The following is a 144179-nucleotide window of genomic DNA, read 5'->3' on the forward strand; positions in this document are numbered from 1 at the left end:
TAAAGAGAGGAGAGAAAATTTGGTAAGGGTTGTCTCCTAAGCCCGTCAAAAGGAGTGAAACTGTAAAAGGGTGGTTGGCATTTGCCTATTGAAGGAAGGCCTCTAGTTGACGTCGATGACCTCGTCGGTGGAGGAAGCCAAAAGTGGAGTAGGTCAAGATTGACCGAACCACTCTAAATCTCGGTTTGCATTTACTTTGAGCATCTTATCTTTACTGCAAACCTCCTCAATAGCTTACTGCCTTCTGTGCTTTTACGAACGTGTTTCAACATTCAGTGCTTTCCGAATCGGCGTTTAGACGCAAATCGCTTTTATCGTACGAACGTCGTATTTCAGTTTGCGCTTATATTCTGATTTCCATCATAAGTGCAAACTGCCTTCATAGATTTACTTTAATGTCATCTCACTTGATCTTAAGTTAAAGTAATCTTAGAATCGGCTTTCTTACCGAAATCACTTTTAACGAACGAACGCAGTTTTTATCGTAGAAGGTTTTCCGCTGCATTAATTCACCGCCCCCCCCCCCCCCCCCCCTCTTAGTGCTCTTGATCCTAACAATTGGTATCAGAGCCCGGTATTTCTCATTTCGGATTTACACCCGAGAGAAATGGCTCTTCATGGCTTTCAAGAGGGCTTATCGGTCTTTCGTCCACCGTTGTTTAACGGATTGGACTACACTTATTGGAAAACTCGAATGAGAGTTTTCTTGATTTCTATGAATTTGGATTTATGGAATATTATTGAAAATGGTTTTCAACTTCCCTCTAAACCGATGAACGAATGGTCGGATTTGGAGAAGTATTTTTCTTTAAATGTAAAGGCTATGAATGCCTTATTTTGCGCTTTGGACAAAAATGAGTTCAATCAGATTTCTATGTGTGAAACAGCTTTTGACATTTGGCAAACACTTGAAATCACGCACGAGGGAACTAGTAGAGTCAAATACTCGAAAGTTAACATTTTATTGCATGATTTTGAGCTTTTTCGAATGCAACCAAGCGAGACTATAGGCGACATGTACACCCGTTTCATGGATGTCGTCAATAGTTTAAGAGCTCTTGGAAAATATTTTTTGGATTTTGAACTCGTAAATAAGATTTTGCGTTCTCTCTCTAAGAAGTGGGATTCAAAAGTAACTGCAATACAAGAAGCTAAAAACCTAAACAACTTACCACTTGGAGAACTAATTGGTTCATTGATAACATATGAAATGGTGCACAATGCACATGATGAACAAAATCACCTTCCAAAGAACAAGAAGGATTTGGAACTCCGGACAAATGAATACCACTTGAGCGATGACTCAAGTGATGAGGACAATGATGAACTTGAACTTCGAACACTAAATCTTAATAAGTTTATTAAACAAAAATATAAAATAAACAATAAACTTGAACGAAGGAAGAGGCCAAATAAGAAGAACACAAAGTGGGATGAATCGAGCTCCTCCGAAGACGAGGAAAAAATCAAGAAAGGCGAGGTGGCAAACTATGCCTTAATCGCTTTCAATGATGAGGTAATCGAAATCCCCCTAATTTATTTTGAAATTACTTGATGCTTTCATGATGTATTTTCTTTTTTAGTTTAGAATTAATGTTTAAAAAAAAATATTATGATCATGCTAGTAATTTCGAAAATGATAATATTGCATAAACAAACAAAATGATTTTGATTGAAAATATGAAATCATGGTTAAGAAGTAATAATGTGTATCATGTTGATGTCCATTGTTATTTCTCGATTTTGAGTATATTAAATCATGTTTAATTTGAAGTCATGATTAATGAGTATATATTTTTGAAATTATGTATGATGATTCTTGATAATTATGGATTATCGATTTTCATGATAATAACAGTGGCTTTAAAAATTGATGCATGCAAACATGAAATCGATCACTTAAGATGAAACACTTAAAAAAGGGGAAAAAATATATTATCAATGAAATCGTTAATCTATTTATGTTATAAATTTTGTGAGCCATAAAAATGATTTTGATGATTTAAATTTGAAATGAGTTTTATCAAAATCATGATCATGATTTGTCAAATTGAATGAATTGAAAATGAATGATGATTTTTCTCTTGAATGATTGTGACCTGTATTCCTTGTATTCATGATATGATTTTTATGCAATTCTTTGTATTCATGAAAGGTTTATCTCATCACCCAATTATTTTCTTCTTGATATTCCTTATGTGATGATATGAATACATGAAATATTCATTAATTTATTTTGATGTATACAAATGAAAAGTTATGATCATGCATGGTAGGACATAATTTAACAAAATTTATACCATCATGATATAAAACATTTATGATTTGCAATGATGCACGCAATACTTGAGCTTTTTAATTATGATGTGATATATTGCATATGATGTGAATCATGATTTAAAATGCTATGAGTTGTTGCTAAAATGAAGTATTATAAATGTTGATTTAATGTCATGAATGCTCGATGAATGTTCGGTATCATGAACACTTTATTATCATACATGAAAATAGTGATAAATACTTTGAAAATAAATGTTTGTATCATGTTAGATGGTTTGACATATTGTGCATGATAAGCTATAAAGATGATTGAAACAATGATTGAAATAATAGGAATGATGATTTAGAATCATATAATAATAAGTTTATATGTTTTAAAAATATATATGATGATAATGATGCATGCAATGATGAAATATTCATGATAAAATAATTGTTTTGACATTCAAGACTTGAATTTTCATCAATGCTATTTATCTTTGTCATAATTTAGAAATTAACGTAAAGGGTCTTCCCTTCTTTTTGACAATTACAAAGGGGAAGCAAAACATGCTTGACAGCTAATTTGCTAGCTCATATAATTCAAAAAAAAAAGAGAAAAAAAATAATTACACTTCTCAAAAGAAAAGGAATTGCTATCTTGAACATCACCATGAAGTGCTATCTTACAAAATCTCAAGATGCACAAATGCAAACATGCAAAATTTGTAATTTTGCATATCATTAAAATTTATGATGCTTTGGTGATTATGCATGTTCTAAAATGTTATAAGATTCACTAGCTTGCATAATGTAGAACTTGCTATATTGAACATCACCGAGGAATGATATCTTGCAGAAGAAAAAAGTTAACTTGCACATGTAGCAAAACTTATATTTCAAGAAGCAAGAGTTGCTTTCTTGAACATCTCAAAATTACTAGCTTGCGTGTCTTAAAATTGTAAACTTGTCATCGTACTACCATGATGATGAGCATGCCTTATCTTCATGATTGTATTTGAAAAACTATGACAAAAATGCATCCTAATAATTGAACGTGTTAAAATTATTTTTTAAACTTTCTTGATTGAATGATCAAATCACTTGATTGGCATAATGATTTTACACAATTACATGTTGGAAATTATGTGCTTGAATACAAAACTTCCATGATAACAAGCATGCTTTACCTTCATGATTGTAATTGAATATCTATAGCAAAACCTTGTCCAAATGCAAGAAAGAGTCAAATTTCATTTTCGGATTCTCTTGATCCTAACATATCAAGTTTACTTTCTTCCGAACTTAACAAGCATATGTCATATCAAGTTTAGTTCATATCATTGATTTTTGACATATGTAATCAACTAGCAAATACATCTCTCATACACATATCATGTGAAAAATATGTTTTTGAGAAATGGATTTGATGAATATGGATGAAAGTGTTTTTACTTGCAAGGATTTGTTTCACATACATATCTTGGTCCTTGTAAAAATGAAGCATGATTTAATCTCTCATCGATTCTAACTTCACTCGAAGTAAACTCACAAATAGCATGTATCACAAATAAGTCTTCCTCCTTCATGCAAAAAGATAATAACAGATAAAAAGGAAGAAGTTTTCAAAGCTATCTCCATGTCATGTTTTCCTTGAGATGTTTGTATAATTGATATCCTATCACTCACTATTGGAAAATGACATGAACCTAGTTATGACAAGCACTTATGCTTAAAATTTGCTTATATCGTTCTCCGTTTTGTTGAAGACAAAGGGGGAGAAATATATGAATTGATGCTATGAACACTGATGCTAGGCTTGCATCATCAAAAGATATATGAATTGATATGATTGTCATATTTGCAATGCTTACATCATCAAGAGATATATGAATTGATGCTATGACTGCCAAACTTGCATTATGCCATGTTTGCATCATGCGTTAAGATATTAAGAACTTGTATCGTAATTTTACGCATTGATATCTTACCATGTGATGAAATGCAACAATTGATAAACACTTGAAATATTTGTGTTATGATATCAAAAGCTTACATCGCAATTTTACATGTTGATATTTGATAATAGCAAACTTGCATGATGATAAAACTTGATATTATGTTTTTCATACAATGAGATGAACCAATATCACAAACACTTGATTATGGTACCTCTCCTTTTGTTGATGACAAAGGGGGAAAAGTATGTTGATGACATGACATGTTTTGTATAAGTTTATGCATAAGTTCATGATGACGTGTTGCAAGTATTCACGATGAATATTACAATGACTTGAATTTAGTTTGAATTCAAGGTTCTATCAATATGGCATATTGATAGGGGGAGTTTGTTTAAACTCCGGGAGTTAAGGTTAACTCCGTCATCAAATAGTTGTCATCATAAAAAAGGGGGGATTGTTGAATCTCGTATTTTGATGATGAAACCACTTGATATATGTTTATGATTTAATCTACGTTTTGAGTGACGCAGGATGCTTCGATCAGGATGAGACAATTAAAGCAGGAAAATCATGTTGTGCTAGAGGAACATGTCAGAAGATTGGACGTCGGGCCGGTGGATCGGTCGATGTATCGACAGAAGGCTTCGGGCCGTGGACTCGGGCATCGGGCCAAGAAGAGCATGTATTGTGCCAAGGATATCGGAGTTGCAGAGTCAACTGGCCGATTGGGTAATAGGCTGCAGGAGAGGACGATGTGCTGAAGAATCAGACGAAGCGTCGAGGGACCAATGACATGCCGGACAACTTGGTTAATTGCTTAGGATTAATTGTCTCGATCGAAGTTTTGTTTCAAGTGTGCAGGATTAACTACGATGAAAATAAGATATGCAATAGGAGTTGCGCCGGAGTTAAGACAATGATCACGTTGGGAGTTCAAGAGTTCGACGGAAGTTCGGACAGTCGTCGAAGGTTGTACGGGAACAAATCCGAGAAGTCCATGAGCTTGCCAAAGAAGCTCATCGGAACTCTCCAAGTGGATCATCACAAGTCTAAGAGTTTGCCGGAAGTCCGCAGGAGCATCACCGAGGGTTCATCGGATGATCGACGGAAGAAGCGATTGACGCACCGGAGCAAGTTGCAGTAAATATCTTAAGAAAAGTCAGAGTTAGCACAATGATTAAGTTGGAAATGGGAGGTGATCCCATTAACTTAATCTTGGGGCAATTGGGCCCCTGAAAAACCCAAATTGGGCTGAATGGATCAACCCATTCGGACCCTGATTTCTGGCGGGAGGTGCAACCGCCCAAGCCAGGAGGTAGCACCACTTAGGCTAAGTCTCCGAGCGAGACTGGGCGGTGCAACCACCCCAGCCAGGAGGTGGCACCGCCTGGGCTCAGTCTCCGAGCGAGATTGGGCGGTGCAACCTCCCCTAACAGGAGGTGGCACCGCCTGGGCTCGGTCTCTGAGCACTGGCCGAGCGGTGCAATTGTCTCAATTAGGAGGTTGCACCGCCTGAGCTCAGTCTTCGAGCTCTGGCAGGAGGTGCAACCACCCCTGACAGGAGGTAGCACAGCCTAAAGGCTCAGTCTTCGAGCTCTGCCATGCGGTGCAATCGCTCCAGTCAGGAGGTGCAACCGCCTGATCCCGAAATTCCGGGAATTGACAGTTTGGAGCTCTAAATTTGAACTGGGTTAAGGCCTATAAATACCCCACCCATTCAGCACTGAAAGGGTATGAACTTACACCGAAATCTTGATCCTTTTCTGTGATTTTTAGAGCTCTAAATTGTTGTAAAGGCCAAAAGTTCTTCTCCCTCTGTTCTTCCAAGTTCTAAGTTGTAAAGAGAGGAGAGAAAATTCTGTAAGGGTTGTCTCCTAAGCCCGTCAAAAGGAGTGAAACTGTAAAAAGGTGGTTGGCCTTCGCCTATTGAAGGAAGGCCTCTAGTTGACGTCGGTGACCTCGTCGGTGGAGGAAGCCAAAAGTGGAGTAGGTCAAGATTGACCGAACCACTCTAAATCTCAGTTTGTATTTACTTTGAGCATCTTATCTTTACTGTAAACCTCCTCAATAGCTTACTGCCTTCTGTGCTTTTACGAACGTGTTTCAACGTTCAGTGCTTTCCGAATCGGCGTTTAGACGCAAATCGCTTTTATCATATGAACATCGTATTTCAGTTTGCGCTTATATTCTGATTTCCATCATAACTGCAAACTGCCTTCATAGATTTACTTTAACGTCATCTCGCTTGATCTTAAGTTAAAGTAATCTTAGAATCGACTTTCTTACCGAAATCACTTTTAACGAACGAACGCAGTTTTTATCGTAGAAGGTTTTCCGCTGCACTAATTTACCCACCCCCTCTTAGTGCTCTTGATCCTAACAATTATAGCATATATGTATACTTCCATAATATACCTCATAATATATATGTGCATCACCATTAGATCATAAATTATAATCGAGTGTAACTCAAATTACAATAAATATAATCGATCTAAATTTATCAAAAACTACTATGACATGATTTTAAATTGATTAGTACCAATTTTTTAATTTTTATATGATTTTAGTATAATTAATAGGATTTTGACATGGCCATGATCATAATGTTAGATCACAAGTCTATCGTATTTGTAACTCGAGTTAAAATTTACTCAAATCAGAACCAAATTCTTCAAAACTACCATGACATGATTCTAAGTTAATTAATCATTTTTTTTATTTTTTATAATTTTAATATAATTAATAAAATTTCACATACGTTGATCGAATGTTAGATCGTAATCGTGTCCTATCCATAACTCAAAGTATAGCTTAAGTTAAAATTCACCCAAATCAGATTCAAATTCTCTATAACTTCCATAACATGATTCTACGTTGATTAATAGTAATTTTTTTAATTTTTTCATAATTTTAGTATAATTAATGGAATTTGGCATGCGGTGATATGAACAAAACATATCTCAACAAAAAATATTCTAAATTAAAATCCACTCTGCAAATCATCAAAAACAAAAATATAACAAGGATTGTAACATCAATTAGAAAATGATAAATCAAGATTCAAAATTATCACAAGTTTATAATGTTTCATAATGTTGCAACTCACTTATCAAAAAATTATATATGTAGACTTGTATAGGTATACTATATAAAAAAAATCACCTCCTATGGCCAATGTAGAGAACAAAAATTAATCAAAACTAAGCTATATAAAAAATCAAAGATACCACATTGTTTTCCATTTGAGAATGTCAACTTTTACAACTAGTAAAAATTTGTATGATCATCAATTGCTACCTAATTATTGATACCTCGAACACCTTCTAGGCATCTTGTCGTTAGGTCTTATATCTATCTGTCTTCTTCTTTCTACATAGTTGTTTTATACTATTTGGAGGTAAGGTAATCTTATCGTTAGGTTTTTAAATCTAAAATTGCCTATTTGTTTCACACTATTCGCAAGCTAAATGAGGGTATGACGAAAAATTACTAATCATCAAGGCTTTACAAGGCTTCGTTGAAGGTGACGACGATGACTAATAGGAATGAGGACATTGGCAATCACTAAGTTATAGCTCTATTATTGTACTTGTCACCGAGGCTCAATATATGACTTCGCTGATGACGACAACGATAGACATTAGTGGAAAGGAGAACGTCGATGTTGGTGACCACTCATTGCTGAGGCTCAACTGATGGCCATAGCCATGATGACTAATGAGAAAGTTGACATATGGTTGGTGGGAAGGCAACAATAATGAACTATTGGTGATGACTATAATAAATTTCAATGCTAAATCAATAGCTCACAACAATGACAACTAGTGGGAAGGTTGACATATTACAAAGAAGAAGGTGACAACCATCGCCTGCCCCGTTGGCGACGATAACCTTTTAGATTGACGACAGGGTAAAAAGTCACGATGATGACACCACCACCGAATCTCAATGGGACCCCTTCATCTCCTCTTTTAATGATGGGGTAGGATGCCAATGGTGATAGTGCCTTCCTCTCCTTTTTATGACTATGACCTATTGTTGCTTTAGCAAGAGCTAAGGCTTGTACTTACACTAGATTAGGCTAGGACTAAGATTAGGCAACAACTACAATAATAGCTTAGGAGACATAAACCTATTATTGTATTGCATTAGGAGACATTGCTATTGCATTAGCTGATTGTGACCTAATGTAGAGTAATGTAGACATTGCTATTGCATTAGGAAAGAATCAAATACTTAAAGCTTTTATTGAACCAGTCTAGTCTGATTTAAGTCAAACAAACCCATTCAACCCAAAAAAACCCGAGTCAAATGGGGTCAACGGAAATTGGCTATCATTTTTCTGTAAAGGATATATTGGTTATAGTATGAAAAAATGGACACCCTTAGTAATAACCAAATAGAGGAGCACCATATGATAAAACACTCTCGTAGAAACTTCAAGTCGAGACACATTAACCACTAGGATATCTTAGCAAAGGCACATTAAAATATGTTTAGCTAATTAATATTTATATATATAGTTGCAAGTGTGTCAGGACTCGCTTCTTATTGCTTAGAAACTAAGTCTCTTAGCGACTGATATCAGATACCTGTTTAAACCCGTGCCAAGCATATTTGAAATTTTACCTGTGCATCAACTTTGCATTATCTTAACTTGATTAACCTCACTTTAATCAGGTTTAACTTCAGAACATGGGTTTATGTTCATGAGGTCAACTCTAATGCCAGGAAGAAGGTGCAAAAGTTCCAAGGCAAGAAGCTCAGGCTGCTTTCTCAAGAACTGAATAATTGCAGGACTGATGTTATAGCAGCCAAACCAGTTCTTAAAACTCAAAAAGAATAAAACGTGGAAACCCCAGGGGTCTTTTAGAAAGATCCACCAGGTAACCAGTTATGCTGAGTGACTTAGACTTCTAATACTAAATTCTCTGACAAGGTCTTATCCAAAGTTCGAGCATCAGTAAACTAAAAATCAAGAAGTTTAAATCCATGAACACTACACCTGAAATGAAAACCCACAGCCAAAAATCAAGAAGTTTGATCATGTATGCATTTATATGTGTGCAATTAACAACACAGACTTCACCTTAGATTTGCACGAGAAGAAACCACCCCAGATAAGAGGCCAATCAGCTGCATCAGCATCCCTGTTTGATCTAGTGGTCCAGTATTCTGCAATTTTTCTGATGTGACCAGGATAAGATTGTGGGACACAAGGTGAAACTGATTAGTGATGCTATGCCACCATTGAAGTTGTATCCCTGTCCACCTTTCTCTGAGGAAATATTTGGATTGAAAAATTGGAAATAGACATGTCCACGGATGCCCAGTCAATCATGACTGAATGAATAAATATTCACATTATCTAGAAAACATGAAAATTAGTGTTCATATAAGGCAATATATTAGAAAAATAGATTGTACATCACATATCAAAACTACGAAAGGTATTTGTAACCAAAGAATTATACACCTAAAACCAAATTACATAAACTTGTGATCAACTCTAATGAAACCATGTCTTCCTGTGCCTCTCGAAGCAACTTCACAAGTATTTGAGTCAAAATCTGTATGGTTTGGCTCTTACCTGTTTAGAAGGAGATTCAGCTTCTGCAATTGTGACAGCAACAAACCTGCCATCAAGAAACTACAAGAAAAAGGGTCAAATTAAGAATAGAAATATTGCAGACGCACAGAGCTCTTTAGAATTTGAAAGTTAAATGCTAAATAAAATATAACCACCTTTCCATTCATCTCCTTTACCGCCATTAGTGCATCTTGTTCACGGGCAAACCATATATATGCAAGTCCCAGAGACTGTTTCGAACTTTTGCTTGTAATTATCATTACTGCAGAATGGCAGAGGGACAACCAGTACTTAATGCTATCAAACAAGTAGTATAAGTTTTATTCCCTTTTTTGTCAAATAATTGACTTAAACATCTTATCTCTTTTACTTTTCTTGACTTCTCCAAAGGATGAAAAGGTCTTTGCCAAGAATCCCTCAGACGTTGAACGAGATAATCCTGTATTGTCATATCTAAAGCATAAGGATTTATATGATAGACCTAAAGAATCAGAGCAACAACACTTCTTATTGCATAATCTAATTTAGACAATGCACACAGTATATAGAACCTTAAGACTGATATGAGAGGACTGTAAAAATGAATCATATAAGAAATGACGTAATATTAACATTTATGTATCATTTTTAGGAAAAGGCCATATTTTCTGAAGGAGAAACCTGACATACTCGAACTATGTTATGATGGATCTATTAATGCCAATTTCTCTTTTATTATCTTCCTATAAGTGCTAGAATTTTACAAGTTGATCTTTTCCATCAAATGCATCGTTTGCCCCATTCTTACTCTGGAGATTCAGACTTCCTCATTAACCTTAGTATTTGTTTTGTTTGTTCCAAACGTAACAACACCACCACAACCTCCAATTGATTATTACAAATTATTAAGCTGATTTACATGGATATCAAGTACTTCTCCTCCTTGGAGCAAAAACCAAGCAGACTCTGTGTCCATGGGCCAAATGCAATCTGCATATCCCATGCACACACACTGTTTGATGTAAAGATAGCTTTGTTCCATGGGCCTCAAATGTGCCATGTCTTAGCCAAATATCACGCATTTGTGCCTATGTGAGATACATTAGTGTTCTTAAAACCATAAGTTCGATGTTGAGCAGGAATCATGTTTTGATACTTTTGTAAAAAAAGTAAAATATAAATAGGTAAGTTTCACATACAGGTCCATCCAAAAGAACTTTTACTTTTTCTTTCACCCCCTCCAAATTTAATTATATGTGTGTGTGTTTGTGTCCTTGCAAAACTACAAAATTACTTTATGCGGTAGACCATTAAGGTAAAACTATAATGATAATAAAAATATTAAGAGAATTTTATCCATTTTATTTTTTTTTAAGAGAAATTTTCAAACTAACTATAGCTTAAACACCTGAGTTTCCCAAATTTATGTTAACAGGAGAGGTATATTGCGAGGATCTTCATATTTCAAGCAACATGCATGCATGCTATATTATAATCAACTTTGCAAGGATATAGTGTAGGTCATGACGGGTATAAGTCATTACTTTTTCAGAACGGCAATCCGTCGAACACAATGACTGCAACCGGATAGTCGTTGATAATTTCTGGTTCTTATGGCAAGAAGCCAAGAACACGTTTCGAATCCATTCTATAACCGACGAGACATACAAAGTGAATACCTTTCACAAAGATCCTCGACGAGGGTGGAGGTCCGGGGGAAATCGCGGAATCTGAGGTCGCGCATCCACGGACGGGTCCAAGGATGCGCTTATCGCGGATGGCCCGAGCAGATAACGGAGTGCACGGCAGTCCGGAGAGCGGTGGGCCCGAGAACAGCGTTGCGGGGATAGCCGAAGAAGGTCTCAGCCGGGAGAGAGGAGGGAGAACGGTCAGTGAAATGGGCCGATGGTGGTGAAGCGTAGCCATTTCGTACAATGGTGGATCCCGTGATTTTGTTTTCTAAAAAAGAAAATTAAAACTGATATTAAGTAAGAAGTAAAAAATAATTTTTCTTTTAGATTTATGAATGCTTGGGTGGAAAGACAATGGCCAGAGGAAAGAGATAATTTTCACAAGTTCCATGTTTTGAAAATTATAAGTTTAATTATAAACTCCCATTTGTATCAGTGTAGTGTTTGCAAAAGAAATCGTTATTATATTTAACGATAGCATATATTTATATTCTTCAGCATCTCAAATTCTTTTTGTTTACTGACATTTGAGATCGATTATAAATATCATACATTTTCATTCTTGAAAGCTCGCATTGGTCGCTTGCCTCTTTATCTTTCATCCCTACGTATAGGTCGAGGTCGGGAAGAGGTTCTCCACTTCGACCCCTCTCAAGATCTTATTAGCACCGGGTGAAAAAAATGAGCTGAAGACCCTTGTTCCCAACCCCATATGTGGTTTTGATCTTTCCGCTAGGAGATCCAGTTGTACCAATCATATTTATGATTGTCGGTGCTATACTTGGTCGGTACTAACCCGATCTTTACTAGAAGGCACTGTCCTCAATTGATGCCGACTCGATCTTTGTGTGGTGATACTGTACTTGGTCGGTGTCGTCCCGACTCTTATGGATCGACACTCGATCGATGTCAACCCGATCGTCATGAGATGATGTCATACTCGATTAGCATCACCCAACTTTTACATAATGACGATGTCGTAATTTTTTATGATGTGACAAGGGATAATGACATGTTATCAAAATGTGCTCCATCATATATATCATGCGCAACTCAATATTCTTTGTGCACATTCAAATTACCAACTAGTGTGATAAAGTTTATATTTATATTTATCTTTTATAATAATATATATTTTTAATTTAAAATAATTGTGGTTGATGAATTTTTTTTAGTTTAAAAAATTATAAAATTTAATTAATAAAATTATTTCTTGGAAGAAATAGAGGTTTGGTGGGGCCGAACATGTGGCCCTTGCGCGTCCTTGTTCTAGGTACTTAAGCCACTCCGCCGTCCTAGGACTGCTCGCCACCCTCGGCACAAATCTCACAGGAAAGAGACGAGAGAAGAAGCCATGAACATGGCGAGCTCCCAGTGCTGCGCCAACCCGCCGACTCTAAGCCCTGCCTGTGGCGACGGCATCGTCGTCGACGACCTCGGCGGCGTCAGGGCGTACACCGCCGGCTCCCCTAACTCCAAGCTCGCCATTCTCCTCATCTCCGACATATTCGGTGATGTACTCTGCTCCTCTCTTAAGCTTCCGTCCGTCTCTTGCCCGTTCCCGCTTCTCCTTCCGTCCGTATGTATGCTTAGGGTTTCTAGGGCCTTTGTGCTTTCTTTCTTTCTTACGGTTGTGTCACTGACATGCTTCGTCCGATGGAATGTTTGCAGGATTCGAAGCGCCGAATTTGAGGTACCGATTTCATTTATTGGCGTTTGTGTTTAGGCCCTGACTTGTGTGACTTCCGATTTGATTGTCTTCCATGTGTTTTGTTGGCTTGCCCACGTTGACATTAGAAGGAAACTTCTGAGGGCATCTTCCAGGTAAACCGTGCTGGTGGTCTGTGATCTCCATGTCGGTTCTTTCTTAGTACAGCAAACAGAGGGGAAGACCTGAGGCACTTATTTGACCTTGAAAGTTCTCCGACTTTGGTCAGTATGGTGGATTAATAATCATATGATTAAGACCTAAACAGATGGTGGTACAAAATATTAATTGACGTGAGACTGTTAGTAATATGAGACATGAGCTTTTGATCGATCATGCACTAATATTTTCAGCTGAAAAAAGCTTATACAGCCAAGTATATGAACGTACAATACCTTGGAAATATATATATTCAATAACAAAATAGCAAGACAAATAATCAATGGAGTGGACGAATATGTGGCTAGGCAGTGCTAGGGGCTAATTTGGTGGAATCATAAGCTCATATCACATGATCAAGCCGAAGTAGTTCCCAATTCTCACTGATAGTTAAGAAAGCTGAAAGACATCCTATTTACTTTTTTTAGCTGGCTGTGTTTATGATTGGTCTAATCATAGGTAACTCTGCCTCTTTTCTGTATATGATGAACTGATTCTGTACAACTGTGGCCCTAAATTTATGTCTTTGTACTTGTTCACGTTATATCGAGTGTCTATTTTCCCCTATCATCTTCTTTATATCACTGAAAGGCTGTTTGATCGTTTGTAATTCTACATGAAACTTAATATTTCTTACCAAAATATTCTGTATTCTTGCTGATATTATCCAATAAATTCAGAACACGGATGCGATAATCTCTGCTATTACTCATTTCATAAACCAGTAGGGTGGACTGTCACAAAGCCTGTTCTACCATCATTGTTTGCAGGCAGCATGGACTGCTTTGTTGGTTTTTAGTGTTTTAACCCATTTCAATTGTTTGTATCGTAGCACCACCAGGCTACAAAATTATGATATTTCGTTGTGAACTCTTGGTCATTTCAAACAAAATTTATATTTTGGATTGGAGATAATCCTAGGATTCTGTATTATTTTTTCTGATGGTTGGTGATGTTTTGTTGGTTGTTTTCTGTTGTTTATCTGCATTTACATCTTCATTTTATTTCCTTATATTGCATTAAAGATTTTGTGAACTTTTAATGCTTACACTTGCAATGTCTGGTTGTAAAGGAAAATTGCAGATAAAATTGCCACCTCTGGTTTCTTTGTTGTGGTACCAAATCTCTTATATGATGATCCCTATTCAGCTGATAATCCTGAGAGGCCTATTTCGATTTGGATACAGTCTCATTCCCCGGTTGGTTTCTTATCTTGCATCCTGAATTTCTCCCTGTACAAGAGGAGTAAATCATTGTTTGGGTAATTTTCTCCAGTTGTTCTGGCACTATATTTTGACAAACACTATATGAATGGAAGAATTTCCCATTGATCTTAGTGAAAGAAATTGTGTTTGTTATTCTTCTGAAAAATTGTTAATAGCGGAAAAAAGAATCAATAGAATGGATAACCAAAGGAAAAACATAATCCTCCAATTTTTATTGTTAAGGTGTTTTTATCATGAGACTGCATGTTCTTTTTGCACAGAGTGATTTCATCTTGCACTTCTGGAACTCTTTTGAGATCAATTAGAACATGGTTTGTGGTGCATGCTCCAGTATTATCTTAAACACACCAGTGAGATAAGATGAATTTGTACTTACAAAGGACTATTGAGTTTCACCTTGGTGCACATTGAATTGGCTTATTTATTTTAGGGCAAAAGTGATTGAGTTGATACAAATAATTCAAATTTTGGATCGAACGAGTTGAAAATAATTACCAATGTGCTGTTGATTCAAGTAGCAGTAGATAGAAGAGAAAATAGACGTAGATAATGAGTAATGACAAGAAAAAGGGAGGAGAATATATATATATATATATATATATATATATATATATATGCGTGTCCGTGTGTGTAGAAGTTAGTGTTGTTATGAAGAATCCTGGTGCTTACCTAGATACTCAAGCGAAACAAGGCCTTGAATGACCCTAGATATGATCTAATCTCGAATTTTGATGATGAAATCAATTGATGAAGTTATGATCTAATCTGCGTTTTGAGTGACGCAAGACTAACTTCTATCAGAAAAGGCAAATCGATTAAAGCAAGAGGAATCGGACGTTGGACCGGAGTGAAACATGTCAGGAGATTGGATGTCGAGTTGCAAGATTAGTCGATGTTTCGGCAGAAGGCTTTGTGCCATGAGTTCGAGCATCGGGCCGAAGGATCGAACATCACACTAAGGAGATTGAAAGTTGCGAGATTTAACATGTCGTTTGAGCAATACGCCGAAGGAGAGGACGAAACGCCGAATGAACCAATGACATGTCGGACAATATAGGATTCATGCTTATAATCAATTGTGTCTAGATCGAGTTAGTTTCAGACTAATTGAGTCAGTTTTCGGATGAAACAATGCCAACTCAATAAGAGGCCAATTGAGCCTGAATTAGGGCTGATTTGAGCCTATTGTTTGGCCCATTCAGTGTCCTGTAGAAAGGGTCTGGCGGTGGTATCGTCCAGACACAGTCTCCTAGATTGTGTCAAGCGGTGGTATTGCCCAGTGTTAGTGTTAGACTAGCGGTGGTAGTGTTAGTGTTAGACTAGCGGTGGTACCGCCTAATGTCAGATCGACAGGCAGTGGTATCGCTAGTTGTCAGTCTAGCAGGCAGTGGTACCACCCAGTACTGGCGGTGGTACTGCCAGTACCTTGAAAACCTGAGGATTTGAATTTTGGCTCCAATTTTTAAAACCATTTGGGGTCTATAAATACCCCATAAATTTATGCTTGGAATACATACAAAAATAGAGAAAAAACTTTGTGATTCCAAGGTTGTAAATTTTTTAAGTATAGAGTCTCTCCTCCAAGAGCTTAGTGTTAGTCCTAAGAGATACGTGTGAGGGAACACTTGTAAAAGAGGGGTGTAAAGGTTCTCTCATGAACCTATGAAAAGGAGAAAGAGTGTAAGGGTAATTGATCTTCACCCATTAGAAAGAAGATCGGTAGTGGAAGTTGGTTGCCTCGAGTGAAAAGGAATGAGAGTGGACGTAGGTCACGATGACCGAACCAATATCAGTAATTGAAAGAGGCGCTTGGGCGCTCGCCTAGGCGCTCGAGCGAGGCGAGGCGAGGCCCGAGCGCCTCGCTAATGTCCCAGGCGGCGCGCTTCAAACAGGCGCTGCTTAGGCGCTCGCCCGAGCCCAGGCACTGGGCGCTTCGGGCGAGCGCCTGGGTAAACCAAGTGACCGAACCAGGATTTTAGATCTGGTTTAGTCCTGGTTCGGTTGTTAGTTGGTTCAATCGAACCAACTAAACCGATATAACCCTTACCCAACCCTAACCCGCTGTCGCTGCCGCTCCCGATCTCGCTGCTCGTCGCTCTTGCTCCCGCTGCCGCTGCTCATCGTTGTCGCTGCTCGTGCCTCCCGCGAGCCTTCCCGCTGCTCGCGACTCCCGCGAGCCCTCCCGCTGCTCGCGCCTCCCGTTGCTCGCGCCTTCCGCTCCCTTTCCCTTTCCCGCTGCCGCTGTCGTCGCTCACCGCTTCCTCGTTTCTCCGTCAGGCTCAGTATATAGTATACTCTTAATATTAAGTTTATTTGAATTTTTAAATAATTAATTTTCAATACTGTTAATAGATTAATAATATATTATTTTGATTTTAATATTGTTAATTTTTATTTTGATGTAAAATTTTATTGATTTGAATTTTGAAACTTTTTGTTAATGTGACATTGTGATTTTGTATCTTAGATTTTTTTAATTTAATAGAATATTTTTATTTAAAATTTTAAATAATTATATTTATTAATTATATTATATATTTTTATATTTTAGCGCCTTGCTTCGTTCGGGCGAGCGCCTAGTGCCTCGGGCGTTTTTGGACCTTGGCGCCTAGCGTTTTTTAAATCACTGACCAATATAAATCCGGTGTCCTTGGTTTGCATTTCTATTTTGGTTTTCATTCTCATATTGCAAACTGATTTACTTGCTTACTACTTTCACTACGCTTACGAACGCGCTTTCAAGTTAAACTCATCTTTCTAATACGAACTTTATCAAACGATATTTTCGAATTGACGTAATTTTCCGTAAGTACTAATTCACCCCCCCCGCCCCTCTTTTAGTGCCAACTTGATCATAACAATTGGTATCAGAGCCAAGTTTCTCTCTGTTTGGTTTAACACCCAAGAGAGATAGTTTTTTTTTCTTTTAAGAGGGTTACTCTATCATTCGTCCTCCTATGTTCAATGGGACGAGCTACACTTATTGAAAAACTCGAATGAGAGTTTTCTTGCTTTCTATGAATTTGAATTTATGGAATATTGTCGAAAGTCGCTTTCAAAAGTATTCTAATTCAATGAACAAATTAAATGATTTGAAGAAAACTTTTTCTTTGAACGCTAAAGCTATGAATGCTTTATTTTGCGCTTTAGATAAAAATGAGTTTAATCATATTTTAATTTGTGAAACTACACGTGACATTTGGCACATACTCTAAATTACACATTAAGGCACGAGTAGAGTTAAAGATTCTAAAATTAATCTTTTGATGCATGATTTTGAACTGTTTCGAATGAAACCAAGTGAAACCATTGTTTACATGTACACCTGTTTTACAGATGTCATCAATGGCTTAAAAGCTCTTAGCAAATGTTTTTCGAATCTTGAACTTGTTAATAAAGTTTTACGATCTCTTTCTAAAAATTGGGATTCGAAAGTAACTGCAATACAAGAGACAAAGGATCTAAATAACTTTCCGCTTGAAGAACTTATGGAGTCTTTGATAACCTATGAAATAACGTGTATAGCACATGATGAACATAGAACATAAATTAGGGAAAACACTATTATAATCTTGAGAGTTCCCCTCCTCTTCTCTAAGAGGGTAATTTCTGTTTAAGGGAGGGTTGAGTGGTTGTAAAGGTTATCTCCTAAACCTGTGAAAAGGAGAAAAGGATTGTAAGACGGTAGTTGGTCTTCGCCCATTGAAAGAAAACTGTTAGTGGACGTCAGTAGCCTCAATGGAGGAGGAATCGGGAGTGGACGTAGGTCACAATGACCGAACCACTATAAATCCGGTGTGATATCTTCTTTGCCATTTCTATTTTGTTTTCTCTTTATATTGCTTACTGATTTGGCTGCACAATCCACTTTACACCCTTTTTATGTTAAACACATTTCCTATACGGGTTTAATTTACCTCAACTGAGGCACTCGCCAAGGTAGTTCCAAGTTGAAGGTGTTATGACCGTGACGACACTAAGAAGGGGGGGTAAATTAATGCTATCGTAAAAACGATATCTCTTAGGCCTCACCTGAGCTTTCAGCTCATGTAGCTTTTCCATATTACCAATGCATGATATTACTTTCTGTCAGGCGTATATTCTATAATACTAATTAGATCTTAAATGATTATCCATGATGGGACTGATTCTATCTTTTCAATGATCCATCAAAAAGAGATTTTTCTAGATACTTGAGATATGGTATGAATTATAATTATATATATATATATATATATATATATATATATATATATATATATATATGGATTATCTCGAGGTACTTGAGATTTTCACGATGAATGTTGAATCTTCTATGGAATATGGATCTCATTCTCTAATGTTAGAGGGTCTTCTTGAGCATTTTTCCTTTGTCATCTCTCAAGCCTCTAATTTTTCTGCTGGCTGTAGATATTTTGCTTAAGCATTTCAGCATTTGTTTGCTTGTTATTTTCCTGTGTGGTCTAAGCTGATCAGATCTGATACCTTAGGATCAGCATTGGCTATAGTTTCCTATGTTTATTGGGTCTTTTGGGGTGTGGCCTTGAACTAGTCTTCTAAAATTAATCGCACCTAGTGACGAAGGATTCTACTTTTAATACTGGACCATGTATTACCTTATTATACTGGGTACTGACTCATATCACTTGAATAGAAAAAGAAAATAAAGGAATGAGAAAGAGCCAAGAAATATCATGGAGAGAAAAATGGCTGGAGGCAGACAGCTATACCCCATTTGTTCCTCTTCTTTATGTGCCTAATCCAATTCGGCAAGTGTCTATTATGACTTCATCTTAAACTGATCTGTGTAGGCTGCATGACGTTTACCAATCTATTATGACTACATAATGTTAGACTGGTCTGTGCAGGCTTTGTGATGTTTATCGAACCTAACCGGATATATACTGGGCCAGTTTGAGTGGCTTGGGTTGGTTTCGATGTTGAGTTGCTTTAAATTACAGAATAGTATATTATTGTTCGACATAGGACAGGGATACCCCTGGTACAAAGGCAGTCTGCATCCCATTCTCACTGGAATGGTTCATAGAGCAGTATGGCACAAAATGTGTTCTTGCTTGCCATTAATTTCTGAAACACACTATTGGAGAAGAAAAATTAGACATGCATATCATGATCTAGTTTATCCATACGATGTCTATAACACTAGATTTTGGCTCATACTATGTGCATTCAGCCCAGTACTGTCTCCTGTTCCTTTAGTGTCCTATTAGGTGATTGTAGCTTACTTTCACTCCTATGGTACTGGTACAATTGGGGTTTCAGCATACAAATTCAGAATGTGGACTATGGATAAAAAATTGTCTCATATAATGTTTGACTGAAAAGAATACAAAATGACATCTTCACTAGATCACTTTTGAATTGCTTTAACATAAATATTGATGCATGGAAACAACAAGGTTTTTTTGCCTTCATAGGACAAAGGCTGTCAAGATGCAAAACCAATTATTGCAGCTCTAAAGAACAAAGGCATATCTGCAGTTGGGGCCGCTGGCTTCTGCTGGGGAGGTGAGTCTCACGTGATGTTTTATGCATGCACTTTGAGCTCTGATTGTGAAGACCCAGATATGATTACAGTGGAAAATTACTGTATCTTTTGGATCTGAAAAATGTAGTCCTAGACCTTTATTTAGCCTTAAACACATGAATAACTTATGTTATTGACTGAAATTCAACTTCTTGTATCTCAGGCAAAGTTGTCGTGGAATTAGCAAAGTCCAGTGAGATTGAAGCTGCTGTCCTTTGCCATCCTTCTTTTGTAAATATTGATGATATGAAGGGTATTCCCTCCTTTAAGAATTGGACAAACTCATGCTTTCTTAACATGTATTTATTGTTGAGAGTTGAGACAATCTGTTTTCACCATTTACCAGGTGTTAAATGTCCTATTTCAATACTTGGGGCTGAGAATGACCATATTTCTCCGCCTGAACTGTTGAAGCAGTTTGAGCAGGCTTTATCTTTAACATCTGAGGTAAGTCACCTATGGCAGCATTTTCAGGTCATTTTAGTCATGTTGTTGGACTCTAAATTACAGAACATGCATCTTAAATGTAATATCAAACAATATTAGCTTATCTATTTTATTAATCTACTAAATGGACCCCTCAAAATATATGCTAACATTCTGTGATCCAATATGATTTTGGGCCACATGATTTGTTAGGAAAGGCACATTGTAAAGATATTTCCTGGGGTTGCTCATGGATGGACTGTCAAACACAAAGCTGATGATGCTGCAGCTGTTAAGCGTGCTCAAGAGGCACATCAGGACATGCTGAACTGGTTTACGCAACATGTCAAGAAAGAACATGTGAACTAAAATACTTCTTATTCACTCAATGGTCTCGTCGGACTGTCTATTAAGGTGTAATTCAGACCTTGTGTTGAAACTTATGGTTGTTGCTTTGGAAGATGGATGTTCTTCCTGACTGGTTGAAACTACTAGTAATTCTAAAGATATGGTTTTAATTACACTACATGCTTGAATTTATGATACCTTATAATGTTGAGAAAGCAAAATTAATCAACACAAATGGTGGAGTTGTAAGGGCTTTCTTGAAGTCTAAATCCACAACCTATGATGGGGATTAGCAAATATCTGTCCCCTGTAAAATGAAAGATTTTCAACTCGTTTATCTGGTCATAGCACAACTTATTTTATTTTTCTGATGTTCGTGGTCACCGAAAGCTAAGAGTTCCATATTGCTTCTTACATGTTTCTGCCTCAAATGTTTAATATCCATAGAGTGAGTCTTACAGAAGTTATAATTCCTTTTGAGGAATACCTCTGTTTCAAGCATGCTTAGTTTCCTTTGTACTTCGGCTCTTCCATCTGGAAAGTGTGAGGCTTTGGTTTCATATCAAGCTGGATTTCTCTTAATCAAGTTGTTCAAGTGGCTGAGTCACAGGGCCAACTTGGATTTGTGCTTCCGAAGCTTATTCATGTTGTTGAAGTTTATAAATATATCGAATCCTTTCTTCACGGCTTAATCTTTTGGTTTATTGCTAACCCATGATTTGCCAGCAAAGGTTTATTATGGATAGGTCGGATTCGATTTTAGTTTTTAGATTTGAAAAATCAGAATAATCAATTATAGAACTTGTGATTTCGGTTTCCATTTTGTTTCATCTCAATCATGCCTTTTTGAATTTTTAAATTCAAAACTATGATCCTATCTATCTTAAATCGATAATGTTATAATTCAGATCAACAATACATTCTAGAATCTAAACAGGACATTGAGAAAATATTTAAATCAATTATATCATAATTTCATAATTTATAAAATCTGTAAAATTTAAATTCATATATTAAATTGAATAATAAAATCTGAAACCAACTCACCGAAGAACCAACTTATAAATTCATAAGTGTGGTATTCTATACCATCACAAAAATAAATATTTACTATTTGTTCATATCATTACATAAATTAATTTAACACTTCAAAATCATAAGAGGTGTTTTAAACTTTTACAAAACTCATAACTACACTATTACTTTGATTTTAATTTTTTTAGAATTTATTTAAAATAAAATTATAATTTTTTATATTTAAAATTAATTTAAATTAAAAAATAAATAAAAAAAATGATGATTCTAATCGGAACCACTCGAATTGCAGCTGCATGTTCTCGATAGTCATTTACCATGTGTTATATGACCTGGAATGATTGGGTATGAACTTGGTTGGTAAGTGCCGGGCTTCGACCAAAGAGAAACAAAAAAAGGAGTATGACTTGCATATAATAAAGTCAACCCATCATCTCTTTCCGGTCACTGTTATGATCATAGCAGTGGCTGCCAATGGCAATCAAAGAAAAATAAAATAAATACAGGGTTATCAACAGCCCAAGTGATCTTTTTTAAGGTTTATTGCTGATCCAGTTGGTCTATTGCTGATCTGTATGGGTTTAACTTTTGGACCACGACGAGAAGCTTGCCATCATGGATAACGTGTCTGAATTGGACGCTTGACCACGTGGTTCACCTTTGACCCTTGCCACGCAATGGCCTCCGTGGGAGCTCAAGTTTGACCGCTGCGAGCCGTCTTCTCATAGATTACGATACGACGTTGCACTTCACGTAGAAAGAGGCCTTCGACGACTCCCAAGCAATTAATGAGTGGCTGCCATACAGAAATAAACTCATAGATTTCCAGGTCTGCGGATGCTTCCACCTGACTCAGACGTAGAACAATTCCCTTCCCAAGTCCAGGAGATCGAGAGATGAGTCTCAACAGCGAGCAAAACGAACAAGGAGATCGAAGCTTCATGTTGGACGTCGCCCGGCATCAGGTGCGAGGCGGCAGCGAGCACTCCGTCTTCGCACCGCATCCCGATCCCAGTGACCCGACTCCGACAGCGAGAATTGGCAGCTCGATCGAAGCACCGGAGAAGAAGCTGACGCTCTTCGCCTTCCGCCTCGGGATTCTAGAGAAGTCGGCAAGCGGTCTCGGCACGCTAGCCTTCGTCTGGGCCACCGTCGTCCTCCTCGGCGGCTTCTCCTCGGCCCTCGTGAGGAAGGACTTCGTGATCGTGACCGTGCTTCTCGTCACCGAGAGCACCAGAATCTTCGGCCGCAGCCACGAGCTGGAGTGGCAGCATCAAGCGGCCTGGACGACGCCGGAAGGTGCAGGAAGGTCCAGCTTCCGCGTTGTCGAGGACGTCGATGGCCGACGAACGTGGCGCTCTCGTGACGTTCCCCTGCTTCCTTTCGCTGGCTGGATCTTCGTGTCGAAGAACCTCAGCAGGGGCCTCTCATGGCTTCAGCTCTCGTCCGCCCTCGCCTGCGTGGTGCTCTCCTTGATGCGCCTCATTCAGCAGGACTACGGCGAGGTAGTCGGGCGAGATCGCAGGAACCTGAGCCCAGCTCTCAATCTATTCTACGGACTGGCGCTCGCGGAGGCGCTCATCTTCCTGATGGAGAAGGCATACTGGTCATGGAGGATCTCATTCTGCAAGTTGCTGGAGAAGGTCAGCCGAGAGTGTGATCTCGGAGAAGTCTCCATCAGGCGCTTCTTCTACGACACCTACTCCAAGTGCATCGAAGGCAGCGTCTTCGACGGCCTCAAGATGAACCTAGTGACCTTCGCCAAGGAACTCCTGGTCTCTGAGCTCCGCGACGAGCAGCTCATTGGCGTCCGAGTCCTGCACAAGCTCGCCACCATTGACCGCTTCTCCCTCGACACGCTCAGGAAGATCGGCAGTTCGACGCGGACGATCGAGAGGCTCGTGGAGATGCTGAACTGGAAGAACACGGGCGAAGAGGAAGAGATCAGGATGCGTGCGGCGGAGATAGTGTCGAAGCTTGCAGAGAAGAGGAGGAACGTGCTTCGAGTTGCTGCAATTCCAGGAGCCATGGAGGCGCTGTCATCGTTGCTCGTCGTCGATGACTCCTCGGACTTCAATCTGCTGGGACTGTCCATCCTCGAGAAGCTGGCATCAGACCACGAGGACTGTTGGAAAATTGGCAATACCAGAGATCTGCTGCCAAAGATCATCGACCTCACCAGTGCGAGGAAAACGCTACTTAGGAATGATCATGCAGCAGACTCCCAGATCAGAACGGTGATGAGTTCGCTGCAAGTGCTGAAGAAGCTGGTGAGCACGACCGGATACATCGGCCAAATTCTACGACAGGAAGTCTCTGAGATCGTGTTCACGGTGAGCAACATAAGGGAGATCCTGCAGCACGGAGAGAGCCACATGGTTCTGCAAAAGCTGGGAATCGAGATCCTAAAAAGCCTCGCCATGGACGAGAGCGCAAGGGAGAAGATTGGAAGCACGGGTGGAGTCATCAAGCTGCTTCTGTCGATCTTCTTCGAGCCAGGATTCACCGAGGCTGAGAACTCGCTCAGAGATGAAGCGGGAGAGGCGCTGGCGATGCTGACATTGGAAAGCAAGAAGAACTGCGATCGGATCGTGAAGGAGACGGAGGTGGATAGGCTCATGAAAGCACTGACCGATGCTGTTCTTCAGATAAATGCTTCGAGGATTCTGCGCAATTTGTGTGCCTACGGCGGAGCCGAATGCTCACATCGGCTATCGGGGATTACTGCTGCCATGCCCACTGTAAGCCTCTATCTCAAACTTCTATTATACTATCATCACCAACAACAACAAAACCATAACGTCTCGCGAATTGATCTGATGGGATAAATTAAATTAAGTAGCTTCGTGGATTAAATTAGATCTTTAGTCCTAATCAAACCTTTAAGATGAAAACCTTACGATTAGCCTAACAGGAATTGCAAGCTCCAAGTAACATTCTTGTTCTCGAAACAGGTTTTGAAAGTGATTATGGAGGCAAAAGCGAGATTACTAGAGGCATCGATTGGTCTATCCACAGAGATCTGCAAATTCCTGGATCCTGATGAATTTGCTGAATTCCTCAAGAAAGCTGCCATTGAAGAAACTGATCTTGTAGTGAAGCTTGTGCAAGTGCTGAAAGAATACAGATATCCGGAAATCAGGGTTCCAGGAATGAGGAGATTTGTGATTGAACAAGCTATTTGGATGATGAGATCCAACAGAAACAGTATCCAGCTCTTCGAGCAATTGGAGATGGAGAGGTTCTTGGAGGCTGTAGTAGAGACCACATCCGAGCTCGAGTGCTTCCACATTTTCTCCGGCGGAGTTGGACTGAGCAGGCACAGTAAAACCTTGTCATCTCTTGTAGAAACAGCATTGCACCTAATGACAGCAGAAGATTGAAACAAGTTAAGCAAGAGGATTTATTACCAGTCAAATTGTAATTCCATAGATATCATTTCTCTTGATCTACTTCATACATCAGAAGATTCTTCTTGCATTTAACATCAAATCTTTCTTTGCGTTTAGAATATTTTGTTTGATTAAGTAATACATATCTTCTCTTTTTTTTCGCATGATTAAGTTGTATAATTCTTCTTTTGATTGAAGTGGTATTATTATATACTTCATACAGCAGAAGACTTGCATTTAGCATCTTTGCTTGTTCTTGAGATGGAAAGCATGGGAAGAACTCCGACGAACCATTATGAAAAGAAACCCTGTGATGACGACACCACGTGAAGCATTTCGAGTGTATATAGCTGTGAATGAAAGGGAGGAAATTTGGTCAACATGCAAGTCAACATTCGATCAAGTAATAGCTGTGACTGAAAGGGAGGAAATTTGGTCAACATGCAAGTCAACATTCGATCAAGTAATAGCTGTGACTGAAAGGGAGGAAATTTGGTCAACATGCAAGTCAACATTCGATCAAGTAATAGCTGTGACTGAAAGGGAGGTAATTTGGTCAACATGCAAGTCAACATTCGATCAAGTAATAGCTGTGACTGAAAGGGAGGTAATTTGGTCAACATGCAAGTCAACATTCATCAAGTAATAGCTGTGACTGAAAGGGAGGTAATTTGGTCAACATGCAAGTCAACATTCGATCAAGTAATAGCTGTGACTGAAAGGGAGGTAATTTGGTCAACATGCAAGTCAACATTCGATCAAGTAATAGCTGTGAATGAAAGGGCGGTAATTTGGTCAACATGCAAGTCAACATTCGATAGGAAGAGGGTCAACTTGGTCATCGATGTGGGATTAGGATGCTAGAAGAGTTGATCATGAAGAGAGAGAGAGAGAGAGAGAGAGAGAGAGCGCCTTATCCTGTGCACCCTATGGTCTCTTGCTGCCCCCAAAGCGCCATCGACGAGTCTCCTCCACCCGACAAAACTAACCCTATCTGCTCCGCAAAAGCCAACATCCCTTCATATATGACATGACAACGCCACTGCCCTCGTCTCTGACGCGCTTCCTTCCTCCTCCTCCTCCTCCTCCTCCCTGCTTCGACTCTTACCTATTTGGTAAGCCTGTCTTCACTCGATGTTGTGAGATTGCCACTCTATGCCATTGTAGTGGGTGCTGCTACTTCTTTTGCTTTGCACATCTTGAGATTTTTGGGGTTTGGAATGTGCTTCTTTCCACAGACACATTGATCTGATTTTCCTCCTTCCTGTAGCAGATGTTGTAAGTCTTGTGTTTTGGATATCGGATCTTAGAATTTGTGTGAACGTTGTTGATGTTTTTGGTTTCTGTAAGGTCTTGTTGATGTTTGATACTACGATTTGTGTGGATTTTGTTGATAATTTTGGTTTCTGGTGTTTGTGTTCCATCAATAGAGGACTATTTACAAATTGGTTCTAACATTTTGGGCTAATTATTGATATGCTTTTTCAAGAGGATAACAATGATTTTTTTGCGGTGGAAATTGATGTTTAATAAGAGCATTGCAATGCTGATAAAACTATGCTCTTGTATTGTATATCGGAAGGAAAAATAACAGAGCGAGAAATGAAGAAGATTTAGGGTCTTATATCAATCAGCATTGTAATGCTGATAAAACTATGCTCATATTGTATATCAGAAAGAAAAATAACAGCGAGAAATGAAGAGGATTTAGGCCTAGAAAAGAAGAATAATTGAACCTAAAACATTTTAAGAGATAACATGTTTGGTAAAAAATATTCACTGGATTAGGCTTGAATCTTTCAAGTTAATTAATGGAGGTAAATATTAGGGTCGAAATGTAACATTAATGAGAAAAGCAGGGATCAATTGATACATACAATAAAACAACAGACAATTCCGTGAGAAAACAGTTTGCAGGCATTAGCGTGCTTCATCTAATTATTTGGCATCCATTTCTTCAACAAAAGGATTGGATCATTAGACCCTCAATTTATGAGTCACATCCAATGTGCATTTTGCTGGTTTGTGGCGACAGACATTGTAGGACAAAGAGAAAAGGGGAAAAAAAAAAACAAATCAGAGGGTTAAGAGACCAAACATAATATATATATCAGAATACAAAATACCACCAATTCACCTTGTGAATGGAGAGATTGGAGTCAGAAATTAATTAAAATGCATAGGCACATTGGACTTACTGTTTTTGCAGTCGAACACTTGTCTTTTGCAGTCTGCCTCCCATGGCTTATAGGTGTGATCATCATTGAATCTCTACCGTTGCCCGTTTGTAGCTCCAAGGAATATACTTGAGTTAAAAAAAAGATATATGTTTCTAGTCCAAGGTACTTTATTCAATAGAAAATTTCAAAGTACTGACTATTTTTGCTAATTTTTGAACAAGCATTGAAATTCCTAAATTCAGAACTTTGTGCTCTATTTTGTGTTTGCCTGACGAACAAAGGCATGATCTTTCAAAGGTTAGGAATGTTTGTTAACTAGCTATCACAAAACTGAACTTGCAAACATGCCTATTTATTCAAGGAAAATGGAATTCATTGTCATTACCATCCAAGTCACAAGCATGAAGGTTTTTCCATATTGTATTTGACCCTTATCTTGAATCTGAATTGAAGTTCTAAGAGAGGTAGCAGGCAAAGATGGCTCAGATGATGGTGTCACCTATGCAATGTCAAATCAGATTTCCAAGCAAATCACTTCAGGGAAAGCCCATGATAACATCAAAGATGTGGAATTCTCTACTGTTAAATGCTCAAAGGTTTAAGACCAAAAGGAGCGTTTCTGCATTCAAAGTGCTTGCTGTAAAGTCTGACAACGGCGTCGTGTCGAGATTGGAAGATCTACTTAAGCTGGACATGGCCCCATTCACTGATAAAATCATCGCAGAATACATCTGGTAATGTGACAACATTGAATTGAAATGTACGTATAGATAAATTTGGCAATGTATTTCTGAATCATGGGAGCTAGACTAAGAGACGAGATGTCATGGAGTGGAAACAAAAGAAGTTGAAATCAAAGCCTTAATTCTTCTGTTTCTCTTTAGTTTATATGCTCAAACAATTAATCCTTCAAACAAAAAGACGACATTACACGAATGATAGAGATAAATTTTTGGATATGGTCTGTCGAACTCGACTGATAAAAAAATGTTTTCATGCTTTATATAGGATTGGAGGAACTGGCATTGACATCAGAAGCAAATCACGGGTATGATTTTTTATTCATGTCCACTGTCAAATACTTTTCCTTTAAAGGAATAAATCATGTAAAAAAAATGTGTGGAAGATATTCTTCTCCTCCTTGCTGAGAGCTCTTTTATCATGATTAATAATCTAGACAATATCAAGGCCTGTGGAATACCCATCGGAGCTACCAAAATGGAATTATGATGGTTCAAGCACTGGGCAAGCTCCTGGAGAAGACAGTGAAGTCATTCTATAGTATGGTCTAAACTTCCATAAAGTTTGCAAGATGACAGTTTTCTTCGTTCTAAGCTATTACTTTTACCTGCAGTCCTCAAGCTGTTTTCAAGGACCCTTTTCGAGGAGGGAACAATATTTTGGTAAGTCTATCTTGAAGGGCTTTCAAGACTTTGTTAAACAAGCAGAAACTTCACCGTTCAGTTATTCAAATTTCCAAATAACTTAGAGAATAATGACATTCATTCTTTGAAGGTAATTTGTGATTCATATACCCCAAGCGGAGAGCCCATCCCTACAAACAAGAGATATCGGGCTGCTCAGATATTCAGTGAGCAAAAGGTCATCGATGAAGTTCCTTGGTGAGTTTACTTAAAGTAGAAGATTTAGAGTGAACATACCCATTTGAGGTTACCAATTCATTTGGTTGTGCAGCTATACTGTGTCATTATGTTAAACTAAGTAGAAATGGTGCTCTTTCGCTTCTTTTGAAAAAACATTTAGGTATGGAATAGAGCAGGAGTACACCTTACTACAGACGAATGTGAAGTGGCCGCTTGGATGGCCTGTGGGAGGATACCCAGGTCCTCAGGTAACATTTATCTTGTTTACCCTCACAGGCTTTCAAGTCATAGTGTTGAAGTGAGCGAGAAGAGAGGATCCTTAGTCCAAGTAATGGTAGTGGTTTGACTAATAAAAGACTTGGATAACTTTCAACACTTCATTAGAAGTGGGCAGACTGAGTAGGACATCAAATTTTTATCTGTTGCTCTCAGCCTTTTAGTGCGCTATTGCAATTTTTACTTAATGTTACACCTAAAATATTGGTCTAGTCTAGTGATTGTGAGATCTACTTACCATTCGAGATCTCAATTGGTAAATTTTTTTCCTTAAAATATTGATCTAGTGGTGTATCAGAATTATTTACCATAGTTATAGTAATTGTGTATCAGATTCACTGACCTGCCAAAGGATGAATGCCGAAACCTCATCTGGCAAATTCTTGAAGATGTCAGCTGAAGTAGCTGATTAAAGATGTAGTTTATGGATAGCAAAGTCCTGATATTGAATTCCAAAGACCACTTGGCCCAGTTCACTGAGTACTGTATATATCACAGAACTGGATCATGGTTGAAAACCTAGAGCATCTGTACATAACTCTTCATTGGTGTTTGCCCAAGTTGTAAAACCTCTGAGAGATATAAGGAAATGACCTCCGTGTTCATCATGCTCCTACAAGTATCTGGTAGCTTGATAGGAAATAGCATAAAACTGATCACAAACATTGGATGGTTTCAGGGGCCGTACTACTGTGCAGTAGGTGCAGACAAATCATTTGGTCGTGATATTTCAGATGCTCATTACAAGGCCTGTTTGTATGCTGGAATCAACATAAGCGGCACTAATGGAGAGGTTATGCCTGGACAGGTATTCTTTTTTTCTCTTCCTGTTTTTTGCATGTCAGAATGCTTTACCTTGTTTTTTGTTCATGTATTGTTCCTCTTTAATTTATTGACCAACATTGAGATCATGCAAGAGCTTTGTAAGGAATTCAGCATCCTTATTCTGTTTTCTTTCTTTCGATATTGTATGTTAGTTAGTACATGGTTCCTTTAATATGTTGTTTGATAACATGATATGTTTTTCTTTTTTATAATTTTCCAAGCTAGTTTGGAAGTTATGTGCCATCTTATGCTTGTTTATACATTCTTATACGCACTTGCATCAGGTACTTTTAGGGAGAATAAGAATCATAATTGTGGTCCTGACATGAGCTTTTAATTTCTTGAATTTCTAAATATTAGTTGCCGTCAACTTCATCATCCTGATGACTCCAACTGTTCTTGTGCAGTGGGAATATCAGGTTGGGCCAAGTGTAGGAATTGAAGCAGGAGATCATATATGGTGCTCGAGATACATTCTCGAGGTAATCTTCCATAATCTCTTTCTGGTTTCAAAACAGGAGGGAAGAAGAAAGAAAATTTTATCAATTTGTTATAAATTATCATTTATCTGACTTTCTGAGAATTTATTTGTCCAAGAATGATCTTTTCTGAGAAATATGCTAAGTGGATATGTGGCCGCAATTCAAGCCTCAAAAAAGTCATTATTCTTCTTTATCTGTAATTTTACATAGATTAAAAAAATGCCCAAGCCATTCCTTTTAGGAACATTTCAATTTTCCTTGAGCTCAACAATCTTAATGTTTTTGTTTTGTGTCTTTTGTAGAGAATCACGGAGCAAGCAGGTGTCATACTCTCTCTTGATCCAAAACCAATCGAGGTACTTGCGTCTTAATGCAGAAACAAGAGTTGCCTGCATATCTTGAACAATTCTGAGTCTTTTTATTATATGGATAGGGGGACTGGAATGGTGCAGGTTGTCACACAAATTTCAGGTAACATGCTCTTCTTTTTTATTCGTGCCGTAGTTGAACTTTAGTCAATCTCATCTATGACCATCAAAATAGTAGTTACTAGGAAAGCTGACATAGAGTTGAGGAGACAGTAGTTACGGAGTCATGATGCAATAGTGAAGTTAACTAAAATCATCGAAATAGTTCGATAGTAATCGTCTATTTTTTGCATGAAGGTTAAGAAAAGCTGCATTCAAATGGTTGGCTGAAAGAACTGACTTTAGGAAAACGTGAATAGCTTGTTGAGATTGCATTTATAGGAGAAATCTAGAAAGAGCAACGGTGTTTGTACATTGTAGAAGAAGAGATGGAATTTTACAGAGAAGAATATTAACCTTTCATGTTGTTGATTGACACTACTGTCACCAATGAAGATAGGAGGCGTCGTCATCGGTAATAGATTCCATCGAAGTCTTCAGTTCTTCCATCATTTCTTCTATTGAAGATCTACAGATGGTCAATAGATTCTGTTCTGCAAAAAAAAAAAAAACTGTTAATCATGTCGAGTCTGAATCATTGATCTAAGATAAATGAATTCATCTCTGTAAAATTTCACATAAATGAATTCATCATATAGATTTTACTTTTGAATCGGTCTCACCAGATGAGATTGGTTCGAGTATGTAGTTTGACATGATCATGCTGCAGCACCAAGAGCATGAGGGAAGAAGGTGGATACGAGGTGATCAAGAAGGCCATCCTCAACCTCTCGCTCCGCCACATGGATCACATCAGCGCGTACGGGGAAGGCAACGAGCGACGCTTGACCGGGAAGCATGAGACCGCCAACATCAACACCTTCTCTTGGGTACGCCGTCCCCTCCCCCTTCCTTTCGCTTCCTTCAAATCTTCCGCTACTTCACTCACCCTTTCTTCTTCTTCTTTCTTTCTTTCTATTTGCCCCCGAACAGGGAGTGGCGAATCGTGGCTGCTCCATCCGCGTGGGGCGCGACACCGAGAAACAAGGCAAAGGTAGCGTCTCTGGAACCCTAGCAGACGGAGCCGGAAGCGGGAATTGCTGACCGACGTTGTTTGGGTGTGGTTGTTGATGATTTAGGGTACCTGGAGGATCGTCGCCCGGCATCGAACATGGATCCGTACGTGGTGACGTCGCTTCTGGCCGAGACCACCATCCTTTGGCAGCCATCCCTGGAAGCAGAGGCGCGTGCCGCCAAGGAGTTGCAGTTGCAGGTGTGAAGATCACATGTTCGACAAAATGACACCCATCACCACCCGTCCTTGATTCCCTCGTCTGGCTTCCCCTTTCCCAAGGCGCTTCGTATCGTGTGTTCTGCCTCCCTCCTTTGGATGTCAATAACGAACGTTTCCCCGGTGTTCAGTAAATAGAGTTGTCTCGTGGAGTTGCAGTGAAAGAAGGTGCCGCCGGGAATGTTCCATACAAGCACGGAGAATTAGTTACCATATTATACACGTAAATTTAGGTTGGCAAAATCTAAAATGAGGATGGAGGAAAGGGAAAAAGATAGGTTGGACGGAATCATCTCAACCATCATGTAGCAGAATATAAACAAAATATTCAACCTCACATTTCTTTGGTTTGCCGGATTGCATCGAACGAACTCGGGCGTGTGTTGGTCGAGAAAGACCAAGGTGTAAGATAATCGTAACTTTAACACAAGAAACTGATAATTTTGTTTCTAAAATAAAATAAAAATAAAAATAAAATAAAAATAAAAATAAAAATAAAAAATAAACCGATCCTTGGACTTAATTCTTTTGTTTTGTACAAAACTGAAACACCGAGGTCCCCTTCGAGCCGGAACGTAAAGAGACTAAATAATCTATTTTTCAACCTTGAGCAATAAAAACAGGAAATAATATATTTTCAATCTTGAGCAATATAAACAGGCAATAATATATAGAGGGGGGGGGAAAAAAAAAGGTGGACGGCGAAGTGTAAGAGGTAGTTTTGAGAAGTTCTTCATATTCCTCCAAAGAAGATCCAAGTCCCCTTAAATATAGGGTTTTTAATGGACCAAATGGTCAACCAACCACTTAGATCTGCAGTTCCAATCAAAACTAAATTGGTCAAAAATTAAAACTAAACCAGGTCAATAGTTTGATGATTTCGAATAGTTCCATTTCGATTCTTAGAATCTAAAACACAATTCTAGTTTGATTCCAAATCGATCAGATAAAAAAAAGAAAAAAATCTACATATCAAATGTCCCTCCAAATGATAAATCTACCATTTCTAATAACTTAACAAACGATTAATCGGAAAGATATTTTAGAAAAAATTAAAAAATTAAAAATTCAAATAGGTAATTCAGGTTCAGAATCGAAACCCAAATAGTCCAACAGAACCGATGGTGGTTCCCACGATTCTAGAACCGAGACTAGGACTGCAACTACTAAACCCAAATAAAATACCAAAATGGTTACTTAATCAGTCAAAAAAAAAAGAAGCAAAAGAAACATGAATATAAATGAAGATGGTGGAAAATATGGAAAGAGTGGAATGAAAAGAATGAAAGAAAAGAAAAGAAAAAAGCATTTGAGTTATCTCTCTCTCTCTCTCTCTCTCTCTCTCAAATCCTAATACAAGGTGCATGACTATAATACATTCTAGCCTTGTCAAGGAATCCAAGAATTCATAACAGATGATGAAAAAAGAGTAAAACAAACTAGGATTGAGAGACAACCCATTATTATCCATGTTTAATAGCAGGATTCAATGTTGTGGGGGAGAAACCACCCAACGAAAAGTGCTGCTATAAGAGAAACTACAACAGAGCCAGTCAGATTAATGGCATTATCCCTCTGCATCTGCATGCGTGGGTATTGGCACACCAAGTTCTGCGGTCAGGGTCTTGTAGGCATTTTGTATTCTTCTCGTGATCAGACCAACTTCTCCATTGCCAATCACGCGGCCATCGATCATCACCACCTGTTTCAAGCAACTCCTGTCATTTTTTTTCTCACGTAAAATGAATTATTTATTCTGAGAACCATTATGAAAAGGTAACTTGATCTAGACCACATATGGGACACTCAAAGGTAAAACTATGACCAGTCAAGTCAATTAAGCCCTAGGAAAGGAATTTGGTCCCTAAATTCCATTCTTAAATTCACAGTGAACACTGAGCTGACAGAAAAAGAAAAAAAATCACTGGAGTTCCATTTGTGTGGTTATAAAACTTAAATTCCAATAAAATATTAACAAAAATGCGAAACTTGTAGGCCAACATTAACTAATCAGTCCATAAAAAGTATGTAGATTTGGCTAAACTCAAGTGCACCCTAGAACAGATGCTTTCAGTCTTATCTTTTATGTTGGGGATAAACGACAATGACCGACATATTATATATCTCATCATCCAATTGCAAGTCTCACACAAATATTCTTCTTTCTTGGGAAACAAGTTATCCCAAAACAATCTGTTTAAACTTAAAGCTACAAGATTCTGCCTTGTATTACAGGTTAGGAGAATGCAGAAACTAATATATTTTTTCTGTATATTATCCATGTTTGGATACTGATTAACTATCTAGAACCCCAATTTAAGTGTCATACATCGAACTTAAAGCAGTATATTATTGATCTTGTTCATATTTGCCCTTGTTATGATACACTGGCAAGGAGCTTCAGAACTGGTTGAGTTTAGGGTCATCACTTAAAATCGATTTATTCTAATTTTCATTGATGTCTGCCAGGCTTAAACTGAACAGTTTTTCCCCTGTCAACGCCTGAGTGTATCCAAGTCTTTCTACTAAACTGTTAAACTAGAAAAGCAAGCTAGAAAATTGTACAACCAACAGATGTATAACAAATTGTCAATAAAATTTTTGAAGAATAAAATTTAACAAAATAAATTAGATACAATATAAGCTTACTGGTGTAAGTTCACCCATTGTTCCAGTTGTCCAAACCTACAAATGATAAATACAAAGTCATCAAGCAGAGTTGACATTAGCAACAACTAAATCCAATCTTCTTAAAGTTTGAAAAAAAAAAGAATAATGGAGTGATATAATATGGTAAAAAGCTTGAAGATATATTTATCAAGTCATAAAGATTATTAGAGGACAACAGGAAATAACCACTCAAGAATGAAAGTTTGGCAATTAAAGTGATGAAAAAGGGTCATTACTAAGTCAACAAAATAATGTGCAAGAAAAATATCATCATACAACAGAGTATAAAATTGTGTTGTTGGTGTGATACAATATGGTAAAACATTACATTTCATAAGTAATAATTTGATAATTATTTGCAAAATACTAGGATTAGAGTCATTAAATTGGCATATGCCAGAAAACCCTTGATGAAATAAAAAAAACCCTAACACCAACAATTTCAGTCAAATATTGGCTTCCAAAAAGCACATGGTCCAGAGTCTCCCGACCACTGTTCTGAAAAGCATGCATAGTTCAGTTTTAGAGGGTCAGGCACCACAGTAAGCACTAAAGAGCTTTAAGTTGATAGCAGCTGCTGTGATAGTCTAGTGACTACTATAGTACCAATTGTGCTACTTGGTATAGTTACTGCTTCATGCCCAATTCCACAGTATCCTGTTTTTCAAACAGTTGAACCTTGACCGTTGTCTACTACCACTCCACGGCACCAGCCTACACTGATTAAACAAAAATAGGATGACTATATAAAATTTTGATGTTGATCATGTCACATATTTACTAATTTTATATATGACATCTACTTTCCATGCACCGGTTGATTTTTGGAGTTTGAATCTTTGTTGATAAGTTACTAGGTTTTCCTTGGTGATATAAATCACAATTTACATTAGTTGTGCACTTTGGGCATGTAGTGTCCCACTATAGCCATTTGATTTGAAGATCTTCTACCACCTATGTGCTACCATGGGTTATTTATAACACTGGTTGTATCACACTATGAACTTAGGTGTTGCTTTGCCAAATATGTTTCACCCAGGGAGGGTTTTATTAGCAAAGTTGTAAATTTTATTTTATTTCCTATTTCCTTTCAGCATGCAAGTGGTCTGGCCACAAATAATTATTTCAGGAGAGGAGTGGCAAGGTTGAGATTTCCTAGCTCTAGATTTTCTAGATCATGCCATGCTTCAAGAGCTTCAATTGATATGATTCATAGAACTCATCAAAAGTGCATATTTTATTGACTTATGTGGATTCAAATTGGACCAAATAATCGAATGTGAACTATTTAAAATGGGCTCACATCCTGACTGGAAAGACATGACCTGCTAACAGACAGAGGAGGCTTAAGGCTAATCAAACTTTATGTAGTCCTCATTTCTGAATTTGTGTGCTACTTTTTCAACATCAAATCACTTTTAAAGTTCTTATATCTTTCTGGTGGATACAATCCATTATAAAGTTATTCAATAACCATTATCTCATAATGCAGTTTCCAGTAACATTAAACAATAATATTTTTCCAATAATCCCAATTCATAATCCTTCTTCACATTGTACTCAATTCTAACAGTAACATGCTGTAACTGGACATTTGATATTGCATGACACAAGCCAAAGCCTAATAGATAACCACTATCTAGACATCCTCAAACAGCTCAATTTCTGATCATACTTAAGCAGGAGATCATGACAATAAAATCGCAAAACTGGTTGTTAGAAAAAATACATTTTTCTTTAACCAAATCACCAACCTAAAGGCTTACTATTTTCATATAAGAATTACTTGGAGCTTTAAGTAAGTAATAACACGCATGCTATGAGTACTGAAGGTCACAACCAGATGTGCACTGAAGCTCTCCAGTAGAGCTTTTGGTAGCAATTTTAAATTGATATTACAAAAAAAACTCAATTAGTATGCACATGGAAGGAAGCAACCTAATCACCTTATGTGAAGAAAATATAGATTATGCTATTCAAATCATACTGAACAAGCACCACATTCAATTCATGCCAGTTAGATTAACATGCAATATGATCATTTCATGGAACAATAGAGTCCACAGTGACTTTGTCTAATCACATTGCAGTTCACCTCAAAGAGCTTTTATTTTTTTCCTGATGATTGCATACATTTGAATACTTGATAACCATTCATTAGTTACATGACTGAGAACTACATCTGTTTTGCAATCTATCATCGATATCATTAACTCATTAATGTAAACCTTTTCCATCAATACGGAAACAACCAAATATCACATCACAGTCCATACAAGGAGAAAAATAAGATCAAGAGTTTTAAGATGGCTTTCAAATTGAGCTCATCTGTCCAAAGATGCATTTTTGTTTCTGGGCATGTACTTCACATGAACCACACAAGAGCAGTGGCAACATGAAAATCCACCCTATAAACACAAAAATCATGTAGTTGCTCCACCACATGGTTGAGAATTTGAGATTCTATTGAATAAAACCTGTAAACCTTCGCAATCAACTTTTCAAATTGTTTGATATTATTTCTTTATGACACATTTCCTCTCAATGTTCCAAGGTAGTTTTCAGAGGACAAACCTTGGGACAACCAAAGGTTGCACCTATGCAACCTGGGAGACCAGGGTTCGAGTCAATTAAATCACACCTACGCATGTTGACCCTCCCCAGACCCAACATTTATGAGAGTCTCATGCCCTTTTCGTGCTCAAGAATTTTTCTGTATAGACAAATGTTAAGTTCTAGTTTGATGTCACATGGCCCACAACCATAGCTTTTTTACTACCTGTGATATTTCTTTCAAGTTAAAATTTCCAAGGTTTACTAATTTATTCACCTTAATATCCTTAGCTTCTATATGTGCCTTGGGGATTTGACTTTTGCATTATTTGCATCTGGGACCAATCAATAGAGCATTTAAAACACTTGTCTTTCCTGCTATTCTTGCAGCACTCTTTAATGTAGGAGACCATAAAATCTTCATATGAGGCAGGTAAATGCAGATTCAGTTTGGTGATCGCCACACAGTTACATTAACATGTATATTTGCCTTAATGCTTTCAACTCAAGCAAACAAAGAAATAAAGGTATTAAAAACATAAATAACAGAAAAATAAAATTTACATATTAGAAGGATAATCATCTTGATAGCTGACAAGGTGTAAAACTAATAAAAGACGAACCACTTTGATATGGTTATTCAATCACTATGACTAAAGAAATATAAATTAAACACTTGATTGAATTTGACCAAGTTTCTGGATTTCATATTTGCATATCACATCTACAGCATGGAACTCAGGTGATTACAAAATGGAGAAACCATTTTGATATGGTTATTCAGTCATTTTGACTCAGGAAAAGGAAAGAAATATCAGACACTTGGACCAATATTTCATTTTCTGAAAATAAAAAATTGCATACCTCATCTGCAGCATGAAACTCAGATAGACTTATGCGTCGCTCATGTAGAATTAGATTCTCTTGTATAACGAGATCCATAACCTGCAATCAAGGAGGAAAATCATGATATACATCTAAAATAAATGCTAGTTCAAAATTGTTCTCTGACCCAAACTTCTTATGCATTACTAGTATCAGAATCAGTAGAACATCTGAATATTATCTTCCTCAAGACTGGACAAGAAAGATTTCAAGCAATCAAACTGCTCAATATTTTTATTATATGACTACATATTCTAAAATGAAGCGGTCTTAGCTTATCCAAGTAAAGTGGTTTTAATTATTATAACTATGGTATGCAATTTCGAATGGTACCGCCTGGTACGGACGGTACATATCGGTCCGACGGCATACTGGTATGCGGATCGCCCGCTACCGAACGGACTGTACTACAGTGCTACAGTGTTACACTGTAATAATGCTATATTGCTACAGTAAGAGGAAATTGCTCGATAAGCCCTGGTGTACCGTTCGGTATGCCCTGGTGTACCGCTCGATACGTCGGTACTGTACCGAGTCAACCTCGAAACACTGGTACGATACGATATTGCATACCTTGATTATAACCATTAATGTAAAGTTGCAGTTAAGGTTTGATGGTATATTTTAAAATGAGACTTCTCATCATATAATCTCGTGTTCAATTTTTAATTTATTTTTGATGGGACCATTATGAAAATAATTGGGGTATCTTATATTGGATCTTTTCATTTTCCAACATATCAAATAAATCATACCGCATAATGAGAGAGAATCTTAGGTGACTGATGCAGATGTCATTTAGTCATATCAAATAACCGAGTTAACTAGGGATGTCTGTAGGGCTACCTAGTTGGGTAAAGATTACTAGGTAATGCTTGGTACAGAACTTATATAAGTGCTATGCTGACTGTCAGGTCTGATAATATGAAAGATGATCCCATCTTCTTAAATTATGGAAGAATAAACATTATAATTCTCTAAAAGCACTTCTATCTTTCTACATGAAGTAGGTTTCCCTAATAATTTTTATAGTTGATATAAAAGATTTTCCACGAAACATTTATCCCATCTCTGTAGAAAGCTTTTCCCATGAAATAAATTTTTTGTCTTTCCACATGTTGAGGCTTCTTTCAATTTGAAAACTAACAATTGGCAGAGCTCAGAAATAAATATGATGGAACTCACAGTTGCCCGAGTTATGCCTGGAAGGCAGTAATCAGCATGAGGTGTGGATACGTGCCCCTTCTTTACCATAAACTGCAAAAAAGATTTGATGCATTTTAATATTTTTGTATATAAAAAAATTAAGATACATCTACTAATTAAAAACTGTCTCACAATGTTTGTGGCATTAGTTTCAGAGACAAAACCATCTTTGTCTAGCATGATGGCATCATCTGCATTGGCAAGGTTGCCTTCAATCTGTAGAATATGGGAGCTAGTTAAACCAAACCAAGAATTAACAACTAGAAAAGTGGTCTGAAAAAAAAAACAACTAGAGAAGTGCTGCTGAATTTCAAAGGAAAAGTGAACCTTGGCCAATATGTTGTTGATAAGATTGTTGTGATGAATCTTGGAGTCTATGCTCTGGAAGAAAGGTGCAAACAGATTATCTTAAGCACAAAACATAATAAGATGAAAGAATTTAGTTCAAATTATATAATGTTAATAAGAAAGAAGACAAAAAATTTACGATGAGTAAGGATAGAAAGGAAATACCAATTACTAACAGTGGTTTGCTTCTTCAGTCATTGTAATTATCATTATACACCCAAAGCAGAATACAATGACAAATCAATTTTCAAGTTTCATTTGTAACCTAGTAAAACTCCATCACTGGATAGATAATGAAAAGAAATCTCCCAGAACAATAAAACCATAAAATTCAAGAAAATTGCAATACTTCAAAAGGTTGCTGAACATTGTGTTCGTTGGCTAATTTGCTTATTTTACCCCTTTGAGATGAACTTTGCTTCCCTTAGACTAAGCCTGTCATTTGCTCATAGATTCTTATAGAGTCTCCAGGAATTCTGCAGAGCTGTTTCTTGGGTTCAAGCTCCAATTTGAATTTGTAAGATAGATCTTCAACCTACCAATTAGCCTTTTCCTAAACTTGCCTATGTAGATATTAGGCTTTAGTTTTCAAAGTCGATGTCAGTAGGTGTTGCTGTGTTTATGATGCAGAAGAAGGTGTCAAAGAAAGAAGGGACAAGAGATCAAAAGAAAAAGAGAGATGTAAAAGACATTCAGGCCATGACTCTACCCTGATTCATCATATGATACCAAAACTCTCATCATATGATACGTCCACAGCCCAAAGATATTATTCATATACTTTATCTCAAACCAATTGAACATTTTAGGTGCATCTGGATAGGATCTTAGCTGCCCAAAACAAACTCCTTAAATTTGGAGTCTATATCATTGATACATTTCCCTTGGTTTGATCATGCTTCTGAGATTTAGCTAAGATTCTGTTTAATAAAATGGAAAGTAAATAGGAACACAAATGGTTCTAAGATATGTTTGTTCAGGTTAGTCAATTAAATCTATGATCTGACGCTCAGATTCTGAACATTGTCAATGAAAATTAAATGTTTTCTTATTTAAAAATTAATTGCTCCTAAGCCTGACAAGTTAAATGTGTTATTTGGGGTTTGGGGGGTTAAACAATAAACATAACTGTAGATGATAAATATATTACAGTATTACCTATATCTTATTCTTGACCAACGATTTTAATTTCGAATAATACCGTCTGTACCGGGCGATACGTACCAGTACGCCAACAGACCTATTGAACTAAATTAAGAATATAATATCGGTACGGACAGTATTATTCGAAATTAAACCGGTACGTATTATTGATTATATTATATTATATCTTGACACTAAACCTAGTCACAAGGATATAATGTGGTCATAGAAGGATCGCCGAACTTGTAAAATGAAAAGTGGACAAGAAATGGAAATGGAAATCATTATTTCCCACTATTGATGTTTGGATTAAGGTCATCACATTCTCATTCATATTAAAGAAGCTAAATCAAATTACCCTTAGAACCCAAACTCTAATTTTTGACCTGGAATTTTTATGATTAGAGAAATATTATATTATGATATTGAGACCCTCCCTACAATATGATTAGACTAATATAAAATTAAATAACACAAGTACAGGTTAATATAAATTTAAAAATACATAAAATATAATATGCAATTAAATAATATAACACAATGTGCATATCAAATAATATAAAATAAACAACTATAGATTAAAAAATAAAGTGAAAATAAAAAAATAAGAATGTAGATATAATATAATATAATCAATAATACAAACAAATAAAAACAGAATATTATATATACAAAAAAGATAATTTTAAATAATTTAAACCTAAAAAATAATAAATAACAAACAAAATCGTAGAACCAAGGATTACAATTTCGGTCCGTACCGATGCACTGAGCCTTGCTCAGTATGGTACGTACCGAGGCATATCGACAGTATGCCTAAAATCATTAAAAAAATCCAAAAAATACCCAAAAAAAAAAAAAAAGTTAGATTAGGATTTTTAAGTTAGAAATAAATATAAATTTAGTATAATTCTAGCAAATAATATAAATTAGGAAAGAATAGTGCCACATCTTTTTCGGGTTTTGAGTAGTTTTTTGGTACATTTCGAATCGTCTTTTCATTAGTATTGAATTATCTACAAATAAATTATTTGAATTGTTAGATTATTTTTTATACTTAAACTTTAAGATTCAAATGAATTAAGTAATCAATCGATGGATATACTTGGTTCTATCACAAAATAAAATGATGGAATTCCACGAGTAGTGGATCGAGATCCTCAATCATATGTATCTGTATATCAATATGATATGTTTGTCGAACTCAATCCTGAAATTGATCTCACGGCATAGTGTACTAATATACCGTATGCCATTGGTACATCAATGTGGTGATAGTCGTAGTCTAATCATCATGAACCACATGTGATGAGAGAGTGAAATGAGTTGAAAGAGGACGGAGAAAAGGATTTAAAAACACTTTTCTAAGCTACAAATGATCAAATTGATCATTTGAAATAGGGCAATCTAAGCCCTTGATTGGTAATGGTCAAAATTCGATCGTTACTGTCACATCCTGAAATTTTTTTTTTTTTTTTTTTTTCATATATTTTCACACAGGCCAAATAAATAAACATCACTTTATTCATCATCTATAACCATTTATTACAATTCATTTATTCATCAAATTACAAATAGAAAAGTTAACTTCAAGAGTCATCCAAGTGGCTCTACCTAGCGGTAGAGGAATGTTCGCTCTCCACTGGAATCCGATTTAGTACTAGAGGGAGGCTGCTCTGAAAATCAAAAACAAAGAAAATTCAGCAACGCTGAGTAGGAACCCCAAAAGTCAAATCAAGATAAATACATGACCAAAATTCAATCAATCATCCCATTGGCGTATATCAAGTACCCGAAGGAGCACTCCCCCAACAGCGGATGGAGAGGCTTTATCCTACGGGATGAGTTTGTGTTCTCCCAACAGCGGATGGAGGCAAACTCATATCACACTCCCAACAGCGGATGGAGTGGTGTCCCACACCCGCCAAAGTGGGGACACGTTCCTCCCAACAGCGGATGGAGGAACCGTCCAGCCGCCACGTCTGACGGCCCGCTAATCCCCGAAGGGAATCGCCCTACCTGCTCTTGGCAGGAATATAATCTCACACTGGTCATATCCATTTCGGGATGAAATAACATATTTAAAACGTCTCTTTCAAAAATCATCAATATCAAATAATATAAATTAACCCTCAATTGGCTTGAACTCTAGTTTAATCGATTCAATTGAACTCGATTTACTAGAGCCTAACTGAACTGATCTCTAATCCTTATTTAACTGGTCTGGAACCACCCTAGACTAGTATAATTTAGACTAGATTAAGTTCAATTTAGGTTAAACTAACTTGAATAAGTCAATCAATTCGGAATCACCCTGAATTGATCTAGACTAATCAAGTATAGTTTAATTCAATCAATATTTGGGCTCAAGTTCAACAATAATATTGGGCTAGATTGAGCCAGTCCATCTATTGATCATGTGCATTATACATGATTGAGCATGCATTACATAAAACTGATCCAGCCTTAGCCCATGGACTAGTCATAGCATATACCCATTAACAACATATATGAAAACATAATAATGCATTAAAAGATAGATGAAGAGAAAAGTTTTAATACAAAGAAATAACATTCTCAATTTGACTAGAAATCATAAGACATTAAAAGAGGGACTAGGAGATAAGTTTTTAACACAAGGAAATAGCTTTCTAAATTCAAATAAAAATCATGTTTTCAACACATAAAATTTCAACATATTCTAGTCATATTTTAAATCATTCAGAATAATATATTTTAAAATTCAGATCAAAGAATATCAAAAAGGGATTTTAGATAACATATTCTAGTCTAACAAGATTTTAATCCAGATAAGATTAAAGATAAACTGTAATACAGAAAATATATCATATAAAACATATACCTTTTTAACATATTTAATTCTACAATAAAAACCTTAATCATGGGTCAGAGAATATTTTGAAAACTTTAACTGATTACTTTAATACAAAAAAATTTGACATTTAAAGAATTGATACACATTTTTCAAACTATAAAACTTTCAACATTTAAAGAATCAAAATAAAAGCTAAAACTTTTAAGAAAGGTAGGGAAAACCTACCTCTTGTCAATAGGGTGTAACTCCTCGTTCTCTTGTCAACAGGGTGTAACTCCTTGTTCCTCCCGCTGCCAGGCTCGACTAGGTGAGGAACGAAGGAGAGAGAGATCCCTCCCCTTTAAATAGGAGGTGAGCCTCTATTAAGGGAAATAAATTTTAATTTTCGTATTTATTTAATATAAATTATTTCCATTTAATATACTACCAAATATGATATCATCATATTTGGAATACTTACTAGTTATTTCCTTAATTCATATCAACAAACAAGGAAGTAGATTAGGATTTCCTTAAATTATAATAACAAGTAAGGAAAGAAAATCAATTCCTAACTTAAATATTTGATGTGATTACAGTTACTGATTGATATAGGTTGCTAACGATCGGATTTTTGACCGTTACCGCTAGGCACAGACCCCGAATTGCCCGATATGGAGTCAAGTGATCGATATCGCTTAGTAGAGGGCGGTCCGCATACCAATATCCTATCTGACCAATACATACTACCCGTACCGAGCAGTACGCATTGGTACAACAAATCCTAGGTAGAACGGAGTATAGGTAAAAGATAATATAAACTTGAATACAAGGTTTGCAATTTCGATCCATACCAATGTATTGAGCCTTGCTCGGTACAGTACGTACAGAGGCGTATTAACAGTATACTAGGGAATACCGACGATATGCCCAAAATGAGCTTAAAAACCTCCAAAAATACCTAAAAAATAGAAAAAAAATTTAGAATAGGGTTTTTAAATTAGAAATGAATATAAATATAGTATAATTTTAGCAAAAATAAGTTAGAATAGGGTTTTGAATATGATGAGCTTCGCTTTGTGTCTACGTTGTATAGGTTCTGTCGCATCTACTCAAAATCATCCACCGCCTTCCCCTTCCCCTTCCGTGTATAAATTTGACTAGTATTTCATCGAGTTCTATAATTTGAATTTTGGGTGGCATATACAAAATACTACTCCTTAGTCTATGCACCACCCTCAAATTATGTAGATGGGATCATCGACACCTCGGCATCGTAGCCATCATTAGTTGAGGCACTACTGTCCACGTCGTTGTCATGTCTTTGGATTGAGCGGGTTGTTGAATGCGATTGAGAAGATGTTTCATCACCCGACTCAATTCTTTCCAACGGTGCGATTGATGCTATTGCCTTTGCCTTTGCACGCTAGGCGGCCGATTGCGACGATTGTGTGTCTCTAGTTCCTTGAGAAGTCTAACTTGATGTTGCCTGACTCCTTCCGCCACGTTCAGACCTAGAGGGATCTTCCTTTTAATCTCCCAAGTTTGATCCAATCCACAAGCCGTAGCTTTATTAAGTTTACGAGAGTGAAAATGTGAGAACGAGAGAAAGATGTGAGTGAGAATGAATTTGAGAGTGAAACACTGAGAGAGTGATATAAGTTGAAAGAGGGGGGAGGAAAGGGTCTGAAAACCCTTTCCTATGGTTTAAATGATCAATTTAACCGTTTGAAATATGACAATCTCAGCCCTTGATCAGTAATGGCTGAAATATGAAAAGTACAGGTCAATAACGATCGGATTTCGATCATTACCGTCCAATACAGATCATGTATCGCTTGATACGGGGTCAGGTTATGGTATCGCCCGATAGAGGGCAGTCCGCATACCGGTCCCTTGTCGAACCGATACATACTGCCTATACGGAGCAGTACACATCGGTATTGCAAACCTTGCCTGAATATAAAGGCTATAATTATAGAAAAAACATAAATATTACAAAATATAATAACATGCAATAACAATGATATGAACTTATTACATAGAAAAGTAAAATACAATAAATTGATAATATATGTCAGATCTTGAAACTGATTATCATAAACCAAATATGTAAACTTGGCCATTTCATTTCAATCTCAAAGTACACAAACCAAACTTGCCATAGAATTGGTCATTTTGATTCTCATTTCAAAGATTTTTTAGTTCTGCTACCAATTTTGATTCCAACAATGAACCAAATTTCACCAACGTTTGCATGACAAGGTGGCTAACTAAAATTAAATTCCTTTCCTCCCTTTCCATTGTTTGATCATTGATGATGCTTCTGAGATCAAGCTGAACTGTTTTTTTGGTGTTGATGGTGTTCTTATTATACATCCATACACTGTGGTAGTTGCCAAGGAGGCTAATCTGATCCTGGTCACTTTTCTATGGGGAATTTAATTCCTTTCAATAGTTGGATCCTCAGAAATAAGATATGAAACTCCACCTCGCACACTATATTACTGTAGCACTGCTGTTGCGTGGATAGGATTCTTGTGATCCACAGACTATTTTCAGTCACACCAATTAAACTTAAAATTAGTCTAAAACTTAATGTAACAGATTTTCCAAATAAACTTCGAATTAAACTAGAACAAATTACTGATAACTGATAATGCAATAGTTTATAGACAATAATACCTGATCCTGATATAACAAATCAGATTTCACAAGCAATAATAAGTCCTAAAATACAATAAAATAAAAGAGATAGTCCTAAACCTAACAATCTGGACCAGTTCTAATTATTAATGAAGTAGGATTAAAACCTGGTTACATTAATATTGTCTGGTTTGGCATGATCATTCAGAATTTCTATACCAATAAAAATGGTTAGAGAATTTTTCGAACCAACCAAACTATTTTACAATTGAAACCAAACAAAAACAAGACAAACAAAAATATTATGGTGTGTCCAGTTTTTATGGCTTATTCATTTTACTTTTATTTGAACTTGATATAATCATCATCCATTCAACTTGTTTATCAACATAATATAATTTATAGTGTCTTTTTTAATAGAATTCTTAATGTTCTCATAAAATAATGGATAGGAGAATGGTGAAAATTTGATGAAAACAGAAAATATACTACTGTAACTTGAGCTTTGAGTACAAATAGAACCAAAAATGTAAAACATAAATATGCAGTTTGGTAGGTTTCAAGAAAATAAGAAATTGAACCAAAAATTTTGAGGTTGCACTACATTACAGAAACACATAAGAAAAGATTTAGGTGACAATGATGATCACATCCCTTTGAACATTACAGAAACACATAAGAAAATTTGCAGATGTGCAATAATTTTGTGAAAAATCATCACCCTTTTATAATGAAGCCCTGCCATTTCAATGCAATAAGAACTAATGATAGTAACACATTAATTGAACATATCTGTGCTTATACAGTATAAAGTACTGGCAAATTTATCATGCTCACCGTAGATCACTGGAACAACTTGGAGTTGTTTCAATCTGTTTTGTTAACTTGAAAGGTTAAATACTTCAAATTATTTAGTGCACTAAATGAAACCAAGATTCAGCAAAGGACACATCTAATAAAATCGAACAACACCACAACATTATATTTAACTTACATTTGGAGAATTACGACGAGTGGTTGCAGTAACCAATTTTATGCCGCCTGAATTATCATAGACTGGTGGTTTCCACTCAGCAAGCACTGCATTACCCAAAGAAACAATTTCTGATACATTAAGATTGTGAATTTTCATTACATGGGCATTAAAACCCAAATGTTCTGATCACATAAAAACCAGTTCATGTTTATTTTAGGCCTCAAAGAGTAGAAAACAAGAGAATAAATGGGAACAACTATAAAGATGATGCAAAATGAACACCAAGAAATAAAGATGCTAAAAGAGAAACTTTGAAGCCTACCAATTAAAGTGCATCCATAAAGATTAAAAGCCGGACTCATTCCAGATGTAACCTATGGGAGATCAATACAACATTATTTAAAGATAAATTCTGGCTATAAACTGTAATAAATTCTAGATGCATTTAATATCTAAAGTATAGTTGGATAATCGAAATCTCACTATGGCAATTACCTTATTGCCACGTGTTAGAGTGAGTCTAATATGAGCATTATCAAACATCCCATTTGAAATGAGTGTTTTGAAGACAGCTTCCTTTATCTGAAAGGGTGAATCAAAAAGATGTAAACATGTCAAGTAAACTCTATTTCGTTTCCAAAAAATGCCAAAGCTACCATTAATATTTTAATAAAAATAACACTTGTTATAAGGTTGAACAGCATAGCATTACAGCAACAAGTTTTAAATATCACCTCTTCTCGGTTTGGAACATTGCTAAAGGCTAAAGCTTTGGCTGAATCAAACAATCTGGTATACAGAGTGAAAATGAGAAACGAGAACATATTATCTAAGCACCCATTGTCACCTTGTTTAAGAAAGGATCTTAGAACTTAGAAGTAAACTGGATAATAAACATACCGATCCAAATGTTCATCAAGCTTAAAAACCTTCCCCTTGTATACACGAAGTCCCTCCCATGCTGCATCGCCACCTTGTACAACTGAATCAAGCACTGACACCTTTAAGAACAACATGATTAGACAGATAAAGCAATGAAATAAGCAGTTTGAATAAATGTAACAGGAAATGACAATCAGGATTTTTCCAACACCTTGGCATTCTCACGAGGTAAGAGCTGATCACCAACCCAAACAAGCAACTTTTCATTGGCTGGGACAGGAAGATGAGGAAGAGGTAATGAAGGATGCAGAGAAGATACCAATCTCCTACAATGTTGCCTGAGCATGTTGTAGAAAGGCAGACTTTGTTCTAGCAGGTCATATAACTCAGTTGGAAAAGTCTGCATTGTTTTTTTACATGAGAAACATCCAAAATTTTCCACTTAAATGTCAGAAAAAAAGGACAAATGGTCTTAAGCATTACAGCAAATGATACCAATATTTCAACCAAGGTTTGAAATATCGTACTATACTGGTATTTCGACCTGGGCTCGGTACCGGTACGGTACGGTGTACCAAGCAGTACAACCAGATGCATCGAGCACTGTAGTACTGCTACAGTATATTTCTACAGTATACTGATGCAGTACTATCACTATAACAGTACAATAGTGCACTGTACTGCTACAGTGCTACAGTATATTGCTATAATACCAAGCGGTACGATTCGATATGGCAGACCTTGATTTCAACCATACTAGAATGAATCAGCAAATTGTTCGACGGTAGTACATATTATGTACAGCAATACACAAGACAGTATAATTTGAAATGGTTTTGGGACTATGGCCACTTATTAAAAAAGCATGAACAGTTAACAGAATTTGATGCAAACTACGATTTAGGTGTTTCTATTTACTGTAGCTGGCAACAAAAGTTGACATAAATCCTGAATCAATCCAGAAGCAAAGTGACCATGGAACCTATGCATAGATAACACAGAAGAGTTTTTATTTTTTAATCACCATACAAATTACACTATAATTCAGTAGTAGGCCAGAAGTGGGGATTGACTCAGCAATAAATTGTATTTCAGAGTGTTTTAATCAAATAAGTTTAATTGCAGTTTGCTCAGAATTATGCCTAAGTAGTTTTACAATTGTGTAAAGAAAAAAAAATGAAATTCGCCCTTAAACATTCATGAAAACACACATTATATAGACTTATAGAGCAACCCAGCCTACATGACCAAGTAGCCTACTGCAAAGTTCTCAATTTAATAGTTCACCCATATGATCCACAACTACTCAAGCCCATCCTCATTACGCAAAGGGTTTAAAATGTAAAACTGACAGTCTTTTCCTCATGAACATGACTGCTTAGTCCCAACAGTCTCGAGCTTTCAAACCCACTTCAGGGTTACATTTTCATGCTGTTAGAGCTTTGATAACAATCGTTGCTTTGCATCGCCTCATCTGCTTGGTGTCTCATATCATCAGAAAAGAGGATTGGGTGCCGAAGAAGTGTAAAAGAGGATGGATGATTAACAGCTCTGTGTTTGAGTCACTAGTCTCAGAATTTTAAGAACTCCTGTTTCTGCATGAAGTTGGTCCTTAAGTGTTGGCAGCATGTAAAATGCAGCTGCCTGATGAAACGGGGTTGTGGCTGATTATCAAAACCTTAACCTCTTGGTAGATAGAGCTAAATCCAATATGATTTAAAATGCTGAAGCACAAGTAACTAACAGTAGGTACTCAACAAAACAAATGTATTACAGAGACCAACTTTTATTTTCAGATAATTGCAATAAAAACAGTGGAAGTCACAACAAACTACTAGCAGGAAGATACCATTCACTACAAAATAAAAGGCAAATTGTGTGTTTGAGAGCAGATATGAGTAGAGGAGCTGAAAGAACAAAGAGGGGAGGAAAACAAAGGGTCACTAATTACAAGTGAGGAAGAGGAGTGGAGCAGAAGTGAGAAGAAGAAGACTAGGGGTGCATGGAAATAAATCTTGTCCTTGACTGATGAGTGTAGCTTCAATTATAAAATAGAAGATTCTTTTATCATATTATATTTTCAGTGGCTTTACAAAAAATGCCAAAAAAATTCTCAAGCAAATATTATCTTTTGTCTACCAGTTGTTTGGCATAAGGGAAAGATGTAATTACGGAAAAAAAATGGTAATAAAGGAAGTTGTTATCAAGAAAAATAGGATCGAAATGAAATTTTCACAAATGCTAAACCAACTACAAGCACCTATATATTATGAAAGGCATGTACACCATTAGAAGTGCCTCTTGACACTGGCAGGTTTATTTGTCTCCACATCTTTTGACTTGCTACAAACTAAAAAATTAATCAGTTTATATTGCAAATACCAAATATCATGTGATGCCAAGATTTGTCAACAACTAGGTCCTCATTTCTTCATTTCATCATAGTATCTATGTTGGTTGAAACTCTTGTACAATCAGCAAAACCAAATTGGCTCGTTGGGCTATCATAAACAATCTTGAAGTTACATCTCTGCCCATCCTCTTGTGGCATTATGTATTACTACACTCATTGTACTTGTTTCTGCATAATAAATTAGAGTTCTTCAACATGAGTTTCTACTGTCCATGCCATCCTTCTCTCGGTAGGTTATGCACATTTCCAAATGGTATATCCAACTCAATCAAATACACTAAAAGATATTCTAAATCTCCCTATCAAAACAATTTTTCAATATGAGCTGCATCAACACAAGTGCAGCTGTCAACAAATTTAAATATGGGGACAAATAACTATCTTTATACAGAAACATGGTTCTCCAATAGACATTGAAAGTGGAATTCTTACCACAGAATACAGGTGTGGTTTTTTGAAACCTGTCGACTTGTGCACACTCCCATACCACCAAGGCGCCCAAATTCCATCAATTGGCTTTGGACCAGCTTCCCACCTGTAAATCCAGGCAAATTAAGAATTGACTCCATGATATGAGGAAGAAGAGATCAAATGACAAAAGAATACACATACATTTCTTATTTTAGAATTTAAAAAAACAGTGAAGATTTCCTAAGCATACTTTAACCTTGAGAAAGCAAGATATATTTATTCTTTAAGATGGAAACCATGATACTTTATATCTGAGTGATGGTGTACAAAAATATAAAGAAAGTAATTCTGCCTTTTCATAGAGTGCAACAGGAAGGCAAAGGTTTTAAGTTTATGTTCAAGTTTGCCTTCTTCTTGCAACCAAGTGGGAGGTGGAATGTCAGTACACAACAGATTGATTATTTCTTCATGTTTACATACAAACACATATTCTTAAGCAATTTTTCCCCTACTTTGAGTAAAGTCCAATATCTTAACCAAAAACAATAATCTTAGTAGACTAACTTAGAAGGTAAGAAATAGTTCATAAATGAAAAATGATGAAATGCAAAGTAAAAAAAATTAAATGACAATTAACTTTCATGTTATTTCCTCTTCCTCAGTGGTCACAAAATAGAGGACAACACATCTATGTACGTGAATTAATTCTGGGTAGCTGCACTGTTTCCTTCAACATGGTCACAAAGATGAAAGAAACAAATCTCCACCTCCCTCAGATAGATGCGTGCGATAGTTTCTAAAACAATATCATCTTATACAATAACCGTGATCTCAATAACATTTTACGCAAAAACATAAAAAAACTATGTAACTGTTCATTAAGTGGTTGATTTCCTTAAGAAGATCAAATCTATGTCTTAAGGTATTCATGTTTGGATCCAAGTTTTGAATTGGCAGTTAAATTCTGTTCAATAATTGTTACAAATAGTTGTGGGTCAAAAGATGGAGTACAAGTAGGGAATATGTGCTAAATGCTTTATTGTAAAATTTTTTACATAGTTTTCCAAGAAAAGTAATAAAGGAAGGCCACACTTTAAAATTGTTTCTCTAAGTTTCATCACACTAGGCTCAAATACCAAAAAGGTTCTTGCATCATTTTTAGATGAGTTAGGCTAGTGAAGCAAATCGAAGACTGTCAGCTAGATTATAACTTCCACATTTGGTGCTTTTATGAAAAAGGACAGAAGTTGGTCGATATGTTTACAGGAATGTCATAATCTAGCCTGCCTACAAGTGATGAGTTGGTAATATACAAATCTGAAGTTATACATGATAATTTGATAGACAAGGAATGAAGTCATAAGAACGAGGAGGTTCTCATTCTAGGTAAGAAAAGGATTGTCCAACGCTCAAGACTTCTATCAGTGCAGGGTTTAGGGAGGATCAGTACATATAGTTTTACTCCCATAAGGAGAAAAGGCTGTTTTTGTGACTCATACCTAGGTCATCTAGGTCGCATAGAAGCACCCTAATTGTGATGCCAACACTAAATAGAAAGCCATAGGTTATAAGCAACTACCTAATAGCTATATATTACTATAATTAATAATAGTGAAGAAATAATTAATAGCATTAATGGATATGCATTTCAAATAGAATCTTGACAACAGTCATTGGGATATTTTTAAGAAAATAAAGATGGAACATTTAAAGGCAAAAAAATATATTAGAAGACAGACCTTCATAGGAAAAGACCTAAATGGTAATTTCAGAGAAAAGGGAAAAGAAGGAATATGACAAGCAAATGGGAGCCAAAGATGAAGTATGAAATGCCACCTACAACATGAAATATTATTCATTGTAATTTGTACACCAATTCATTCTTCTGAATTGAACCTTTACATTGTACATTAGAAGTTTAACACTGTAAGCCTAAAATCTGAAATTTCTATGCATTACAACTAAAAAAGTCAGATTTTAATTTACAAAAAAATATATTACAATAGCTTGTAATCTTAAATACTTGCAAGAGTATATACTTCTAGCATCATCATAGTAATTATAATTGATAAATGACAACTCAGAACAAGTGATCAAAAATCCATATGACCATACTTGAGCATTGATGTCTGAAATGGGATATCCAAATCTTGACAAAGACCACGCAGGACAGTCTGCAATGTAGTGAAATTAAATTCCATCAAGAATGATTAACATAAGGCAAATATTTGTCATGAAATCATGAAATTTAGCAACACCACGGAGATGGATGAGAAACTAGTGATAGACATGTTCAAATTCATCTGAAACTAAATGGAAGTTGTGACAACCATACAGGGTGGCCCATCTTTTCTAAAAGCACTTGAATATTGCAAAGCATGCTAAGAAAATAATCTGCCACCTGTGTTAATAGTTTAACATGATATGAAAATAAAATTAAAACCTTGTGTTGTTGAAGCATTGTGTTAAAATCTAGATTATAAAAGGAATGTCTGTCTCTCCATATTAAGATGGAACATTTTGTTAAAATAGACAAATAATTTTAACAACCAGAAAAGAGAAATATAGGAAATTAGATTGAACTTCTCCATGTGTTCGAGAGTCTAGAAACTCCAAATGCAATCCCAAAATGAAAAAGTTGATGTTTACTACTAGCAACCAATTCACTGGAATAGACTTTTCTGTCACATAAAGTGGCATTGTGGTAATCACAAACCTATAACTACCACTCTAGTCCATCAAAAGCACTTGTGATTATCATCAGCTTGGCCTTCCAAGTGGAGAGAAGCTGAGCTAATGGTGAAAGAAAGGTCGAGTTGAAAAAGTGGACATAAGTTGGTTTTTCTTTGACGCTTATTTTCGAGCACAACCAATTCGTATTTAAATCCCTTTACTTGCAATAGTGCATCTTGGATCAGACCAGGGGTCGCAATTTCGATGTGTATTGCCTGGTACGGGTGGTACGTACTAGTCTAAGAGGATAGCGGTACGCGGACCGCCCTCTACTGGGTGATCTTTGACCCCGTATCGGGCGATACAGGATACATGGTTGAAATCCGATCGTTATCGAGACGTGCTGGTTGGTACGCCACGGATTTCGACCATTACCGAGGTGTACCGATCGATACGCCCCGGATTTCGACCATTACCGAGGCATACCGATCAGCATTTTTGGACCACTACCTCCAGGTATTTTTGGAGGTTTTCAACTCTTTTTGGGCATAATGCCGGTACACATCGATACACCAATATAAACTGAAATTGAGAACCTTTGATCAGACAATTATGTTATGTTCAGAGTCCTACTCATGGCAACTGGGTCAAATTTAGAGAAGACCAATCAATTAGGGAACCAGGGACTCAACTTACATTTAAGAACCTCTCATATCAGTGGAGTATTCATAAGCGGAACTATCAAGTATGTACGAGCTCCTTTATTTTTACTCAACAAATGATGTCAAAATATTATAGTGAAATCTCAAAAAATAAAGGTTTCATGGGCAAATATTGACTCTTTATTGTTTCATTCCTAGCTCAATTCATGAGTACTCATAATAAGCAATTTTGTTCTCGGTATGCTCCACGATCCCACCCAATGAATTATTTGGATTTATTTTCAGTAAGATCCTATGCTCAGAGGTTTCATTGTTTCTGTACCTTCCCCATTAATATGGTTAATTCTGAACTCTTTGATGGAGCTCCCAACAAAATTTGAGAATCGATCTCCACAACTTTTATTAACCCAAGGCTCTTTATTATTCTTATCACTTTATTATTTATAGTCATTCAGTATTAATGCTTTATCACATTTCCTAATATGAGGTAATTCATAGACCATACATGTTGGAATCATATATCATTGATATTTTTTTTCTCTGTTTCTATCATCCATCCATTTATCAAATAAAAATAGAAAGAAAAATCTTTAACAATATTGTTTTAGATACTATCGCAGACTCACAGTTACATTGAACAATAAGATTGAATCTACCAAAGATGCTGATTCTGGTCCATCAACTAGTTTTTCACTGTTCAGCCAAATATTTCTTAGTATTTTTTCTGGTCCAAATTGAAGTTTTATACCAAATAACTATCACCAGTATCTTTAATTTCTTTAAATCATATGTAATATCTTTAAATTTCTCAAGCTAAGCTGAAGGTGGAATCTCCAGCTAGCTTGAATTTAGGATCTCTTAATCAAGGATTGAAATATCGTACCATACCGAAATTTCAACCTTCTTTCGGTACGGTACGGTATGGTACTGTATACCGAGCGGTATATTATTTGGTATATATATATATATATAATCTTTTATTTATATATATATTATATATAAATAAAATTAAAAAAATGTGCGATGTCGCCTCTCTTCTCCCTAGGCAAGGTGACGTCACCGAAATAATATATATATATATATTATTTATAAATAATATATATATATATTATTTATAAATAAAAAAATACTGCCCGGTAGCGAGTAGTCCAAGTACTAGACTCCTGTCGGACTGGTATGTACCGCCCGTACCAGGCGATTTCATTCGAAACTGTATACCTTGATCTCAATATCTCTGGCCCCGCCTTTCTTTCCATAAACAAGATAAAAAAGACAATAAGTACTATCACCAAAGGCACGTCCCTTAAGATAGTTTAGCAGTATTATAACTAAACAAATGATGAAGAAGTTTATGTTAAAAACACAATAACAAGAAGCAAACTAACCTCAGGATCTTTTTGTAAATCATCAGCATCTATTATAGGTGGAGCTTTACTCAATTCACAAAGCTCACTGTATATCGATACAAGATCTCCCAAACCCAGCTCAAGAAATGAAGGTGATACAACTTTATTGAATGATTGCTGATGACATACAAAAACCACACTGTCAAATGAGTAGGCAAACATATTAAGAGGATGAAACTTTGTTTCCTGAATATATCCACGCCAATCATTACTGATTAAAATGTAATCAATTATCACAATATCAAATAGCCTATATTGCAATTAAAATAAATCCAGTGTAGCATATCTGAGAAATGTGTTTATAGATCTTCAGACAAGTAACCAATATGTGTAATTATTAAAAGGACTCTAACCTGGAAAGACTCTCTGTTAAACTTGAATAATGTTCAAGAGACAACAATGCAGTGTCTGATTAATTCAGAACTGTTCAATAGCTTCAATAACTTGAATAATCTGTGTTTCATTGTTAGTTACTATGTAAAGCTCTACAATGGGCATCGTGTCTTGGATCTGCCTCTCAGAATTTAGTAATTTCATATTCCTAATGAAAATATTGATAGTTTTCTACTCATACAATATCTGAAATGCCACAAGAAGTTACCTAATTCAATATAGTGCCTTATCACATAATACCACTGACTTCCAAATTTGATGTTCTGAAATTTCCTGAACAAGCCTACTCTCTAAAGGCACAGGATGGCTGCAAGCCTTCAGAAAAATACTGTTGCTTTTGGATTCCAATATAACAAGCATATGACCACCAATTTTAACAACACAAATGTCCCTACAACCACGATGAGCATGAGATGACGATATCGAGTTATAGTTACACTGGACCTTTAGGCTAACCTAAAACATCCTTCCAATAGAGTCTCCTAAGGAGAAATTTGCTGAAAGATGACAGGCAATACTGGAAATTACACAACCTTTGATTTATAAATAGTAACCAATATTTAATGATCTGGCCAAATATCAGTATCAAAACATGTAGTTTACCAGTATAAGGTCATTCACTTTTTATTTTTTCATCATTTTATTTGGTAATACTGGGTGGTAAATGTCAGTGTACTGCAAAAATATTCCAGTATCATGGTGGTCTAAGAGGTTACAAAAACTAGTATCAACCAGTTTCAGTAAATCCTCTCTAATCAATAATCAAACATCTTATATAGTTAGATTTTGGAGTAATATAAAATTGCATAGAAAATTATGGCTAGGCCAAAAGGAAAAGTCATGTTTCACAAGGTGATATTTACCAAGATATTAAGAGGATTACGTATCAATATAAAATGCTTTCCTTTCCTCATCAAATCATTCGACAAATTCGGAAGTCGTTGCTTTGCCATATGCTACAAAAACAGAGAATCAATATAAGAACCATGATAATTGGATGCTAACAAGATAATGATACTTAAAAAAAAACTCATGATACTAATCCCACTAGCCAAGTTAGAAATTTCATGTTGACAAGTATATAGAGAGAACTTGAAAGCTTTTCGAAGAAGGTTATCAAATTAGTTCATTTCAAACACTATATTGTAGTAGCATTAAGTTACATGACTGCTTTTTGCTCTAGTTGGTAAGCATATCGCAAGAGTTAATTAAAGACCAATATGGATAAACCTAAGAAAATACAATTGTGCTTTCTTTAAAGAGAAAGCATGCATACATCCATCACCTTTCACAGTCAAAGTCAACTAGAAGAATCATTTTTTCATAACAGTTAATTTGTAAACCAGTTTGTTGGTCAGGCTGGTCCAAATTCTTCGGCCGGTTAAAGAAATAGGCGAAGAAAGTTATTGACTTAACTACAAAGGGCCATGTTTCTCATTTTTTGATGAAGTTCATATCATATGTAAGCTCCAATGAACCTGCTGGATGGTAATGATCACGTTGCAAAATAAATATATGGACTAGTGCTAACTACATTTTTATATAAGGATGGGTCATTCGAGCATATGTAAATAGATGATTATATCGCAGCATAAGATATATTAAATAATTCAAATCGATTGATGCATTACTCTATTTTGAGGTAGACAAAAACTAAGACATGTTTACTGTTTTCAACGCACTCTCATAAAACTCATAAATTATTGGACAAGACAAGCCAAGCTTATGCTGCTGCACCTCACGCTTTTGCACTTGGTCTGGGACCTAGCTTTGGCCTTTGATTCTGTGGGACTAGATTGAAGTTTCTCAAGTTCAATGTACATGAAACGCCAGTTTTTACTCTGACGAGTATCTTCATCAAATTTTCCATCTTGTTGAATAATTAATCCAAATGAAACATTAATCTATATCTGATCTGATTTATCAATTGGGTGATTGAATGTACAACTAATTGGATTATGAGATTGAAAGGTCAATCCATATCAAGCACAATCAAATCAGATGAACTTTCATCTCATCCATTTGTAGAGTCTAATCCAAATCATGATGAAAATAGGCTTAACATATGTTTATCTAGCATTTGGTCATGCCTCAATTTAATACTCACTTAGACTTCCATGTTCTGAAGTAAATCCTGTATTGATGTCAAACGATATTTAGAATTCTCTAGTCCAACCTTTTAGCAGGATTTAGTTAAAAAAGTGGCTATCAATAGAAAAGTATAGTTAAAAAAGTGGCTATCAATAGATTTAGTAGGATTGGATGAATCTGCAGTCACATCCATTGTATTCAATGGTTCAATCACTTGTTTTCCTACAATGGGAAAAGAGAAATTTAGCAGTGAACCAATATGTTAGGAGCTAGTTGTAGAAAAAGGGGATGCCATCAACTTTATGTCGTTCCTTTCATGCTATTGAAGATGGTCACCACTGATTCCTATCTTTTATAATCCTTATGATCTTTCCTTGCATTAAGTTTGTCCTCCCTTTGATCTTAGAATTCTTCTCATCCAACATCACTGAATATGATATTCAGACATTCTTAGCTTATCTGGAAGTTTTCTTGAGACAAACAAAGCATGCAATTCTTATTGACTGGGTCTTTCTTTAGAAATCAAACATCATGTCCCATATCATTTTCACCTTTCTCCTGAGCTGATGTTGATTCTTTTACAAACTGGATGACAGTAGCCTACAACACTATTTATCATAAAATAGAAAACAACATTGAATATGCTGCTCAAATTGTCCCATCATATCTTTGACAATCTAACTATGAAATGTCATGTAAGATGCTCTTGAAACTTTAACCAATAGTTGCAATGAGAAACAAACAATAATTGTAAATAATGTTGTCTCATACATTCTAATCCATGTTAAAAGGCACATAAGCAGTGCTCATTAAACATACAATAACTTCAAATAACCAAGAGGTAAAATTTCTTGCTCAAAATTTTGGCATTACTCGACTCTAACAACTTCATAATTTCTAGTTTTCTACCTTTTCAGATTCACAAGTTTTGTTTTATGGCTGACTCCACTGTAATGAGAAAAATCCATGATAATAAACAATAATAGATATTATTCATAAAGTCATAACATTAACTTCTTTTACCTGACAAATACAAGTTATTCCTGCAATATAAACTGTAAAAACATGGTCACCCTGAAACTTCTAGCAAATTCTTTTAACATAATTCGAAAATTAATATATGTAGCAAGTAAAGATGGAATTTGCTTCAAAAGGTCCAACATAACTTTAATTAGCAGTTTGATGCAGGGGGTGACAACGATGGAAACTATGGTACCTTGCAGTACCGGTATTTCTTCTCTCCGGGCCCAAAAATCACTTCCTTGACTACCTTATTTCCATCGGAATCCTACATCACATTCGAAGCGGTTAACAAAAGAAACAGAAACAAAACATCAATCGTCTAACAGAATAACGTGAAGGCCATTAGCAAAGCCAAAAAGAAGGCATGGATAAATGAATGCAAGACCAACGGAAGAAGAAATATTGCTAAAAGATGGATAATCAATAGAACTACTTAAGAGATTCCACACAAGATTATTATTCGATTAACTCCGAAGAACAAACCACAGAGGAAAAGGCGATCCCCGTGCTTTAATGCTTAGCACTGGATCTTTCATCACCTCACAAAAAGTATAAAAAGGGTTCTCTTCATTACCATCTTGGACAGGAGTTCATCGCGGTAGGGCCTCTCCAAGCCAGTGACCGTCAAGAAGTTTGCATAAAGAGGTTCATCAACCACCTGCATGTCGTCCCTCTGGACCAGGAAAAGAAGAATGAGGACCGGCAGGCCATCAGAATCCGGTGGCAATGCAAATAACGTGCCCAAGAATCAAGAAAAGAGTCGATCCAACCACCGGACCACGATCGAACGCTTGGCGGGTGCAGAGAAAAGAAGAAAGATTGGACGGAGGGGAGCACCAGAGCGGGGAAAACCTGAGCGAACGAGTACATGAGACTGGTGCTGAGGGACCTGGGGGCCGACCAGGAGTGGATCACCTGCACCTCCTCAGTCGCCATGGCCGTCGATGGGGGCGGAGCTCGATGGCGATGCTCGACGAGGGCGGCGTCCTTGTCAATGCCTCCTCCCTTTCGTTGGTGTCATGCTCCTTTTGTCTCGTAGCGAATCGGGCCTGGCGTGGCCTTTTAAATTCGTCCCCGCTTCCTTCACCTTTCTGGCCACTGGATAGAAAATGTGGGTCCAATGCAATTACAAGTAACGACCAACAAAAAATGGTGTACGTAAGCGGGTTCCCAACTCCCTAGGACGAGAAGAGTTGGATGAGCTGGAATCCGAGATCCAAGAAAGTTACGCTGCCATGCCTTTTTTAAAGGGCAACAAATCACTGTGATAAATGATAATTAAATAATTTTAATTATATGTATGGCCACAAATATATGTATTAATCAGAGATGTGATATATATATATATATATATATATATATATATATATAAGACAAATAATTAGATTAATAGAGGGACTGCAGGCACCCTCCCGAGCACGTGCCAGAGGAATAGAAAACCTGAAGCAGAACTGAAATGGATAATAATTTTGTGAGTGCCATTAAAATTGATCGATCGAAAAATGGGATTAACCTTCAAAGAAGAAACCATAAAATAGTGGAGCTTAAGTGATTTTCTTATTTATCCTTATAAAATGTAATAACTTATGTTTTTATTTGGCTTCGTTAAAACTCCAAAACAAAATTAATTTCTTTTAAAAAACTATTATGATTATAAAAAATTAAATATATTTAGATATTTTATATCAAATTATTAATGTTTTTACAAACATTAAATGATAAATACGACATTCTATATCCATCTTACTGTCAATGATATCATTTAAAATTTATTGATTGTGATTTAAATTTATTGGATGAGATGTAAATTTATTAGATGTGATTTCGAATCCTCAATATTTGATGAGTTGATGTAGTACACATCAATATTTTAGGTTTTAATAATGTTTTAAGCGTTTAATCTTTGATAAGCCGGTCAAGTACACCAACATCATAAATCATTTATTAACTATAACTCTTAATATTTTAGATATAAAATTTTCTTTTACTTTTTGATAATTCATATTAGATGTGAGATTTTGTTATAATGGATATTGCAATATAAGGAACTAAATACAAATTTTGTAGCAAGGAATGCAATCTCGTAATACCGACATTACTATTGTATCGAGTATCTCTCGGACAGTATATATCAAAGAGGAAGAAGAGAACGCGACGGAGGAAGATAAAAAGAAGGAAGAAGAAAAAGTGATAGGGGAAAGATGAAGAAGAAGAGAAGGAAGGAGGAAAAATACATTGTTGATTTATTAAAATTTAAAAACAAAATATTCCTAGATATAATGTTAAAAATTTAAAATATATAGATATATATTATGACGAAAGTTATAATAGAACATATATTAGAGAGAGTTTATAGTAAAATTGTCTACGTAAACCGTCTCAAAGAATAAAAAAAGATTTATTGGTCAAAGGAATAAAAATATGAACACTAAGTTGGATGATAACAAGTGAGATAGAGAGGACCAATTCAAAAAAAAAAAAGTAAATAGAGGTGAAAGGAAAGATGATAGAGATTTAGTCATTTTAAAATAAATAAAAAAAGCATTTTAGCCATTTTAAAGCTTAGAAGAGGTGAAATATGTTCCAACTTTCCCCGTCCCACTAAAAATTTTAACCATTTTTGTTTCATCTCAACCCAAATCAAGAAATTTGACACTATTAATTATATTTTTAAGAATTATATTTATTATAAAATAGAAAAAAAAATCTCAACATGAAATTATTGAAACCATTTTAATTCGAACCAGTTCTTGAAAATTATACCTCCTTTTTCAATCAAAGCCAATCGAGTCCAACCTGATCAAATGGAATCGATGTACCTCTGGACCAAGGTTGAAATTGGCATCTCAGAGTCAAAAGTTCATCCAAAGTCTTAGGACAATGGGGACAGCAATGAATCCATTCCAAGTGTGCTCAAGAGTAGGACCTGCAGAAATCTACAAAAGCCTGGAAAACAAATTAGAGTCAAGTGGTGAAAATGATCAAAAGATTCTGATAACAAACTTATCACTAGAGTCATTAAGATGTTCCAACTAGAAATCAAAAAGGGTTATGGCAACCTTTTACTCAATCTCTGATTAGAATCTCTTATGAGGTAAAAGCTTGAAGAAAGTATATGGAATAAATCAACAAAAAGTTAATTTAGCTAACTGTTATCCTGAGCTGAGAACACCAAGACCCAATGATAGTCTCACATTGAATGTGAGCCAACTCTTGTGACGGTATATGACTCATTTCATACTCCCAAAGTCATATGGTTTTGGGTTTGAATCATGATAAATATGGTACCAGAGTATAGTATTCAAAACATTTTTGAAAAGAGAAGCTTTTATCATGGAAGAAAGCTATTGTTTTTCTTTTTATTGGATGATTTAGTTGTCCCAACTTGACAATTTGTATGGTCACTGTAAAATCAAACTCATCGAAGCCTGTATCTCTTCTAGAGTTCGTCCTTTGGTTTCTGGTACAAGCCGCTCCACGAATAGAACAGTAAGACCGCAAATGCTTGCAAAGATGAAGAAGGTCCCTGCGATTTTTGTCCATATTAATATGTATCGAATCAAAGGCGTGTCATATATTAGATGATAAGTGACACTACGTTGGTTCTCATTACCAGCTGAGCTCCACATCATAAGAAAGTTGAAAGTGTATGAGATAATCCAGGAACCCACCCAGCTAACCAAGGTCACAAGGCTTCCTGCTGTTCCTTTCATGTTCAAAGGAAATATCTGTATCCAAAATGTCAATTATCAGAACCTATGGTTTCAGGATATAATTTTATCTAATTCTTTCGAGTTCAGGTGACTTGCCTCTGACATGATGACCCATGGTATTCCGCCCATACCCAGCGAGAATGATCCCGTGTATGTCTGATATGACAAGAAACATGAAGTATAAATATGAAAGTTACACTTTCAATTGCTATGCAACAACAGGAATATAGGTACCAGTATGCCAGCCAGAGCAAGCACGCTGTTCAATTCCTTTGAGAATTCATGTCCCTGTTGACCTTAGGAAATCAGTACGAGATTTTCTTTTTCTCTGTAAAATTTATTCAAGAGAGCAGCAGGTTCTAGTAAAGACCTTCAACATGAATGATATACCAACAAGGAAACAACCTATGCATGTTCCTGCTGCAGAAATCTGGAATCGAAAAGTTATTGAGAAGCTGTGTGAATCATTTTTTTAGAGAAAAGAAAGGACAAGCTGAAATGGACGGGTTTAAATTGCTTATGCAGTTTCTTGCCATTAGAAGTGGTCTTCTTCCAGATCTATCCATCAAAAGTACCCCTAAGGTGGTCATTGGAATCTGCAAGATAGCAATTCTGTTATGCTGTCTTAAATCAAGGAACAAAGTAGAATATTTTTAAGAAAATGAACCTGAACTGCGGCCATTGCAATCATTCCAGTATCACCAGATGAAAAACCTGTAAGTATCACAAAGTTTTAGTGCCCTATAGGAATTAAATTTATTTGATGTTTCTCATCCAGAAAAACAAAAATTAAAAGTTGAGGCATGAAGAATCGGTGACATTGTTTCTGTTTTTCATTATGTTCATTGTTTGTGAAGCTTCTGGAGGTAAAAACACTTGATGCTTCCTGTAGTGTTGCAGGATGTTTTCTACTTTGTATATTGACTGTGCCTTCAGCTCTGTGGAGCTTGTATCTGTGATGACCTTTTAGTGCAATGGGCAAACTCATGCCAGTTTTTTCTCAAGAAGAAGAAAATACTGCTCCCTAAAAGTTTCAGAAGCAAAAATTGCATAAGATCCCAGACAATTGATAGTCATACTTGTGGCCTTGACCTCTTCTTCTCAAATGAATAACCACCTCCTCCCACCAATAAAAGATAGTAGTTGGAACCACCAGAGTTGGTTTAATAAAAAAAGAAAAGAAAAACATAAATGAAAATTTCTATTGCTTACTCTGGAACATGAAAAACATAATGCTGCTAGATGAGCCCAGAGTTACACTCATAATTGGAATAATTAGGAGAGAGATATTATTACTTTACCTGCTGAGACAAATATCTCACTTGCATAAAAACAGATTGCATTGACTCCTCCAAATTGCTGAAGCACCATAAGTCCGACTCCAACCTATTATTGAATTCAAATATTAAGAAACCCTCAAGCAAAATTAAAGCATCACCCATATGTATTGAAGATGATGAACACTTACGATGACTGCGTGAAGGTATTTCTTCTGAAACAAGTCCAGCATACCAGATTGAGGAAGTTTTTGAAGGCTTACTGTGAACTCCTGGGTCAACAATCTTCCATTCTTATAATACATAAATTATTGTGTAACTGTGTAGAAAATTTGTTTGAAGATAAACACAGTACCATTATCTCCTCTGCTTCTTGAGAAACATCAGAGTGCTCCCCCCTTAGTCTTTTTAATCCTGCTTCAAATTCATGATCTTTACCTACCATAGCCTGCATGATGTACACATGCTTGGATTTAGTTTAATCAACGGTAAATTTTTCCTGAACTGAACAGTCCAATCTTGGATACCCAATGATCCACCTCAACAAAAATAATTATGCTCTGGGGCCTTAGGAGATGAAACATTTCATCTTTAAGGTCTAAAAACCAGTAATTTCACTTGTTCTAAATAATAATATTTTTAATTTTCTTATTTCTCCTTTTCCCTATTTTTTTAATTGATGAGTAGAAATAAACTATACTTTCTAGAATATGGAGAGAGACTTTAAAATGCAAGAATTTTAAATAAAGGAGAAAAATGTTGATTATATGAGTTAAGCATTTAGTAAAATTAACCTAGCAATGAAAATAGCAGCTGGAACCAAGAAACAACAATCAAATTTTTATTACCTTGTATCAGCCATTTAATAATGAAGAATAATGAGAATTTTTTGCCAGTAAGAGCAAAATAGTTCAGAAAAGAGTGCAATAGAGATATTTCATGATTGCTAATGTCATTAGTTGATATCAAGTTCTTTACAACTTTTTTGTCTGAGTAGTTATTACTTTTAACCAAGGTATATAGTTTCGAATGATATCACCTAGTACGGGCGGTACATACCAGTCAACAGCATACCGGGCGGAACGCTTAAAAGCGCTCCGTATAGGATGATACGGGGTTATATCGGGTGGTAACGGTCGAAATTTCGATCATTACCACCCGACACAACTTGATAACAATCGATTTCGATCATTACCACTCGGTAACGGTCGAAATCAATCGTTACCGCTCGGTAACAATGCTCCAACGGTCAAATTGACTGTTAGAGCCCTTTCTCATAGGTTTTCAACAGTCGTATCGTTGGAAAGAATCAAGTCGGGCAACAAGACACCTTCACAATCACATTCAGTAACTCGCTCGGTCTAGAGAAATGATAGCAACACGAACAACAGTGTCTCGACGAATGATGGCGGCGATGTCGGGCAGTCGTTGGTCTTGTCTACACAATTTGAGGGTGGTGCATAGACCAAGGAGCAATATTTTACACGTCACCCAAGATTCAGATCATAGAACACGACAAGGTACTAATCAAGTTTATACGCGGAAGGGGAAGGGGAAGGCAGTAGATGAATTTGAGCAGCTACGACAAAGCCTACATGATGTAGACACAAAAAGAAGCTCATCGTATCCACACCCGTCATATCATGGAGACTCATACGGGCAACAACAGTACTGTGATAATTGATCATCCTTCTCTGAGTAACAATATGATACAGAGCAGCAGATCAGTAACGAAAGTAGAAGCTCTGACATTCACCAATATATTCCTCAGGAGCTGCCTCGGACAAATATGATTCATGACGATCAACCTACGATCATCACTATATTGATACATCAATGACATACGGTGTATTAATACACTATGTCGTGGAATCAATTTCATGATTGGGTTCAACAAACATATAATATTGATATGTAGATGTATAGGATCGAGGACCCCAATCCACCACCCGTGGAGGCCCGTCGTTCGTTTTGGTGGTAGAATCAACAATCAGGTATATCTATATATCTGATTATTTAATTCATTTAAATTTTAGAGTTTATATTATAAAAAAATAATCTAATAATTTAAATAATTTTTTTGTAGATATTTCAATATTTACGTAAGGACAATTCGTAACGGACTGAAATATGAACCTTACATAAGACTATTCCTCAAAACCCGAAAAAGATATGTGATATTATTCTTACCTAATTTACATTGATTTTGCTAAACTTATACTATTACCATATTTATTTCTAACTTAAAAACCCTATCCTAACTTTTTTTATTTTCAAGTATTTTTGGAGGATTTTATACCTAAATTAGGTATACCACTCGGTATGCCCTAGCGTACTGCTCGGTACATGGTACCATACCATACCGAGTCAAGCTCGAAACACCAGTACAATACAGTATTTCAATCCTTGGTTTTAACACAAATCAATCTATAAAATTTTTCCCCAAAATCAAGATAACCCCAGCCCACCACCTACCACAACCAAAATATGCAAACCCTAACTTGATCTTTAAGGTTGTTTGTTTAAATTTTGTTTTATGAATTTTAAAATTATCAATTTCATGAATATTTGTAGTAATATACTTGGCAAAAAAAAACTAAAGCTACAAACGGATAATAACCAATTAAAGATGAAAATTTGGATTATCTAATTGATCGTAACATGTAACATACACAAGCATTCATCATACTGTTTAAGGATTCAAATACCTGTTGAAGCTGTAACTGTTTATACAAATAAGTGAGGATAAACAAACAAAAAAACACAAAAGAACATAATTTTTTATGTTGTCCGATGGTCTGCATGTCTATGAAGCACTGTGATAAAGTTTCCACATTCTTTTGTGAATTATGAATACAGAGACATGATACAGTTCTAAGGCTCTTATATAGAAATTTTACATTGCTGGTGATTGAGGAGTTTAGACTAACTGGTTCTTCTATTCATGTGGCTCATATACGCTTAGACCTCAACATTAGATTTTACTAATAACACTTAAAAATTATGACAGAGGTCCAGGTGACTAACCAGCCATCTTGGAGACTCCGGAATGAAGATGAGACCGAGAAGTTGTAGAAAACACGGAAAAGTACCTGAAAAGAAAAATCTCCAGTTAATTTGTGTCATGCTCAAAACTCCAAGGAAATGGTCTGAAACTTCCTAACATTGTTGCTCACTTGGGGATCATAAATTTCTTTCTTATCCTTTATTTCTGTATAGGAGAATGCGTATCTTACTTAAAGGAGACTAAAAGAGCAGTTCTCCATTTTTTTCCTCTTTTCTGAAGAAACAGGCACTGCCTCGGTCTACTAATGAGATGAAAATACCAGGATAAAGGATAGCAATTTACACCAAAAAACAGAACTGAAACAACATGAAGAAAAAAAAAAAGAAAACTTAATATGACACAGTCAAGAGGGACTGCGATCAAGTGAAAGACATCAGAGCTTCCACTCCAAGAATACATCTCCAAAGAACAGCTCTCAGGTTTTGCGAGAACCATCAAAGATTCAATGACTCCTCCCTTTGCAGAGGGCCCATGTTCCATGCATCTGGAGAACCCTCTAAATGTCACTTATGATTTTGGCTCATGCCAACCATGGCTCATTACTATAGCAGCCAGGCAGTGCTAGGTGCAAGCCCATACTATGCCAGACTGATCTGCCCATGAGCAATTTGGACCAGATTTCTCCTCTACATAGAACTCGTAGCTCTTTACCTATCTGCATCTCAAGACAAGTCTTTGAACCAAAACTCTCATGTTTACATCCTAGAGTGCAATGGTCATGCAGAGATCAATGTTGTATAAGGAATAATTGCAATAACAAATCTAACATAAGGAATAAACAATCTTTCTAGCATCAAGAAGTATCCTTTACTGTGAAAGGAAACTGTCCTACCTATAATTGCAAGTATACGCCAGGTCAGGACTGTTCCAAGCAAGTAAGCAAGTGATCCTCCACAACATATCATTAGCTGCCATAGAATTTTATCAGAAGAATCACACACAAAAATGCTTTTGTAGAATCCAGCTTCTTTCCTTTACCTGATTCACAGCTGCAAATCCTCCTCTTAAATTCTTTGGTGTTATTTCAGCAATGTAAACTGGAACCTGCTTATAATTTGTAAGAATTATCTGAACATTGATAATGATATTTATTCTACCAGACATAAATGTTCATGAAGTACTGCTAATAGATATGCACTGTAACTGCATAATCATGATCAACCTCAAAGAACACTTAGTGGTTGAAATAAATTATCTAGACTGGTAGATAATCAATACTAAACAAAAATGAGCAGCTCATAGCATAATTGAAAAAGATAATAAATGGCATGGATATAGAGCGATTTTGTGTACTGTGTCAGTCCTGATACTTTTGTTTACATTTCACATGTTTCTACAGGTGGCTTCGCCACTTTCTTTGTCAAAAAACAAAAAACAGTTAACATATAAGATGTGTTCAGAAAAGAAGGCAATACTTTTGGCTTAATAAGGTGAACTTACCACATAGGAAAGAAGACCAATACCACATCCAACTGAAAGTCGTCCAAGATCAAGCCACATGATATCCTATACATAATAACCTCGTTATATTCAGTACTCAAGATCATGAACATTATTTTCATAATTGCTCATAAAATGTGAGAGGAGTATTTGATATCGATAACAACTCTCTGAGTGTATCTTTTTTGGAACTCAGAAATGAACAAAACAGTTATGAGTTTCATAATTTGGAAATAAGAACCTTTGTTAAGAAAATAGAAACCCAACCAATGATGCAAAGAATATCTGAAACTGCCATTGCCTGCATTACATGGCGCAATAAAGAAATGAATCAATTTTAGGATTTTGTGCCTTCTCGGATATCAATCAGTCTTGAGAAAAATGAAAGAATGTTTAGCTTACACATCTTCTGCCAATTAAATCTGCAATTCTGCCACTCAGTATAGCACCAATCATTGCTCCAATTGTAAGGATTGAACCAAATAGAGAGTACTGCATAACCAATTATAATAAATGAATATTTTTAATTTATTAGACAAGAAACTATGCTTTGCAGTTTGCATGAATCCTCTGAAAATGGTGATCAGTTCATATAATGACCAATTCCTTTACATTTGATGCCAACATAAATAGCAATTTTAATTTGTTTACTCTGAAGATAACTGATAAGTTTATATGGATTATCGTGCAAGACATGCTAGGCCGTGTCAAATTGCACATGCCATGCTAGTTGAGTACCAGCATCAGTCACATCAATTTCAGTAACATTTCATGTATGGAACTAGTTAAATGACCAAGAGAGCACCACATTGGCACTTTCTGTAGCACCACGGTCTATTAAGAGGAAACTAGCTCAGGATGGTTCATTAAGAAAAAGAAAAGAAAATACTGAGATCAAGACTATGATCAGTCTGATCAAGCGATCCAAAATGAGGCATCAAGGTTATATCCAAAATATTGGAAAACTCAGTACTAAAGGATCACTTGATATTTCAAGTAAACTAACATCACTTGACATCTCAAGTTCCTCCTCTTTGTTGCTTATATTCTATTTGCTGCTATAAAAACTATGTGGCAGCAAATAGCTACCTCGTTCTGGTTAGTCCAAATGGATTGCCACAACATTCATATTCCTGAGTGTCTAGACAGTGAGGATACATTTGTTGATATGGGCTTTCTAATAGCTAGAAGAAGAGACAAGCTTGAAGAAAAATCCAAGACACTGCAACAAGAATGGCAAATAGGCGGCAGACAACTAAATTGTTGAAATGTAAAATGGATTAACAGAGAAACTCTTTTTTCATTTCAAGAACTTGTCTTTATCATCTTCCTTTCTTGCACCAAACAAAGTATAGATCTGTCACCAACCGATTCAACTTTAATGTCCTAGTGTAGTATTTTGATGGTCAAGTTTTGATTTTCCATTTCTCCCATGCTTGTCTTCCTTTCAGAAAGATACTATTCCTTTACAGCTTAAGACAACCATAAGAAAACTTTATGGAGATCTAGACATTTCAGAACATAATGCTCAGAGTTTAAGAACATCCTTGAAAAAGGTTATAAGTCAAATATAGAACTCACTAGTTAATAGAACAAAATTTGAGTTTCTTGAAGAACTACTGGGGAAAACTAACTTAACAACAATAAAAATAATATGAATGCCTTCATCCTTCCAACCAGAGGTTTTAGGTAAGCAATATAATTAAAACTTACTGAGCTCTTAACCAAATAAAATTTAGAAAGAACTATTCTGCAAGCTACTTGGACAAAGAGAAGACTATCACAAACACAGCAAATCTGAAGCTGATGTTATAAAAACCAGGCCTTCATAGCATAGTAGGGATGACCGATATCATGCCCTTGATTATCATGTAAGGGTTATGTGTTGCTCACCAGCAAACACAGATATCATGTCATGCCAGTACCAACCATGCATGCAGTTTTAAGTAGGCTGGGCTTCGAGGGGTACTACGCCGATTGCTGAGAACCCATTGGGCCACATGGCTTTCAATTTCAATCCATCGTGGAGTCATTTTCTATAACATCCTTTTTAGTGCTTAAAATTGTCATGTGAATCCAATGGAAACAATGATGGATGGATTAAGGATAAAGAACTTTATGGATATCTTGCTTCAAAAAGAAAATGTGTTGATATAAAATCCATAATGTAAAGTGATCATATATTCAACTAATGTTTTGGTGCATCTGCTGATTGAAAACATACCTGGGGCAACGAAAGGTTAAGATCATGCATAATTCCTGACTGTGATGGTGAAGAATATCCCACCTGAAAGGATAAACTAAAAGATGAGGCATTGCTGATGGAAAACGTAGAAGCTACAAAGTGTCACCATACAAGTAGCTTCATTTTGGCTTCAAATATATCAAATTTGCAAAGATTTTGTTTCAGCTTTCTTCTACAATATACTGACAATTTTTATCATAAATTTCCCAATAATAGTAAGCTTCAACTCGTGTTCTCGCAGTAATCATGACACTAAAAGCAAAAATTGAACAATCATGTGAATCATGTCACTGTAAAGTATGAACATCATGTTTTCAAAAACTAAAATTACCTCAAGTTTGCAAAAAAAATTATGTTTCAACTTTTTTGTACAATATACTGACCATTATTTTATCTTAAATTTCCCAATAGTAGTAAGCTTTAACTCATGTTCTCATGTTAATCATGGTATTAAAAAAGAATGATTAATATTGGTATTAGAGAAAGAACGACTAATTGCCACGACTCGACCTGACAGAATAATTAGTCTATCAATTTCGTTTGGTCATGAGACGTAGTCACTCCAATACCAAATATCACGACTTGACATGATAAGATAATTGGCTTACTTCGTTTGGCCTAAACCATTGGTCAAAATTCTTAAGTTGAAGTTGATAGTGGTACACCAATAAGACCCTTATAAGTTTATCTTAATCTTATCTAATTTCGATATAAGACTAATCGGGATATTATACTAATCATGTTAATCATATAATCATAAATCACGAACATCATGCTTTCACAAATTAAAATTACCTCAAGTTCGTAATAGTTTTCATGTTTGAAGAAATAATGTACTGACATTTCTAACTCATGTTATCACGAAAATCATGGTATTAAAAGAACAGAATGAATATTCATGTTAGTCATGTCATTATCAAGCATGAACATACCTCATGTTTGCAAAGGTCTTAACTTTATTGTCAAATATACTATTCTTATCTCAAATTTGGCAGTAATGTTTAGCTTCAACTCGTTCGCATGTTAAGAATGATCTTAAAAGGAGAAGAACACTACTCTCAATTTCAAGAAGTCAACCCGACTCGCATCGGTTCGACTAACTCGCAATATTCCGTGACAATAACTGTTTGGCGTACCGATATGCCGAACTCGAAAGAGCCGAAGACGGCGATGGCTGTGCTGGCAACCACCATCCACAAGGACGAGGGCGAAGAGCTCCCGCGCTCCCGCTGCATCAGCGGCTTCACCACCATCTCGCCCTCTTCATTCGCCTCCATCTTCGCTGTCGCCTTCCCCTTTCCTGCGAATAAATGAATGAGAACTGGGTGTATCGGAGACCAAGTGTCCCCGTCACACGAGCCTGGAAGAGATATACGTAGTAACGTACGGGAGCTGTGGAGGAGGAAGAGAAGACCAGTACCTCGAGTCCGGTGTTACAACGACCGAGAGAGAGAGAGAGAGAGAGAGAGAGAGACAAAGACAGCGACTGGGGGGTTTATAATTAGGAATTCTGAACCGGCCGGAATCGTCCGCAGTCAATTGTTTCCTATCGGAGTTCTGTTTCCTATCAATCAATGTAAAAACCTGGGTCATGTCTGAACCGGTCCGACTCGTTCTCAACGGGCTGTTCTATGGCGGACCGGTATGCGACCGGTTCGTGCCCATCCGGTTTTCGAGTCGATGCAACGACATACGTCATGTCACGGCCGTCTCATCTTGGCGTCGTTTCGTTTGGATCGTCGTGTCACATTCTTGCCGTTTGGTTGGATGGATTCAAGTCTCGAGAAATTTTACATATGATTTCATTTACAATTCCTCCTCGTCTTTCTTTAGATTTGGGTCCAATCCATGGACATGAACAGAGGTGGAGGCCGGACTATAGCATATGGATATATATGCTATAGCATCGATGAGGCGTTGGAGAGGGAAGAGGAAAATAAGAAACGAGAAGTTGGAAGAAGAAAAGATGAAAACAGAGGAGAGGAGGAGGAGGAATACCTGAGAATAACAAACGACCAATGGAGCGAGAAGTCGGCGGGCGGATCGACGAGCAGTGGGTGATAAAGAGAGAGACAGAGAGGAAGATGGCTTATAATTGGGTTTTAATTAAAAATGGAACATTTTAATATCTGATTTGTTTTTTCTTAAGCGATATTCATCGTTCGATTCATACCAATTATATGGTAGTTTTTTAACCCCGCCGAGTTATATCGAATCGATGATCTGCTTAAACAATGAAAATAAAAAAGATCTTTCATCCAAACATGGAGATTTGAGCAAAGCAGTTTTAGGGCAAGCAGATGAAGTAAAGCAGTACCTGAGGATTGGCATTTTCAAGTTCGGGAAATTTTATATTTGCTACCGTTTTTGGTTGCTTGTTTCCATTCAAAGTTGGAATCTTTTTCCAGATCTGTATCCGATCTATGATGTCTAGGACTGGACAAAAATATATTGTGATCCAATCGTGACGAACTTAGGGATGGATGAAGCATTTCTTGCAGTAACTGATGATTGATCTGTTGTCAAAGCGGAATATTGATCTGTTTATTCAGCCACCACCCAACTTTTGAGTTTGTGATGATCAAGGTTTGCAATATCGTGTCGTACTAGTGTTTTGAGGCAGGTTCAATACGGTATTGTACGATATCGTGTACCGAGCGGTACACCTAATTTAGAGTGTAAAACCCTCCAAAATTATTTGAAAAAAAAAAAAGTTAGGATAGAGTTTTTAAGTTAGAAATAAATATAGTAATAGTATAAGTTTAGCAAAATCAATGTAAATTAGGTAAACTATTGAAATATCTACAAAAAAATTTATTTGAATTGTTAAACTATTTTACTCTAAAATTTAAATAAATTAAATAATCACATATGTAGATATACCTGATTGTTGATTCTACCACCAAAACGAACGATGGGCCTTCACGGGTGGTGGATCGAGGTCCTCGATCCTATACATCTGCATATCAATATGATATGTTTGTTGGACCCAATCATGAAATTGATCACATGACATAGTGTATTGATACACTGTATGCCATTGATGCATCAATGTGGTGCTGATTGTCATGAATCAAATTTGTTCGAGACAGCTCTTGAGGCATATATTGGTGAATGTCATAGCTTCTACTTTCGATACTAATCTGCTGCTTTGTATCATACTGTTGCTAAAAGAAGAATGACCAATTATCACCATACTGTTGTTGCCCGTATGATTCTCCATAATACGATGGCTGTGAATACGATGAGCTTTTTTCTGTGTCTATATCATGTAGGCTTTGTCGTATTTGCTCAAATTCATCCACTGTCTTTCTCTTCTCCTTCCGCGCATAAACTTGACCAGTACCTTATCGAGTTCCATAATCTGAATCTTGGGTGGCATGTGTAAAATATTGCTCCTTAGTCCATACACCACCCTCAAGTTGTGTAAACGAGACCAACGATTGCTCGGCATCACCGCCATCATCCGTCGAAGGACTGCTATCCGTGTTACTGTCATGTCTTTCTTTCGACCGAGCGAGTTGTTGAATGTGATTGTGAATGTGTCTCGTCGCTCGACTCAATTCTTTCCAACGATGTAACTAATGCTACTACCTTCCCCTTTGCCTTTGTATGCTAGGCGGACGATTGTGACCGTTGGGTGTTTGTACTTCCTCGAGCAGTTTGACTCGATGTTGTTCGACTCTTGCCACGTTGTGATCGAGGGGGGGTTTCCACCTATTGGGGTTGTGCTTTTTCTTCTTCTATTGCCTCGGTGATAAAACATGAAGGACACTGAGGATCTCCCGCCTAATCAAGTAGAGGATCCTCTTGGTTCTCTACTGCTTTAACCCAATCTAACATTGGCTCTGAATCTTCGTTGTAGAATTGGAGGTCAATGAGATCAATATCTGGTTCCTCTAGCTCCTTATCCAACTTAGCACATCGCAATCTTAGCCGCATGTTATAATGAACATATATTAGTTTCTCTAACCGTCTATAGGAGAGTTTGTTGTGGACCTTCGTATGAATCAATACAAACGTTGACCAATTACGTTCGCAACCACTAGATGTTGTTGTCCGTGAAAGTACATGAATGACAACCTTCCTTAAATGTGATGTATCCCCTCCAAATTATAACCACACTCGATTGCAAAAAGATATAAAAAAGATTTTATTAGCATAACAAATAATTAATATTAAATATAATTGATAATCAATATGTATAACTTTTCCTCACCAGGATCTATAGTGTAACGACACGATACAACTACAACATTGGAGAATAAACCAACTGTTTCTCGAAATAATCGACCCTCCATAAGAGCATCGACTGCATCAGTAGGTGTTTAGCGAGAGTCGAAATATAACATTTCGTAGTGTCGTTAGGAAATCATTTTACGTTTTGAGAGCAAATCGATATTGAATTGCCGGGTTTAGATAATATATTGTAAGACATAATTTTATTAGTATGATTTTTTATTATTTAAATAATAATAAATTAAATTATTCTGAATATGAATTTACTTACATTATGGATAAGTTGATCCATATGAACTTCGGTCTGATGATTAATGATTCGTACGTATTGGTCGACCTTAAAACAATCTTTGAATGCTCTCCTAACCTCCTCTCTTGTTGAAATCAGCATATATTTAAGATACGATATCTAAGGACGCTTATCCATATCGACTTTACGGAAGATAATATAAAGTGGTTCCACACCTTTTATGATTTCTGTCGTAGTCTCTCAAAATCTAGAGGAAAGAATAGACTTTTTTATCTTCTTTCCATCACTCAATTTCGAATATCTAGATTCAGACCATTCTTGTGAGGTGACCATTGCCTTCAAGCTATGTCTTTTTTGCTATAATGACTTTAATGCAATAAAATTGGTAGCAAACCGAGTAATTCCATGTCGGAGTATCTCACTGTTTATATACTTTTACATTAAAGCGTGGACCCAATAATGATTATATATAAACTTTATAATTGATTGTGCTCGAGCTACACAATTCTTGACTACATCCAACTCACCAATATCCTTCAGCATTAGATATATGCAATAAGCTGCACATAGAGTCAAAAACAAAGTTTTTCTTTTTTCCATCAATTAAAACTGACCTTTTTGAAATTCGTTCCATTGTCGGTTATTATTTGGACAACATATTGTGGTCCAATCTCCTATACTATAGTGTCCATCAAGCTCTCAATGTAGTTTGCATCTTGGATCTTTTCAAAAGCATTAACGAACTTATAAAACACCACTCTTCTGTTGCAATAAATAAGAAAGTTGATGATACTCATTCTTGTTGGTCATGTCCAACTGTCACTCATCAGAGTCACCCCATATTCATCTTATTGCCTCTTGAAGGATTTGATCCAATCCTTTAGTTCTGCCACCTCCTTATCTAAGTACACATCGTAAATCTCTTTCGGTGTTGGAGGTTGGATCCTCATGCAAGACTTTTGAATAGAAGAGACTATGCTATGATAATATGGACCTTGGGCTATGTTGGTTGGAATCTTGTGGAAGTTGAACCATTTTGAGATTGCATTCCCAATATCTCGTTTTTTTCTTTTATGTATGCATCGTCAATCCGTATCTGTTTCGCTGTTTGTGGGGGATAGGCTTGCGGATCAATATCAATAATATCTGATGCAGACTTTTTACTAAGACATCTCATAAAACTACGGAGTCCACTATACCTCATGCTACTAGTTCGACCTAACTGAGAAGGAGCAATTGGTTGCCTCACGTTAGTCGACCTCTGGATTCCACTACCACTATCATGCTCCAATTGTGAGTCAAGTCGCCGATGCCTCATTGCTTCATTGACCATATATTGATGCTCCAATGATGCACAAATCCCAACTGTAAGATCCGAGTCGACTTGATCGCCGCAACCTTCATACTAATCATAAACTAGTTCTTGTGTAGCCCTATAATATTCTTCCTCAACTCTTGCCTTCTATTTTAATGTATCTTCCTTTGCTTGTTGTAGCTTGCTTTGAAATAATTTACGGATCTTCGTCGGAACCTTCTTGCATTTTGCAATATCAGGATACCTGTCAGCCAAATACATTTTCTTCCGAGTTATTCCTCCACACTTGCCAATGTAGCCACAATAAATAAATTGCCAATGATAACGGTTCTCATCTATCTTTCGGGCATGAGCCCATACATCATCATGTGGCTATTACTTTGTTATCATGATCCTATTAAATTTAAATCAAATAGACTATAAAGTATAAACATATTAAATTGATCAAATATCGATAAAAAATAACTAATCACAATATTAAATAACTTTAATAAAATATAATTAAACCTATTTTACCATCGTATATATATCAAACACATAAAAGAAACATTAAATATATAATTTTGATCCAATATGATTCAAATTAGGATAAAATCATCATTAGATACACTAATTATATGATTAACATAGTTAATTTTTTACTAATTACTTCTCTTTTAACACTATAAACATGATAAATACCCTAATAAGTATTAAACACATTGAATTGACATAAAATCAAATAAATTTTGAGTAAATTACCGTTAAAATAACTAATCGTAACATTAAATAACTTTAATAAAACCTAATTAAACCTATTTTACCATCATATATATGTCAAACACATAAAAGAAACATTAAATATATAATTTTGATCTAATATGATTCAAATTATGATAAAATCATTATTAAATACACTAATTATAATATTAACATAATTAATTTTTCACTAATTACTATTCTTTCAACACTATAAACATGATAAACACCCTAATAGGTATTAAACACAATGAATTAACATAAAATCAAACAAATTTAGATTAAATCATAATTAAAATGACTAATCACGATATTAAATAATTTTAATAAAACCTAATTAAACTTATTTTACCATCATATATATGTCAAACACATAAAAAAATATTAAATATTAATTTTAATCCAATATGATTTCAATTATGATAAAATTATCATTAGATACACTAATTACATGATTAACATAGTTAATTTTTCATTAATTACTTCTCTTTCAATACTATAAACATGGCAAACACCCTAATATATATTAAACACATTGAATTGACATAAAATCGAACAAATTTTGATTAAATCATCATTAAAATAACTAATCATAACATTAAATAACTTTAATAAAACATAATTAAACCTAATTAAACATATTTTACCATCATATATATGTTAAACACATAAAAGAAACATTAAATATATAATTTTGATCCAATATGATTCAAATTATGATAAAATCATCATTAGATATACTGATTACATGATTAACATAGTTAATTTTTTACTTAATTACTTCTTTTTCAACACTATAAGTACGACAAACACCCTAATAGTTATTAAACACATTAAATTAACATAAAATCGAATAAATTTTGATTAAATTATCATTAAAATGATAAATCGTAATATCATAAATATTTTTTAATATTTAATATATATAAAACACACTAATCATAATATTAAAGATCTTAATTACTCTCTAATTAAAAAAAGAATATATACCTCTTGATTAGAAATTTTTTATTCTTAATCTTCTCTAATTAACCTCGATTGAATTCACAAATCGTTGTTTTGTAGAGTTTAGGAGAAAAAAAAAGTTTGAAATAATTTAAAAAAGCATGAGAATCTAATGGACTGAAATATGAAAAAAAAAAGGATTTAAATACTATGAGAAAGGACTCCAACGATCAATTTGACCATTGTAGCACTATAACACTGTTACAATACAGTATCGATCGATTTCGACTATTACCAAGCGAGAACGATCAAAATTTCGACCGTTACTGCACGATATTACCCCGTATCATCCGATATATGACGCTTTTAAACATTCCATCTGGTTACAAACTATCGATATATCGTCAGACCGATACGTACCACCCGTATCAGACGGTATCAATCGGTATTGCCTATCTTGGTCATGATAACTCAGAAGTCATCTAAGAAAGAACATGATAAAACATAGATCAAAGTGATGAAACTGTCACTCATCAACAAGAAAACTGGCATTCTTATCAAGTAAAATTGATAAGACTTCTAGTCTCCCTAAAGATACAATAATCATGGGGATTATATCAGACCTACTCATGATTCTTTGACCTAAACCTTTACAATAAGGCATAAGCATCATATTGCAAGATGTGCTCTCTATTTCAGTTCAGACTTCCCTTGAACTCAAATAATGGAACGTAGAATTTGGGGAATGCCACTTGCAAACAGTGCAAGCTAAACAATTCTACACTGTACATAGGACACGAGTGAAACAAAAAGGGTTAATTTCATTTCATGCAGGGGAGCCACCAAACATGCACCTTCTAATGGAAACTGCAATCTCCCCCACCTCGTGTGGGTGGAGGAGGATGATACATGCTGCTAAACACAAAACAACGGTAACTATTACAAACAAAGGAAAGCGAGTCCTCGTGATCTTGTTTGAGAAAATATCATCAAAAGCACATTTCTTGCCCAGATTATGGTGACAGTGCTGCCTGTGGGAGATCTCTTCGTTCACAAGCAGAACATTCACATCATGCTCCACAGCCGGCTGAAATGAGTCTAAGAATAAGCAATCTTTAATTGCTTCATTTCCCTGCAATATGATTTGTCAGACACTTTTTCTTAGCTACTGTATGGATAATGGTTATTGAAAAGAATGAAATTTTCCAGTAATCTTCAATAGCATTTCCCTGATTCTTTACTAATTTATCTAGTATTACCAACACTATGTCCTACGAATCAATATTCTCATGCAAAATTACTAATAAACCTAGTTTCACTCGTTAGATATTCTTGGGTGCGACGTAGAGAACCGAAAACAGTCTCTGCAGGTTCAGCATGCCCCACAGTTTACATGCTTCTAAAAATAGGAGAGCAGGTAACATGGAATTTGAACCCATAAATTTTAACATACTAGAGTTAAAAAAGATATAGATGTTACCTATAGATCATTGACACAAGCAGAAGCAAAAGTTGGTTTTTCTAGTTTGTCTAAGAATTCTACTCAATTTTTGGTTACTTGAAAAGCCTTTTATATTTAAAGTTTGAACATTTTTGCCTTAAAAGATGAAGAATCTTTAAGGGTGTTTGTCAAGCAAATATCCTACACAAAGGGATAAATTATCATGTGTTACATGACTACAAGATGAGAATATTTAAAGAATCAGGGAACAGCATATATTTTAATCAGTTTTGCTGTATGATCAAGGGACATCAGCATAATCTGAGCATAAAAATGCCAAGATTCTTCATCTGATGTCTTGTAAACCTAACAATGTCAGAGCTAGACACATAAGGATCTGAAAAGGCATAGATTTTAGACAAAGCTAAAATGGAAGAAACAACATTAGGTGAATGCAGACACATACAATTACTCCATGTGCTCATTTTATTGAACATTCGGGAGGAGCAAATTTCATATTAGGCCTGTTCAAATGTTTCACATTCATATGAATGAATTGCAAGAGCATCAAAAAGGTCAATCTAGTAAAGAAGATCAATCCTGATAATTAATTTGACTGCCTATTATTTGCACAAATGGCTCAAACCATGGAACTCCATTTTGCCCAGACCAGTTTGTTCGAGCCTGTTTTTATCAGTTTGTGCATGAACTGGGACAAGGACTGCCCCTTTTCAGATAGTCCAATCTGGTTTATTTTTTTAAATGCTGCTTAGGCATTTAGGCCTTAGGGTTTGCATGCAACACATGTGGGGCGGGTCTGCCACCTGTGATGGTGCCCACCCGCTGCTCTCCTTTGTCTTATCACTTGTCAACTCATGAGTGTCCTGGTTCTTCTCCTCCCTCCTCTTCGTGTCATGGTATATATACCGATAACACCAAGGATCCATATGCTGGCATGGACTGGATCTGTACTGCTACATGAGTCTAGTATCCGAAACTGCATCGTTGGTTCAGACAATAAAAAATTTTCCAAATAATAAATGGCCATCTGGCTTTAGAAAACTAAACTAGAAATTTTTTGGAATTGTTGCTTTTGACTTTGTCCTTACGAGATAGGAAAGAGAAATCAATCAATTAATTAGATGTTTATGCATGATCTGCAAAGGAACCATTATCTTTGTATAGGCAACAGATTACCTATACATTATCTAAACAGTTAGCATAGCTGTAACTAGATTTGTTTCACATAAATGCATTTTAATCTATTTTAATAACTGCCAATGTTAATCATGATTTAGCATTATTTGCTTGCAATGAATAATAATAGAATCAAGATACCACGTAAAGCATACAGAAAACATTCAACTAAAATCTTGGAACTAAGACATAATTCTCAGAATAACACAAATAAAAAGCAAACATCATAACTTACTTGCTTTGTATAAATCTCCCCACACATATTACTCTGAGAGCTTTGTGGCATAAGTCCACAGATTGGATTTCTCATTTCTGCTTCTGATCTCATGTCATGTGTTCTCTCATAAAGAATCTCTCTTGCATGGTTAAGGTACTCATGAAATAGCTTTTGGTCAACATCAGTCCATTTGTCTAGCTTATCAAAGCCATCGACATCAACAATACTATCCAGATGATGCATTATTACTTGAAGAACACTAAAAAGCTCATTCTGGAGTAAGAATTTTAGCAAAGAAGTTAATCTCTGGACGTTTGTTAGACTCCGAAAAGCTTCCTTATCTTCCAAATGAGGTGCCTTCATTAACCATGCAATGTCCAAGAGAAGTGCTGACATCACAGATTGCCTGGATGCAAAAAAGTCACATGAGCCTGGAGAGGAATCAGTAATCGCATTTTGGGATATAATGCTACTGGCATAGCAGTCAGCAAAAACCCCTTCCATCCTCTCAAATTCGGAACATATCTGTTTGTTACCAACAAGGACAGGGATAAAGTTGGATATTCCAGATACATTTTCAACCTACAAAAGTAGATGGAATGGTAATGCTGCAGGGATAATTTTTTAATCAAGTAAAATGATTTTGATATTATACCAACTAGAATAAGATGAAAATATACAATCTTTTCTCAATCGTCAACAACTTTAAATTGTTGACTGAACAGATTCGACAATATCACATAGGTTTGTTTGGTAGGCAATTTCCATCAAGGTATGCAATTTCGAATAATACCGTTCGGTACGGGTGGTACATACCGGTCCGTCAGCTTACCGGTACACAGACCACTTGTTACCGGACAGAACGAAATATATATATATATATATATATATATATATATATATAAACGAGGCGACGACGTCGCATTGCCTTGGTGATGTCACCCCGCGTGGGAGAAGGAAAAGGCGACGCGACGTCGCCTTTTATAAAAATATTATATATATAAATATATAAATAAATAAATAAATATATATATATATATATATATATATATAAACGAGGCGACGTCGCCGAGGCGATGCAATGTCGCCTTTTATAAAAAAAAAATATTTATAAATATATATAATCTTTTTTATATAAATATATATTTATTAATATATATATATATATATATACACACACACCGAACGATATACCGCTCCGGTACGGTACGAAATTGCATACATTGATTTCCACATCATATAGAGATATAAGACGATAACATTTGAAATTAAAAACAAGAAACAAAAGGGAAGACCATAGTTAGAGAGATAATAATAACTAATGAATAGATCAAATTCTGCTAGATAATGGCAATCATTAAATTAAGTCAATTTAGTAAAGAACAAATATAGAACATAATTTTTCAGTCTGCAAACTTCATTAAGCAAACTCACCTCAATAAATGCAGGACCAAAAATTTCAGAGTCCATGTGAGTTACTTTTATCATGAACATCTCATGTTCAGAACCTTCAATGCACTCCACCTCATCATTTCCATCATAAGACCTGGACTTTCGAGTAGATGTAACACGCATAGAGTCATGTTTTAGGTACTTTCCGGCAAATGATACCAGAAACCTGCCACAATAAACATTCATGATAAGGCTAGCTACTCTCTCTCCAAGACACAAAATATTCTGCTGACTACACTTAAATTTCTACGCATATAATGGCAGAACATGAGGGTATGTCACACAGCAACTGAGGTTGTATCCTATAGCTATCTAAGCCAAGCAATCCTTGGGAAAATTCTGATATGCAACCCAGCGTCACTCTTGTGGAGATTTTTCTTCCCTGCCATACATATAGTGTACAGCAGGAACAATTTGAGTTCCATTGAAGTCAGGTTACAGAACAGGTGGAGAATATTATGTATAAGTAAAAAGTATTCAAACTGAAATTTTACATGATTTGAGATGCATGTCCAAATGTGAATACAAAAAATAGACAAGCATATCAGAATATATTGATTGCATATCAGCATATCAAACAATATACTTATATATGCCTTATAACAAAGTCAAGCAGAAGCAAACATTAGATATATTGATTGCAGAGGATCTCAAGCATAAAGAAACCTTAGTATTGCAAAAAAAAAATTACTACAACCATGATAATCTGAAATAGTTATAGGAAAACTGGAAATAGAAATAGATTACCGAAACTTGGATTGTTCAAGATTGCTGCCACATGCAACAAACTCCATAGGTTTGCCAGCCTCAAAACAAGAAGGATAAACATAATGAAGTATTGGTGCCTGCACCTCCATCTTGATATTTGTCAATGTTGTTCCATCTGAACATATATGTGAAACACCTTAGAAACTTTTTCACATATGCTTACCCTTGATGAAATAGTTTAAGGAGGAAAAAATGAAATACTACAAAAGCATGCACATAGAAAGCATTTGATTCTAAGGAATTAAAAAAAAATCTCAGCATATGTGCTCAACCGTACAACTAGCAACTAGGAACAAATGACTTGCATCATGATGCCCTGAAAGAAAGGTTCTCATATCCGGCTACTGCCACATGTTTCCCAAATCCAGAATGGATCTATTAAAATTTTACCAGTTACAAATTCAGGAACCATTCAGATCCAATTTACAATAAGTTTACCTAACAAATTCAAGAAGAATGTTAACTTTCTCAAGCCATCACTACTCTTGCCCAATCCTTGTCCTAGAAAATATGTAATTCTGTTGCATATATTTCATTATTTCTGATACTTGTTAAGTTTAATAGATTGACTATTTGATGGTTTCACTCGCAACACAGTATTCACCGGTCTAGCCTTAAATGGGCATGTGGACTAGGAATTTTTGGCTGGTCCAGTCTAGTAGGATAGTTACCGTCTGGTAACCAGCAGAAACAGGCTTGTCATTCAGTTTTTGCCTGTTATCGGACCTAAACCAGGCAGTAAGCCCACCCTCAATTAAAGCATTAGAAAGATCATGTTAAAAAATAATCTAGTTTAATCTTTTCTAAAGTTTTGACAGGCTTTCTTTACTCTTTGACTAGAAAGATCCTGTTCAATTCTAATTTAATCTTTTTCTTAGTTTTGGCAGGCTATCTTTACTCTTTTGACCCTTTTGAATGGTTTTTTCCCTCCTTCCTCGCCCTCACCCCCGCGCTCCCCCCAACCTCTCTCTCTCTCTCTCTCTCTCTCTCTCTCTCTCTCATGGCAAAGGACAGGACAACCATTCACATTACAAAAATATAAAACTTCAAAAAATAAAGAACTGAAAGCAAAAAGGAACTAAAGACCATCTTATACCAGGCTTATCATTTGGTACACACCTGTCCAACCCAGTAATGGTACACTTGTGTACCATGGTATCAACTATCAACTACCAACTACCAACCAAATACAATTAAACTATTATTAATTATTTATATGTGTACCTTTTGATAAGAGTTCATAATAGATCCCTTCAAAACCCAATCTTGGCATGGAATGTGGCAATCCCAAGAAAGACAATAAGCCCATTGCAGGCCTAATTCTAACCCTACACATGGTGCTCTCTTCTGCACACAGTGATGTCCCCATGTGGCATCAGCATTTCATTACCATCCCAAGCACTTGCCTCTACCATGGCACCATCAACTTGTGGTTTCATCCGGATAGGTATGAGAACCCACAGTCCACCACATAGTACATAGAAATTTTCGTACACATGAGGTAAAAATATGGATAAATATTCATTCCATTAACTCACACTTCCTCTGCAACTTCACTTCCCACTGTCCAACCTTGTTTAGCATCAAAAGGGAGACCCACTGGGAACATTTCCAACCCTCCCTTTTTTTTTGTCTTGAGAGGTCAATGGTTCAAGGTCCAAAAGTGGATTAGATGTTCCATGGAAAGAGGCCCAGGTTACCTCTGACCATCTATCGTAAGGGACAACCAGATTTGACCAAAGCACTAATCGATACTTGTACCACACCAACTAATTCCAACCCTCCTTTTTTTCCGTCTTGAGAGGTCATTGGTTCAAGATCTTCAAAAGTGGATCAGATGTTTCACGGAAAGAAGCTCAGGTTACCTCTGACCATCCAACATTAGGGACAACCAGATTTGACCAAAGCACTAATCGATACTTGTACCACACCAACTAATTCTAACGATCTAACTGGGTTCTTGTACTAATACTGAACTGAATTTTAATTTATTGGCAAGGGAAAAAATTCAGAGAACAAAAAAGAAGAAGAGCCTTCAACTAATTGGCAGTTGAAAAGCACCATAACTTGTTTGTTCATCATTCCATCACTTACAATTAGAACTTCAGATACCAGTGAAAGGCATGGGGAGAGAAGTTGATGCATCTTATAATTTATATGGTTATGGGTTAACAAATATAAAAGCTTTTAGTCAAATCAACACAGTCCAATTCATTTACAACATTTAGGAGCGCATTTAAATGTGCCAGTTGGTCATTGCCTATAGACTTAAACAACCATCAATATACATCAACCCAAAGCAACAAGCTCAGGATAAAGTTGAACAGCCTATGACCAACCACACCCTTCGCTAGGTGGGCAACCAAACCATTCTAAAACAACATCAATTGGTCATCCAATCAGCACACATGCAGATTCATACCACTGTACCCCCACACCAAAACAACATCTCTAATAAAAAAATGAAAAAGAACAACTGAACATAACTGATTATTCAAATAAAGCATGCCATATTGCCAAGCCACAATGAATTAAATATTAAGAAAAAAAACAGCAACAGACTGCCATTATCTTACTAAAGACAAGATAACTAGCAAGTTGAATGAAGCTTAAATTTACTGATATAGCAATTTAGGCATGGGCCAAGAAATCCCACCTTGCAGAACATGAATTATCATATTGTTAAGAAAAATGAGAATAGTGCCTCTTCCAAACAGCAAACTTTCAGGTGTATTAATCAAGTCTCTAACATAATGAGCCACATCTTGAGATAACTGTTAGAGAAAATGAACATAATTGTCAATAAAGCTAGCTGTGCCAGTTGACAAATACACATGAAGTTCCTATTGGTGAGAACCAATACTGGAAGATCATGCCAAAATAATGAAAGAATCTTCATCCTAAAATGAAAAGAAAAGCATAAAATTCATGCTGGTGCAACATATTAACCAAAATTATTTACTGTTGAGAAGTGTGAATAAAGCAAGTGGCAAGCTAGAACATCAAGTTACTACAAGATGCAAAGCGAATTCACAATTTTATGATGAATATGCTTAGCAAAATTTTAGTTAGATGATCCTTTGCCGAAAAAAAATCTTAATCCACATTGTCTACACATCTATACAGATTCTCCTTCTTTAAGTCCAAATTTTCATTGTCTACACTATGCTAGCCACAAATAGCACATGGAACTCATACTGGATACAATGCAATTTAGCCAACAGTGAAGCAAACTTCTAATTTTGAAGTTTGAACTAGTAATACACTTGAAAAAAAGCAGTAAAAGAGCATTGCATTTGTTGTGACTCTAAGAACAAAAATGACATTACTAAGCATAATAGAACTATTAAAAGCAGAACTTCATACCTTCTCCCACATGAACTGTGGCATTGCAATGAATACAGTCAAAATCGTACATCCAGGACGAATATAACCCTCCAACTCAACTGGCATATTTGCCAACCAATGGAATATCTGAAGAATTAAAGAAAAACAACAGCTTATGGTCTCACTCACAATTAAATGAATAAGCTAGCTTTTCTCAGCTACATTTCATGGAAAACACAAAAGAGTACTTGATGACGCAATCGTCTAGGAAATTCTGCAGGGTTCCAATCATAAAGCTTGAATGATATTCGACCTGTAGGACACTACAATAAAGTAATGCATCACAATCCAAACACATGTAACAATATGTTGATAGCAACATACATAAATCACCAACTGAAACCAGAATTTGTTAAACCAAGAGATATCAAAAAGCCTACCACAGATGAATAAGTACTCTTGTTCTCACAAAAAGGAGAAGAAAGGGCAGACTTTGAATTAGTAATCTTTTCAGCTCTCTGAACTTCACAGGAAGTTGCTAACCCATCATTTTTAAAGCTGGGATGTGAACCAATGGGAGAACCTTGCCCACCTTCAGACTCTACTACTGCTCCTCTGGCCAGAACTTTGATGCTCACAACTGTCTCAGTTGTGTGGCATATAGAGTCATTCAACATTTCTAGAAAGCCATTAAATCAGAATGAGACAGTAGAAAAGAAAGGCCAATTTTATGCTACAATAGAGTAAAAAAGGAAAACATGATAAACAAGAAGAATAGACTAACGACCACAAAACCTTTATTGATTATTGCCACTAATGTTTACAACAAGATTAATCTACAATTCTACATCTTTGGTGCTGCTCAAACAAATCATGCCTAAGCAAGTAAAGTGAAAATTACAATAGTGCTTAACTGAATGAGCTTGTACAACTATATTTCAATGAGATTGTTCAAGAAATATAGTCATCCAAAATGAAGCCGCTGATCTTTTGAACCAGTGTCTCTACCTATCAAGATGAGAAGTATGCAAGGTAAAAAGGAACAAAGTGGATCAATAAATGTAATGCTAGGAAATTTTAGGGTTTCACTAGGTATAATTAAATTAGAATAATAATTAATTAGATTAATAATTCTTATTAATCTAATTAATTAATTAGATTAATAATTACTAATATTTTAGGGTTTCACAAGGTATAATTAATTAGATTAATAATTCGTATTAGATTAACAAGTAGATTTAATAAATAATTAAATTTAAAAGAAAATATTACCTCCATGGTCCTATAATGAGTTCGGAGATTGGTAAGGGTGATATTGGAAAAATGGGGTTAGAGTTTTTCTATTTATGGAGACCCTCGCACCCCTCTTTCTTCTTCCTGGATTATGTCGAATCATCGTCGAGGATCGAGGAGCCCAAAATTAAAGAGAGAGAATGCTACTAGGAGGAGATTGAGAAGCTTCCATTCCGTTCTTTTATAATAATAATTAAAAATGATTAATTACAAAAATAAAACAAATAAAATCTTTTCCTTTAAGGTTTTCTATCTTTAGATAATCTTAAAAGGATTATTAAAATTCATATAATAGTTTGAAGGAATATGCCTCTTGTGATTATTGTCTCAGATTCAAGTCTTATTCAAGCATTGCTTTGAAATGACAATTAGTTCAAATATGTTACTGTTAGAGGATTTATTTTAAGGACAGTTGATCAAATAGAGAGGGAGAGACAAAGCCAAAGAGTTGTTGTATCATGCATCACACATCTCGCAAGGTGTCCTAATCAGATTTGCATGATCCATGTGCATAACTAGCAAGTGCACTGTGCACAAGCCTACAGCCACATATGTTTCATATATGATATCTTAAAGTAAAGGTATGCAATTTCGTACCGTACCGAAGTTTCGACGTTCGCTCGGTACGGTACGAAACTATATACCGAGCGGTATACCGTTCGGTATACCACTCAGCATATATATATATATATATATATTATAAAAGGCGACATCGCCTTTTCCTTCTCCCACACGGGGCGACGTCGCCTCGTTTATATATATGTATAAGGCGACGTCGCCGAAAAAAGCAACGTCGCATTTTATAATATATATATATATATATATATATATATATATATATTTTTTTTTTTTTTTTTTTTTTTTTTTTCCGTTCCACCCGGTAACGAGCGGTCCGTGTACCGGTAAGCTGACAGACCAGTATGTACCCGCCCGTACTGGACGGTGTTATTCGAAATTACATACCTTGCCTTAAACATGGCCTCAGATCTGATCATAATATACACACTTGGCCTTGGTCAAGACTTGGAAAATCTAAGAGGAAGCAGATTTATTTTATAATAATCACTTTTAATTATTATAACAATAATACAATATTATAAAAGAGGGAATTGAATCTTATCAATCTCCTCCGCGGGCCATAGGGCTATGCTTCCTCCCTCTCTAACTCTGGAGCTCCTTGGTCTTGAGAAGGATGAAGCATCAATAGTAATGACTCCAACACAATCTAGGACGAAGAAAGAGAAGTGTGAGGTCTCTTTAACTGAAAAAAAAAAAAAAACAAAAACTCCTTTGTCCAACTACTAAATTTATGTCATTAGAGGTAATATTGTCTCTTTAAATTTAATTATTTAATAAATCTACTTATTAATCTGAATAATAAAAATTATTAATCTAATTAATTATACCTAGTGAAACCCTAAAATTACATAGTATTACAATAAATTACAGTTGCTTTAGGTTGGAGGAGAATACACACAAGCAACAACTATGATTGTATTGCTAGATATGATGCACAAAAAGAAGTGCAAAAGCAACAAGAACCAAGATTCATGGGATCAAGATTTGGATTTGGGATTAGCCATGGAATAGGGTCTGGATTGATTCGGATCGACCAGATCAGCTGGTTGGATCAAATCTATTCCTATTCCTGAATAACCAATAGTCAGCAAGGTTCGCTAGAAACCAAATTAGAAAAGCATGATCAGTTGCAGAAACAGGGAATGAGAAGGATCAACCGATCAAGAACTAACCTAATTGCCAAGATCGGTCAAAAGTTGATAAGGATCTACATGAACAATTGGTGCAATTGGGATTGACCAACTAATCTGGATAAGATAGAACTCAGCCAGGTCAGATCAGAATACTGTACATTGTAGTTAAATTAATGCACAACTCTATTGCACTTGGTTCACACCTCCATATCACCAAAGTGACCATGTGTACAACAATCATAATTTGTTGCATTATTACTTCTGTTTTGGACTTGTAATGATTTGACTATATGTGTTGGCATCACAGTTTTACCATGTTCACACATTATATGAAGCATCAAGTTTGCGAGCATTCTTTCAAGGTTAGGTGGACTCAGAATTACACATCTATACAAAGTGACCGCTTCCACTAATCAGTGTAACATCTATTTCACAAAAACAGATGTTAGCCACAGTGTTGCTACAAACCTAAGCATGTCACTGTCTACCATCTAATAAACCCAGAAACCAAAACATAACAAGATATCTCTAATACTTGAGAAGTAAGAATTAAACCTGTCAAGGGTTCACCATCGCAAGTACCATCAGGCAGTGAGTCTTCTTGAGCTTCCAAATCTTTTTCCACTATACTGTTTGAATCATTAGGCTTTCTTCGTCTTCTTTTATTGTGCCGTTCTAATTTTCTCCGACAGCTACGTTTGCCCTCGTCAAAATCTGGCAGAACATGAAACCTGGAAAACCAAAAGTTTGAACCATTAAAATTATAGGCTATAGCAAGAGGAACTTAGTAAATATTTTGGAGGGCGATTTCCTGAAGATTGTTTCCTTCTCGCTGGGTCTTCAGAGGAAACAAAGTCGGTGAGCCTTTCTGCAGCAGCAATTGCCCCGACCACATCGGTAACATTCCTTCGATTTAGCTCCTGTTGAGCCCATGGTTTCAAACCATCGAGGAAGCTAAACAACTTGTCCTTCTCGGACATGTCCTGTATGTCCAGCATTAATGCAGAAAACTGCTTCACATAGTCTCGGATGGTGGTACTTTGGCGGAGTTGTCTCAACTTCCTTCTTGCGACGAACTCTGTGTTCTCCGGTAGGAACTGAGTTCTCAACTCCCGCTTCAAGTCTTCCCATGTGTCGACTCGACACCGACCTTGTTGGATCTCCTCCCAACGAGTTCGCCACCAAAGTTTCGCATCTTCGTTCAGATACATTGTTGCTATATAAACTTTGGTATCTTCAGAATCGGGCCTCGTAGCTCGGAAGTATTGTTCCATGTCGAACAGAAAGTTCTCGAGCTCCTTGGCATCTCTGGCCCCTCCATATCCATGAGGCTCAGGTGCCCTCAAATTTTGTGGCGGTGCCGCGCGGGTGTTGCCTCCTCCCGCATTTAGTGTTCTTGTAAGCATGGTCACCTTTGCAGTGAGTTCCGCCACAACATCCTGTAAGTGTTGCACGGAGTCTTTGGTGTCATCAGACAGTCGATCGACTAGGGCCTCGACCTTGTCGATCCTAGACTCCGCTTCCTCTTGCGAGCTCTCTACCCCAACAAGTCTTTGTTGGTCATGGTAGAGTTCCTTCATGCTCGCTTCCAGAACATCCATGCGGGTCTCCGCCGTCGTGAGTCTCTCCTTATGACTCTTTTTCCCAGTTAGCGCACCAGATTGTGCTTCCTCCGCTCGCGAAGTGTTGCCAACTTCTCGCTCGTCTTGTTCGCTGCCGCGCTCCTCTTGAGCGACTCCAACAGCATGCGAGCGAGTGTGCACATGCAGCCCACCTGCGGCTGCTTGGGGCAAGGGTCCGGCTTGCCCCGTCTTGCTTGATTCGCCACGATGCTTTGCCATGGCGAAGTTGCGAAGTTCGTTCGCTGTTCGATCGAAGAGCTTGCCCGCTCTGATACCACAATGTCACGACCTTAGCTGGAATTGCCTAAGGCATGAGGCACCCTTGCGGCCAAAGACGCGAACTTAGCTTGCGTTGCCTAAGTCGCGCTTCGCCCTTGCGATCTTGCTCCGCAAGGATCAGCCCACTTTGTAACCTCTCGCAGGTCCCTAAGGACCTGTAAAAGAGAAAGAAGTTAGTTCGAAAGAACGAGCAACGGACAAGTCCCGAAGTCTCGCGAAAAGGGAAGCTTTACAAGCAATTCGACGAACACCCTGTATGCACAAGAGAAAAGAGGGACGGGGAGAAAAACAAGGCTTTCAAGGATGAACGAACAGCTACAAGCCCACAAACAGCCGCTCACCTGGTCCCGGGCGCAAAGACAAGTTCCCGTAAAGGTCACGTGCGAACTTGCGAAAGAGATCTCAACGCCCGGTATATAATCGAAGCCCCATCCAGCCCTGTGCCACCCGGGGGGTTCCTGGGGTCTGAGATGGCTAACGTTTTGGTGAGCGGAGGCAGTTCTCCGCTCACCTCCCGCGGCACGCGAAAACGGAGTTGTTTTGGGGTTGTTTTGCTCGGTTCGGTGAGCGGTCGCTTTGCAACGCTGCAGCTTGTTCGAACTTACATATTTACAAGAAAAATGACCCAAAACTATGAGAAAACATGCTGTCAAGCAGCTGTACATGCAGGTGTGAGCGACGAACGGTTCGTTGAACAGAGTTGTTGCGGGTGCGCGACGACCGTTCGTGACATTATGTCACCATAACATTGCCAGAGTAGAAGCAATAAAAGTTGTCAAAGTTGTGGAATTTTATTGTGGTCATGTACATAACATCAGTAATCTTTTTTTACAATATTGGATTCAAAATGGTAGAACAGCAAATCCACTGTCAATATATTTCCTCCGGTCATGGTAAAATTGCTTCTTATGATCTAGGCAAGCAAAGTTTTAGTCATGAAAACAACCTCTCTAGTTGCAAATATAAGAATGTGTACATCGACTCTCCCTAAATCCTACATTGGCAAAAGCCTTGCACATGGGTCTGCCCATTAAACTACTCAGTGAATCTAACTGTCAATGCCAAACATATTATCCTATTACCTATAATCTTCTGAGTTACCATAAATGAAGAATCAACCAGAACAAAATTATAACAAAAAAAAACCAAGCCGACAGAAGTGGAGGCAGTCAGTATGCACTCCACAGGAGACAATTATTTTCATCTTTTGGTGCCCAAAGTGATTACTGAAAATAAATTAGTAATAGTGTCTCTTGAAATTGAAAATATGGTCAGAATGGCACTATGGCAACCATAAGTTTTTTACCACAATAAAATGTTTTGAAATTCAAAATTGACTATTATATGCAGGAAATTTTTTTGAAATCGTCAACTAACTAGATGATCAAATAATAGCATGATGGAAAATACAAGATCTCGAGGTTATTAAAAGAAACAAAATAGCAAGAATTACGCATACCACCCTCATTGGGAAAAAGAATATGTATGATGGATTATTCTTATGCAGGAAAAGTCTTACAGGCTTGCTAACAAATATAAAGCGTTTAACAGAAATTAATAGCAAGATCGACCATGTTGCAACTTACTTGCCACACTGCTGGCAATACCGCTTGTGCTCCCCATCAAGAACCACTGACGAAGCATTCGCGCAACTGAGACAAACCCTGTGACGCTTGTGATACCCCTTCAGCTCGCTGATATCCACCTCGCACCCGGGTACCTGACACCTCACCACGAGGGACGCCCCGCCGGTCCTGGACCGTTTCCTCGTCCCGGTCACCACCTCCGCCACCTCCTCCTCTTCCATCGCCTTCTCATCCACCTCGGGGCAGGAGCACGGCACCCTCCCGGCCAAATAATTTGGACAAACAAGTCTCGGGTCCCTCTTCCTCACCCGGCTCGACCCATCCGGCGTCGTCGAGGGCGAGGGCGCCAGCTCTGGGGAAGGAAGCGGGGGCTTCTCCGCGGGGAAAGGTGACGACGGTGTCTGGGCTTCTTCGGTGACGCCCCAAGGGAGGATCAGGGGCTCGTCATCGCATATGGTGAAGTCGAGAAGGTTTCCCCAGTCCCACATCGGCGCCGCAGCCGCGGCGTCGTCGGCCGCCGGCGCAACCGGCTCCGCCTCCGAGGCCGGAGAGGTCTCCATCGGGGCGACGCGGCGAGACGTAGGGAAGAGAGAGGGCTTCGCCGCTACCACGAGGTCTAGATTTGGAGGCCTGCTTCCGTAATTCGGGAATCGGAGAGACTAAAGAGTCTAATAAGCCCATCGGTGGTTTGGGAAGAAAAGGTGTGTGGGTCCCTTTCGGGTGGAATCTTGAAGCCTAAGGTTTGGCCGTCCGAAAGGATGAGGTGGAGAACTCGCTCCGAGACCGAACAGGCTATCGAATCACACTCTCAGTGGGGTCCACTCGTCTATTTGGTGGGTAGATTATTGAGGGGTTCATTAGTCTTTGTGACAAGTATAAACAAGGAATTCAATTTAGTCCAAATTATGCTTGATTAACAAATCAAATATATATTTATATGTGCATAGATTAATTTTCAATCAACACTACGAAATAAAATTAATTGATTAAAATATTTCATTAAAATTTAGAGAGTTAATTCAGAAAAATATGAAATTTAGGGAATAATGCCCCCTCCACACAAAGTTTCGAAACAATGGAAGACCGCCTCCGTCCTGTGTCTCACTCAGCACAGGGAGCAGGAACATGACGTAAACGCAAGCTCATTGGCTTAATCGCATCGGAGAAGAATCCTGTTTCCTATCTGTCCAAACTCGTGGACGCTACTACGTGGATCATCATGTCGACACTATCGTCCTTTTGGAGGAATAAGAAAATATGCTTTTACATATCTACCCCTAAACATTAACATATTTATATCTTTGGTATATCCTCTTCTGCTAACATCTATTTATAATATACTCCGATTAAGATGCTGAAAATAAAGTTTTAATAACTGACCGTGTCATACATATGACAGTTTTGAATTTGCGAGGTTATTTAATTTAAACAAAAAATTAAAGGACAGATAAAAAATCATTAATTTCGAAGGGTTATATATGTAATTTAAGCAGTAAAATTATGGATCGGCGTGTGGCGACCACAACGTGATTTGATTAGGAAAGGACGAGTTTGTACAGGCGGATATGATTCTTAATGTAAATAAAATTACGAAAAAAGGACGGAGGGTGTTGGGTGGTGGTGGCGGTGGTTGCAAGCAAGAAGTTGACAACCAAGTACTACTTCCTTCATCTCAACCTCTAACTCACCTGTCTTACTATTGGAGGCAAATAGTGGTTCCCACTGTGGGTCCCGGAATGGCCCTACTAGTATCCCTAATCACGAGGTAGGTAGACAGACACTTCCTGGAGATTGATTGTCAGCCACTTTTAGTTTGATGATTGCAATTAGGGGCAAATAGTTAAGATATCATTTTCCAGTTTACTTTTTCCTCCGTATATTTATTTGGAAAATTATTTCCCAATTTGTAACCTTTTTTTCAAATTAATTTTCTGATTATATGAATAATAGCGTATATTTATTGATATTACTTTTAAAAATGTGACATAGTAAGTATTTAAAATATATGAAACAATAGCATGCAATTTATTTTTGTTTTTTGAGAAAAAGGGGACTTTATTAAATAAAGAGATGACTTTGGTAGTTAAATCCACTGATCATCTTAGTGTTTTGGATTCTCTTGAATTGTATAATATCATAAAAGTAATATGTACTTAACTATTTTAAAATAAAATTTTAGATTACCATACAATAATAGTTCACAAAAGATCAACATCCACATAAATGTTTGCTCAAACATTTAGCACTTAACTAAGGAACCTTTTTCTGGGACATCTGCCTTCCAAAGAAACCTTTGCAATCAATCTTCCATCGTTAAGGCAAACATTACATGGTTTGACTTCTAAGGAAGAACAGGTGGCAGAGGAAGCACTTGTGGAGTAGAGAAAACACAACCTCAAATTAAGCTTGTTTTTAGTCGTATTCGGTCAGTGTCAGTGATGATCCCAAGCAATTATATCAATAAGACGGCCGATGAACACAGGTTCATGAACCTGATGGATGACCATCATCAAGCAATCCAACCACAGCTTCACATCACAACTATTTCCCATCTTATTGATAATATGTAATCCAGAAACCATCACTGGATGTAAGAAAGTTCCTCCGGGCAACAAGAACAGCTGAGCTTTCCTGTAGGAGAAGATAGATATATCAACAAAGGAGTCCTTCCACACTTCTTGGCAGCATACCCGATGGGCTGCCAAAAATGCAGAGGTGAGGACACTCGATTTCTTGACGCTCCCAAGACATCATTTAGCTTTTTTGGATAACTTTTAAGACCAAAAATGCAAGATGAAAGCCAAATGACGCAGAATATTAGAACATCAGAACCGGAAACCAGTTTATGATAAACTGGAAAACCCTTTCAGAACGTACACTCACACACACACAAAAACAGGGGAGGTTGAATAATAAAGACATGAAGATTTCTCAAAGAACGAAGACGATGTGAAACAAACATAGCATGGAATGTGATGGCAGAATTGGAGAAACAGACACTGTAACGTAATAAAGTCCAAGTCAGCTTCTTTATTTCTGTAATGTAACTAATCATCCATCTGATTTTGTGATATATTTAGTTTAATTTATCTTCTAACATAAAATATCAATATTTACTAAGCATTATGAAAAGATATAAAACCATTGGCATCAGACTGAACCAAAATTTTTTTTTGTTAGTTTTATTATAAATAACCAATTAATAATAATAATTTTCTTCATGAAATATATAGATAATTTAATAATATTTAATTTGAAGCTATTTAAGTTTTTGGATGGATTCAACCAATTAAATTGAATGAGTTTGAAAATGACGTAAAAAGAAATAATAATAATAATTGAGGTTAGTTTTGTCATTTTAAAAAATTATTAAAAAAAAATCAATATGAGTACCGAGCTATCAAAGGAAAATCATTAATAATAATAATAATAATAATAATAATAATAATAATAATATTGGCTACTGTGTTTAATGTTCTTTCGTCAATTCGGATGGCTTTCTCGATCTGACGCGATCGCGACCAGAAGACGAACAAAAATCGGTGGGAGGAGGAGGAGGAACGGGGGAGATGGCGGTGCAGTGGGTGCTAGTGGTACACGTGGTGGTGACGATGCTGGTGGTGGTGTCCCTCCTCTGCGGCCACTGGCCCATCTTCAGCGGCACCTTCGTCGAGAAAATCCACTACTTCCTCACCTTCGGCGCCTACGATTACTTCCTGTGAGACCCCCCTCAAGATCGATTCTTTCTTGAACTTTTGATACCTTTATTTAGGTTTCTTTATCTCGTTTTCTGTATTAATGGAGTCTGGATTGAAGAGAAGTACAGGTTAAGTTGATACGGATGCTTGCTTCCCTCTTTTTCCCCCTATTTGGGGCTTAAATATGTAGAATTGCTCGAAATATTTTGCAAGGGAAAGCAAGTGCTGGCTTTTGGTTGGACCCCCGTTGAATGAAAGCTGTCGAGCTGGACCCTTTTCTAATTCTTTGGCCATTGTCCTTGGATGCAAATGGAAATGATGACATGGGAAGCAAAGCTATCTGAAATCTGAGGATTCGTAGAAACTAGGGACTGTTCGGAACTTCAAATTAAATGGTTCTTGAGAATTGTTCTCAAGCATGTCTCTTGGGGGGAGGGATTCTATCTTGCCTTGGAAACTTAAAAGGCTTCAAATGGTTATTGAGAGAGGGGTCGAAGGCCGCAAAGGGACTGGGCAAGGTGGTAGTGGGAAGGTAGGATAACCCCAGGTGACCTCTGCTCGTGCTGTCAGTTCTTTTAGGAGGAGGGTGTGGCTGTTCCCCAGCTTACAGATTAGGAGGGAGAGGGTATAGGTGGCGGCGGCAGTAGTCTTCATGAAGGTAGCGGTGGGCTTAAACAAGAGACCAACCACAAAGTTGGGCTGCCTTAAAGAGGTGATGGCGATGAGATGGATCACAAATCCAGTTGAGAACAACTCCGCCTAAGTTGGCGACCATGATATGGGGCAGCTCTCAGCGAAGCAATTTTGATGGAATGGCTCACGACTCCTGTTGGGAACAACTTTGAGATATGATGGATTGTGACCCCTGGTTGAGAGATGAAATAACTTGCAATTCTTGGTTGACAGATGTGATGAGCCGTGACTCTTGGTTGAGAGATGCAATGTGCTCCTACTTCTGGTTAAATCTGAGAACATGGGAACAACTCAAATTTGTTTGCAGTAAGTGATCACTATTGTTAGAAAGTAGGTTTCAAAAACAATTCTCAGATGACTACTACTGGAAACAATTTATTTTTTTCTGAAAACTAAAATAGAGTTCCTTATAACGACTGAACAGTCCCTTATTTTCTAATAATTTATTAAGAACTGAACAGGTTTCTGTATGACTGTTGCCATGGGTACAAAGCAATTAGGAATTAGCATTAACAAACATTCTTCTCCTACTTCACTTGGATAGGATTAAATACATCTATTATTTGTTTCTTTGCTATGACTTGGATACAGAATGCTGTAAGCAGTCCGTTAGCTAGTAATTTAATGTGTATGATGATGCAAAGTTGCAAACTAACTAATTTTACTTATATCTACCATGGGCCAAGCGAAGTGGTGTGTCACATCCTTTGAGAATATTACAATTCAGAACATGCATTGTTTCAGATAATGGTAATTCAGCAAGAAGATAGATCAAAGGATATCATTTGATAATGGACTCCAGATTTGACATAAAACGAGCATCATATAGAAAATCCATTCACAAACTTTTATCTAAGATCTCAACCATTCTTTCTTTTACATTTGCCACATGTATGCCATGTTCCTAATATTTGATGGCACTTCTTCTTTTGATATATATTTTGTAGACTAACTGTCACTAAAAATGTTTTTTTCTAAATCATTTGTTTCTTTTTTGGTGGCACCACAAACTTCTTTGTTTATAAGGGACTTAGTTCATTCTTAGTGCATTCCAATATCAGAACTTGAGCATCTTTTATTTTTTTTGATATTTTTCTCACTGGGTAAATGTGTTTTTCATCTTAAGTTTGGATCAAATATTTACTAATAGTGAAAGTAGGAAATGGCCATTTATTACTTAGCATTGAAGGTTCAGAAATCAAGAAGTTTTCTGATCTTTACTGGTGACCTTACGTGGTTAAAAAATTTTGCTTACTTCGTATGCTTAAAGGATTGCATGCTCACCCTTTGAGCTAACCATCCTCTCACTTTCTTGCAGACGATTTTTTGTAGCAGTATTTGGCTCTAGCGGCAGAAATTGCTTTGTCACAGTTGAGCATTATTGTTGTGAACGGCCAAATCCAATCTTACAGGTACCTGACCTCTTTTGTTCTCAATTTTTCCTTCACTACCTTCAGTATAATATGCACTCTTTAATTCCTTAGATATGCATGAACTTTCCTAAGCTCTTGAGTTGTTTCTCTTTTTTAGATGTTGGTGATATCAAGGAACTAAAATAAATCCAGTCACGTTATTGAATCTATTTTATATTGTTATCGCTTTAATATATTTCTCATTACTGTTTCATGTGCTGCCTACTTATAATGCACTGATTCTTGGGTGGACTGATACATTGTTGTCCTGACTGGTACAAATGACAATCATATTACCACAGGAGGCTTGGTGCACCCTTTGCACAATCTGTAATACCATAATGGTTGTAGTGAAATGGCACATATCAGTCTGTAGTGGGTCTGAGTAATTGATATGGAAATTTTTTATTTTACAGGTGAAAAATGCATATTTTGTGAGACCTTCTGGAAATCATTCTTGATCGGGACTCTGTTTGATATTTCTAGGTTTGTGCTTGTTTACACTTGTTTTTCTTTTAAATTTTAGGCCAGAACAACCCCAATTGGTTTTTTCCATCTTAATTGTGGTTATTGTCCAGCATCAGACCTTGTGATGTTGGTTAAGACTATGGATTCAAATCTTGATCGTAGTGGTTTGTACGTTTGGTTTTTATTGATCCAAGGACTGGGCTGATCGATATGTGAATCTTTGTTGGTACCTGTACTCATCCTTCTTTTTCTTTTTTCCTTTCTCTTCCTCTGTTGCTTTTTGTCTCCTCCTCCCTTCTGCATCACCACCTCCTTTCTGTTGCCCCTGGTATGAACTCCTTGCACATTTGTGTCGCATCACCTCCCATCCACCGCATAGTACAACTCCTCTGCCTCCTTCACTTCCTTCTCCTCTCGCTGTATATGTTGGTTATGATCTGTAACAACCTGAATTGACATCTAGCACATTGTATGTTACTGGTACTGTACTAGTTTGGTGGACGATTGGTACTAGTTCTGGACTGAGATTTTGATTTATGGTTTGGACATTTTTGCAACTAAGTGGACTCATCCGATATCTGTCCAACTCAGTCAATTCCATTTGAAACTAACTGATCCTAATATTGGCTGATTCAATTTGGATTGGCATGGATCAGCAGAAATTGCTGATTTCAGTAAAATTGAGTTTGGAGCCAATAATGCAATTGACTCAATTGGCCATCAGGAACAATATTCAATAAAGATGATTTAAGACAGAGTAGGAGATGTAAGAATAAGGGGAAGAAGCAAAAGAAAATAAGTAGAGGCAGAAGAAGAGAAGGAGAAAAGGAGATAAGGAATGTGGAGCGAATAGAGGAGATAGAGGTGAAAAAGGTATAGGAAAAATAACTAATTCATTAAGAATATGTTTTTATAGATAATTTCTTGCTACCACTTGTTGTGTATGATTGATAGATAGAGGACCAAAGAGGAGGAGGATGAAGAAAAAGAGGTGATAGTTTTCACATACTATATTCCTATAAAAGTCTGAAATTTTTAACTAATCCTTGCAAAGCCTGGAATGCCATTTGCATGAAAATGTTGGATCTTTAGGATGTGCGTACTTTCATAAGAATACAATATACATGTGCACATGTCCCAGAGATATTTTTTTGGTCTTTGAAAATTGTAAATTCTGCATATCCAACTTGGGCAGGTTGAAATTCCATTCTGGTGACTCAATCCAATTTCCGTGGCTTATGCCACTGATTCAGATTCTGTGAACCTTGATTTCATATTTGATCTATGTTCAGAATCTTCTTCATAAATCAAGTCATCATGTGCATTATTTATTGAGTGTCACCTACTTAACTAAAAATAAAAAGCTCTACCACCAAAGGCATATATCCATATCTGAGCCTTCTTTGGTTGAAGGGAGCCATCATCTGCTTCTAATAGTATGAAGGTACACCAAAAAGAGTTCAGTGTGAAATTTATCTACCAAATGCATGTAGTTGTTTCACAATTTTTGAGGGAAACTGAACCACTACTGTCATTTATGGAATTATAAAATCAAGCATCTAGATAGAAATCTTGAATGAGATGATATAACTGTTAGCTTGTATTTGCTTGAAAATATAGGTGGAAGTAAGCTTTCACAGTAGTGGTAAGATTTGAATAAATTTCTTTTTTGCCATGTGTTTGATTAGGCTATTATTGGAAGCAAGGACTATTTTTGTTTTTGTTCAATGAATTCTGGTCCACATATTCTCATATTTGTTTTCTGAGTTGTTAATTGCTTTAGTTTAGTAAATTTTAGTATCTGCTAGTGCTAGCTGACCATTGCCAATGACGGCATATTAAGATGAAAAGAATGTTTCTTTGCTTTGGTAATTTCTATTACAGTGACCATGAACATGATATTTGCAGATATTGTATCTGGTCATCATTAGTGTGACATACTATATCATTGGAAAGTCGTCCTTCAGATACATTCCTGGTTATTATGTCAGTGAACTTCACTGGTAATATCTGTAGTACCTTTTGCAACTAGTATGATGACATAAAGCTTTCTGAGTTTTCTCTGCAGAAGAAATCATATCTTGCAGGTACACAAGCATGATAGCTGTAGGTGTGGGTGTTCTCCTTTTTCTATTGACTAGCTTTTCGGATCCTGGAATTGTGACAGCTGAGAATGTCTCCAAATACATCTCTGCCTTTCCTTATGATGAGATCATATATGTGGAGAAAGAATGTTCAACTTGCAAGATCCTAAAGTGTGATTATGGTGTTTGTGCTACTATTTCCATTGCACTCTCTTTGCATTCTATATTACCTAACAGGAGTTGCACTAAAATGCAGACCTGCTAGATCTAAACATTGTGGTATATGTAATAGATGTGTTGCCCGATTCGACCACCATTGCGGTTGGATGGTTAGCTCTTACTCAATAACATTCCTTGTCATCATAGTCTTGCTTGTCTGACAATATCTGTGCCACTTCCAAGAATAGTTGTGCAATATTAGATGCTTTAACTTGGTTTATCTTAAAATGCAGAGTAGTTCCATTTGTGACAAAAACACCTGCTAACGTAGTTCATTTGGAATGCAGAATAATTGCATTGGTGAGAAAAACACACGCTACTTCATGGCCTTTCTTCTCTGGTTAGTATTTACCTAACTGGTGTTGGATATTCTGGGATCTTGTATATCAGCCAGTTACTTCATACATAATCTACATTTGAAACAGTATTCTCTGCTGGACAACCTAATTACTTTTTCTTTTTTGGATAGTAATCTTGTTTCTTCTATTTGCTTATTGCAATATCCATACACACTTTTTTCACTTGAGTTAATGAGATCTGCTACATAATCTGTTGGTGTTGAACAAACTATCCCTTACAACAAAGGTTCTTTTTAATAATTTGCTGATTGAACCTTCTTTCACAACATTGCTTCATTCTTGACTAAGTTGCCCAATGAAATGTTCATCATTTGTTTAAGTTCGTTGGCAAATTATGCATCTCCACTAGTTCTTATTCAAGAAACTTTAAGTTACAGCAGATTTTTCTGCTGCTTTGCTATAAATATTTAGTCTATTTACCTTAGGACATATTATACCAATAACTTGTTCTGGGCCAAGTGTTAGTGATGACGGGATAGACAAGGAGAGGAGGGAAAGAAGGAAAAGAGAAAGTGGAGAAGAAGAGGGGAAGATGCAGTGGAGAAGAAGAGGAGTAGAATACCGGTTCTACCATTTAGCGGGCCTGGAGTGGCGGACAGCAGTGGATGGCATGAGAATCCTACTTGCTTGAGAGAGAGTTTATTAGGCTTTAAAAAAAAAATGGTTGTTTCGTTTGGTTCACAGGCTCATGGGGAGGAAGCCCTATTTCACCTGTGAACAGCCCAAAATTGCACAATCCATGTTCTGGTCCATGGACGGACTGGTATGTATCGGTCCATTCAGTTTGTTGATTCTTGGTCAAGATCAGTCTTGTGACTTCCTCAAAATTTTTCGGCCATTATTACTCAAGGTTTCTTGTTTTATGAAAGACATTTTAGTTCCATGACAACGCGTTATGATAAAACATAAGTTTGTTATCTTCCCTGCTCTCTGTTTCCAGTTTATTGCTAAATACTTTGTCAAAATGTTGGTTTTTTTATTCCTCTTTACTAGCATAGCTCCTAACAAGAATGAGGTCAAAATTACAATCTCAAGCATTTGTCTACTGACAAATTGTTGTTGCGAACTTGCCAACCAGTTGCCTATTGTTTTGATGTAAAAGTTTGTTTGTTTACATTTTAGGCATTAAGCTTTTCATCTATTTGTTGTCTTTGTTGTCATTTGTTTTCTGTGGATAAATATTTTTAATCTACTCAAATGTGGAACATTTCGGCATTGGCCATCCCTGGCTGGTGAAAAGCTCAACATTCTAAACTTTCTGTAGTATTGCTTTACTAAATGTAAGTGTCAATTCCGTTTACATGGGGGTCTCCACTACAGAATCCTCTTCTTTTTAATCTGGTGAACTTGCAGGCACTTTCTTATTTGTCTGTACGGAGCAGTTCTTCTTGGATTAATACTTGCTGGCCAGTTGAAAGAGCACAATATAATTTACATTCTAACTGGTACTATGATGTTTGCTTAATCCATTTGGCTTGTATGTCAAATTTCTGTTGTGTTTACTTGATGACCCATCGTTTTCAGTTTATTATGGCGTTGAGCATTCCTTTTCCAGACTATCTCCACATGTAGTCCAGGTAAGATTTGACTTTTATTTTTTCCCGTGATCTATTGAGTTTCTTGTTATGAAAATTTCTGTAAAATGATAATGGAATATTACAGTGGCTGCTGGGTTCTTATAACACACAAATACTTCTAATAATGTTTCTGGCTATAATTTCATTGTTGCTGGCTGGGTTTTTTGGATACCATGCACATCTTTGCCTGACGAATACTACTACAAATGAGGTTGACTCCTCTCTACCTTCCCTCCAGCAGAAAGTTGGTCTAAGCTAATTTCTGACAGATGCTTTATGTTTTTGAGCTAGCAGACTTTTAAGTGGCAAGACTACATAAGCTGGAAGAGGAAACTGAATGAAGCCAAGGCAAGTGCTGCTGCACTGAAGGCCAGCATACAGACAATCACTGGAGAAGCAAAACCTCCTGAAAGCAAATGGAGGGCTTTTTTCCGCAAGTCTCCACTGCAGACTGAAGAAGTGATTGTTAAGAATAACTTGTATGATCGGGGAATAATCAGTAATGTCTGTGAGATCATTTTCCCTCCATCTGCCAGGAAGTCATTTTCTCATAGGAAATCAGAATAAAGAGTGTTGTTGTTGATTCTTTTTCTTATATGATAGATAAAGTTATCTAATGTAAATTTCTCTCTTTATTGTCTCAACATTCCCTTGAGGCCAGTCATATACTACAGAGATTGTAGCTTGTTAGCAGTGTCTCAAAATATTGACAAATTGACATGCTATCTTGTTAAGAAGTTGGAATACAATTTGCCATTGTGTCTGTTCATACGAAATATTTGGAATTTAGAAGCACTGCAGAGATTGATGGTGAAACCTGGGAATCCTTCTAGCAGAATATCCAACTTCTGACTAGTGAAGTCCAGTTTGAAGCCAACTGATTTTTCTTTAAGGGTGTCCAGCCTTTGAGATTTTAGATGGTACATGGGAATGACTAATGTTCCCAAATCCAGTTTATTCTTTTCAAGTGCATGGGTTCTATTCCTTAGAATAAACACAAGGGTAGATGGAAGTGCCAAAGGAATACAAGGTGAGTAGTACTTGGAGATCTGTTCTTATTTCCAACCATTTCTTTCTAAGGTCCCTAGAATTCCTTTACCCTTGTGAGTAGGATAATATTTCTTCTTGCCATTATATTTTCAAAGAATGGTTTATTTACTTTGATGCAGTTGTCAGCAAGGATTAGTAGAATTTAATGAGGGATCATTTCCAAAAAAAGAACCATCAGTGGAATTTACTGATTTACCTTTAAAACCCCCCAGTTCTTGGATTATTTAAGCTTTCATTTCATCTTGTGGATGAGCTTCTGCATCAGTAAATTGGAGGTGGCACATCCATCAGATCTATAAAGCCTTTGTGAAACTAAAAGAAAATAATCAGACAACATGAAGTAATGCACATGTAATGCCAGTTTGAAACTGGGGATTGATTTAGCATGCCATGGCTCAACTCTGTGCTGTTCTTTTCCTTTGTTTAAATGAAAGAAAATGACAGCTATCCACCAAACAAAGACACCTTGTTGCTCACCATTATTGGCATTTTGTATGGTTCAAATTGTTCTGCTGCCCTTTTGTCTGGCATGACACTGGTGAACGCTGTATTAAGTTCACCCTAGCAAAGGACAACTTATAAGAAATAAGCCAAGAGTATTGGTGTACAATTTGACAAAGACTTGTACATATAAAAGTATGTGGTTTACCAGCTAGAATACAACTGAAAGGCTTTCTTTTATAGCTTTTGATTCAACAATGATATATGTACAAAAAGGCAATGCCAAAAATAAGTACATGTGCTCTGCAAAAGCTCTAGATTTGCTAAAGGTAAAATTGGGGAAAAAGAACCCACTGTATGTGAAACACTCAAGGAAATTATGCAGGAGAAATCGGCCGATGGCATAGATATACACTGAAGCTTCAGGGAAATTCATCTGAGAAAATGTGTATCATCTGAATAGCTTCAGTGTGTTATTGGTAATATCGGTGTGCTGCTTCTGACGACATGCTTTCTGCATCGCTGAAATATGCCATCATACAAAAGATCGAATTGTACTCCTGCTCTCTCCCGATTTACTATGAAAAAGATGTGATCAGCTTCGATGATTTTGTAGTACCTGCAAGAACAAATTTTGCTTGATACAAATTACCTATGGAATCAGTTGTTAATGCAAGCCAAAATGGTTTATGTTTGATAAAGAAAAAAGAACTCGAAAAGCATTGTTTATGAAGAAAATCAAACAAGTGAAACTAAAGTATGACTTCTACAGCTGAACACATTGATTTTTAGTATAAAAAGCAGTAATGCTTGTAACCATGCTTCTACCTGCACAACTTCTGTGGAATTTATCATATCGATGAAATTCACTGAATCGCAAGTTCTAAACTAGTTTAACTTGCATGGCTATTGTTCAACCTTTCCCCAAAGAGAGAGAGAGAGAGAGAGAGAGTCGAATCAAGAATTTTCATGTAAGATAGATTGGATGATATACTGGAAATCTTCAACAACATAAAACTACAATGGGTAGAAGTGGCTTACTCTAAGGTTCAGAAGATCACTTGGATGCTGCAATGTTGTACAGAAAGGTAAAGCTGTGTACTTTGGCTTTCTAAGATTGTGGATTTATGGAAACATATGATGCTATCATGAAAAAAATGATGATGAGCAGGACTACTAACCAAATTCCTGGTTGCAGAGGATGGCACTTTGAGTCATCCACAACAAGAAGGCTTGGATGTTCAATAGGTAAGCGAGGATGAGTCATGGATATTGTGTTCAGGGCTCCATCATTGTCTGCCCAATCTTCATCCCTGTGCCAACACTCCATGATAGATCTCACATGAGCATTCAAATATGAAAATCTACTTATCAAGAATTTCCATCTCTGGGTCATGAGTCCAAGTAGCAAGAAGAATCACGAACCTGTATCCTTTATAGGGTGGTGATGCATTGGTAGGGAAATGCCACTGGCACATCTGCAACACTCTAACAAAGAGCAAGGGATGGATTCCCAAAATGCTAGAAGGAACAGTCAATCCAAAAATCCTTCTTGTCCTCTTAGTTGCATAGCTGAAATAGAATGTGTTTGGGAAGGTACACAGTCGGGAGTTGAGCTCAAGTGAACCTTGCAGTGTGAGGTCAGGAAGGATCCAGTCGCCAGAAGCGAAAGGCCCGGTGTTACCCAGGAGTAGATCAGCTAGACCTGTAATGCCAGTTTTTCTCCACCCCATCTGAAAATGATCAAATCCAAAGTTGTAGTAGTTTTTAAACCAAGCAATGTCAAGCCAGTCATAAACTATAACTCCTAAGCGACAGAGCTGAAGCAGACATATCGGTTTCATTGATCTTCCACACTCAGGCCTGAAACAAAATTCATGAAGAATTCATGAACAACTGTTTGTGTGTTGAATTCACCAAAACAAAGTGTGTACTTACTGCATCCCATCATAGTATGTTCTAGTGGTTCCATTGAGTGCACCAGAGAGGGAAGTAACACTCATTACCCAGTCCTCAGAAGTGTCATAGCCACTGAAGGCCTGTCCACAACATACATGTTCTTGATTGCCTACTATTGCCAGCAATAATATGAGAGAGAAATGAAGTGAATCAAATGGAGCACCTTATCGGCAAGCATCTGCTGCAACACCCTGATGACCTGCACGCCTGCCGAATGCCCAACAAAATGCATTGGATGTTGTTCATTCCATGAAGGATAGTGCCCTGCACCCCAATCAACACAGCAAAGGATGACCAAAATATGAAGTTCTGAGGCCTAATGACCATGCCATTCTACATGACCACATCATCGATTACAATAAGGCAAAGATTTGCTTCTACCTCACCTTGTTCATAGATTTTCCCAAATTGTGAGTGCCCAAAAGTTCTGCTATGCTCCTCTCCATAATCCACCTGCCCTCCTTTCAAATAGTAGAACAATTCCCTTGCCCTGGAATCATAGAGCACAGAAATTTTGTTCTAGCGGATAAAATGATTAGCTCTTAGCCATGGAAAGCCTTCCAATCCACTACAAACACATTTACCTGTCATGGATGCTGGTTAAGGATCCCAAATCCGGCACGAGAACACGGTCATCCTTCTTCTCCGCGCCGGCAAAGTAGGATAAACCTCCAAGCCTCTGCGATCAAGTGACGAACAGGTGAGCGCCATTGCAAGAACGGAGAGACACGCTTAAGCATTCAAGAGATGCCGCATGGACAAGCAAAGAATACCCCTTTGCCGAACCCGAAGATCCCATGCACCAACACGATCGGCGGCGGCGAGCCCTCTAACACTGCGACCTTTTCCTTCGTCGTCCTCTGCTCCTCCATCTCTTTGGCTCCCAGGCCGAAAACGTTGGGCTTGAGGCAGTCCGTGAGGACCTGAGAAAGGTCGGATGCCACCGCGGTGCTAAATATGTAGAAGCCGAAGAGAACATGCACTGCCGTGCTGACGAAGAGCTCGGTCAGGCCGAGGACGCCGATCGACAGCCTCGCCATTTCTCCTCGAAGATTCCTACCCTCTGTCCCCCTATGCAAAATCCCACCTTTCCTCTTCCTCCGCCCGAAAACAAGGTTTTTTAGGAACGAATGGATCGAGGAGAGGAGGAAGAGCGAAATGAACGAACGGTAATAGTCCTCCTCCTCCTTTGCTTCCTCCTGCTATTCTCTCGAAGAATCCTACAAGATATATCTAGATGAAGCACCTCCACCTCCTCCTTGAAATGAATGGATTGAAGAGAGGAGGAACAGAGAGATGAAAGAACTCCTTTTTCTTCCTCCTGCTTCTCTTTCCTCAAAAGAATTCTACAAGATATCAGTCGATAAAGCACCACCTTGAAATGAATGGGATAAAATAACTCCTTTTTCTTCCTCCTGCTTCTCTTTCCGCAAAGCCTCCTCCTCCTTCTCCTCCTCCTCCCCACAACAAGGACTTGTGGCAACGAATGCACTGAAGAGAGGATGAAAAGAGAAATGGAAGATGGCTAATGGACTTCCTCCACCTCTGCCTCCTCCTCCTTCCTGCCGTTCCTCTCCCTCTCTCCTATCACATCACACAACATCTTTTACCTTTGGGATAGGAAGGAGAGAGAAAACTATTCCTCCTATTCATAGCACATCCATGGGAAGCTAGGAAGGTGGGAGGAGAGAGACGACTACCTTCTATATATAGCACGGCCTTTGGAGGGTGGGAAGCTAGGAAACACGCACACCTTCTGCCACAATCCTTACAGCAATCAACCATTCTCTCTCTCTCTCTCTCTCTCTCTGTCCTCTCTCACCCCCCTCTCCCATTCAATTGCTTTGTTGGTTTTTGCTATCATTCCCGCAGCTCGGTCAGTGATTGGCTGCAGCCACCTGTGGGCCAGTATGGCATGTGTCCATGGGTGGCACCCACCGATGCCTCTCTGTCTCTCTATCTCTTGCACCCAACAACCAAAGATTGTGGGCCCATTCAATAGATTTGGTATCGAAAGTGGGGGAATAGATTTCCGTTGAATCTTTGGCTGAATTCTCGACAAAAAAAAGCTATTGGATTTTTATTCTTTTTTAATGACATCTTATTTTTATTTTATTTTTATCCATAGATCGTTTCTACTTTTTCTGATCTGAAAAATATTTGTGTTTTATTTTCCCTCTCTTTTTTAGCTTTTTTCTTAGTCAGATTCGAGGCACTAATAATCAGTCCAATAAATTAAACTGAACCAAATTAATAATAAAAATGTAATAATATGAAAAAAAATAAATTTGAAATTTTGTTAAAAATTACAAACATTAGAAACTATTTCGAAAGCATAAAAAAAGTATAATCCAAGTCCTTATTTTTAAAATAAAGTTTAAGGATATATAACTATTAGAAATATTTTTAATTCTGTTAAAAATTATAGGCATTGTACTAAAATATTATTTCAAGATATAAAAATCTAAAGTTTACTCTGATATGTACTAAATCAATTTATAATTTTTTACTATTCTTATGTTAAAATATAAAATTTATTTCTTAAAATTTTTCTTTTTAATAATTTGTAGGTTTATATAAACAAAAATTATCAAACTACCTTGAATTTATTTGAACCAATTTGAAATTTATTGAATCAAACATACACAGATACTGAATCAAGTCAAGAAGAAGACACAAAAATGAAAAAAAAAGGTTGAGGAACTCTTTGAGGGGTAAGGTTGAAAAGTTAATAAAAATGGTTTTTTATATAAAAAATGAAAATAGGATGCTATTTTAAAAAAAAAATAGTTAAGATAAACAATTTTTATCGGGAATTTATCCTTAGTCATTTACGATATAAATGTTTTGAGTCATCAAAATAATTCTTTTTACTTGTAAACATAATATCAAGGTTTATATCTACCAAAATTATGAGGATGGCTTTGTTTTTCTGTTATGGTGGTTTCTTGGAAGAGAAGAATATATATATATATATATATATATATATATATATATGTGTGTGTGTGTTTAACTCTCCAGTGGATTACCAGTTGTGTTTGTTTGGAAAGGGGAGTCGAAGATTGGAACATAATGGTGTTTGTTTGCTTGTCTGGTTTTTGTGGGGTAAACCTGAGTCAGAAGCAATCCCCAACCTCCAGCTTCATCTTATCCTCACAGCTAATAATGGTGGATGCTGTTTTATTTATTGCCTACTGTGTTTGTGAGCCAGATGAGTTCTTCAGGCAACAAGTGGAGGTTTATGTATGCTTTCTTGGCAGCTAAATTGAGAGAGCCATTCAAATCAGTTTTTTTGTTTCCCTTTGTTTGGTGTTAAATGTGGAAGTTTATTTTTCCATTGAAGGAAGGCACAAATGTTGCTTATAAAGTTCTGTTTTTAAGAGATTGAAATAGCAGATAAGTTTAACTTGGTTGATTCTGATAGATGTGGACAGATAACCATATCCCTTTCAATCTATGCAAGTAGGAGAGCAAGTTAAGATTCATGCCATATCTAAAGGGGAAAAATCAATGAAGTTTGCTTACCTTATTTTAGACTTTGGTTAATTTTGATTCCAATTTGCTGTAAAATGAGGTTATCTTTGCAGGCAAAACATGGCCCATCTAGTGATGCCATAATGGAACATGGAAGGCTTTGTTTGCAGAATGCAGCTTTCCATAACAGTATCAGATGGATTGGAAGAACAATCTATATATCACATGTTGGTTGCTTCTCTCTCTCTCTCTCTCTCTCTCTTTTACACATAGCAGAGATAAGTTGCTTGAAGAATTAGTTAGTTTAGTTAAGCTATATGAGTCACTAAAAACAATCTTAGGAATATTCTTAAAGAGTCAAAAACATTTTCTATATGTGAAGATCCAATTCAGAATGTTTCTACTTGACCTGTACATGCTTTATGACCTGATCTGACTTCTGTATCAAGATCAGAAAACAGTGTTCATCAGCAACTCTGTTGGTGCAGAAAAAAAATATACAGATTCAGTAAACCAAATATTATCCTCACATTTCAGCTCCAATCCAACTCTTGTTTGTGTGATTCCACTTTGGAAGGTTGACATTGTCATTTAATCTATCTGAATCTGTATAAACCATTGTCAAGTGACACCCTTGCAGCAACTTCTAATATAATCACTGACTAATATATTTCTTCTTTTTGAAGATTTCTACTTTCTGCAATAGGTAGAACATTCCAGAATAGGCTAGACATTCATTTTAGTGTCAAAGGGTAGGTCACATAAAGCATCAAATCACCAACCACATGCAGAGAGCTAAGAAACATTCAACAGCATGTGGATATTGTAATCTTATCTTGTCTCAGCCAACTTTGTCAGGAATCTCTGGCTGGCACAATTATTTCTGTGATGGATTTAATCATCTGTCACTGAAGATTCTTCTTCCATGGTCAATTTGCTGCCTCCTCTGACAAAGAAATTTATATGATGATGTATGTGTCAATCAATAAATGCCATGGCAACAAAATTCTTCAAGGACAAGAAGAATTTCTTGTGCCAAGGAAAGGTGCAGCTTCCACCAACCTATTTATGACAAGAAAAAAAGTCCATTGATTCACTTGGTTGGTTTCAGAATCATGTTAATGTCAGTTAACACTCTATGAGATTAAAGAGTTAGGTTTCTTACTTAATCTTCAATTATTGAGTTTGATATAGTAAATTTTTTTTTTTTTTGAAACAACATACTATTGAATGATTCATTTGGTAAATTTCTTAATCCGCTATTATCTCAAATAGCTTACTTGAATAAAGATAATATTTAATTTCCAATGACAAACCAATAAATAAAATAGACATCAAGGTTCGCCGTACCGTACCGTACCGGCGTTTCGATCCAGGCTCGGTACCGGTACGGTACGGTATACCGCTCGGTACACCCAGGTGTACCGAGCACTGTACACTGCTACAGTATTACTGTACATTGCTACAGTATCGATACGGTACGGGACGGTCCGCGTACCGCTGGCCTGTCGGACCGGTACGTACCGCCCGTACCGGGCGGTACAGTCCGGTACGGCAAACCTTGATAGACATAACACCCTTAGTCTAGCCTATATCAGAAATTAGACAATAATTAAATTTGTATTATAAGGACTTGGTGGAGGTGCTATAAAAAATAAAAAGCTCATTCATTCATTCATCTTCATCTTCTTCATCTTGAAGATGATCAAAAAACATGAAAACATTTATACAAAAATGAGTAGGAAGATTATTAGTCCACGAGCAGTATTTAGATAATATATATTCCAGATGATCTTGTGCAAGAATAAAGTCATATTCTAAATGATCTTTGTGTCGGAAAGTTATGGAATTGAAAATTCAGGAGATGATCACTAAGCCCTTCTTAGTTTTGTTCGTTAAAAGAAAGAAAAGATGGAGGTTCATCAACCAACAACAACTGAATTCTTGGTGAGGTCGTATCACTTTGACTTAGAACACTTGCAGCCAATCAAACAAACCCCAAATTAAATTCTAGACTAACAAAACAAGAAAAGAAATTTGTCCTTTGTTCTACCGCTACATTGTTCTTCCCCACCGAGACATCTTGTCTTTGGTTCTAACTTTTGTCTTTGTTAGGAGTCAAACACCCAACCTTGGAAACGTAGACTAAATTTATGTATAACTTACTTTGGACATTCTGTTATTCAAACAACTCCAATTCGTCACAAAACTCGTGAACATTGTTCTTGAAAAGGAAGCTTGTGAAAAAGGTATTGAATGTGACGGCTGTGACGCGTTCTTCGTTCGATGCACTGCAGCAATAGTTGAACTGCCGACGTCTCTGCCTTCAATGTGTCCATTGTGTTGGATGTGGGAGAAGCTTAGTAGCTTGCAATGCTACATAATTTTGAAGCAAACAAGAGAAACTAAGGAGATGAAGAGGTTCACTTGACAAGTCCATTCTAGGGCTACAAACTGTGGACTATTTATTACTTTAGATTCGATCATTAAGTGTTTTTTTATTAATTAAAAAAATATTAATGAAATAGTATTCATAATGCTCATACCATTTAGGCCATAGTTTGAGACAATAACATCTTTACAATATTATGAACTACATTACATACTAATGTATTCAACAAATCTATAACTACTGTAATGTAAAGTATTCAACAAATCTTCTTTAATAAAAAAAGAAGATTTGAGGATAATTAAAAGAATAGCATGTATCAGTTTTCCTGGATATCTTTTCTTTTATATGTATATATAAGTAAAAGATTTGAGGGTAATTAAAAGAATACAATGTATCAGTTTTTCTAGATATCTATTCTTTTATATGTATATATATATATATATATATATATATAAGTAAAAGATTTGAGGATAATTAAAAGAATATATCAGTTACCTTTATATAGCAATGTCCATATGCTTGAACACGTGCAATCTGCGGTAGTTGAATAAACTGCCCAAACCGACGGGTATATCGAACAGCTCAACGTACGCATCAATAAGATGCATTACTGCATCATTCTCCCACGAGTATCAAAAATGCCAATCGCACAGAATCATCATGGGAAGCATGAAACCTTTCAAACAAAAGAGCAACAAGAACCAACAGCATCGGATCCAGCCACGTCCATTTTATTTTTATTGCATCATACATCTCTCGCTTCCTAGAGGGAGAAATTAGTGACAAACTGTCGGGGAACACTGAACAGGTCCTTCCCTGCAAAAGGGGATGACCACTCATGCGACCCTGATGGATATGAAGAGTCCATTACATGGCCACTACTGTCCTGCAACCCTGGGATGTAGGCGCTGCTTGCTACACTCATAACTGGCCTTGCAACTTTTCCGCCCATAAACATCGTTGACCATGTAGAGGATAAGCGGTTGCTCTTCAAGGATGGCCTCAATTGCGTCATGTCCAAGCTCCAGTCGATGGAGGTGTAGTCACAAGGTGCATATCCACCCGAACTCCAATCCAGTGGCGATGGCACAGAGGACCCAGACCCGGTGAAGAGGCCAAGTGAAGATGGCACTGCGAGTGATGCTGGTGATGTACCTGTGTTGTTCGACGAGCCACCCCCTCCTGTCGCAAATGATTCCGCAGCGCTAGTAGCGGATGTTTGGAAATGGTTCCTGGGAGCGAATTCTTGGGCGCTAGAACCATTCAAGCCCATGAAGGGTAAGTTCTGTTCGTGACCCTTACTCGCCACCTTCATTGCCTCCATGCTGGAGATACCATTTGAATACCATCCTGTGGAAGATGGAGGGGAAGCACTGCTGAGGTTTGTGGAAGAGGGATTTTGCTTAGCTGTGACTGACTGGGGGCGTTGCAGTACAATAACAGGCTCCCTCAATGTTCCTGTTGGCATGATGGCCTTTGCTTCACTGCTTGCCATTGCGCATTGATTAGTTGGAGGTGCGGCTACCTGCAAAGAGGGCAAAGAGCTTGAAATTGATGGAGCAGAGGTCGTACTCGGCCACCTTTTCTCCATCGGGGCAGCAACTTGTGGTTTTCCCCAGTCCGCCTTAGGCTGTATTTTTCTCAAAGACTGCAAATTCTTATTTGAGGACTCCACAGCTCCCGCAGGCACTGCTATGATATGGTTTAGATCTCGCTCACCTCTTCTCTGTTGCTTAGTGCGAAACGAAGCCACTTCCTTCTGCTGGGGTCTTAAAGCTGCATTTTGGACAGAAATTATGGTTTTATTGTCGAGACCACTTGCTATGACAGGGTCACTTGACTCTTCCAACTTTGATGGAAGTGCTTTTGATTCTTGTTTATGTGCCTTTAAAGTCTCTTCAGCCTTTTCCAAGTCACCCTCCGATGCAACTACAGCCCTTTCAACCTCCTGCTTCGTGTACTTGAACTTCACCTCCAAATCTGAAATTTTTGCAAGCTCCATGGTGATGTCAATTTTCAAGTTGACACCACCATCTATGTTCACAGCGGTTTGCTGTTTACTCTCTTCCCCACCTTCAAGGAGCCAAGCAATGGACTCTTCAACACGTCCTTCATTTTGAATAAGCGCCATTGTTGCTTGTTCAGAAGAGAAGCCCATTGCTACTAGTTTCTGAGCAAGCATCTCTAGTTTCCTAGACATGAGGTACCCACTACAACGCTCGTGTAGCTCCTGTGCCCGTCTCTCCTTTTGACGTTGATGCTTTCTCTCATTTTTCTGTCGAATCTTCTCACGCTTGTCAGTATCACAACTGGTTACAGGTTCTATGCGAGCTGCATTACTAGTTGTAATTTTCTCCTTCTGATCCTCTGACTCACCAGAATAGCTATTATGGTTAGACATTGAGTCAGAGTCACCCGCTGTACCAAATGAACTACAAGAATGCTCCTCTGTTTCATCTATGATCCTAAAACATCCGTTGTGTTGGCCTGTTGTCAAGGAACCAGAGATCATTGTATCAAAAGCATGGAATGTCCCTAAATCTGGATTGTATGCACTTGAAGGAGCACCATTTCCATAGTTAAGAGGAGCAGCAGAGGTTTTTAAAGAAACTTTTGCTTGTTCCTTGGCTGCCTTGGTGGACAATTTGTCCTTTGATTTAGATTTGGATGCTGGCGACATTCCTAATGATTTTAACCACTGTAAACTTCCTGCAAAAAGAATAGGGATAATTTGCTTAATAACTGGGCCACCCTCAAATGATTCAATCACTTAGCACTACAAGGACCCTGACAGAGGAACAGGAAAGGATATCAACCAAATGTTCAACCATATATAAAAAAATTAGAGTGAAGTGAGTGCATCCAAAAAGACAACACAACACAAAAAAGAAAGAATGATACAGTCACCCATTCTCTTTCACAATCACAATACAACTCTTTAATCCACATGAGATAGAGAATAAGGGCAAGATGTATTGCTACAATAGGGCATCTTTTACATAGCATATAAAGAAAAAGTAGAACACAATGTCCTGCTGTAAGTACTGCTCAACAAGTTTCTGTTGAATCCCGGATTTTACTGATGAAATCAATTGATGAGTTTACGATCTAATCTGTGCATTGAGAAAAGTAATGTAGGACTAATTTCGATCATGAAAAGATGAAACAATTATAGCAGTAGAATCAGACATTGGGCCAGAGTCAGAGATCAGGCATCGGAACGAAATAATCGGACGTTGTGCCAAGATCGAACATTGCGAGAGTCAACATGCCGATGGGTCGGGCGATACGCCGAAGGTTCGGACGATGCACCGGAAGTTCGCCAGGTGTTCGGATGAACAAATGACATGCTCAACAACTTAGATTTCGTGTCTCAAAATTGTTGAAGTCTTAATTGTCATAGTTAGGTCTTAATTGTCGTAGTTAGGTCATAAATTGAGTTAGTTTTAGGTGTAACCCTACTAACTCAATTAGGGGCCCTTTGGGCCTGATCTGGGGCTGAGTTGGGCTCATTGGGAGGCCCATTCAGTGACCCAGGGTTAGGTCAAGCAGTGGCACCGCCAGACCAGGCAATCGAACCGCCTATAAGCTGGAAAAGTACGAAATGTACTTTTTTCGAAAGACACGACGGTGGTACCGCTAGTGTTAGGCGATGGTATCGCTAGTTGTCAGGGGTGCAGGGGGTGGTACCACCAATACCCCTGAAATCGAGGATGAGACATATTTTGGCTCCATTTTTTAAGTCATTCGGGGTCTATAAATACCCCCCTCTTTCCTGCTTGAAAAAGCACAAAAAGAGAACAAAAAGTCTTGTGAAGTTGTGAAAAAGTGCTAAATGTCCTTCTCCTCCTCAAAGATATGTGATCATTCTAAGAGAGGTATGAGACTTGTAAAGGTTATCTCCTAAACCTATGAAAAGGAAAAAGAGTTGTAAGAGGGTAGTTGATATTCGCCCATTGAAAGAAGATCGTTAGTGAACGTCGGTGGCCTCGATGGAAGATGAATCGGGAGTGAGCGTAGGTTGCGACGACCAAACCACTATAAACTCGGTTTGCATTTTTATTCTGCTTTTCATTCTCATTACTAACTAATTTACTTGCTCACTACTTTACAAACGTTTTAAGTTAAACTCATTTCCGATATGACCTTTATCAAACAAAATTACTTTACGAACATTTCAAGTTAAACTCATTTTCGATACGACCTTTATCGAACGAAAATTTTGAATCAACATAATTTTTACGAAAGCACTAATTAACCCCTCCCCTCTTAGTACTGAAACGGTCCTAACAATTTCCTACCTTATCATAACCGACAAAGTCATTTAAAGATGAAACAAGTCCAAGGAGACTTGGATGACCAACTCAAGTTACGATAAGGGTTTCTTCTTCACAAGCTAGGTTATAAAAACAACACGTCTTTGTGCACCTAAAAGACCGCATATGTTGACCCTCCCTTGACGGAAGCCTCATGCATTAGGCAATTGGTTTAAATTCATCCTCTTCTTGTTTCACAAATCAAAAGAGAATTTTGCAAGGGCCCATCTTTAGATTTCTTCTTTTTTGTGTTTAACAACAAGAATAAAATTAGGGTTGTGATTTACAAAGCACTAAGCGTCAAAAGACACCAAGGTCCCAAAACGCCTGAGGCGCTAGGCGCTCGCCCAAGCGAAGCGAGTTGCTCTGAAATATTAAAATATAAAAAATATATAATATAATTAAATAAATATGATTATTTAAATAAAAATATAACGGTAAATTAAAAATCAAATGTTAACAATATATTACTTATTGTTAATAGTAGTTATAGGGGGAGAAAAGAATCGTTAACAATAACAAAGGGGGATAAAAGGGTCACTGACAGTGGAAACCGATAATGGAAAGTGGTACCAATAGCGTTGAGAAACTAACAGTAGTAATGGTGGAGGATTAGTTTAAGACAGCTATGGCAACGCTGAGAACGGCAACGACGGAACCTGCGGACAGCAGCAACGGCAACGGTGGAAGTTCCAGAGGGCGTCCGTCGGTGGCGGCAGAGGAACCTGCGGTCCTCTCCCTCGACAATGGAAGGAATTGCAAACAGAGTGATAGCGGAAGGAAGTTACGGGCTCTTGCTAGGCCATCGAACTCGTCCATCAACGATAGAGGAAGGCTCGATCTGCTGTGTATGCAACGGAGGCAATGATAGAAAGTGTCGGCGGCGGAGGTAGAAGCAATGCTAGGGTTGGCTCGGGGTCGCGAGCATGAAGGGTGGCTTTTGAGGGTAAGAACTGCATTACTAACTACTGTTGAACTGAACCAAACTCAAAAAGTTTGGCTCGGTGGCCTTATTTGAACCGGGTGCTCGCCCGACGCGCCCAACACCTGGGTTCGGGCGAGCACCCTAGTAGTGCCTCATTGAAGCGCGCTGCCTGGTCCACACACGAGGCACTCGGGCCTCGCGTCGCTTGAGCGCCCAAGCCCCTATTTAAATGACTGAATTAGAGGACGTGCTTTGGTACAATGGTAAAGTTGTTCATTTTCGACCGGAAAGGCTTAAGGTTTGAGTCACAAAAATAGCATATCCCATGTTGGTGAAAGCCTCGTGCACTAGGTACATTCTTTTTGATAAGAATGAGATTAAATGTGGATAAATAGGTTTGGAAAAATTGAGTCACCGGCAGACACAACACATGCATAGATAAACTCAAAGCATTTGTACATTTAAAACAAAATGAACTGTGGACAATTGGGATCCACACAGATTCATGATTGGATTGGAATAATACTTACAGCAAAGAAGAATATACCCAAAGCAATTGGTTATTGCCACAGAAGCACTTATAGTGACAGTCCAAGAGTTGATGCAATGTGCTCAAACAAGTCTTAGAAAAATAATTCATTATTCTTTTTCATTTGGGGTCTTAGCATTTCCTTGGTCATATAAACTAGTTGGAGAAGAGATCCAAAATTTTTTGAAGAAACAACTATTTGCATCTCAAAGATGACAGATACTTTCTTCAAATGATCCCATTCATGTAAAGAAAGGATATAATAAGTGGACAGAAAGAAAAAGAAATATATGTACAGAATCATACATGAATTACACCAAAGGCGATCAATAAGCAGCTTTGTAAATGGATAGCAATTATGTAGATAATGTTAAGTATGCTGAATGTTTCACGAACATATATCTACCTACTTTGTAATATATTCGCAAAGGAGCAAAGGGACTTTGGATATTTTGAAGCCATGTTGAACTAAAAATGCTTATTTTCTATGAACATACTTCTCCACATTTTACTTTTTGAATCAAGAACTAAAAGTACTTGCACAAGAAATGAATAATTTGTGAGAAAAAAGCAGACAAATCCACAAACAATGTACGTTTTAATTCAAATGGCTAACATAAAAAATGTCATTTCTTTCAAAATCAAGTTGTACAGAATCAACAAATAAGGAGTCAAGATTTCTTAATTGTTCACTATATATTGGAATCTCCAATTTCCCTAGTAAACGCAAAAGTTTAAAAGATATTTAACAGAATTATTTTACTAAATGGTTACATCTATAGATTGCCAAAGCTTCATTGTGCATGTCATGAGTGTCAATCAATCACTATTCCACATCAAAGCATGAGCACCGAGAAAGCAAGGTATTTAAGAAGAAAAACAAAAGAGAGATGCTAAATCATAAGTTGTGATATCAAACTCCACAGCCATCATCAATCAGTAACAATTCAGTGAAGTTAAATAAACAGATACACTAAGTGGTCATTACGAAATGCAAAATATCCAGCTGTAAAGATTCTATGTCGGATACACATAATTTGAACGGAAATATAAGCACAATGAGCTGAACGGCATCTAACAACCACTCTGGACGAAACTATGAAGCATGTGTACACACCAATAGACAAATCTTTATGATTCAAACAAGCAAAAAATTATCACAAACAGAAATGATTTTATAGAGCCCTGAACACCATAATTTAAACGTAGATGCAGACACATCCCGACTTAACCATTTGACACAGGAAAAGGAACCTTTTTAGCAAAAGCCACGAGATTTCACAGTCACACCCAAAAGACCAAACACCACGAAACGTCAAGAAAACAACCTCTAAATGGGAATTTTCTTCCCGTGATTCACCATCGAAATTCGAGCAATCAACAATTCAAATCAACATAATTAATCAAATTAAAGCCCCACGCCCGCACAATCCAAACCCTAATTGAGATTCCCCAAGAGGATCCGCCCCGATGAACCTCACGAGAAACATAGAAGAAAAGGCGCAATCCAAATGGAACCGAGAAGCTACGCAGAACAAATACAACCCTTAGCAATTAAACGGAAATCGAGACAAGATCCACAGCAAAAGAAACAAGAGCAGATCAATGCGTCGCAATAGGAGCGGGGTAGGAGAAAGGAGTGGACGCAAACCTGGGGGCAGGGTCCGACGACGGGATCGATCGCCTGAGGAGCAAAGGTAGGGGCTTTCGACGAACGGGACAACTCTGGGTGGGACGAGCGAAGCTCCTTCTCTCGATCTCGTCTTCCTCGCCCGCTCCTATTTCGCTGTTGGTGGCGACGCACGGACGTGAGGGGATCATTAAATCGTAACTACAAGGAGAAAGTTTGGGGTCCGGATTTTCCTAGAAATAAATTTAGGGGCAAAATTATATATATATATATATATATATATATATATATATATATATATATATATATATATATATATATATATATATATATATCCCCCACCAAAATAAACAAGTCATTGTGGTTAATCTTCTTTAGCTAATTATCATTTCATAACTGTTGTTTAAAAGACAATAGTAACCTTTACAATCTCATTTTGGTTATATGAATATTAGATTTAAATTATTTTCAACTCAATTAGTTACATTTACTATATTTAGTCATGAGTTTATTATATTCATCCCTTTGGATTGGCATTAATACCCTTTAAAAAATTTGATTTTAACCCTAGAAAAATCATAAATTATTTGGCAACACTTTCACACCTTGAAAGACACAATTGTAAAATAAAAATTTTGGCTAACAAAAAGATATAGATACCACCATCTTGAATAAAAAATAAATACTATTTATAGAAATTCTTAGACATGTAAATATGGGAGATCTAGTGGGGCTGCATTGAAGACAACCAGCATGCATGCTTGTTTGGGGGAAAACAAGCTTGGAGATGTAGGGAAAAAGGAGTCGCTCAAACGAGCGGGCATCTGAGATTGACATTCATAGGAATGACTAACCCTTCACGCAAGAGGCACCATGAAGCTGGGAAGAATGCATAGTGCACAAAGGTTGCGATCGCTGAGTTTGAGCTACGACTCAACGTTGGCAACCATACTTTATGGTGCTCAAGGCAAGCGAGAGGCTTGGTAAAGGATGAGACCATGTAAGGTAGAATGAGTTGTTCAGCGATCGAAAGAGTTGTGCAAAGCTCACAGATATGAGAGAAATTGCTAACTTGAAGAATTTGGTACTCATGCAAAGGCTTGTATGCGAACGATGGAGTGTTCGTGGCCATCCCAAGGCGACCGAAACTCGACTTTATGGAGCATTGAAACTTTCTCTTTAACATGAGAAGGATACGTCCATAGGAGGCTAAAGTGTGTAGCGAGTTCAGCATGTTACTAGGCCTTGAGGGGTGCAATAGGGGTTGTATTGACGTGGAGTCGTAATTTAGCAAGTGTGTTTGTGGGAGGCATAACAATACACAATTTGTTCAGCAAGGCGGAATAGTCCAAGGGGATGGTAGTATCTGAATCTTTCAGAGAGAAGGAAGCGAAGAGAGAAGTTGATCCAATAAGATATATATATCCAGGAGGGATAAGTCCCGACTCTCTAGAGAGAGAACCATGTGCAATGGATCGCATATGTTGAGGAGGAGTACCTTAAAAATAACTTTACAAAGCTCAACATATCGAGCGAGTAGCAAGGAGTCATCGCATGATCTCGCTTGAGATAGTGCATTAGGGGGATGCATTGCGAGATCAAGTGGGGGAGCGATTCAAGGCAACACAAATGAAAGTACACTTGGAGTCGATATGGAGATCATACTCAATGGAGGGCTGACCTGTGGAATGGTGGGCATGAGGACCATCATCAACTTAATGCAAATCAAGGAGCGGAGTAACTTGGGTGTAACTTGGCGAAGTACCCAAGCCACATGAAGGGAGCCGACATAGAAGATGAAATATGGAGCGGAGGTACAAAGCTTTCCTTGGATAGAGGTCAAAGACATGAATTCTTACAAAGGCAAGAGCGGTATCATATCATTCCATGGGTCTCTCATTCTGATGGAGCGGGCCCATCCTGCATGGTGCCAAAGATGAAGAGAGCTTCGAGGCATATGCACCTTACCTTAGAGAAGCATTTGACAGAGGAACTGAGGCGACTCAACTTGTAGAGGCGAAGCTAGGTTCAAAAGACCATGTCACGAGGCAAGAGTGTTGAATCTCGTATTTTGATGATGAAACTACTTGATATATGTTTATGATTTAATCTGCGTTTTGAGTGACGCAGGATGCTTTGATCAGGATGAGACAATTAAAGCAGGAACATCATGTTGTGCCGGAGGAACATGTCAGAAGATTGGACGTCGGGCCGGTGGATCGGTCGACGTATCGACAGAAGGCTTTGGGTCATGGACTCGGGCATCGGGCCAAGAAGAGCGGGTATTGTGCCAAGGATATCAGAGTTACGGAGTCAACTGGCCGATTGGGCAATAGGCTGCAGGAAAGGACGATGCGCCGAATAATCGGACGAAGCGTTGAGGGACCAATGACATGCCAGACAACTTGGTTAATTTCTTAGGATTAATTGTCTCGATCGAAGTTTTTGTTTTGAGTGTGCAGGATTAACTACGATGAAAGTAAGACAAGTAGCTGGAGTTGCGCTGGAGTCAAGACTATGATCACGTTGGGAGTTCGAGAGTTCGACGGAAGTTCGGACGGTCGTCGGAGGTTTTGCGGGAACAAATCCGAGAAGTTCAGAAGCTTGCCAAAGAAGCTCGTCGGAACTCGCCAAGATCAAATCGTGAAGTCTAGGAGCTTGCCGGGAGTCCGCAGAATGGTTTCCGAGAGTTTATCGGAAGACCGCCGGAAGTTCACCGGAAGCTCGCCGGAAGAAGTCTTGACTTGCGGACTTTGTAATAGCTTAAGAAATGTCTTTAAATTCGTAGTTAGCACGTTAATTAGGGTTAGGATTAGGTGTTAATCTTATAACCCGGTTAGGGGCCAATTGGGCCCGAATTCGGACTGGTTTGGGCCAAGTTTGGAGCCCAACCAGTGATATGAAATAGTGCCAAGAGGTGCAACCGCCTAGGCTAGGAGGTAGCACCGCCTGGGCTAAGTCTCCCAGCGAGGCTGGGCGGTGCAACCGCCCCAGCCAGGAGGTGCAACCGCCTGGGCTCAGTCTCCGAGCGAGACTGGGCGGTGCAACCTCTCCTGATAAGAGGTGGCACCGCCTGAGCTCAAGTTTCGAGCTCTGCCAGGCGGTGCAACCGCCCCAGTCAGGAGGTGCAACCGCCTGATACCGGAATTCTGGGAATTGACAGTTTTGAGCTCCAAATTTGAACTGGGTTGGGGCCTATAAATACCCCACCCATTCAGCACTGATATAGCATCAACTAACACCGAAATCTTGATCTTTTCAGTGATTCTTAGAGCTCAAAATTATTGTAAAGGCCAAAAGTTCTTCTCCCTCTGTTCTTCCAAGTTTTGAGTTGTAAAGAGAGGAGAGAAATTTCTGTAAGGGTTGTCTCCTAAGCCCATCAAAAGGAGTGAATCTGTAAAAGGGTGGTTGGCCTTCGCCTATTGAAGGAAGGCCTCTAGTTGACGTCGGTGGAGGAAGCCAAAAGTGGAGTAGGTCAAGATTGACCGAACCACTCTAAATCTCGGTTTGCATTTACTTTGAGCATTTTATCTTTACTGCAAACCTCCTCAATAGCTTACTGCCTTCTGCGATTTTACGAACGAGTTTCTAAGTTCAGAACTTTCCGAATCTGCGTTTAGACGTAAATCAGCTTTTTTCGTACGATCATCATATTTCAGTTTACGTTTACATTTTGATTTCAATCATAACTGTTTACTGCCTTCTGCGATCTTACGAACGAGTTTCTAAGTTCAGAACTTTCCGAATCTGCGTTTAGACGTAAATCGGCTTTTATCGTACGAACGTCACATTTCAGTTTGCGCTTGTATTCTGCTTTCCATCATAAACTGCAAACTGCCTTCTAGATTTACTTTAACGTCATCTCGCTTAATCTTAAGTTAAAGTAATCTTAGAATCGGTTTTTACACCGAAATCACTTTTATCAACGAACGAACGCAGCTTTCGATTTTAATAGTTGAAAGATTTCCGCTGCACTAATTCACCCCCCCCCCCTCTTAGTGCTCTTGATCCTAACAAAGAGGACACGGAGGCGTGTACTCTTGAAGAATATGCCATAATACTACCATTCAAGTTGCCATGAAGGATGTGGTGCATAGCGGAGATTGTGCTAGTAGGGGCAGAGACCCAGGATCCAAACAATGGTGCACCAATTTTAGCAAAGTCGGTGGACTTCGGGAGCTACTAGGCGATGGATTGTCCTAGAGCGGTGTTTTGTCTAGGTGTGACTCGAGAGTGGGTAGACAAAGGTTGATTGCCAAATGAGCAAATACAATTGAAGATGAAAAAGGCCTTGCAATGTGTTGGTAGAGGCCACACATAGAGGGATCACAATCTGAGTTCATCCCACGATGATCAGAATACAATGGAGATGTCACCATGAGGCAACACGGTACAACAGATCGTGGTGGAACAGTTCGTGACAATGCGATACACACAAATATAGTCCCGTTAGAGACTATATCATATAGAGATATGATCGGGAGCTTCACTTCGGTGAACAACACAACGACAAGAAGGGCTATGGATTCAATGAATAAAAGTCATGGTACCGTAGAGGCGGGTCTTCTATGCATGCATTGAATTTTATATTATATAAAAGTCTTGGTCATCAGCATGCAAGTTCCAGTGAGTCCCATGAGAGGAACTTGATCATGCAGAGGTATGATCAGAGCAACTAGAGAGTTGGACTGCTCTATAGCTCATATTCGCTTAATGGAGCCTAGCAAGTCAAAGGACAAGGCCGAGTAAGCGAACGTTGCTACCAAGGATACTAAGAAGAATAGAATCGGTGCAAACCCTATAACATGATGGCAAAGGCCATATACAGGAGTTGTAGTCTATCTTTCTATTGATCAAGGGCTTGGAGAACATAGAGGTGTTGAAGTAGGGGGTAGAAAGGGGTGAAGAAGCGACGATGAGTCTATCAGGACTTAGTTACCCAAAACTAAGCATCAATTAGAATAGAAATGGACTCGAAGGAGTGTCACAGAGACATATCTACTAATCGTGAAGAAATGGATACGGATGTGAGACGACGGATAGTAGGGCCATGGGCATGGCAGCACCATGGTACTGTAAAGGCGAGACTTTCGTGAAGTTATTGATACATTGCTCTCATGGAGGGAGAGCGCTTGGTCGTGAAAGGGGCCGAGGAGGTGGAGCATGCGGAGGCAAACTTCAAGTACCAAGACAAGGCTGAAGGGCAGAGACCAAGGAACTTCGTAAGACCGGTGTCAACGAGCTTCTCATCAAGATAGTCAAAAGTGAATGACTTCAGGTCATGCAAGAATGCACGACAAAGGAACGAAGTAGGTAGTATGTGGTGCTGTACCTTTGCTACTCAGTGGAGTGGGCAGCAGGGTTGATGGAGATACGGTATATTCCAAAGGTGACTAAAACTATTAGAGACTTACTCCAAGTTGGGGTAAAAACTTCTTGCATTCTAAAAGTTCAATGGTATTGAGAAGGTGAATCACAGTAGCTAATTTAACGCAAGGAGTGCAAACACTTCGAGTGCTTTAGAAGTGTGAGCAAAAAGCAGAGGAAGGTTAGTAACCAGCTCGATATATGAAGTACAACCCTTAAGGAGGCAAGCAAAGTCAAGTAACCTTTGTTTTCTCTACTCTTAAGAGAATAGGTGAAATCGAGTACCCCAATTCTCTTATCTATCCAGTAGAGGAGCTTTACACATGTTTAAAGACCCTTCGAAAAAACCAAATGGAAGACAATAATTTTTAAATCCCCACCAATGGTGATTAATGCTACTGAGAGTAGATTATCCGCTTCACTTCCCAACAGAATGCCAATCGAAAGCGAAAGTGATACGAACCTACTTGGAAGTGACAACTAAGTGAAAGAAGAGTTGATCGGTAAATCTTGTGGAGGAAGTACCCAAAAACTTCAAAAGTTTGCAAGGTGATGCTCGTTAAAGCACCAACAAGCATCCACCAAGTTCAAGCATGAGGCATTTGAGAGACTAGCGCATAGTAAGGATAGTCTTTTTCTTCATCCAAAGGGTCTACAGGAACTAATAGGGATTAATACAACTTAGCCAACCCCACACTAGAGTCAGAATCATTGGCGAGTTGAAGCAGCATGACAGATCAAAAGTTCAACTACTCAACAACAACAACAGAGAACTGCTAGGAGCTAAGAGGCACATTACGGCTAGAGTAGAAGATTGAAAACTCAGCAAAGACAAGAAGTTGTAGTGTCGGCAAAGGCTTCGACGAGGACGTCAAAGGAATAAGTAGGGGAGAATGTCACGGACAAAATTGTAAACAGGGTGTTTAATGTAATGCTCATGTATGTCCACGTCTTTTGATTTGTTCATGCTTTGTACAGCATGTAGAGGGACGGTCGAAGGCTTAACAGCCCTAATTTAGTTGGGTTTGGTGATCATTTTAGGCTTATAAATAAAGGTTGTGTCATGCAGATACTTATGGGAAATTTTGGTTTGTAGTGGACCATTTTAGATCCTTTGTTGTGTAATTGTTCAGAGCTTATGAAGTATTTTTATAATTTGCATTGTTTATGAAGTATTTCTTGAAATGATTGCTTGTATATCCCAAGTGAGGCGCTTTCTCTAACTCGTTTTCTCTTACGTAGGTTCTAAGGGATCATAGGAGGTTTCGGAGAAGTTGACCTTCGCGAATGGACACACAAGGGTACCACACAACTTAGGCAAAACCAGCTAAGTCCATGATAGCAGGTCACAACAACCGAACCACTATAAATCCGATGTGCTTTTTTCTTTTGCTATTTACCTTTATTGCTTATTGATTTTATTGATTATTACATTCTACGAATGTTTTTAAGTTAAAGCATGTTTTCGATATGCGCTTTATTGAATGAGGTTTTTCTAAATCATTATTTTTACAGAAGTACGGATCAAGAGCGACACTAAGAGAGGCGGTGAATTAGTGCAACGGAGAAAATCATTGGTTTATAAAATATTTCATTCATCGAAAACTAATTTTGGAAAGTGTTTGGCTTTAGAATGAAAGAACTAGCAGTTGTCTAAGAAAGTAATGATAGTAATGAAAAGAAAAAGGGAAATGAGCACATCGGAATTTAAAGTGGTTTAGTCATTGTGACCTACATCCACTTCTGATTCCTCCTCCATTGAGGTCACCGGCGTCTACTAATGGTATTCCTTCAATAGGCGAAGACCAACCACCTCTTTACGATGATTTATTTTTTTCATGGGTTTAGGAGATAACCCTTATGAGCCTCACACTTTTCTTGAATGATTTCAACACTTAGAAAGAGAGGAGGACTCTTTATACTTTTACAACACTTTTAGCACCCCAAGAATTTAAGATTATGTTCACACTTTCGTGCCCTTTCATGCCAAAAATGGTGAGATATTTATAGGCCCCAATGGCTTCAGAATTGGAGTAAAAAAGTATCACATCCTCGGATTTCGGGATACTGGCGGTATCACTGCCATTATTGGGCGGTACTATCACCTGCAAACTGACACTAGGTGGTACCACTGCCTAATCTGGGTAGTACCACTACCTGACAGAACTCGAAGATCGAGCTCTCTAGCGGTACCCACCACCCAGAGCACTTAGGAGACCGAGTCCCAAGTGGTGCCATAACTGGTTGTGACTTCAGGTGCTGAATGGGCTGTTCAACTAGCCCAATTTAGCCTTGTTTAGGGCCCAGTTGACCTCTAACTGAGTTAGTGGGATTACCTTCCAATCCTAGCTCAACTAATGTACTAACTACGATTAAGGCAAGCAATCTCTATCCAGTATGTCGAGTTTTCTCTTGACGATCCTCCGGTGAACTTCTCGGCGAGTTTTTCAGCAAGCTTCTAGTGAACTCCAACAAACTCTCAGCGAACGACAAACTCTAGACGAACTTCCGACGAACTCTTGGCGAGCTTCCAACAAACTCTCGGTATATCGTTCGAATCTTCGATTTCGGCCCATCATCTACTTTATGCCTTACCACTATCGTAGTTAATCCTGCACACTTATCTCAATACATAAATTAGATCAAACAATTTATCAATTAATTTTATGATCATAATTTTAGATTCAACATAGTGCATCTTCTAATTTATTTTTTTTAAATGTCATTGGATTTATCCAATTAATTAAATTTATATGAATTTAATTAATTGGATGAAATCCAAAGGTGTTAAAAAATAAATAAATTTGAAGCCGCACTACAACAAGGAGGTTTATGCATTGCAACATGAAAATAAACATAATTGGAAATCTAATACCACGTGTTGTGCATACTGTGAAGAGGAAAAGGCAAGAAAAGCAAAAAACATAATTGAATGAATTTTTAATTTTATATTTAGTAACTCGTAATTTAATATTTCAGGATTTATGATAGGATACTATAGTATCAAGCAAATATAGATTATAAGCCATAAGTGAACCAGTTCCAATCACATTTGACATTTGAATTTAAAGACAAAGTAAACTGATTATTTTCAAATGAACAAGAATAACTAGATTTATCCAAATAAGAAATAAAAATTAAATTTCGTCTAAATGACAGTGTAACAAAAGTATTTTTCAAATCCAAATAATATATAGTATACAATAACAATCTAAATGTGCCTATAGCTTCCACATTTATCGATTTTTCGTCCCCCACATAAATGCATCTCTCAGCATCATTGGGCCTTCGATAGCTCAAGTAACCCTGCATTGAAACACTGATATTAGTAGTTGCACCGGAGTCTAACCATCAAGTGATTTTAGGTACTAAAGTTAAATTAACTTCAGAATAAACCAAAGTAAGGAACGTACATTTTTTAGCACGCTAAAGTGATATTTGGCATAGTCCTTCTTCAAATGCCTAGATTTCTTATAGAAGAAATAAGTATCATCCTTATTTTGTTTCTTCTGTACTGAACCTTTATCAGCCTTATTCTTTCCATATTTGTATTTTCTTTTGTTGCCCTTGTCCTTAGAGGTGCTGGCTAAGTTGGCACTTTCAGTCTTTTCTTTCTTCAACTTTTCTTCCTTTTTGCACACAATATGAAATGAGTTCAAAACCAAATGGACAAGTAAGTCCTCTGATAAGCCAAATTTTAATGTTTTAAACTTTGAAGTAAAATTAGACATCTCCATGATGTACTCTCTTATATTTCCTTTGCTGTTGTACCTGATGGAAATTAGGCTTTGAAGCAGAGTGCTTGTTTTTACCTTATCGTTTTTAAGAAAATACTTTTCTATTTTGACAAGGAAATCTTTGGCCTTTGTAATCCCTTCGGATACCGCACCCCTAAATGCTTTCGGAATGTCGTGCTTAATAATCATGAGACTCATGCGATTAGACCTGTCCCACTTCTTATATAGCCTCCTTTCATCATGAGTACTATTTTTCGTAAGAGAAGCGGGTTGGTTTTCTCTTAGTGCAAGGTCCAGATCTATGCAACCCAAAACGATAAGAATGTTTTCCTTCCAATCCTTAAAGTTGGTTTCGTTTAGAACCGGTACTGAATTGAGGTTATTAGATATTATTACAAAAGAACCTAAACAAGAGAACAATAGACAACCACAAATTATGCTTATATATATTACTATAAACTTAAGTAAATTCAAATAATGATATAACCCATCTCAAGATACTAAGTGCAACATTAATATCTTGTCTTTGGACTTCAATATTAATTGCTAGTGGTAGTCTTATTGTAATGATCAACACTGATAATAAGACATGTCAAATGATAAATCCATCTTTGGATTGATTTATTATTCATATGTACAACTTTATAATTGCCACATGTTTACCATTATTGGTGTGTATATAATCCTACGAGTCATTAACCTTCTTTTGAGTTGGATAAATTTTCTATGGATGTAAATACACACTACATTTAATATTTTCATGAGAAATGCCACACATGAGAGGTCACTTTAGTAACTTAACTTCATGCATCAAATTACTCAATCTAATATTAAACAACTTTATAATCACTAATTGAATTTGAATCATATTAATCAAATTGGCTTAACCTTAATTTGTTAATTCAAATTAAGGTTTATTCTGAAGTCAATTTAACTTCAGTACCTAGAAATAGTTTGTGATTGGACTTCGATACAACTACTAACATCAGTGTTTCAATGCAGGGTTGCTTGAGCTACTGAAGGCCCAATGATGTTGAGAGATGCATTTATATGGGAGATGAAAAATCGGTAGATGCAAAAGCTATAGGTACATTTAGATTGTTATTGTATACTGAATATTATTTGGATTTGAAAGACACTTTTGTTGTACCATCATTTAGATGGAATTTAATTTTTATTTCTTATTTGAACAAATAGTTATTCTCGTTCATTTGGAAATAATCAATTTACTATTTTTAAATTCAAATGTGATTGTAACTGGTTCACTTATGGCTTATGACAATCTATATTTGCTGGATACTATAGTGTCCTATCATGAATCCCTAAATGTGAAATTGTGAGGTGCTAAACGTAAAATTAAAAATTTGGGTGTATTATAGCATGAACGTTTGTGTCAGATATCCAGAAATAGAGTTGAAAAACTTATGTCGGATTCTTGATCCCAGTGACTTATTAGGTTTAGATGTTTGTGTTGAATGCATTGAAAGTAAATAAATCAAACCTCAGAGATCAAGTGCATATAGAGCTACAAATGTCTTAGAATTGATACATACAGATATTTGTGGGCCATCTCCTACACCTTCGTGGAATGACCAATAATACTTTATATCATTCATAGATGATTACTCTAGATATGAATACTTATATCTAATACATGAAAAATCTAAGTCTTTGGATGTGTTCAAATCATTTAAACCTAAAGTTGAAAATCAACTCGACAAAAGGATAAAAAGCATTAGATCTAACCGTGGAGGGGAATATTACAACAGAAATGATGGCTCAGGTGAATAACGTCCAGGACCATTTGCTCTATACTTAGAGGAGTGTGGAATTATCCCTCTATATAAAATGCCAAGGTCACCTAACATGAATAGTGTAGTTGAAAGACGAAACTGCATACTTAAAGACATGGTAAGAAATATGATTTTTTAATCTACTTTGCCAGAGTCACCCTGAAGAGAAGCAATAAAAACTATAGCTTACATTCTTATAGAGTACCAATTAAAGCAACTACAAAAACACCTTATGAGCTTTGGACCGGAAGAAAGCCTAGTCTAAGACACTTTCATATATGGGGTTGTCTATCTAAGACAAGGCTTTACAGGCCTAACGAAAAGAAATTGGAACCCCAAACAATAAGCAATTATTTTATTGATTATTCTGAACGATCTAAGGGGTACAAATTTTATAATCCCAAATCAATAAATATTTTTGAGACGAGTATTGCAACAAGGATATTGAGTTTGGGGGGAGAAATAAGGTTAAAGACTTTACCTTTGAGGAAGAATTGGTTCAATCTAATCCAATTCATATAGTTACCACTGATGTGGTAAATTCAATACCTCAAAAGGATATAGTTATTTCAACTCTCATATAGTATAAGAAAATTATTCATGAGGATCAAACTCAACATCCATAAGAACATATGCCACAAGAGCTAGCACCTTTGTGATGATCCATTAGGGTAAGGAGGAGTATCATTTCATATGATTATATGGTATTTCTCTGGGAACATGAAAAAAGTAGTGATATGATGGAAGATGATCCAATCAACTTCTGTCAAACCATAGAGGATTCCAATTCCGATAAGCGGATTGAAGCAATGAATCAAGAGTATAAGTCCATACAAGACAATAAAGTTTGAGAACTTGTCCCATTACTAGAAGGAGTGAAACCTATTGGTTGTAAATGAATTTTTAAAACCAAAAGGGATTCTAATGGTAATGTGGAGAGGTATAATGCACGTCTTGTGGCAAAGGGCTATATTCAAAAAGAAGGGATTGACTTTAAATAAACCTCTTCGGTTTTAACGAATGACTCTTTTAGAATAATTATGGCTTTAGCCACACATTTTGATTTGGAGCTCTTTTAGATGGATGTCAAAATAACAATTCTCAATGGACATATTGATGAAATAATTTATATGGTACAACCAGAATACTTTGTATCAAAAGACCTAAAGAAAATAATATGTAAATTGATAAAATCTATCTATGGGCTAAAACATATTGAATCTTGGATTTTGACGATGAAATCAATTAATGAGTTTACGATCTAATGTACATTTAAGTGACGTAGGACTATATTCAATCAGGAAAGATAAATTGATTAAAGCAGTGGAATCAAAAGTTGGGCTAAAATGGAACATGTTAGAAGATTGGATGTCGGACCGGAGGAATGGTCGACATATCAGCAGAAGGCTTCGTGCCATGAGTTCGAGCATCGGGCCAGAAGGATCAGACATTGCGCTAAGGAGATCGGGTGTTGCGGATATCAACATGTCGATTGAGTAATACATCATAAGAGAGGACGATATGCCGAAGGTTCGGGTGAAGCATCGGATGAACCAATGATATGTTGGATAACTTAGAATTCTTACTTATAATAATTTGTCTAGATTGAAGTAGTTTTAGTTCTAATTGGGTTGTTTAGAATGTAATTAGACCAACTCAATTATGGGTCAACTCGGCCTGAATTGGGGTTATTTTGGGCCAAGTGGAAGGCCCAATTAGTGACCCATAGTTGGCCCAAGCTGTGACACTGTCAGTTTAGGCGATAATATTGCTCAGGTACAATCTCCCAGACTGTGTTTGGCGATGGTACCGCCCAGTCTCAAACTAGCAGGCGGTGGTACTGCCAGTACCCCGAAAACCCAAGATGAGATCATTTTGTCCCTAAATTTGAATTCATTTGGGGCCTATAAAAATCCTACTCATCCTTACTCAGTAAACACATCAATTGAGAGTTAAAGAAAAGAAAAATGCTATAGTAATATTATAAAAACTCGTCTCAAGCTCTCAGTATTATATATGAAGTTTAAGAGAGAGGTGAGGTTGTAAAGGTTATCTCCTAAACCTGTGAAAAGGAGAAAATGGGTGTAAAAGGATAGTTGATCTTCGTCCGTTGAAAGAAGATCGATAGTGAAAGCCGATGGCCTTGAGTGAAGAGGAATCAGGAGTGGATGCAGGTCACGACGACCGAACCACTATAAAACTTAGTTTGCATTTATATTTTGTTGTTTACCTTTATTGCAGACTGCTTTACTTGCTCATTACATTTTTATGAACGTTTTCAAGTTAAACATATTTCCAATATGATTTTATCGAACGAAATTTTCGAATCGATGTAATTTTTATCGTAAGCACTAATTCACACACCCCCACCCCCCCTCTTAGTGCCGATTTCGATCCTAACAAAACAAACATCCTTTTAGTAGTATCACAAATTTCATCAAGTAATTATCTCATTTGGTTTTAAGATGAATGTTGTTGATGATTGCATGTATCATAAATTCAGTGGGAGCAAATTTATTTTACTAATATTTTATATGGATGACATTCTGCTTGCCACTAATGATATAGACATATTGCACGAAACCAAGAGATTTTTATCTAGAAATTTTGAGATGAAAGATCTTGGTGATGCCCCTTTTGTATTAGGAATCCAGATACACCGAGATAGATCGCGAGGTATTCTAGGATTATTACAAAGGAACTATATCGATAAAGTACTCAAAAGGTTTAGCATATAGGATTGTAAACCAGGAGACACCCCTATCACAAAGGGAGACAAGTTCAGTCTCAATCAGTGCCTTAAAAAAAATTTGGAAACTTAAGAAATGCAGAAGATTTCCTATGCATTAGCTTTAGGGAGTCTAATGTATGCATAGGTTTGTACGCGTCAAGATATAATGTACATTGTTGGAATGTTAGATAGATACTTAAGCAATCATGGAATGAATCATTGGAATGTAGCTAAAAGAGTCATGAGATATTTAAAGAGAACAAAAGATCATATGGGAGATCAGACCATTTGAAGATCATTGGATATTCTGACTCCGATTTTACTAGATGCTAAGACAATATGATTTAATATTCTTCGACACATTCAAAAATAATAATTAATTATAAAAATAATATATAATTAATCTAGAATTATACACATGAATACATTTAATGAGACTTGTATTTTATAATTTATAATTTATACAAATACTATATTGTGGAGCATGACATAGTTGTAATATGCTTAGACATCTAAGATTACAATTAATTAAAGGTCAAAGAGAGTTAAGTTGGTAATTGCTGATTTATTTGGCAAATCAAAAATTTATGGCTATTGAATTGACTTGCTAAATACATAAGAAAGATCAGAAAAACTCAACCATATGACTTTAACTTAGTGTAAAAAAAAATCTAATTAATGAAATACGATGTTAATTTAAAGCTGAAGTAAATGCATTCTGAAAGTAGAAATTTATTCAGAAAAAAGGAAAGAAAAAAGTGTAAGAGTTGTTTGTATTAGTTTGAAAATAGTATCTCATTCATTTCAATATAGTGCTACTTGATTAACCTCTCATCAGATTCTATCGTTATTGTTGGAGAAGCATCTTATGCTTATATTTACAGTGTGCAAAACTAGGAGGAAAAAGAAAGGCCATGCTCAACATCAAACACAATGAAAAAGTATTGCATTTCGGAAGGAGATTATTATCAAACCATGAGTGCTTTCAACGTTCCCAAAAATGACGGCACAGTTCCAGTGGAAGAATAGTCAATACTCTGAAATTTGGAACCTATTTTTCTGAAGCAAAATCTCAAAATATATTATGCTGCAATGGAGCAATGGTTCAGTTCTTTTCATTGCAATCTGAGGCCATCAAAAAATTACAATCTGTCCAGAAAATTCAGACGTAAGTGAATTTGAACGATCCCTCCAAGTACTTCAACATCAAGGTCATTCTTCTTCCTCTCCTTTTACAACATCAACACTTGCTTTGATTTCAGAAGACTCACTTACAAGTAACATAAGCTCCTTGAAAAAGAAGTCTAACTTATTGCAGTCAAAATCTTCGATTGCCGATGATACTGTCGCTTTTGATCTTTGATGAGATTGTTTATTTTCTTGTTGCAGTTGAAAGTGATACATTCTCAGAGCATCGTCCGTGGAAATCTCTTGAACGGGCTTGTAAAGACTTTGAAACGTGCATCTGTCTTCAAGCTTCTTAACTAACTTTTCTTTGAATTGATCTGGGAGGTTTACAAATGCACTACGAAATAATGTAGGAAAAATAAGATACCAAAATTCTTCTGCAGAAAGAGATCAGTAAATACTATCACTTTTCACCTTGTGATGCCTCTAACAATTCCCCATTTGTAACCACTGCTTGCAGATTGCTTAAACCCAATGTTGAAGCCCTCTTGGGCAGAAGCTTCCTTTCCTGCAGATATACCATCTCGATAACCCATATAAACTTTTGTCAAGGGTTCCATATGATACATCCTCAAGTTTAAAGCCCTAAAAGTTTTACTATGAAGAGTTTTGGACAAAGGATATGCATATCATTTATAGATTGCAAGGATACTGTATAAAATTGATCATAACGCCTCTTCTGTTCTCTGTTTAAGTCAGCATCTGAGATTTCATTCAGAAGCCCATCATCACACCAAGAATCATCAGAAGCATGCTCTGGAACTAAAACTAACTCATTAGCATATTAAACTTTGTATTTGGTCAAAACAACCATGGCAGTATATCATACAACTTCCACAAAAGGCATCATGTAAATGCTACATAAACACCAAAGAGACCAAAATGTCATCTAATATATCCATAATATAGTCACTAATTTGAGGAAGAATGAAATTAAAATTTTAGTTTTGATGAAACTATACTCTGCACATGAATTGCTATGCATGCATCTAGGCCAATCAAATTCAATCGTCTCTGACTTTAAAGGAACAATTCATTCGATTCCAAAATCTCCACATGTGCATGCTCGCTCAATAGCAGAAATGAAAAAGAAACAGTAAAACAATATGATGCATGAGCAATTAAATTAATTTATTAATAAAATAAATTTAATTTGTTTAGAGATATTTTACATATGTAATAACATGAAAATATCTACTCAACGAGGAGAAAAAGAAAGAAAAAATACAACAAAAAAGAAATCATATTATTGAAAATTACAAATCTTGATTGAATATCTTAAAGATTCATCTCTATAAAGATGAAAGATTATCAATCAAAAATATCATGAAGAGAGGAAGACTATTTCTCAAATCAAATCAGAAATGAAGAACAAGATATCATATATTTGATTTGATGCGATTGTAATTTTTTAAATTTCTGTAATTTTCTTTTTATTCTTATACTTGAGCATATAAAAATGGGCTATAACATTGTAATGTATGAATAAAAAAAGGATCCATGAATCAAGTTTTTTTCCTTTCCCACCTTGTGAGGCGGAGGTGCAAGACTTCTATCCTAGGAGTGTTATCTTTGAGCCAATTGGATAGTTATACATTTGCTTATTATTTTTAGTTATTATCTTTCACTTTTCTCTTTCTATTCCTCCACTATGAAAGTAATTTGTTGTTGCTCGTCCTACATGCCAACCAATATTGAACACTTCAAAATTAAATTTACCATCACATAAGTCTCAGAGATATAACCGCAGTGCCTCACCACAATGCTAAAAACTTTGCAAATATCTAGTATTGGTAACAAACCTCATAGCAAACTTTTTACCTTCATCCTCTTGTGATGATCTAAGCATGTCCTACAAATAAATCAATTTGTTCCAAAGAGAAACAGAAGAATAGAAATAGCAGGTGCCACCAATTCCACCAAGTAAACCTTTTTCATATAAAAATATGACCAAAAGTATCAAATTTATGAGGAAAAAAAAAGCTCACTGAGGGAAAGAACAAGGGTGATCAAGAAGTTGTCCGCTTGCGGAGGGAGGGCAGCCATCAGAGTTAGAGCTTATCGGGAGAATCACATCAATCGGATCGATAAGCAGCAAAAACACATAGTCCTAGATTAATCATGAGGACCAGATTGATGGCGGAAAAGAATCTTGCACTGCATCTTCTTTAGGGTTTTCGAACTAGAAAAGTGCGAGAAGGGAATTGGGGGCTAACCGTGAAGTTCTGAACAAGATATGGTCGATTGTAATGCATTAAATAAATTTGTGAGAGAGTAGGGAACTCTCTTCTTTCCTTAGAGAGAGAAGCTCTGGGTTTCTAAGGCGATAAGGACAACCCCATTGCCTTCTCCCTCCTTAATTCCACCTTTGATGCGACCCAACCACACCCTTCCCCACCCCCCCCCGCCCCCAACTACTGGCTTCACATCCCCTACTTGGCTCTCTCCTTGCATCCATTGTTGTTCCCCTCCCTAGGGTGTCATCATCTTCTTCTGTGGTGTCGATCCCTTCAGTTAGGGTTCCTGGAGTGATGCCAAGCCAGACCCCTAAGGTTTTCTCCTTTGGCAAGTACCAAGAAAAATGGGCCACTCCATCGGGATCCTTCCAATGCCCCTCCGCCTTCCAAGAAGAGCCAATTGGATGGCCCTTTCACTGGAAAGAGCATCTCTTAGGCATTGATGTTAATTGGTCCTTCATATGGGCCAGATGCAAGTTCACTACTATCTTCTTCTTTGTTTAACCGGATCTATGATGCTTCTAAGGATTTCATCGAATTTGAGGAAAAAACTCCTCATGAATGGCAAAAACCTTGAATATCTAGTTTGATCAATCATTTCCTCCGACTTCGACTTTAGATTTCCTGAAATATGTGGTTTCTCACTAATGGAAATGTTCTTTGGTGTCCCAAGTGATCAATTTGGCTTAAGGTTTTTTTTTGCTTTCAATTTTTTTCTAAAGCGGAGGTTGTTCGCATCCTCACCGACGGACCATGGACCATTCGAGGGGAGGTTTTGTATCTGATGCCCAAGAAAGCTAATTTCCAGCCTCTCACAGAGAGGATCTCATCTGTCCCTATCTAGGTGTAGTTCGTCAATCTTCCTTTGGAGTACTGGAACAGAATGTGTTATTAATCTTGGTTCTCTCCTAGGTCGTCCCCTAAAGAATGATGAATGTTCTTTCTCGTTTGAAAGGGGTCGATATGTAAGGTTAGTATAGAAATCGATCTTTCAAAACCCCATAAGCAGTATGACTGGGTCACCTAAAGAAAGGAATTTTCCAAACTGTTTCATATGAGAATTTACCTTTGGTGTGTTTCAAGTATAGTTGTGTGGGTCATAAAGTGGATTTGCCCTCTAGTTTCGATGACTTCTTTGACTTCCTCCCTTGTTTTTCTGGACTCTTCTCATAAGGCCGACCCCCAAAAGGGTGTGGAGCAACCCCCTTCCGATTTAGATGGCTCTATTACCCTAAGGGAGGTTGGGTCTTCTCACTTAGAGCTGGACCTCTTTGGTCCATGGATTAAAGTTGAGAAGCGTTGCCCGATTGGTCGTCGGTACAGCCAAGCCAACGCTGATCGAAATCGATCGGAATAGGGGGGTGGGGTGGTGCCATGTCGAGGAAGCGATCGAGGCCATTGGTTTCCTCTGCTCCTTGAGATATTGGCACACATACAGGTCACATGCCCCCTACACTATAAGAAAAATAGTTATTAACCATGAACAAAAGTTGTCACTAAAAGAATTAGTGCAAAATGAGCCATCACTAGCTTCCGTCAGCATAGATCTCGTGGCTAAAAGTTTTAGTAACAAAAAAAGACACATATGTCATTAAATTATAGTTTTTAGTGATAGTTTATATTTGTAGCTAAAACATTAAATTCTATCGCTAAAAATAAATAAATTGATAAATTAATATTTCTGTGACAACAATTGGTTATGAACACTTCTGTCACTAAAAGAATTGACTAACAATTTTAGTGACAATATAATTAACTCTTACTGATTAAATGGAAAAGATAATAATAATTTAGTGATGGCTTGACCTGTCACTAAAATATAAAAAAAATTAGTAATGGATTATTTGAGTGTCACTATACTGTCAATAATAATTTTATTAATTACCTATCAATTTTTAATAATTTCAAAATCATACCAAAACTTTTTCATAAATTCAAGATAAAATTATTGATATTTGAAACTTCACATTACAATCTTTATTTTATCCAAAAATCAATATCAAAGTGAGACAATTATAAATTCCACATCATCTCGAAAAAAAATACATCAAGATATCTTTATATCTTCATTCTTGAACTCTCCTGTGTCATCTTGTGCATCTTGCGTGAAGTCACAATTGCACAATATATACAGACAAGTCACAATTGTTAGAGTTGCATAGTAGAGTTGAATAGTCCATCACTATTATCCCATGTTTGCAAATGCAAATGGTTAAGAAGGTGAGGAAACTGAAACCCTATTCTTCACACATTATTTCTTGCTATTATACTATGGAGGTATATGCAAGTTTTCCTTTATGTCAACCTACTGCTGACATTACATACTTTTTATTTTCAGAGTTAAGAACTGTTGTATATGAAAATAAAAGCAATTTTATGGTTGATTTCATTGATAAAACATAAACATGTCAAGATTGTTAGCAGTCCATAACAAGTTTCTAGTGTACTGCAGTCTAAAATTGGAATCCAAAATCAGATTAAAGCTTTCTAAAAGATATACCTCTTAAGTGAAGTAAAGCAGCATGCAAGCTTAGATATATCAGTGTTGCCGAGCATTGAAATAAAGTGATATAGAAACAGAAAATATCGAAGTCAAGTTCATCTTCCTAAGCGAGGGGAGGCCCGAAGCGCGTTGCTTGGGCGCTCGCCCGAGCCCAGGCGTCGGGCGAGCACCCGGGTTAAACCCAGCGACCGAACCAGCGTTTTAGGTCTGGTTCAATCTCCGGTGCTTTAGTTGGTCCAATCGAACCAACTAAAGCACCGATATCAGCCTTCTTCTCACGACTTCCCCAACTCTAACCCCGCTCGCCACTTCCACTCCCACTGCCGCTGCCACTGCTACCGCTATCGCTGCCACTATCGTCGCTCGTCGCTCTTGCTCTCGCTGCCGCTGCCACTGTCGTCGCTCGCCGCTCCCGCTCTCGCTCCCCCCTGCTCGCTGCTACCGCTGCCACTATCGCCGCTCCCGCTGCCACTACTCGCTGTTACTGCTGTCGCTCGCCACTCCTGCTCCCGTTGACACTGTTGTCGCTCCCGCTGCCTCTGCTCGCTACTACTGCTGCTGCTGCCACTATCGCCGCTCCTACTCCCGCTACTCGTTACTACCACTGTCGTTGCCACTGTCGCCGCTCCCGTTGCCATCGCTCGCTCTACCGCTGCCGCTGCCACTATCGCTTCTCGTTGCTACCGCTGCCGCTGCTCTCAGTCAGTAGCCTCAGTCTTCCTCTTACTCACACTCTTCTTACTTCAATAGTATACTATTATCAATATATTAACAATATGCTACTAACCAAGGTTCGTCGTACCGTACCGTACAGGCGTTTCGACCCGAGCTCGGTACGGTACGGTACGGTACCGGTGTACCGGGCGGTACATCAGGGCGTATCGAACAATTTTATACTTTTTTCATACTGTAGCACTGTAGCGGTATCGGGCGATCCGCATACCGGTAACCTATCGGATCGGTACGTACCGTCGGGTACGGATGGTACGCTTCGGTATGATAGACCTTGCTACTAACTATATACTAGTAATAGTATTTTTATTTATTAGATTAATAATATATTATTTTGATTTTAATACTATTAATTTTTATTTATTTAAAATTATTATTAGGTTTCAGAATAAATGATATATTTTTATTTAAATAAATATATTTATTAATTATATTATATATTTTTATATTTTAGCGTCTCGCTTCACTCAGACGAACGCCTAACACCTCGGACGTTTTTGGACCTTAACACCTTTTGGCACCTAGCGCCTTTTCAATCAATGCTTGTAACAAAATTGCAAACTCTCTTTAATGCATCTCAACTCCCAAAGCTATGACAACAAGTTGACAACAACTTATAGCTAAACAATGAAAAACAAGACCAAGTTTATATACCATTTATGCCCTCCATTCCAGCTCTGACAATAGGCCGAGCACTTGAGTAGCTGCGGAAGGACCAAAAACTCTTATCTACAAAACATAAATAAATGTTACACAATGGCACTTCCCGTGATTCACCATCCAAATTCGAGCAATCAACAATCCAAATAACATAATTAATCAAATTAAAGCCCCACGCCCCCACAATCCAAACCCTAATTGAGATTTCCCAAGAGGATCTGCCACGATGAACCTCACGAGAAACATAGAAGAAAAGGCGTAATCCAAATAGAACCGAGAATCCACGCAGAACAAATACAACCCTGAGCAATTAAACGGAAATCGAGACGAGCTCCATAGCAAAAGAAACAAGAGCATATCAATGCGTCGCAATAGGAACGGGGTAGGAGAAAGGAGTGGAGGCAAACCTGGGGGCAGGGCCCGACGACGGGATCGATCGCCTGAGGAGCAAAGGTAGGGGTTTTCGACGAGCGGGACAACTGGGTGGGACGAGTGAAGCTCCGTCTCTCGATCTCGTCTTCCTCGCCCGCTCCTATTTCGCTGTTGGTGGCGACGCACGGACGTGAGGGGATCATTAAATCGCAACTAGAGGGAGAACGGCGGCGGCTGCAACCCCACCCGGATCCGACGGCTCCGGAGGCCACTCCCCGAATCCGATATCAACCGCGTCACTAAGCATGAGACGCCCTCGCCATATCACCCCCGGAGGCAGGGAGAGTGAGAGAGAGAGACGGTGGAAATGGCGGATTCTTACTTGGCTCTTCGGTCCTGGCCGTCACTGCTCCTCGACCTCCTCGTTCTACACTGCTTCTCTCTGTAGTTGCGATTTAATGATCCCCACTCTCTCTCTCACTCTCCCTGCCTCCGGGGGTCGAACGATAACAAAAAAGCAGATAAGCATCAAAGATATATGAAAGACCATATGTCTCAAAAAATAAAACTATAAAGGGAGAAGATATATAACCTTGGAATTCATACAATCACCTTAAAGATGACGCAGAGAATCCAGCGACAGAACGAAAAGGAGTTCGAAGACGATCCAATAATCGCAACAGAGGCGAAAAGGCGAAGAAGAGATCAAACAAGGACATGCTTCTTGTTGTCTTCGTCGACGGCGAAGCGGGCAAGCTGCTCGATCTCGGCGCCGACCGGAGCCCCCTCCGCGTCGCTGATCCCTCCGACGGTCACCGTCGCGTCCGGATCCGACGCCGTCGCCACGGACAGAGAGAAGCAGAGTAGAACGAGGAGGACGAGGAGCAGTGACGGCCGGGACCGAAGAGCCAAGTAAGAATCCGCCATTTCCACCGTCTCTCTCTCTCACTCTCCCTGCCTCCGGGGGTGATATGGCGAGGGCGTCTCATGCTTAGTGACGCGGTTGATATCGGATTCGGGGAGTGGCCTCCGGAGCCGTCGGATCCGGGTGGGGTTGCAGCCGCCGCCGTTCTCTTGCACAATTCTTTCATTCCAAACAAGGTTCGAATAACGGGCACGAATTGAGACATTGAGAATCCAAAACCGTCCGGGTTCACAATAAAGCGTTAAGCACCGCTTTTTAGAGTCTAGTTGTATTCGAAGGTGGGAAAGTGTTGCCAAATAATTTATGATTTTTTTATGGTTAAAATCAAATTTTTTAAAGGGTATTAATGCCTTTCAACTATGGTTATCGAAAAAAATATATTTATCTCAAATTAAAATAAATATATATCCATGACTAAAAATAGTTAATATTAACTAATTAAGATAAAACGTATTGTCCGTCAACCACAATGATAATTAGTGAATGAAGATTAACCACAATGACAGCAATATATCTTGTAATAAATATATATATTCAACTAGAATCCTAAGGGATGAATATAATAAACTCATGACTAAATATAGTAAATGTAACTAATTGAGTTGAAAATAATTTAAATATAATATTCATATAACCAAAATGAGATTGTAAACGTTATTAATGTCTTTTAAATAACAGTTAGTGAAATGATAATTAGCTAAAGAAGATTAACCACAATGACTTGTTTATTTTGGTGGGGGATATATATATATATATATATATATATATATATATATATATATATGTAATTTTGCCCCTAAATTTATTTCTAGGAAAATCCGGACCCCAAACTTTCTCCTTGTAGTTGCGATTTAATGATCCCCTCACGTCCGTGCGTCGCCACCGACAGCGAAATAGGAGCGGGCGAGGAAGACGAGATCGAGAGACGGAGCTTCGCTCGTCCCACCCAGTTGTCCCGCTCGTCGAAAACCCCTACCTTTGCTCCTCAGGCGATCGATC

At 37.2% G+C, this 144179-nt stretch overlaps 10 protein-coding genes and 2 long non-coding RNA genes across 18 annotated transcripts; 4 read left to right on the forward strand and 8 right to left on the reverse strand.

The window, feature by feature from the left end:
* Positions 1 to 9229: 9229 nt before the first annotated feature.
* On the reverse strand, positions 9230 to 11749 carry LOC135621954 (organelle RRM domain-containing protein 1, chloroplastic-like). The gene is made up of 4 exons (XM_065123583.1): positions 11472 to 11749; positions 10184 to 10252; positions 9969 to 10075; positions 9230 to 9873 (listed from the first exon to the last, which is right to left on the reverse strand). Exons 1-4 carry the CDS (start codon positions 11716 to 11718, stop codon positions 9787 to 9789), a joined length of 510 nt encoding a protein of 169 aa, XP_064979655.1. The 5' UTR covers positions 11719 to 11749; the 3' UTR covers positions 9230 to 9786.
* A 314-nt stretch (positions 11750 to 12063) lies between these two features.
* On the forward strand, positions 12064 to 32743 carry LOC135623179 (glutamine synthetase leaf isozyme, chloroplastic-like). 3 transcript variants are annotated; one of them, XM_065125814.1, is made up of 14 exons: positions 12064 to 12076; positions 27958 to 28239; positions 28514 to 28553; positions 28683 to 28786; positions 28860 to 28908; positions 29021 to 29127; positions 29270 to 29357; positions 30065 to 30193; positions 30618 to 30692; positions 30995 to 31048; positions 31126 to 31163; positions 31830 to 31989; positions 32093 to 32153; positions 32239 to 32743. In XM_065125814.1, exons 2-14 carry the CDS (start codon positions 27983 to 27985, stop codon positions 32376 to 32378), a joined length of 1302 nt encoding a protein of 433 aa, XP_064981886.1. In that variant the 5' UTR covers positions 12064 to 12076; positions 27958 to 27982; the 3' UTR covers positions 32379 to 32743. The 3 variants fall into 3 exon arrangements, with proteins under 3 accessions (XP_064981886.1, XP_064981885.1, XP_064981887.1); XM_065125813.1 differs by lacking the exon at positions 12064 to 12076 and adding an exon at positions 26257 to 26440 and having other exon boundaries at positions 27959 to 28239; XM_065125815.1 differs by lacking the exon at positions 12064 to 12076 and adding an exon at positions 26462 to 26603 and having other exon boundaries at positions 27959 to 28239.
* On the forward strand, positions 12777 to 21073 carry LOC135623177 (endo-1,3;1,4-beta-D-glucanase-like). The gene is made up of 7 exons (XM_065125811.1): positions 12777 to 12994; positions 13155 to 13176; positions 14423 to 14549; positions 20015 to 20105; positions 20288 to 20377; positions 20471 to 20571; positions 20764 to 21073. The coding sequence occupies exons 1-7, from the start codon at positions 12838 to 12840 to the stop codon at positions 20917 to 20919; spliced, it is 744 nt and encodes a 247-aa protein (XP_064981883.1). The 5' UTR covers positions 12777 to 12837; the 3' UTR covers positions 20920 to 21073.
* LOC135623178 (uncharacterized) lies at positions 22700 to 26231 on the forward strand. Its single transcript, XM_065125812.1, has 2 exons — positions 22700 to 24674; positions 24888 to 26231. The coding sequence occupies exons 1-2, from the start codon at positions 22830 to 22832 to the stop codon at positions 25314 to 25316; spliced, it is 2274 nt and encodes a 757-aa protein (XP_064981884.1). The 5' UTR covers positions 22700 to 22829; the 3' UTR covers positions 25317 to 26231.
* Positions 32744 to 33809: 1066 nt separating the features above from the next.
* On the reverse strand, positions 33810 to 60597 carry LOC103998223 (branched-chain-amino-acid aminotransferase-like protein 1). Its single transcript, XM_009419638.3, has 19 exons — positions 60439 to 60597; positions 60161 to 60259; positions 59780 to 59851; positions 57336 to 57428; positions 56059 to 56196; positions 53454 to 53512; positions 51360 to 51462; positions 48726 to 48914; positions 48533 to 48633; positions 48367 to 48421; positions 48128 to 48214; positions 47955 to 48006; positions 47651 to 47736; positions 40032 to 40085; positions 39837 to 39920; positions 39684 to 39755; positions 38478 to 38558; positions 35040 to 35075; positions 33810 to 34092 (listed from the first exon to the last, which is right to left on the reverse strand). The coding sequence occupies exons 1-19, from the start codon at positions 60520 to 60522 to the stop codon at positions 33958 to 33960; spliced, it is 1680 nt and encodes a 559-aa protein (XP_009417913.2). The 5' UTR covers positions 60523 to 60597; the 3' UTR covers positions 33810 to 33957.
* A 2163-nt stretch (positions 60598 to 62760) lies between these two features.
* Positions 62761 to 72867, reverse strand: LOC103998222 (sugar transporter ERD6-like 5). Of its 2 annotated transcripts, none has more exons than XM_009419636.3 (19): positions 72749 to 72867; positions 72465 to 72628; positions 71308 to 71370; positions 69486 to 69575; positions 69325 to 69384; positions 69084 to 69149; positions 68622 to 68687; positions 68476 to 68551; positions 67604 to 67668; positions 64932 to 65024; positions 64768 to 64848; positions 64601 to 64685; positions 63967 to 64013; positions 63833 to 63895; positions 63670 to 63729; positions 63534 to 63587; positions 63396 to 63455; positions 63200 to 63314; positions 62761 to 63112 (listed from the first exon to the last, which is right to left on the reverse strand). In XM_009419636.3, the coding sequence occupies exons 2-19, from the start codon at positions 72603 to 72605 to the stop codon at positions 62988 to 62990; spliced, it is 1410 nt and encodes a 469-aa protein (XP_009417911.2). In that variant the 5' UTR covers positions 72606 to 72628; positions 72749 to 72867; the 3' UTR covers positions 62761 to 62987. The 2 variants fall into 2 exon arrangements, with proteins under 2 accessions (XP_009417911.2, XP_009417912.2); XM_009419637.3 differs by having other exon boundaries at positions 72716 to 72772.
* A 6749-nt stretch (positions 72868 to 79616) lies between these two features.
* On the reverse strand, positions 79617 to 94366 carry LOC103998221 (squamosa promoter-binding-like protein 9). 2 transcript variants are annotated; one of them, XM_065125816.1, is made up of 10 exons: positions 93710 to 94365; positions 90778 to 90953; positions 87658 to 87896; positions 87466 to 87540; positions 87257 to 87364; positions 86547 to 86664; positions 83870 to 84005; positions 83105 to 83288; positions 81689 to 82252; positions 79617 to 79947 (listed from the first exon to the last, which is right to left on the reverse strand). In XM_065125816.1, the coding sequence occupies exons 1-10, from the start codon at positions 94267 to 94269 to the stop codon at positions 79642 to 79644; spliced, it is 2466 nt and encodes an 821-aa protein (XP_064981888.1). In that variant the 5' UTR covers positions 94270 to 94365; the 3' UTR covers positions 79617 to 79641. The 2 variants fall into 2 exon arrangements, with proteins under 2 accessions (XP_064981888.1, XP_064981889.1); XM_065125817.1 differs by lacking the exon at positions 79617 to 79947 and having other exon boundaries at positions 81860 to 82076; positions 93710 to 94366.
* Positions 94367 to 97201: 2835 nt separating this feature from the next.
* LOC135623181 (probable protein S-acyltransferase 17) lies at positions 97202 to 104956 on the forward strand. 3 transcript variants are annotated; one of them, XM_065125820.1, is made up of 11 exons: positions 97292 to 97427; positions 98314 to 98406; positions 99419 to 99512; positions 101889 to 101983; positions 102068 to 102235; positions 102321 to 102393; positions 102571 to 102623; positions 103996 to 104087; positions 104167 to 104219; positions 104305 to 104430; positions 104514 to 104956. In XM_065125820.1, the coding sequence occupies exons 2-11, from the start codon at positions 98381 to 98383 to the stop codon at positions 104784 to 104786; spliced, it is 1053 nt and encodes a 350-aa protein (XP_064981892.1). In that variant the 5' UTR covers positions 97292 to 97427; positions 98314 to 98380; the 3' UTR covers positions 104787 to 104956. The 3 variants fall into 3 exon arrangements, with proteins under 3 accessions (XP_064981891.1, XP_064981893.1, XP_064981892.1); XM_065125819.1 differs by lacking the exon at positions 98314 to 98406 and having other exon boundaries at positions 97202 to 97427; XM_065125821.1 differs by lacking the exons at positions 98314 to 98406; positions 104305 to 104430 and having other exon boundaries at positions 97202 to 97427.
* A 971-nt stretch (positions 104957 to 105927) lies between these two features.
* On the reverse strand, positions 105928 to 109472 carry LOC135623182 (uncharacterized). Its single transcript, XM_065125822.1, has 8 exons — positions 108443 to 109472; positions 108254 to 108348; positions 108056 to 108159; positions 107833 to 107933; positions 107649 to 107749; positions 107136 to 107573; positions 106892 to 107023; positions 105928 to 106329 (listed from the first exon to the last, which is right to left on the reverse strand). Exons 1-8 carry the CDS (start codon positions 108707 to 108709, stop codon positions 106176 to 106178), a joined length of 1392 nt encoding a protein of 463 aa, XP_064981894.1. The 5' UTR covers positions 108710 to 109472; the 3' UTR covers positions 105928 to 106175.
* A 4760-nt stretch (positions 109473 to 114232) lies between these two features.
* LOC103998261 (uncharacterized) lies at positions 114233 to 121094 on the reverse strand. The gene is made up of 2 exons (XM_065125823.1): positions 120957 to 121094; positions 114233 to 116244 (listed from the first exon to the last, which is right to left on the reverse strand). The coding sequence occupies exon 2, from the start codon at positions 116213 to 116215 to the stop codon at positions 114299 to 114301; it is 1917 nt and encodes a 638-aa protein (XP_064981895.1). The 5' UTR covers positions 116216 to 116244; positions 120957 to 121094; the 3' UTR covers positions 114233 to 114298.
* Positions 121095 to 135617: 14523 nt separating this feature from the next.
* On the reverse strand, positions 135618 to 136296 carry LOC135621951 (uncharacterized). Its single transcript, XR_010490965.1, has 2 exons — positions 136166 to 136296; positions 135618 to 136088 (listed from the first exon to the last, which is right to left on the reverse strand). It is a non-coding gene; the product is annotated as an uncharacterized LOC135621951 (long non-coding RNA).
* An 85-nt stretch (positions 136297 to 136381) lies between these two features.
* On the reverse strand, positions 136382 to 142665 carry LOC135621950 (uncharacterized). Its single transcript, XR_010490964.1, has 3 exons — positions 142291 to 142665; positions 141878 to 141952; positions 136382 to 136507 (listed from the first exon to the last, which is right to left on the reverse strand). It is a non-coding gene; the product is annotated as an uncharacterized LOC135621950 (long non-coding RNA).
* Positions 142666 to 144179: the final 1514 nt, after the last annotated feature.

This window comes from Musa acuminata, chromosome BXJ2-9 (assembly GCF_036884655.1).
Source record: "Musa acuminata AAA Group cultivar baxijiao chromosome BXJ2-9, Cavendish_Baxijiao_AAA, whole genome shotgun sequence".
Classification (NCBI taxonomy): Eukaryota; Viridiplantae; Streptophyta; class Magnoliopsida; order Zingiberales; family Musaceae; genus Musa; species Musa acuminata.

Bases quoted from the DNA above. Each gene is read 5' to 3' on its own strand.
- LOC135623177 (XM_065125811.1), top strand. From the start codon at position 12,838: ATGAACATGGCGAGCTCCCAGTGCTGCGCCAACCCGCCGACTCTAAGC. The intron at 20,106-20,287 runs GTGAGTCTCACG...CTTGTATCTCAG, and splicing joins CGCTGGCTTCTGCTGGGGAG to GCAAAGTTGTCGTGGAATTA. The intron at 20,378-20,470 runs GTATTCCCTCCT...ACCATTTACCAG, and splicing joins AAATATTGATGATATGAAGG to GTGTTAAATGTCCTATTTCA.
- LOC135623182 (XM_065125822.1), bottom strand. From the start codon at position 108,709: ATGGCGAGGCTGTCGATCGGCGTCCTCGGCCTGACCGAGCTCTTCGTC. The intron at 108,160-108,253 runs GTAAATGTGTTT...CTATGATTCCAG, and splicing joins TTAACCAGCATCCATGACAG to GGCAAGGGAATTGTTCTACT. The intron at 107,934-108,055 runs GTGAGGTAGAAG...ATTGGGGTGCAG, and splicing joins TGGGAAAATCTATGAACAAG to GGCACTATCCTTCATGGAAT.
- LOC103998261 (XM_065125823.1), bottom strand. From the start codon at position 116,215: ATGTCGCCAGCATCCAAATCTAAATCAAAGGACAAATTGTCCACCAAG.
- LOC135623181 (XM_065125819.1), top strand. From the start codon at position 97,279: ATGGCGGTGCAGTGGGTGCTAGTGGTACACGTGGTGGTGACGATGCTG. The intron at 101,984-102,067 runs GTAATATCTGTA...CATATCTTGCAG, and splicing joins TATGTCAGTGAACTTCACTG to GTACACAAGCATGATAGCTG. The intron at 102,236-102,320 runs GTGTGATTATGG...ACTAAAATGCAG, and splicing joins TCAACTTGCAAGATCCTAAA to ACCTGCTAGATCTAAACATT.
- LOC135623179 (XM_065125814.1), top strand. From the start codon at position 27,983: ATGGCTCAGATGATGGTGTCACCTATGCAATGTCAAATCAGATTTCCA. The intron at 28,554-28,682 runs GTATGATTTTTT...TTAATAATCTAG, and splicing joins ACATCAGAAGCAAATCACGG to ACAATATCAAGGCCTGTGGA. The intron at 28,787-28,859 runs GTATGGTCTAAA...TTTTACCTGCAG, and splicing joins GACAGTGAAGTCATTCTATA to TCCTCAAGCTGTTTTCAAGG.
- LOC135623178 (XM_065125812.1), top strand. From the start codon at position 22,830: ATGAGTCTCAACAGCGAGCAAAACGAACAAGGAGATCGAAGCTTCATG. The intron at 24,675-24,887 runs GTAAGCCTCTAT...TTCTCGAAACAG, and splicing joins TTACTGCTGCCATGCCCACT to GTTTTGAAAGTGATTATGGA.
- LOC103998222 (XM_009419636.3), bottom strand. From the start codon at position 72,605: ATGGAGGCGAATGAAGAGGGCGAGATGGTGGTGAAGCCGCTGATGCAG. The intron at 68,552-68,621 runs GTAAAGGAAAGA...ATTCTATGGCAG, and splicing joins GATTTGCAGCTGTGAATCAG to CTAATGATATGTTGTGGAGG. The intron at 63,456-63,533 runs GTACCTATATTC...TTGTCATATCAG, and splicing joins TTGCTCTGGCTGGCATACTG to ACATACACGGGATCATTCTC.
- LOC135621954 (XM_065123583.1), bottom strand. From the start codon at position 11,718: ATGGCTACGCTTCACCACCATCGGCCCATTTCACTGACCGTTCTCCCT. The intron at 10,076-10,183 runs GTAAAAGAGATA...GCCATTCTGCAG, and splicing joins CTTTGGAGAAGTCAAGAAAA to TAATGATAATTACAAGCAAA. The intron at 9,874-9,968 runs GTGGTTATATTT...TTTTTCTTGTAG, and splicing joins TAAAGGAGATGAATGGAAAG to TTTCTTGATGGCAGGTTTGT.
- LOC103998221 (XM_065125816.1), bottom strand. From the start codon at position 94,269: ATGGAGACCTCTCCGGCCTCGGAGGCGGAGCCGGTTGCGCCGGCGGCC. The intron at 90,954-93,709 runs GTAAGTTGCAAC...TTGGTTTTCCAG, and splicing joins TATTGCCAGCAGTGTGGCAA to GTTTCATGTTCTGCCAGATT. The intron at 79,948-81,688 runs GTAAGTTATGAT...ATCATATTGCAG, and splicing joins GGGAGATTTATACAAAGCAA to GGAAATGAAGCAATTAAAGA.
- LOC103998223 (XM_009419638.3), bottom strand. From the start codon at position 60,522: ATGGCGACTGAGGAGGTGCAGGTGATCCACTCCTGGTCGGCCCCCAGG. The intron at 48,634-48,725 runs GTGTTGGAAAAA...TTGTTCTTAAAG, and splicing joins TACCTCGTGAGAATGCCAAG to GTGTCAGTGCTTGATTCAGT. The intron at 38,559-39,683 runs GTGAGTTCCATC...CCTTGATTGCAG, and splicing joins CAGGCATAACTCGGGCAACT to GTTATGGATCTCGTTATACA.